Source organism: Lycium barbarum, chromosome 8 (genome assembly GCF_019175385.1).
Source record: "Lycium barbarum isolate Lr01 chromosome 8, ASM1917538v2, whole genome shotgun sequence".
In the NCBI taxonomy this organism is placed as follows: Eukaryota; Viridiplantae; Streptophyta; class Magnoliopsida; order Solanales; family Solanaceae; genus Lycium; species Lycium barbarum.
This window is the reverse complement of record NC_083344.1, coordinates 48,358,899-48,503,077: the sequence shown is the minus strand read 5'-3', so window position 1 is coordinate 48,503,077 and position 144,179 is coordinate 48,358,899. Positions and strand designations below refer to the sequence as shown.

The 144,179-nt window shown below is 38.7% G+C and overlaps 1 protein-coding gene, 1 long non-coding RNA gene and 1 pseudogene across 5 annotated transcripts; 2 read left to right on the top strand and 1 right to left on the bottom strand.

The window, feature by feature from the left end:
- Positions 1 to 50,162: 50,162 nt before the first annotated feature.
- On the top strand, positions 50,163 to 50,924 carry LOC132605076 (small ribosomal subunit protein eS1-like; annotated as a pseudogene).
- A 3,046-nt stretch (positions 50,925 to 53,970) lies between these two features.
- Positions 53,971 to 111,715, bottom strand: LOC132606141 (uncharacterized). Of its 4 annotated transcripts, none has more exons than XM_060319500.1 (32): positions 111,496 to 111,715; positions 110,956 to 111,129; positions 110,662 to 110,757; positions 110,032 to 110,101; positions 105,115 to 105,245; positions 101,820 to 101,957; positions 101,584 to 101,741; positions 97,565 to 97,733; positions 97,368 to 97,466; positions 97,170 to 97,256; positions 97,030 to 97,089; positions 96,787 to 96,944; positions 96,483 to 96,684; positions 90,726 to 90,845; positions 85,381 to 85,454; positions 85,089 to 85,199; positions 80,519 to 80,617; positions 79,492 to 79,574; positions 77,146 to 77,294; positions 69,710 to 69,853; positions 69,491 to 69,598; positions 66,816 to 66,923; positions 63,874 to 63,981; positions 63,665 to 63,775; positions 62,362 to 62,525; positions 61,784 to 62,246; positions 60,468 to 60,575; positions 60,167 to 60,225; positions 59,188 to 59,575; positions 56,413 to 57,954; positions 54,659 to 54,866; positions 53,971 to 54,565 (listed from the first exon to the last, which is right to left on the bottom strand). In XM_060319500.1, the coding sequence occupies exons 1-32, from the start codon at positions 111,598 to 111,600 to the stop codon at positions 54,465 to 54,467; spliced, it is 5,895 nt and encodes a 1,964-aa protein (XP_060175483.1). In that variant the 5' UTR covers positions 111,601 to 111,715; the 3' UTR covers positions 53,971 to 54,464. The 4 variants fall into 4 exon arrangements, with proteins under 4 accessions (XP_060175483.1, XP_060175484.1, XP_060175485.1 ...); XM_060319501.1 differs by having other exon boundaries at positions 97,170 to 97,247; XM_060319502.1 differs by lacking the exon at positions 80,519 to 80,617.
- A 694-nt stretch (positions 111,716 to 112,409) lies between these two features.
- Positions 112,410 to 121,991, top strand: LOC132605075 (uncharacterized). Its single transcript, XR_009569015.1, has 3 exons — positions 112,410 to 112,592; positions 121,204 to 121,332; positions 121,872 to 121,991. It is a non-coding gene; the product is annotated as an uncharacterized LOC132605075 (long non-coding RNA).
- Positions 121,992 to 144,179: the final 22,188 nt, after the last annotated feature.

The following is a 144,179-nucleotide window of genomic DNA, read 5'->3' as shown; positions in this document are numbered from 1 at the left end:
ACATTGATATGTTATTGGCGTACACATATTGGTACTTGTGGTGTTGATTAGATTATTATTATTGACATATGCATTGCACGCATTCTCATGATATACTGGTGATACATTATGGTACTTGATGAATCATTATGATGAGCTGGGCTCGAGTTTTAAAAGAGAGTGATATGAGAGTCCGATATTCGATGTTAGTCCCGAAATCGTGGATTGAGTGTGCATGGACTCTGCGGGTCCCCCAGGTTGGTGCTTGTGAGAACCCCCGTAGGCAGAGATGCGGGTCTCGTCTGTCTGTTGGGCAAAGATCCGGGACGAGTGGCACTTAGACTTCGCTAGTCACCTTGGGTTATGCTACCGAGACATCGATACTTCCGTTCGGAGTACATATGTACACAACATTGCACGGCATTTCATTGCATTCATACATTATTGCATTGCATTGCATCATGGCTTATATGGAGATGATTTGGTGTTGTACTTGTGATGTTGGTTTCGGATTGGACATATTGAGACTTGGCACATTTGGCTTTAGATGCTCTACTTAGGCGATGACGTGTATTTGGTTCCGATTATGTTTAGCTTATACTTGTTGATTTATCTGCATATTTTTCTTTGTTGTCTGAATTATGTTAGCTATACTTAGTCGACCCATTATTCCTACCAGTACTGTGGTTTTGTACTGACCTGCACTTGCTGCATTCCTTTATGAATAAAGAATTCCAGGTTAGGTCTGCTTTCATCTCTCGTGGCTGATAGTCGCCATCAGCATAGCATTGAGTTTCTTGGGTGAGCACGAGTCGTTCTCCGCCTTAAAGAATCCTCTTATTATTATGTCTTACTTTCTACTCTGACACATAGACAGATTGATGTATTATTATATTCCAGACTTGTATAATTTCACTTAGATGCTCTTGTATGGCTTAGATCAGACCCTAGAGGTATTTTCCTTATTTTGGCATTATTTCTATTATATATTATTGTGAGACTTACGGAATTATTCTTTTCTGCTTGATTGATTTATTTATTTAAGTCTTTACTTATTGTTGGGTTGAGGGTTCTCTTACCGAGGTAAAAAAGGTAAGTGCTCGCACGACTTAGTCGAAATGGGTCATGACAAGTTGGTATCAGAGCCCTAGGTTACCCGATCTATAATACAAGAGTGTGCCTAGTAGAGTCTTGTGGATCGGTACGATGAGCTCCATACTTATCTGTGAGAGGCTATAAGACATTTAGGAAACTTTGAATTCTTTAATTCTCTCATGCGACTTTATTCAAATTTGTATCTAGTCGATTCCAATTGGTATCTGGACCTTTTTATCTTGATCATCCTCGGAAGATGAAAATCCGTCCTTAAATTCTTATGCAAACGGTCATTTTATGAAGTGTTGTGGAATGGTGCGAGATGTGTTATCCTGATTCGGACGCGTGGCTCAGTTCAGTCACTAGTTATGTCCTGAGGTTCTAGGGTTACAGGGTCTCCATGTTTCAGCGTTGGGTTGCTCGGAGGTGACAAAGTGCATTTATGCTTTCACAATAGTGGGTTGCTCGATGATACGATCAGTTGACTTTAGCTTCGTCAAGGCTTTATGATGGTGCGCGTGTGTCACGACCCAACTAGGGGCCATGACGGGTACCCGGAGCTAGCTACCGAGCACCGCTCATTCTACTATTCATCATACTTATCCTGTATTCAGTTATTATTCTCATACTTCTAATCATAGGAAGCCATTAACATTTTCAAGAAGACATCTAATTCCATGTACATAATCCCTTCGGCTATCAAAACAATAACATATATATACATATATACAATGAGGCGATCATGAGACCATATTACCCACACATACGTATCTACGAGCCTCTACTAGAGTAGTAGACATAAGGACGGGACAGGACCCCGTCGTGCCCATATATGTACACAAAACAATAAATCAAATGGCACCTTCGGAATAATGGGGTGCTCTTGTAAATCTGCTGATCAGCTCCTATGAATCTAGGTCGCCTCCCTGTCTACCTGTGGGCATGAACACAGCGTCCAAAGAAAGAAAGGACGTCAGTATGAGCATTGTACTGAGTATTTAAGGCATGAATAAAATTAACATAATAAAGAAATCATGAAACATAAGGTGAAGATATAACCTGATTAGCCTTTAAGAGTAAATGCATTTTATACATATCACATATATCAACATTTCGCATATACCATCGTCGTTAACCCGTGTCCGGGTAACCATCATACGCCGCCCACTAGTGGTGTCATGTCCGGCCCTCTAGGCACGGTGTGATCATAAGCAGCCCGCATTTGCGGTGACATGTCCTGCCATCTAGGCACGGTGGAATCGTATGCAGCACGCCTTCGCGGTGACATGTCCGGCCATCTAGACACGGTGGAACCTCATCATCATATACTTATGATCATCATACATTCATCAGGAAACACGCATTAGAACTCAAGGATAATTTATAACCATATCGGGGTGACGTAAGGTCAAGAACCCCCGATTCCATTATAGGGTAGTCATAGTCATCATACTTCACCTTGAAAGAACTAGTATCATAAGGTGGGTCTGGCAATAATGAATAACGCAAAGAGTCGTACAGGGATCATTAGCTTCGCAAAACGTCATATCATATTCATAGCATGAACTTCGTGAGAATATCATATCATAGGATTTAGAATCTCTAGACTTAGGCTTATCATTACCATTATCGAATTCATAACGTATCTCTTATTCTTTTGTCTCATAAAAAGCTCTATGTAACGTTGACTCATATTTTCCGGAATGTAAGAAAGTCATGGAGAGATAAAGGGAATTCATATAAGGAGAATCATGCCTTAGAAGGAAGGGACTAGCCTTACATACCTTTTCGTTTAGCTACTCTATCACTTGAACGTTCTTCTCCAATGTTCACGTTTCTACCTTCAAGAGAGTTTGTACTAACGTTAGATAATCGATAGCTTAAGCATGCTTGACTAAAGCTAGAGAAAATTGGGCAGCATTTCCTTTGTTTATAAAACTTTCTCCATATCATATATCAACTCACAAATGTCACTAATAACATTCATAATTTCATAAGAAACAATCTTCATTCACCTACATTATCCAAATTTCCCAATTTCTCTTCAAATCATCCATAACCATGGTCATAGTACAACACTACATTCATTCTTATATAATGCTTATTCCATGTTCTTAATGTCATTCATAACATATTTATAATCACAACATATCTACTACTTAAAAAATCCACTACTCTCATATTCATGACCCATCTTCCACCTCCTTTCATAATCCAAGTCTTTCAACCCCTCAATACCCTAAACCACATAAAAGAATCATAAAACTTACCTTTTATAGTGTGTAAATGAGCTTTGGGTGGAAACACTTCACTTGAGCAAAACCCTAGTTCCACTTCCAATGAGATTTCTTGCCTTGGATGAACCCTAGTGGGTTTCTTGCACTTGATTCTCTTGGTTTGATGAAGTTGATTATTAGTTTCTCTTGGATTATTGTAGGAGAAGTGTGGAGAGGGTTCTAGAGAATTCTTGAGGTGTGGAGTGAAAAATTAAATGAAATAAATGAGGTTGGGGTCCCTTATATTAACTGAAAAAAATCTGTCCCGACTCGGTTATACGGACAAACATACAGTCCGTATAATTTATATGGACCGTATGTGTGACCATATCTTTGGTCGAGTGAAGGATCGAGTTCTGGGCAGTTTATACGGCCTACTATATGGCCAATATCTTTTATACAGTCCGTATAGTGGACCATACAATGCTCAGTTTTCCGAAGCTTGTTCCCGCCGACTCGTTTGATCTCCAATCCTTATGGAACCTTCTTAACATTTGTTTAACACTTCATTATCAATCTAAGGGACGTTATAAATCTTCTCTAAGACATCAGTAAGCCATCATTAACTTGATACCTCGTAAATCCTTCCCGATACACAACGTATACCTCGCCTTTCTTGACGAACGTTCTTCTCTCACCTCGAATGTCTTTGAAATATGAATTAGAACCATTAAATACCACCTCTTACTTATAGAAACATCGTATACTTTGTTCCTTTCATTAGTCTATTCACTGTGCAACAACATGAAATTTTTTTCTGAGGTGTAACATTCTTCCCCCCTTTTAAAACATTCGACCTCGAATGTTAAGTTCTCGGAATTCTCCGAACATTTCGCCAGAGTTTCCCCTGTAATATGGCACTACCATCCTGTCACAATAGCCCATAATAACAATGCCTCACAGGGCCATAGCATAATATCAATAAAGTTTGGCCACACACGACCCAAATGCATTAAAAGAAAACATGCATACCTCATAATCTTGATGTTTCATCTTGGATTTGTCCTGGGGGTTGAAATAAGTGCGGGTACTTGAACTTCATATTTTCTTCCGCCTCCCAAGTCATTTCTTCTCGGTTGTTGTTTCTCCATAAAACCTTAACTGAGGATACTTCTTTATTTCTAAGTCTTCGTACCTGTCTGTCTAGTATAGCCATAGGTACCTCTTCATAAGCCAACTTTTTCGTTACTTGAACATCATCTACCGACACGATCCTAGTAGGATCTCCAACACATTTGCGGAGCATTGATACATGAAAAACTGGATGGACTGATTCAAGTTCTGAAGGTAAGTCTAGTTCATAAGCTACTTGATTCACCTTGCGGACAATTTTATAAGATCCAATGTATCGAGGACTTAACTTTCCCTTCTTACCAAATATCATCACGCCTTTCATCGGCGATACCTTTAGAAATACCCAATTATCAATTTGAAATTCTAAGTCTCACCGACGATTGTCCGCATAAGATTTCTAGCGACTTTGGGCTGTCAATAATCGATACCGGATAACCTTGACCTTTTCCACTGCTTGTTGAATCAACTCAGGGCCTATTATATACTCCTCCTACTTCAAACCACCCAATTAGGGATCTACACTTTCTCCCATATAGAGCTTCGTACGGGGCCATCTGAATACTGGAATGATAGCTGTTGTTGTAAGCGAACTCACTAAGGGGTAAGTGGTCAACCCAACTACCACCGAAATCTAGCACACATCCCGCAACATATCTTCCAAGGTCTGAATAGTGCGTTCAGCTTGCCCATCAGTTTGCGGATGAAACGCTGTACTAAGCCTTACCTGAGTACCCAAACCTTCTTGGAAAGACTTTCAGAACTTAGCTGTAAATTGTGCTCCTCTATCTGTGATAATAGACATCGGAATACCATGGAGTCGCATAATCTCTTTAAGGTACAGCCTTGCATAATCTTCCGCCGAATATGTGGTTCTGACTGGAAGAAAATGAGCTGCTTTCGTGAGTCTGTCCATGATTATCCATATAGAATCATGTTTGCTTTAGGAACGAGGTAACCCCACAATAAAATCCATGTTGATCACTTCCCATTTCCAGGTTGGAATCTCCATTGCTTGCAATAATCCTCCTGACTTTTGATGCTCGGTTTTCTCTTGCTGACAGTTTAGACATTGAACTATAAATTATGCAATGTCCTTCTTCATTCCATCCCACCAATACATTAACTTGAGATCATGATACATCTTGGTCGCTCCTGGATGAATAGAATACCGAGAATAATGAGCTTCCTCCATAACCCGACGACGTAGTTCGGCAACATTCGGAACACATAACCTGTCTCGGTACCTAAGAACTCCATCTATAGAGATTTCAAATGGAGACTTCTCCTTCTCATGAAATGTATCTCTATAATATCTCAACTGAGGATCTTCATATTGACGTTCTTTCACCTCCATATCTAGGGATGAAATAGTTGGATTATTAATACCAACTCCTGCACTGTCTGAGTCAATTAGGCGAACTCCAATGCTAGCTAGCTGGTGGAGTTCACGAATTAATTCTTTTTTCTCCAGAAGGAATTCACATAGGCTACCCATTGATTTGCGGTTCAGTGCATCCGCTACTACATTTGCCCTTCCGGGGTGGTATAAAATACTCACATCATAATCTTTCAGTAGTTCCAACCACCGCCTCTGCCGTAGATTTAATTCCTTCTGCTTGAAGATATATTGGAGACTCTTGTGATCTGTATAGATATTAACATGTATGCCATACAAGTAGTGTCTCCACATCTTTAGTGCATGAATAACCGTGGCCAATTCAAGATCATGAGTTGGGTAGTTCTTCTCATGTTTTCGCAACTGCCTCGAAGCATAGGCAATGACTTTACCGTGGTGCATCAACACACATCCTAACCCAACATCAGAAGCATCACAATATACAACATAACCATCTGGCCCTTCTGGAAGTGTCAGGACTGGGGCTGAAGTTAGTCTATCCTTCAATTCCTAAAAGCTGCGTTTACACGCATCAGTCCATTGAAATTTAGCTGACTTCTGGGTTAACTTTGTCAATGGTGCTGAAATAGAGGAAAGCCCTTCCACAAACCTTCTGTAGTAACCTACCAACCCCAGAAAACTACGGACTTCTGTAGGCGTTGTAGGCCTCGGCCAAGTCTTCACAGCTTCAATTTTCTGAGTGTCAACCCGAATGCCATCAGCTGAAAGCATATGGCCTAGAAAAGTCACAAAATTTAGCCAAAACTCGCATTTTGAAAACTTAGCATACAACTTGCGAGTCCGAAGAATCCCAATGACAATATGCAAATGGTCTGCATGCTCCGATTCTGTCCGAGAGTATACTAGAATATCATCAATGAACACGATCACGAACAGATCTAGAAGAGGCCTGAATACATTATTCATCAAATTCATAAACACTGCCGGAGCATTAGTTAACCCAAATGACATAACCCGAAATTCCTCTCTAACTCTCACTTGATGACAGCCTGACCTCAGATCTATTTTGGAATACAATTTGGCACCCTGTAATTGATCAAACAAATCATCAATCCTCGGGAGAGGATATTTGTTCTTTATCGTCACCTTGTTCAACTTCCTATAATCAATGCACATCCGTAGGGAACCGTCTTTCTTTCTCACAAACAAGACGGGTGCTCCCCACGGTGATGAACTGGGCCTAATGAATCCTTTTTCAAGCAAATCTTTCAATTATGCCTTTAGCTCTTTTAATTCTGCAAGAGCTATTCGGTAAGAAGGAATGGAAAAAGGCTTAGTGTCCGGCAACACATCAATAGCGAAATCAATCTCTCTTTCTGGAGGAAGACCTGGAAGTTCATCTGGAACTACATCCGGAAAATTAATTTACTACCGGAACGGATTGGGAAGTCGGTGGCTTTGCTTCGGTGTCATGAACTCGGACTAGGTGATTAATTTAACCTTTTGCTATCATCTTCCTTGCCTTAAGGTAGGAAATAAACCTACCTCTCAGAGATGTTGTATTACCTTTCCATTCAAGCACGGGCTCTCCCGGAAATTGAAATCGAACTACTTTCATTCGGCAATCAACATTGGCATAACATGAGGCCAACAAATCCATACCCATAATCACATCAAAATCTAACATTTCTAGCTCAAATAAATCAACTTTATTCTAGCGGTCACATACCACAATTATACAATTTTTGTATACTTGTCTAGCTATCACGGGATCACCAATCGGAGTAGATACCTCAAAGGGTTTGATTGGCTCGGGTTTCACCCCAATACGACCAGAAATATACGGAGTAATATAAGATAGAGTAGAACCCGAATCTATCAATGCATATACGTCATGAGAAAATACGGATAATATACCTGTAATCACATCCGGGGAGGACTCAAGATCCTGTCGTCCGACTAGAGCCTGGATACCACCTAAACTGGACGCTCCCCCTCTGCCTCTACTTCGACCTGCTGGAATCTGGGGAGTCTACCCTATCGAGCGCACAGAAGAAGAACCAGTTGTTGATCCTGTGGGCTGAACCCCACCTCTACCGTACCTTGACGGACAGTCATGCATCACATGTCCAGTCTGTCCATAAACATAACAAGCATCTGTACCTTGGCGACATGGCCCTGAATGTAACTTTATGCACTGACTACATCATGGGACTGGTGGTCTCCTCTGGCTATAGTCACCCCCAAACTGGGAACCTAAGACCCTCGAACTCTTACCCTGTCCTGAGTGAATGGAACGATCAAATCTCTTGCCAGCAAATCGGGGAGGTGCACTAGTCGCCGACTGGCCTGAGTATCTAGAGTGTGACTGCCTCGATCCCCCTCTAAAGTCACTACCAGCACCCATAGATCTAGCCCTCTTACTCTGCCCTCTGTCAATATCGCGCTCATCCCTTTGTGGATGTTGCTACTCTTTTAAGGGCATGGGCCTGAATACGGGAAATATCCATCCCCTCTTGCAATGAAGCTGTCAAGCAATCTTTAACAAAATGTGGCCCTAGGCCACTCACAAATCTATGCACTCTATCTCTGATGTCGGCCACCATAGTCGGAGCATATCTAGCCAATCAGTTGAAGTGATGGCTATACTCCCGGGCACTCATACTTCCTTGTTTTAAATTTAAGAACCTATTCGCTCTAGCTCGACGGACCTCGGGTGGCAAATAGTGACGAAGGAAGGCATCTACAAATTCTTGCCAAACTGGAGGAGGTGCATTCTCAACTTTTAGGATTTGATGGATATATTATGTTGGACATATATATATATATATATATATATATATATATATATATATATATATATATATATATATATATATATATATATATATGAATGAAATTTTAGGCTTTTGCACGTAACAATGAAATTTTATATGAATATCAATTATTTGGTATATTTTAGGTTGCATGTGAAAGCATATAAAATAATACTACTTCGGAAGCACAGGGAAAATTATGAATTATAAAATTATTTTTATTAAAATTTGCAAAAGGAACATCAGTTGTTAAAAGTATTTTAATCAACGAAAAGAATTTCAGTCGCTCTAAGTACTTCATAACGATCGGAGTTTGTTGTTTTATTTCAAGGTTTAACGACCAGAGAGGTCATCAACGAAGGGAAATTTGGTTGTTGTAAGGAAGTACAACGACCGGATTACTTGTCGTCATTAAAAATATTTAACGACCGGGTTTACAATCCGGTCATTAAGTTTTAACGACGGAGCTTTTAATGACCGGTGACGACCGACTTTTACCCAGTCGTTATTGACTTATAGAGACCGGATTTGATCTTTTAACGACTAAGTTTCCCCTTGCTAAAGACCATTTCTCTTATAGTGTAATGAAGTAAGGGCCTTGTTTGGCTAGTCTTCCTTTCGAGATGAAAGTCTTGAATTCATAAAGTAGCCTCTTTTCCAAGCATAGCCATCCTTCACTCATTTGGCCACTTCATTGTTCATCCATCTCCGCTTGATCCTCCTAAGAAATCTTCTACACTTGGAAACTCCGGAATGGTGCCAAAGCATGCTCACGAGTACCCATTCCTTGTGAAGCTTGGGCCTCCTCGACTCTATCCCTCGTAGGTGACCTTGGGGAAACTAGACTTGCATCATGACTCTACATCTTCAGGTATTTATGTTATAGAAATTAATTTGTCTACTTCTACTTCCTGGATATTAGATACTGGATGTGGATCTCACATTTGTACAAATGTGCAGGGACTCAAAAGGAGTAGACAGCTGAAAAAGGTTTACATAGACCTACGAGTTGGCAATGGAGCAAAAGTTGTTGCTTTAGCTGTAGGAACCTATGAATTATTTTTTCCCAATGGGCTTTTGTTAGAGTTGAACAATTGCTTTTATGTCCCTACTATAAGTAGGAATATTATTTCAGTTTCTGTTTTGGATGATGAAGGTTTTTCTATTCTTATTAAGAATAAGAGATGTTCCATTTATTATGATGATTTACTTTATGGTATTGTTGATTCATATGTTGATCTGTACATCTCAAATCTAGAACCACCTGACAAAGGTGACATCTATAACATAACTACTAAGAAGATCAAACCTAATGATTTGAATCCAACCTATTTGTGGCATTACCGTCTTGGCCACATAAACAAGAAACGCATCTCTAAACTCCATCAAGATGGACTTTTAGATTCATTTGATAATTGTGAATCTTGTTAACTTGGCAAGATGACAAAACAACCCTTTACCGGACACGGTGCAAGGGCTAGTGACTTATTAGGCCTAATACATACTGATGTATACGGTCCATTAAGCCTACAAGCTAGGGGTGGATACCAGAACTTCATTACATTCACCGATGATTTCAGTAGATATGTGCTACACCCCTCGTTTCCGTAGTGGTAGAACTTATGATTTCCTAGTTGGGTATGCCATGGGAGTTGAGACCCGAGCCCTAATTTTGGAGATAGAAAGTGTCCCACCCCGTGTGCTATTGTATTAGCAGGAATTCCTGGAGATTTACAGGGTTAGAAGCTGAACGAATCAAATTGCCGCGATCTGAACCGAATTGGAAAAGTCTGCAGATACCAGTCAAGATCAACGGGTCGTCGAACCTGTCGACGGGCCATCGTTATGCGACTTCGACAGGGTTTCGCAGCCCTACATTCTGCAGGCGCAGGTCGACGAGCATGTAGACGGACCGTCGACACGTCAACGGGTCGTCGACCCGCTCGTCGAACCGGACCACTGAAGCATTTAATTCTTCAAATATAAATACGTGGTCCACGACTTTATGTCTTATTTCTCTCATTCCCAGATCAGAGACCCCTAATATTTTTCTTTCCCAACATTTATGGCATAGTAGTGAAGATTTGACAAGACCCGGACCCCGTAAACCCGGGCTTGTGAAGAAGAAGATTGTTTCTAGGGTTTCTCCAAGAATAGGAAGCTTAGGAAGTTGAAGTTAAAGTGATTCTTGGGATCCTTGACCCCTCAAGGTATGTAAATGATTTCTACCCTTGTATTTAAGTTAGTTACTAAGAGAAGATAGCTATGAAAGTGATAAGTCAATGAAAGGTTAAATAGTGCTTTTGGGGTTATGTCAAGAGATGATTGAGGGATGTTTTTGGGTATATTAAAGTTATCCGTGATATTGTAGTTGAGATTAGATGGAATTAGGAGCTGAGGGTTTTCTACGTTTTCAAGGGATATGTTGTCCATAGTTGTTAAGCTCTTTTGTAATTATGATGATTAGTGAGTAAGGTGAATAGCCCAATTAAGGCCTATGTTATCTTAATTGTAGACTTATGAGTTCAAGGAATAAGAGTTGGACGGTTGAATATATCTCCAGGTATATTAAGGTTATTCCTTCTTTTTTTTGACATGATCCTATGATATGAACCGATAAACAAGTTAGGGAGTTTCCTTATTACTCTATTCTTATAAGTACTAAGAGAAATACAGTTTTGATGTTCCCGTACCCCGGCTACGGTATTTCCCCATATTCAGACCTTGTGATTTCTTGTCCTAGTAGTATGAGTCCAATAAGGCCCATGAGAGGCAAACTATCATTTTATTGTTTTAAGAATCTTGTCGTTCAGTTCTATTTGTACTATGCATTCACTTTCAGTTCTCAGGGGTACAGTGAAAGGCACACTCGACAGGGGGTGAGGGTGTGGCCTGTGATATTACGTTGTACGTGTGAAAGGCACGCTTCACAGGAGGTGAAGGTGTAGCCTATGAGTGGTCCATGAGTGGCCTATGATGTTGGGATATATATACATGAGAAAGGCACACTTGACAGGGGTGAAGGTGTGGCCTGCGATGTGACAATGATATATATATATATATATAGATGCATGTCCATGTTTTCCGACATACAGATTTAGTCAGAGGCAGACAGATACTAGTTCATACAGATTCATGCAGATAGTCATTCCAGCTTATGAGTTCAGATTTTATTCGTGATTTCTATACATATATACATGTTGTCTTTATGCCTTACATATTCAGTACATTATCCGTACTGACTCCCCGTTGCTCAGGGGGTTTATGCCCGCAGGTACAGGTAGACAAGGAGGTGGTCCAGCTTAGTAGGACCCTTATCCAGCAGAGATCAGTGCACTCCATTCGATCCGGAGTTGCAGTCTATTTTGTTAGGCCATTCTTTTGAGATGTATATAGATGGGTACGATGGGGCCCTGTCCCGTCCTTTCTACAGCTTTATTCCAGTAGAGGTCTGTAGACAGTTGTCTGTAGTAGTCAGAGGTTGTAGCCTTTTCGGCTTATATTCTTTTGTGTACAGTATATATAGCAGCTTAGCTGCCTTGCACTGTTCTTCCGCATGTTGTATATATATGCAGATTGTGTAGAGTTTGGATGTTCCCTCTTTATGAGATGAGTTTGTGCCATTTATGGGCTATTGATGTTCAACATGTTTCTGATTAGTTTTTAAGGGTGTTTGGTCGCTAGAGGTCAGACTCCTGTCATGGCTCATCGGGTTGGGTCGTGACAGAAGTGGTATCAGAGCAGTTTCGTCCTAGGGTTGTCTGCAGAACGTGTCTAGTAGAGTCTTGTTTATGGGCGTGTTGTGCACCACACTTATAAACAGGAGGCTACAGGACATTTAGGATGATGTCATTCTTTCTCTCCTAGATTGTGCGATTGAGCCATGTGTTAGGCGTTCGCTTTCTGATGAGTTGTTATGATTTCAGAAATGCCTCCCAAGAAAGCTACAGCTGCCCAGATAGGCAAGAAAGCCACAGAAGAGGCCACTAGCCGTACTCGGCAGGCCACTAGGGCTCAAGATGAGATTCAGAGTGAGAGCCCATCTGAGACATCGCATACACCGTCTCTAGCAACCTTCCCAGTTCCTCAGCCAGATGCACCAGGCCAGGATGTGCGGGATGCTATTCAATTATTGACTAGATTAGTAGCCGCTCAGGCTCAGCGGCAGGGTGCTGGTAGTTTGAGGGTTAAGACTTTCCTCAAGTTAGATCCTCCAAAAGTTTCAGTGATAAAGCAGAATATGGATCCCCAGGATTTCATTAATGGTATGCAGAGGACTTTGAGGGTTATGCATGCAAGTGAGGTTGAGTCAGTGGAGTTAGCTTCGTATAGGCTTCGTGATATTGCAGTACAGTGGTATCAGGCTTGGGAGTTATCTAGAGGGGAGAATGCTCCTCTAGCTGTGTGGTGAGAGTTCGGAGATGCTTTTATCCGCCATTATTTGCCTCCTGAGGTCAGGCGAGCCCGAGCAGACAAATTTCTACGTATTGAGCAGGGCAGCATGAGTTTCTAAGAGTATTGTGTGTATTTTGATTCTATAGCTAGATATGCCCCAGCCATGGTGGCTGAGATGGAAGACAGAGTTCACCGTGAACGTGACCGAGGCCATGGTAAGAGGGCTAGATCTTTTGACATTGGAAGTGAGTCCAGGGGAGGACAGAGGCAGCAACATTCCCAGTATTCATATCATTCGGTAGGGAGTGCACCTCCGCGGTTTTCAGGCCCGAGGTTTTATCGGTCTTTTTATTCCGGAGCGGCCTAGAGTTCTAGAGCATCAGGCTCCCAGTATAGACCAAAGTCAGGACAGATAAGACCACCCATACCACGATGTGCCCAGTGTGGTAGGTTACATATCAGACAGTGCCGATTGGGATCGAATACCGATTATTCTGGTGGCCGACCAGGTCATATGATGAGGAATTGTCCGTTAGGAGGTGGAGCAGGAACTGTTCAGCCTATAGGGTCTATAGCTGGTTCTTCTTCTTCTGCAGTGCACCCTTCAGGGAAAACTTTTCAGTCATCAACAGGACGAGGTAGAGGGAGGAGTGGACCGTCCAGCTCGAGCGGCCCTCAGCACCGCATGTATGCATTGACTGGTAGACAGGACCGCGAGACGTCTCCTGATGTTATTACAGGTATATTATCGGTTTCCTCCAATGATGTTTATGCACTAATTAATCCGGTTATAGTTAGGTGAGTATACCGGGACTATGTTGTTATAGTTTTTTACCGCCACACCGTAGCGGATTTTATCGAGTTAGATATGATTGATTTGGATGTTATTATGGGCATGGACTGGTTAACTTCTTGTTATGCTAATGTTGATTGTAGAGCAAAGATGGTTCGATTTCAGTTTCCAGGCGAGCCAGTCCTAGAGTGGAAGAGTAATGCTGCTTCGCCTAGAGGTAGGTTTATTTCCTACCTTAAGGTAGAGAAGATGATCAAAAAAGGGTATATTTTTCACCTAGTTCGAGTTCAAGACGTGCAACCAGAATCGCCGACTCTTCAGTCTGTCCCTGTGGTTAATGAGTTTCCAGAAGTATTTTCAAATGAGCTTCCAGGCATTCCCCCGGAGAGGGAGATTGATTTTTCCATTGACCTATTGCCAGACGCTCAGCCAATATATATTCCTCCTTATAGGATGGCACCTGCGGAGTTGAAGGAATTGAAGGAGCAGTTGAAAGATTTGCTTAAGAAGGGCTTTATTAGGCCTAGTACATCGCCGTGGGGAGCCCCGGTGTTGTTTGTGAGAAAGAAGGATGGTTCTTTGCGAATGTGTATTGATTACAGGCAATTGAATAAAGTGACTATAAAGAATAAGTATCCGCTTCCGAGGATTGATGATTTATTTGATCAGTTGCAAGGTGCGAAGTATTTCTCGAAGATAGACTTGAGGTCAGATACCACCAGGTTAGGGTGACGGAAGAAGACATTCTGAAGACGGCATTCCGGACTAGATATGGCCACTATGAGTTTCGTGTCATGTCGTTCGGACAAACTAATGCCACAGTCATATTCATGGATTTGATGAATCGTGTATTCAGGATTTTTCTAGATTTGTTCGTGATTGTGTTCATAGATGATATTCTGGTTTATTCGCCGTCAGCGGCCGATCATGCAGAACATCTGCGGACAGTGCTTGGGATTCTTCGAGGTAAAGAGTGGTATGCTAAGTTTTCTAAGTGTGAGTTCTGGTTGAACTCTGTGGATTTTCTGGGTCACATTATTTCAGAAGAAGGTGTTAGAGTGGATGCCCAGAAGATTAAGGCTGTGAAGAATTGGCCAAGGCCCACGGCACCAACGGAGATACGTAGTTTCTTGGGCTTGGCAGGTTACTATAGAAGGTTTGTAGAAGGATTTTCCTCTCTTTCAGTCCCATTGACCAAACTGACTCAGAAATCAGTTAAGTTCCAATGGACAAATGCTTGTGAGCAGAGTTTTCAGATGTTGAAGGATAAGCTAACTTCAGCACCAGTTTTGACTCTTCCAAAAGGAGCAGATGGCTATGTGGTATATTGTGATGCTTCAGGTGTTGGATTGGGCTGTGTATTGATGCAATACAGTAGGGTTGTTGCCTATGCTTCCAGACAGTTGAAGAAACACGAGAAGAGTTATCCAACCCACGATCTTAAGTTGGCAGCAGTGATTCATGCCTTGAAGATATGGAGGCACTACTTGTATAGTGTCCATGTTGATATCTATACTGATCATAAGAGTCTCCAGTACATTTTTACGCAGAGGGATTTGAACTTGCGCTAGAGGCGATGGTTAGAGAGGTTAAAAGATTATAATGTGGATATTCTATATCATCCCGGAAAGGCTAATGTCGCAGCCGATGCCCTCAGTCGTAAATCTATGGGTAGCTTGTCTCACGTATCGCCAGAGAAAAGAGAAATGGTCCGCGAGGTTCATCGATTGGCTAGCCTCGGAGTTCGATTGCTAGACTTAGGTGATATAGGAGTTATTGTTCAAGGCACAACTATATCATCCTTGGTAGTTGAGATAAAGGAGCGTCAGTACGAGGATCCTGTTCTAGTTCATTACCGAGATACAGAACCTCAGAAAGAAAAGACACCCTTTGTGATCATAGGTGATGGGGTACTCAGATATCGAGGTAGATTGTGTGTCCCTGGTGTTGCAGGACTCCGTCAGCAGATTATGGGAGAGGCACATTACTCCCGCTATTCTATTCATCCAGGCTCAACAAAGATGTGCCATGATCTCAAGGAGGTTTATTGGTAGGATGGTATGAAAAGAGATGTAGCAGAATTTGTCACTCAGTGTCGAAATTGTAAGCAAGTCAAGATAGAGCACCAGAAGCCTAGAGGTCTATTGCAGGCTATGGTGATTCCGACATGGAAGTTGGAGGTAATTAATATGGACTTTATTATAGGGTTGCCCGTACTCAACGAAAGTGTCATTCGATATGGGTCATAGTTGTTAGGTTTAAAAAGTCAGCTCACTTTCTGCCTGTCAAAACTACTTATGTAGCCGAGGATTATGCGAGGCTTTAGCTTAAGGAAATTGTACGACTTCATGGTGTTCCTTCCGCCATTATTTCAGATAGGGAAGCACAGTTCACAGCCAGATTCTGGAAGTCTTTTCAGCAGGGATTGGGGACTCAGGTGAGTCTTAGCACCGCATTCCACCTGCAGACAGATGGACAAGCAGAGTGTACTATACAGACCCTTGAGGATATTCTTAGAGCTTGTGTGCTTGACTTTTAGGGCAATTGGGAGGATCATTTGCCTCTTATCGAGTTCGCATATAACAACAGTTACCATTCCAGTATTCAAATGGCTCCTTATGAGGCCTTATATGGGCGGAGGGTGTAGATCGCCCATAGGATGGTTTGATGTTGGGGAGAATCAGTTAGCAGGTCCAGAATTAATTCAGCAAGCAGTTGATAAGGTTAAGATGATTAGAGAGAGATTGCTAGCAGCTCAGACCCGACAGAAATCCTATGCGGATAAACGGCGACGTAAGCTAGAGTTCAAGATGGGCGACTGGGTGTTCCTAGAAGTTTCACCTATGAAGGGAGTGATGAGGTTTGGCAAGAAGGGTAAGTTGAGCGCTCGATATATTGGGCCATATAAAATCATTCGTGTAGTGGGTACAATGTCATATGAGCTAGAATTGCCTTCTAAGTTAGAATCGGTACATCCAGTATTTCATGTATCTATGATTCGTAAGTGTACCAGAGATCTTTCAAGAGTTGTGCCAGTGAATGACATCCAAGTGATCGAGCAATTATCATACGAAGAGGTCCCAGTGGCTATACTAGACAGGCAAGTCCGTCAGTTGAGAACAAATGATGTAGCCTCCATTAAAGTCTTGTGGAGAAATAAGAATGTTGAAGAAGTCACTTGGGAAGCGGAAGAAGCGATGAAGATTAAGTGCCCGCAATTGTTCCCAGCAGTACAGGGGGTGCAGTCGGAGGCATCACTTTTCTCAGGTATTATTTTCCTTTCAGTTATTGTGATTGGTCGTATAAGGCCCTAGCATTATATGTTATAGTATGTGGCCCTATGAGGCATTTTTTTAGGTTGTTGTGTACAGGATGGATTGATATAAGTACAAGGAAACTATGCCAAAAATTTTGTAACCAAGGATTGTTCGAACATTCGAGGACGAATGTTCCTAAGGGGGAAAGAATGTTACACCCCTCGTTTTTGTAGTGGTAGAACTTATGATTTCTTAGTTGGGTATGCCTCGGGGATTGAGACCCGAGCCCGAGTTTTGGAGATATAAAGTGTCCCACCCCGTGTGCATTGGTAACAACAGGAATTCCTGGATATTTACAGGGTTAGAAGTTGAACGAATCGAATCGACGCGATCTGAACCGAATTGGAAAAGTCTGCAAACACTAGTAAAGATCGACGGGTCATCGAACCTGTTGACGGGCCGTCGTTGTGCGATGTCGACAGGGTTCCGCAGCCCTGCATTCTGCAGGCACAGGTCGACGAGCACGTCAATGGACCGTCGACACGTCGACGAGTCGTCGACCCGCTCGTCAAACCGGACCACTTAAGCATTTAATTCTCCGAATATAAATACGTGGTCCACGACTTTATGTCTTCTTTCTCTCATTCCCAGATCAGAAAACCCTAATATTTTTCTCTCCCAACATTTATGGCATAGTAGTGAATATTTGACAAGACCCGGACCTCGTAAACCCGGGCTTGTGAAGAAGAAGATTGTTTCTAGGGTTTCTCCAAGAATAGGAAGCTTAGGAAGTTGAAGTTAAAGAGATTCTTGGGATTCTTGACCCCTTAAGGTATGTAAATGATTTCTACCCTTGTATTTAAGTTAGTTACTAAGAGTTTTGGTGGTTCATGTGAAAAGAAGATAGCTATGAAAGTGATAAGTCAATGAAAGGTTAAATAATGCTTTTGGGGTTATGTCAAGAGATGATTGAGGGATGTGTTTGGGTATATTTTGTTATGAGAGTGTTGCCATTAATGTTATCCTTGATATTGTAGTTGAGATTGGATGGAATTAGGAGCTGAGGGTTTTCTACGTTTTCAAGGGATATGTTGTCCATAGTTGTTAAGCTCTTTTGTAATTATGATGATTTGTGAGTAAGATGAATAGCCTAATTAAGGCCTATGTTATCTTAATTGTAGACTTATGAGTTCAAGGAATAAGAGTTGGACGGTTGAATATATCTCCAGGTATGTTAAGGTTATTCCTTCATTTTTTTGGCATGATCCTATGATATGAACCGATAAACGAGTAAGGGAGTTTCCATATTACTCTATTCTTATAAGTACTAAGAGAAATACAGTTTTGATGTTCCCGTACCCCGGCTATGGTATTTCCCCATATTCAGACCTTGTGATTTCTTGTCCTAGTAGTATGAGTCCAGTAAGGCCCATGAGAGGCAAACTGTCATTTTATTGTTTTAAGAATCTTGTCGTTCAGTTCTACTTGCACTATGCATTCACTTTTAGTTCTCAGGGTTACAGTGAAGGGCACACTTGACAGGGGGTGAGGGCATGACCTGTGATATTATGTTGTACATGTGAAAGGCACGCTTGACAGGGGTGAAGGTGTGGCCTATGAGTGGTCTAGGGGTGACCTATGATGTTGGAGTGTATACCATGAGAAAGGCACACTTGACTGGGGGTGAAGGTGTGGCCTGTGATGTGACAATGAGGTGTGTACCTCCTAGATATATATATATATATATATATATATATATATATATATATGCATTTCCATGTTTTCCGACATACAGATTTAGTTAGAGGCAGACAGATACTAGTTCATACAGATTCATGCAGATAGTCATTCCAGCTTATGAGTTCAGCTTTTATTCATGATTTCTATACATATATACATGTTGTCTTTATGCCTTACATATTCAGTACATTATCCGTACTGACTCCCCGTTGCTCGGGGGGCTGCGTTCATGTCCGCAGGTATAGGTAGACAGGGAGGTGGTCCAGCTTAGTAGGACTCTTATCCAGCAGAGATCGGTGCACTCCATTCGATCCGGAGTTGCAGTCTATTTTGGTAGGCCATTCTTTTGAGATGTATATAGATAGGTACGACAGGGCCCTGTCCCATCCTTTTTACAGCTTTTTTCCAGTAGAGGTGTTACATCCGGTATTTTTGCATATTCGAAAAATTGGAGATAACTTGGCTTGTAATGAATGAGGCCATAATTGGACCTTACTTGGTATGAATGTGTTGGCTATGAAATTATTGGTGTGAAATACGGAGGAAGGCCAAGGGCAAAAATTGGAATTTCGGAAATTAGCCTCGGGAATTTTAATTAGCCATAAGTAATTGGGCTTGGAGAATCAAAAATAAAAAAGAGAAGGCCCAAATATGCAAAGGGTGGCCGGCCATGGTAATTAAAATGGCCCAAGCCCATAATAAATTTAACTCATGTATTAATAAGAAGATGATCCATAATTCTTTCCTTTTCAAGAAGTTTCAAGAACATAAAATTGAGAGGAAAAAGAAAGAAGGCCTACGGCCAAGAAGAGAAAGAGAAAAGAAAAGAAAAAAAAATCTTGGAGTTAAATCCTTGGTTCAAAAATCCATTTCTTGTGGGATTATTACTAAGTGCAAGATTCTCTACAACTTGGTACAATTATTTTGGCAAGAAACTATCTTTGGTAGCAAGGAGAAATTGTTGGTAAAAAGGTAAGAATCTTATGTTCTTTTCATGTTATGAAGCTTTGTTTATGTTGTGGAATGTAGGAATGGGTAGAAACTATGGAAATATGGAAGTTTGTATGGTATTGGTATGTATGCATATGTATGGCTGTGTGTGTGCATAATTGTGTGGTTGAGATGTGTTGAATTTTGTATTGTATCCTAGTTGTGATTATGATGGAATTTATATTGGAAGTGAAAGTTGAATGAATTAGGGGAAGTTGGAAAATATAGCATGTGGCCGTGTGGTGTGATGTGGATGATGGAAGGTGAATTAAATCTTGTTAGTATGTTAAATGTGTTATTGTGAAGTGAATGAAAGAATAATGGTTTTTGTTATCATGGAAGAATGGTTGTTAAGTTGTTGTAGGAAATTATGCAAATTTATTGTCACTTATGTAAAAATGGAAATGAAAGTATTAAGAGGCAAATTATGGTTTTCATTGATGAAGTTAAAAGATAGAAATATATCATGAACATGTTTGCTAAAAGATTGGAAGTTGTGGGTGAATTATGCTTTTGGTAGGAAACTTGTATATTGTGCATACTTTATGTATATTTGGTGAAAACGATAGGATATGCCTTTGAATCATGTTGTAGTGATCTTGATGAGTGATGAATATGAAAATAATAAGTTTGGTTTGGAAGTGTAAGGTCGGAATGAAAGATGTTACGTTATGACGGAAAGATGGCAAATTGTGCCATATTATGTGTTTTGAAATACTTGTTGTCATTATGGATATTGTTGTTGGGTTGCGTTGATTGTTTGGCTGTGTTTAACTTTTGGGGATGTTATATGTATAAAGGAAATGCTGCCGAAATTTCGGTAGGCAAATATGTAATGAATTTGGAGTCTTAAGTCTTGAATTTGACAATTGGTAAACATGACCATTTGTAGATTCTGGACGAGATTGGAATCGAAGCCAAGCGAGCGTAAGGCGCAATCGAGGTATGTAAAGCCTACCCCTTCCTTCTTAGGCATGTTCTGAACATAATAGGCTCGGCCGCGAGCCTTAAATACGACTTCGTTCCCCGGAATTCGAGATGGAAACCCGTTCCAATTCCTTCAGCGAGACTGAATCACTTTTCTTATAATTTGTCCCTAAAGTGAACTTTTGTATGAAACCTTCCTAAACGAAGTCGGAATACTCCCAAATGATTATGGATGACCTCTTAAGGTCTATTATCAGTAATTTACGTATGTCGCCTCAAGTTGGTCCGAGGTGGGCCCATAAGGCCCCGACACTTTTTATATGACCTGAATTGCCCTATTTCTGTCCGTTTCTCACAGGCAACATCTGGACTATTATTCTGATCACGATATGACTACTTTTTATATAAATTTTACAAAATGGCTTTGACATCAAAAAAAATCTGATTCTGGTAATAATCTGTCGTGCCTTCCCAAGCAGGATATAGGCGCACATTATGAACGCTATCCGAATACTCTGATTTGACTCGCCATTTGGCCTACTTCAGTTTGATTGAGTCGGTATAACGATCTGTATGTATGTGGTTTCTCATTAATCTGTTCATGGATGTCTCAATGCTTCCTTTCACCGGATCCCGGGCCGGTTTATATCGTGCAGATGGGCCGTCGAGTCCCTTGTCGGGGGCCGGGTCCCATGTATGAATTCCGAAGTTTGATGTGTCCGGTTCCGGGGTGCTGTGGTATATGTCGTCCCCGGTTACCGTGTATATGTTACGAAGTATGATGTGTCCGGTTTCCCGGCGTGTGATCTCTCCCCGGGGTTACCGTGGTTATGATATGATGTGTTATGTGACGGAGATGTTCGAAGATGTGAAATCTTCTGAAATATGATATGTTGTGGCGCCAAAGGCAGGAGTGGCGACCACGTTCTTGTGCCCTATTATGATTCTGTCTGTCTGATTGGATTTTGATTCTGTCTGTCCGTATGGATTATGATTCTGTCTGTCCGTCTGGACTATGATTCTGTCCGGTATCCTTCCGTCTGTCTGTCTGGACTACGACTCTGTCCGGTATATCTCTGTCTGTTCGTTGGATTACGATTCCGTTTGCTATATTTCTGTGCTTCCGGTTCAGACTATGATTATGTTTGTTATGTTTCTGCTTTACATACTTGGTACATTTTTCGTACTGACCCCCGGTTCTTCGGGGGCTGCGTTACATGCCCGCAGGTACAGACGCACCTGAAGATACGCCGCCAGTCTAGGGCTCAGATTCTGCTATTTTGAAGAGCTCCTTTGGTCCGGAGCGTGTACTTTTGGTATATATCTTCTGTCTTCTGTATATTCTGTATGTATGGCAACTCCGGGTACGGCGGGGCCCTGTCCCGTCATATGACTCTGTCGGTCTGTTTAGAGGTCTGTGGACATGTTTGTGGGTTAGGGTCTTTCTGTACGGATGTGTGTATATGTTGTGTTTGGGGCGACCCCATTCGCCGCGGCGGCCGGTCCGCATATGTTTATATATTGCTTTGTTGGCTGGTGTGGCCTTTGTTGGTATTTTCTGTGCGCAGGGTTATTTTGGATAGTATGTAAAACAAAGGAAACTCTGCTAAAACTTTTCTGGAAATTATCTAAATTTGAAATATAGCCTTGACGGCTTCTGCTTTATACTTGAATGCGTTTGATAACAGTTGAGATAGCGTTGGATAGATGTGTTTGGGTGCCCAGATCGGGTACTAGTCACGACCTACGGGGTTGGGTCGTGACAAGAGGTCTGTAGACAGTTGTATGTAGTAGTCAGACGTTGTAGCCTTGTCAGCTTATATTCTTTTGTGTACAGTATATATAGCAGCCTAGCTGGCTTGCACTGTTCTTCCGCATGTTGTATATATATGCAGCTTGTGTAGAGTTCGGATGTTCCCTCTTTATAAGATGAGTTTGTGCCATTTATAGGCTATTGATGTTCAGCATGTTTCAGATTAGTATTTAGGGGTGTTTGGTCGCTAGAGGTCAGACTCCCGTCTCGGCTCATCGAGTTGGGTCGTGACAATATGGCTATCTCTATCTAATGAAACATGAATCCTTCGAAATGTTCAAAGTTTTTCAGATGAAGTACAAAATCAACTTGGCATGACTATTAAGATACTTCGATCTGATTGAGGTAGCGAATACTTGAACCGAGAGTTTGATAACCATCTAAAGAATTGTGGAATTATTTCACAACTAACTCCATCAGGAACACCATAGTTAAATGGTGTATCTGAGAGGAGGAATCTAAATTTATTAGATATGGTTCGATCTATGATGAGTCAAGCAGATCTTCCTTCATCCTTTTTAGGCTGCGCCTTAGAAACAGCAGCGTTCACTTTGAACCAAGTTCCAACCAAAGCGGTCGAAAAGACATCATATCAGATATGGACCAGGAGAACACCTAGTTTATCTTTTCTTAAGATTTGGGGTTGTGAAGCTTATGTGAGATGACATATTTCAGATAAGTTAGCAGCCAAATCTGACAAATGTTGTTTTGTGGGATATCCTAAGGAAACTAAAGGATATTAATTTGATAATTCCTCCCAAAACAAAGTGTTTGTTGCTCGGAATGGTACCTTTTTGGAAAGAAAATTTATTTTCAGTGGGAGCAAAGTAATTCTTGAAGAGTATCAAGAACCACAAGATAGCATGGAACCGCCAATGGAATCTCAACAGGTTCCACAACCAGTTGTGGATCCCGTTCAAGAGACACAAATTCCATGCAGATCTATAGGACACGACATGAGCTACAGAAATATGGATTTCTCATAACAAACAGTTGTGATGTATTGCTCGTGGATCAAGATGAGCCTACTACCTATCAAGAAGCTGTGTCTAGTCCAGATTCTGATGAAATCTAAAATGCAATCCATGTACGACAATCAAGTTTGGAACTTGATTGATGCACCTGAAGGAATAAAAACCATTGGGTGCAAATGGGTTTTCAAGAAGAAAACTGACATGGATGGCATAGTGCATACCTATAAAGCTAGACTTTTTGCTAAAGGTTTCAGACAAACCCATGGTACAGACTATGATGAAACCTTTTCATTTCCATTGCTACATACTATGATTATGAGATATGGAAAATGGATGTTAAAACAGCATTCCTTAATGGAAATATGCTTGAGGATGTGTACATGACACAACCTGAAGGTTTTATTCATCCTAAGAATTCTGGAAAGGTTTGCAAGCTTCAAAGATCCATTTATGGACTGAAGCAAGCATCTCGAAGTTGGAATCTTCGTTTTGATGAAGCAGTCAAACAGTTTGGATTCATCAAAAATGAAGATGAACCTTGTGTATATAAGAAGGTTAGTGGGAGCGCAATAGTTTTTCTTGTGTTATATGTCGATGACATATTACTCATTGGGAACGATGTCCCTATCTTGCAAAATATTAAGATGTGGTTAGGAAATTGTTTCTCAATCTTGGGATAAAGATCTATAGAGATAGATCTAAAAGGTTAATCGGTCTGAGTCAAAGTACCTACATTGACAAAGTGATAAAAAGGTTCAGCATGCAAGATTCCAAAAGAGGAGTCTTGCCAATGTCCCATGGAATTCATCTCAGCAAGACTCAATGTCCCATGACATTTGATGAGCGAGAACTCATGAGTAAGATTCCTTATGCTTAGGCTATAGAATCAATCATGTATGCCATGATTTGTACTCAGCCAGACGTCTCATATGCATTAAGCATGACGAGCAAATACCAGCCAAATCCTAGTGAAAGTCACTGGACAACAATCAAGAACATCCTTAAGTACTTAAGAAGATCTAAGGATGCATTCTTGGTTTATGGAGGTGTTACACCCCCCGCTTTCGTAGTGGTAGAAACTATAATTTCCTAGTTGAGACCCGAGCCCGAGTTTTGGATATAGAAAGTGTCCTACCCCATGTGCAATGGTACCAGGAGGAATTCCTGGTGATTTATAGGGTTAGAAGTTGAACGAATCGAATCGACGCGATATGAACCGAATTGGAAAATTCTGCAGACACCAGTCAAGATCGACGGGTCGTCAAACCTGTCGATGGGTCGTCGAACCTGTCGACAGGACATCGTTGTGCGACATCGATAGGGTTTCATACCATGCATTCTGCAGGCGCAAGTCGACGAGCACGTCGACGGGTCGCCGACCCGCTCGTCGAACTGGACCACTGAAGCATTTAATTCTCCGAGTATAAATACGTGGTCCACGACTTTATGTCTTATTTCTCTAATTCCCAGATCAGAAAACCCTAATATTTTGCTCTCCCAACATTCATGGCATAGTAGTGAAGATTTGACAAGACCCGGACCCCCGTAAACCCGAGCTTGTGAAGAAGAAGGTTGTTTCTAGGGTTTCTCCAAGAATGGGAAGCTTAGGGAGTTGAAGTTAAAGTGATTCTTGGGATTCTTGACCCCTCAAGGTATGTAAATAATTTCTACCCTTGTAATTAAGTTAGTTACTAAGAGTTTTGGTGGTTCATGTGAAGAGAAGATAGCAATGAAAGTGATAAGTCAATGAAGGTTAAATAGTGCTTTTGGGGTTATGTCAAGAGATGATTGAGGGATGTGTTTGGGTATATCATGTTATAAGAGTGTTTCCATTACTGTTATCCTTGATATTGGAGTTAAGATTGGAGGGAATTAGGAGTTGAGGGTTTTCTACGCTTTCAAGGGATATGTTGTCCATAGTTGTTAAGCTCTTTTGTAATCATGATGATTAGTGAGTAAGGTGAATAGCCTAATTAAGGCCTATGTTATCTTAATTGTAGACTTACGAGTTCAAGGAATAAGAGTTGGACGATTGAATATATCTCCAGGTATGTTAAGGTTATTCCTTCTTTTTTTTTTGGCATGATCCTATGATATGAACCGATAAACGAGTAAGAGAGTTTCCATATTACTCTATTCTTATAAGTACTAAGATTAGTTTTGATGTTCTCGTACCTCGGCTACGGTATTTCCCCATATTCAGACCTTGTGATTTCTTGTCCTAGTAGTATGAGTCCAGTAAGGCCCATGAGAGGCAAACTGTCATTTTATTGTTTTAAGAATCCTATCGTTCAGTTCTACTTGTACTATGCATTCACTTTCAGTTCTCAGCGGTACAGTGAAAGGCACACTTGGCAGGGGGTGAGGGTGTGACCTGTGATATTACGTTGTACGTGTGAAAGGCACGCTTGATAGGGGGTGAAGGTGTAGCCTATGAGTGGTCCATGACTGGCCTATGATGCTGGGATATATATAAACATAAGAAAGGCACACATGACAGGGGGTGAAGGTGTGGCCTGTGATGTGACAATGAGGTGTGTACCAATGAGATATATATATATATATATATATATATATATGCACGTCCATACTTCCCGACATACAGATTCACTCAGATGCAGACAGATACTAGTTCATACAGATTCATGCAGATAGTCATTTCAGCTTATGAGTTCAGATCTTATTCATGATTTCTATACATATATAAATGTTGTCTTTATGCCTTACATATACAGTACATTATCCGTACTGACTCCCCGTTGCTCGGGGGGCTGCGTTCATGCCCGCAGGTACAGGTAGACAGAGAGGTGGTCCAGCTTAGTAGGACCCTTATCCAACAGAGATCAGTGCACTCCATTCGATCCAGATTTGCAGTCTATTTTTGTTGGCCATTCTTTTGAGATGTATATAGATGGGTACGACGGGGCCCTGTCCCGTCCTTTCTATAGCTTTATTCTAGTAGAGGTCTGTAGACAGTTATATGCAGTAGTTAGACGTTGTAGCCTTGTCGGCTTACATTCTTTTGTGTACAGTATATATAGCAGCCTAGCTAGCTTGCACTGTTCTTCCGCATGTTGTGTATATATATATACGCAGATTGTACAGAGTTCAGATGTTTCCTCTTTATGAGATTAGTTTGTGCCATTTATGGGCTATTGATGTACAGCATGTTTTAGATATGAGTTAGGGGTGTTTGTCGCTAGAGGTCAGACTCCTCGTCACGGCTCATCGGTTTGGGTCGTGACAGAAGTGGTATCAGAGCAGTTCCGTCCTAGGGTTGTCTACAGATCGTGTCTAGTAGAGTCTTGTTTATGGGCGTGTTGTGCACCACACTAATAAACAGGAGGCTACAAGACATTTAGGATGATGTCACTCTTTCTCTCCTAGATTGTGCGATAGAGCCATGTGTTGGGCGTTCGCTTTCTGATGAATTGTTATGATTTCAGCAATGCCTCCAAAGAAAGCTACAGCCGCCCAGAAAGGCAAGAAAGCCACAGGAGAGGCCACTAGACGTACTCAGCAGGCCACTAGGGCACAGGGTGATATTCGGAGTGAGAGCCCGTCTAAGACATCCCATACACCGTCTCCAGCACCCGTCCCAGTTCCTCAGCCAGATGTACCAGGCCAGGATGTGCGGGAAGTTGTTCAGTTATTGACTAGATTAGTAGCCGCTCAGGCTCAGCGGCAGGGTGCTGGTAGTACGAGGGTTAAGACTTTCCTTAAGTTAGATCCTCCAGAATTTTCAGTGATAAAGCAGAATATGGATCCCCTGGATTTCATTGATGGTATGCAGAGGACTTTGAGGGTTATGCATGTAAGTGAGGTTGAGTCGGTGGAGTTAGCTTCGTATAGGCTTCGTGATATTGCAGTACAGTGGTATCAGGCTTGGGAGTTATCTAGAGGGGAGAATGCTCCTCCAGCTGTGTAGCGAGAGTTCGCAGATGCTTTTATCTTCCATTATTTGCCTCTTGAGGTCAGGCGAGCCCGAGCAGATAAATTTCTACGTATTGAGCAGGGCAGCATGAGTGTCCAAGAGTACTCTGTGTATTTCGATTCTATGGCTAGATATGCCCCAGCCATGGTGGCATTGATCGAGCCAGGATCTACTTTATCTTATGTTACTCCATTTGTCGCAGGTAAATTTAGGGTAGAACCCGAGTCGATTAAACCATTTGAGATGTCTACGCTAGTCGGTGATCCGGTTATGGCTAAGCGAGTATACCGGGACTGTGTTGTTATAGTTTATGATCGCCACACTATAGCAGATTTGATTGAGCTAGATATGATTGATTTCGACGTTATTATGGGAATGGATTGGTTGGCCTCCTGTTATGCTAATGTTGATTGCAGAACAAAGATAGTTCGATTTCAGTTTCCCGGCGAGCCAGTCCTAGAGTGGAAGGGTAATGCTGCTTCGCCGAGGGGCAGGTTTATTTCCTACCTTAAGGCGGAGAAGATGATCAGAAAAGGGTATGTTTTTCACCTAGTTCGAGTTCAAGATGTGCAAGCAGAGTCGCCGACTTTTCAGTCTGTCCTTGTGGTTAATGTTCCCAGAGGTGTTTCGAGATGAGCTTCCAGGCATTCCCCTAGAGAGGGAGATCGATTTTGCTATTGACCTATTGCCAGGCACTCAACCAATATCTATTCCTCCTTATAGGATGGCACCTGCGGAGTTGAAGGAAGAGTTGAAAGATTTGCTCGAGAAGGGGTTTATCAAGCCTAGTATGTCACCATGGGGAGCACCGGTGTTATTTGTGAGAAATAAGGATGGCTCTTTGCGAATGTGTATTGATTACAGGCAATTGAATAAAGTGACTGTGAAGAATAAGTATCCGCTTTCGAGGACTGATGTTTATTTGATCAGTTGCAAGGTGCCAAGCATTTCTCGAAGATAGACTTAAGGTCAGGATACCACCAGGTTAGGGTGAAGGAAGAAGACATTCCAAAGACGACATTCCGGACTATATATGGCCACTATGAGTTCCATCCTATGTCGTTCGGGTTAACTAATGCCCCATCCATATTCATGGATTTGATGAAATCGTGTATTCAGGCCCATTCTAGATTTGTTCGTGATTGTGTTCATAGATGATATTCTGGTTTATTCGCCGTCAGAGGCCGATCATGCAGAACATCTGCAGACAGTGCTTGGGATTCTTCGAGGTAAAGAGTGATATGCTAAGTTTTCTAAGTGTGAGTTCTGGTTGAACTCTATGGCTTTTCTGGGTCACATTATTTCAGAAGAAGGTGTTAGAGTGGATGCCCAGAAGATTAAGGCTGTGAAGAATTGGCCAAGGCCCACGACACCAACGGAGATACTTACTTTCTTGGGCTTGGCAGGTTACTATAGAAGGTTTGTAGAAGGATTTTCCTCTCTTTCAGCCCCATTGACCAAACTGACTCAGAAATCAGTTAAGTTCCAATGGACAGATGCTTGTGAGCAGAGTTTTCAGACGTTGAAGGATAAGCTAACTTCAGCACCAGTTTTGACTCTTCCAAAAGGAGCAGATGGCTATGTGGTATATTGTGATGCTTCAGGTGTCGGATTGGGCTGTGTATTGATGCAACACGGTAGGGTTGTCGCCTATGCTTCTAGGCAGTTGAAGAAGCACGAGAAGAACTATCCACCCACAATCTTGAGTTGGCAGCAGTGATTCATGCCTTGATGATATGGAGACACTACTTGTACGGTGTCCATGTTGATATCTATACTGATCATAAAAGCCTCCAGTACATCTTTATGCAGAAGGATTTGAATTTGCGTCAGAGGCGATGGTTGGAGAGGTTAAAAGATTATGATGTGGACATTCTGTATCATCCCGGGAAGGCTAATGTGGTAGCCGATGCCCTCAGTCGTAAATCTATGGGTAGCTTGTCTCACGTATCGCAGAGAGAAGAGAAATGGTCCGCGAGGTTCATCGATTGGCTAGCCTCAGAGGTCGATTGCTAGACTCAGGTGATGTAGGAGTTATTGTTCAAGACACAACTGTATCATCCTTGGTAGTTGAGATAAAGGAGCGTCAGTACGAGGATCCTGTTCTAGTTCATTACCGAGATACAGAACCTCAGAAAGAAAAGACACCCTTTGTGATCACAGGTGATGGGGACACTATGTCCCTAGTGTTGCAAGACTCCGGCAGCAGATTGTGGGAGAGGCACATTACTCCCGCTATTCTATTCATCCAGGCTCAACAAAGATGTACCGTGATCTTAAGGAGGTTTATTGGTGGGATGGTATGAAAAGAAATATAGCAGAATTTGTCGCTCAGTGTCCAAATTGTCAGCAAGTCAAAATTGAGCACCAGAAACCTAGAGGTCTATTGCAGGCTATGGAGATTCCGACATGGAAGTGGAAGGTAATTAATATGGACTTTATTACAGGGTTACCTCGTACTCAGCGAAAGTGTGATTCGATATGGGTCATAGTTGATAGGCTCACAAAGTCAGCTCATTTTTTGCCTGTCAGGACTACTTATGCAGCCGAGGATTATACGAGGCGTTATCTTAGGGAGATTGTACGACTCCATGGTATTCTAAGCCATCATTTCAGATAGGGGAGCACAGTTCACAACCGGATTCTGGAAGTCTTTTCAGCAGGTATTGGGGACTCAGGTGAGTCTTAGCACCGCATTTCACCCGTAGATGGATGGGCAAGCAGAGCGTACTCTACTGACCCTTGAGGATATGCTTAGAGCTTGTGTGCTTGACTTTCAGGGCAATTGGGAGGATCATTTGCCTCTTATCGAGTTCGCATATAACAACAGTTACCATTCCAGTATTCAAATGGCTCCTTATGAGGCCTTATATGGGCGGTTTGATGTTGGGGAGAGTCAGTTAGTAGGCCCAGATTTAATTCAGCAAGCAGTTGACAAGGTGAAAGTGATTAGAGAGAGATTGCTAACAGCTCGGAACCGACAGAAGTCCTATGCAGATAATCGGCGACGTAAGCTAGAGTTCAAAATGGGCGACTGGGTGTTCTAAAAAGTTTCTCCTATGAAGGGAGTGATGAGGTTTGGTAAGAAGGGTAAGTTGAGCCCTCGATATATTGGACCATATAAGATCATTCGTATAGTGGGTACAGTGGCATATGAGCTGTATTTGCCTTCGGAATTAGAGTCGGTGCATCTAGTATTTCATGTGTCTATGCTTCGTAAGTGTGTCGGAGATCCTTCAAGAGTTGTGCCAGTGAATGATATCCAGGTGACCGAGCAGTTATCATACGAAGAGACTCCAGTGGCTATATTGGACAGACAAGTCCGTCGGTTGCGAACAAAAAAAGGTAGCCTCCGTTAAAGTCTTGTGGAAGAATAAGAATGTTGAAGAAATGACATGAGAAGCTGAAGAAGCAATGAAGATTAATTACCCGCAATTGTTCCCAGCAGTACAGGAGGTGCAGTCGGAGGCATCACTTTTCTCAGGTATTATTTCATTTCAGTTATCGTGATTGGTCGTGTGAGGCCATAGTATTGTATGTTATAATATGTGTCCCTGTGAGGCATTGTTTTGGGTTGTTGCGTACAGGACGGATTGATATAAGTACAGCGGAGGCTATGCTGAAATTTTTATATCCCAGGATTGTTCGAACATTCGAGGATGAATGTTCCTAAAGGGAAAAGAATGTTACACCCCTCGCTTTCGTAGTGGTAGAACCTATGATTTCCTAGTTGGGTATGCCTTGGGAATCGAGACCCGAGCCCGAGTTTTGGAGATAGAAAGTGTCTTACCCCGTGTGCAATGGTACCAGCAGGAATTCCTTGTGATTTACAGGGTCAGAAGTTTAACAAATCGAATCGACGCGATCTGAACCGAATTGGAAAAATCTGCAGACACCAGTCAAGATCGACGGGTCGTCGAACCTGTCGACAGGCCGTCATTGTGCGACGCCGACAGGGTTCCGCAGCCATGCATTCTGTAGGCGCAGGTCGACGAGCACGTCGACGGGTCGTCGAACCGGACCACTGAAGCATTTAATTCTCCGAGTATAAATACGTAGTCCACGACTTTTTGTCTTATTTCTCTCATTCCCAGATCAGAAAACCCTAACATTTTGCTCTCCCAACATTTATGGCATAGTAGTGAAGATTTGACAAGACCCGGACCCCCGTAAACCCGAGCTTGTGAATAAGAAGGTTGTTTCTAGGATTTCTCCAAGAAGGTTGTTTCTATGTATGTATGCATGTCCATACTTCCCGACATACAGATTCAGTCAGATGCAGACAGATTGTTACACCTCGAAAAATTTCCAATTAACATACAGTGAATAGACTAAGGAAAGGCACGAATTATACGATGTCTTGATAAGTAAGAAATAACATTTGATGGTTTTAAATGAGATTTCAAAGACATTCGAGGTAGGAGACGGAAGTTGCCAAGAAAGGCAAGGTATATGCTATGTATCGGAAGACGATTTACGAGTAATGAGTTAATGATGGATTAATGATGCCTTGGAGAAGGGTTATAATGTCCCTTAGATTGTTAATGAAGTGTTAAACAAGTGTTAAGAAGGTTCCATAAGGATTGGAGATCAAACGAGTCGACGAGAAAGAGTTCGGAAAGACTGGGCATTATACGGCCCAATATACTGGTCGTATAAAACATACTGGCCATATGTTGTGACCAGAATGGGTCTTTCACTGGACCAGATTTACGGCCATACATACGGCCAGTATAATTTATACGGCCAGTATGTTGGTCCGTAGAATCTGGTCGGGACAGCTTCTAAAATTAATATAAAGACCCCATCCCATTTAATTCATTTCATTTCTCCTCTCCACACTTCAAGAACATTCTAGAGAGCTCTCCACTCTTCATCCACAAGAACTCAAGAGAGATTTGTGATCAACTTCATCAAACCAACAAAATCAAGTGTATGAAACTCATTGAAGTTCATCCAAGCCAAGAAATTCCAATAGAAGTGAACTAGGGTTTTGGTGTAAGAGGAGTATTTTCGCTCAAGGCTTATTCCTACACTATCTAAGGTAAGTTTTATGATCTTTCCATGTTGTTTAAGGTAATGAGAGGTTGAAAGACTTAGATTATGAAAGGAGATACAAAATGGGTCACAAATATGAGAATAATGAGATTTTGAGTAGTAGTTTGGAATGAGGCATGAATATTCATATGTTGTGATTGTAAGTATGTTATAAATGACATTTAGAACATGGGATAAGCATTATATGTGAGAAAACGTAATAGTGAATTATGACCATGATTATGGAGGAATTGAAGTGAAATTGTGAAATGTGGATAATGTAGATGAATGATGATTGTGGCTTATAATATTGTGAATGTTGTTATAGACGTTTGGGAGTTGATATGGAATATGGGGAAAGTTGTATAAACAAAGGAAATGCTGCCCAATTTTCTCTAGCTTTAGTTGGGCATGTTCATGTAATCGATTAGCTAATGTTAATACGAACTCTTTTGAAGGTAGAAACGCGAGCATTGAAGGAGAACGATCAAACGATAGAATAGCTAAACGAAAGAGGTATGTAAGGCTAATCCTTTCCTTCTATGGCATGACTCTTATGGCATGAATCCTCCTATTTTCCCATGATCTTCCTAAATAAAGGAAACTATGAGTCCATGACTGTAACGAGCTATATATGTATAAGATAAAGAAAAGAGATACGATACGAGCATGATAATGATGATGATAAGTTTAAGTACAAAGAATCTTAAAGTGAGGTACGATGTCCATGAGGTTAATGATCCTAAGTATGGTTCTCTTGATGCTTTTCCTTATGTGCACTCACCTTAAAATGTTAGTCCCTTCAAGGTGAGATATGACGATTATGATCACTCCATAACGTAGTCGGGGGTTCACGACCCCATGTCACCCCGACATAGCCATGGTTACCTTCAAGCTTTAATGTATGTTTAATGATGAATGTATGATGATGCTAGGTTTATGATAAGGTTATGATATGCCTATGAGATGTGATAGCAACCATGGAGGCTCAAATGCATTAAGGAGCAAAAAAGGTCACCACCAAGATTCGGGACGAATCTTCTATAAGAGGGGGAGAATGATAGCAACCAAGGAAGGTTAATATTCGTTGAAGACTAAAAAATATCAAGATGCTTTAATGGGCTTCATTTGGTAATGACATGTCATGTAATGGAGGAATAGCTCCAGCCCAAAGGAGATCTTTAGGGCTTTATACTAATTGGAGGCCCCAATTGAAAACCAAGATGAGTTGCATTATGGCCCAAAACATGCCCAAAGAAGGAACAAGTTCAGCAGCCCATACTTGTGTTTCTAGAAGATCATTTAATGCTACGTTGACTACATTTAATGTTTTTATTGAACAAAGTGTTGGTGGTCATCTATGCACATTGGAACAAATGTTTGGTGGTCTTCTATGCACATTGGAACAAATGATGGTGGTCTTCTATGCACTTTGGAACAAAGAATTGGTGGTCTTCTATGCAGCTTGGAAATTGCACCTTAATTAATTTGGTTTGACCAACTTTAATGTCTAGAATGTTCTTTATTTTATTTAGGGTGGCAGCCACCATTTCTCCTATATAAAGGGGTGTTTTCTTTTTCATTGTAACTAAGTTTGAATATTAATAATATTAGCCTTGTGCTTGTGGAGACCTTTGAGGTTCTCTTTTGGGTTATGCCCTTTTTGTTCTACTTTGAATCGCAACTCGGATTCTTCGATGGTAAGATTCCTTGTTTGAGTTCCCTCCCTCCATTTCTTCTTCTTCTTAATTGATTCACTATTAAACAACGTTTTAAGTATCAAATACTTGAACTTGTGAACTTATTTCTCAAGAATCAATCCTTCCCCTTTCTAATTTTCAATTCTAAAGTCTTCCGCTAACCGTGTTGTTATCAAGTGGTATCAGAGCTTTGGATGGTTGAGTACTCATATACTCACCCGATCTATTGATTTGAATTCTAAATACCAAAAAAAAAAAAAAAAAACTGAAAAATACTGTAGCACGTGAACAGTAGCAAAAAAAAAAAGTTAGAAAAAAAAAACTGCTCAAGTGGACAGTGCCGTGAACAGTACTCTCTAAGTTTTCTTTACTTATTCTTGATTTCTTCAATCCTTTATCTTGTGATTTGTTGACTTTAAATTATTGGGAAACCCATTGTGGTTGTTATCTCTTGAAAATCCCATTAGTTTTAAAGATTCTTTGACTAAAACTCATCAAGGAACTCAAAAGTCACATTGAGGAGTGCAAGATCATTACAATACATTTGTATCCAAACTCATTGATATGTTCTAAATCTTTTCTTGAAAGTGTTTATTTCTTGCATTTGGTTTTCTTTATGTTCTCTTACTAGATACTTGAAGTATTTGTCCATACTTAGAGTTGTCTAGTAATTTTGTGTCTATTTCTTTGTTTCGTGCTAATTTGTTCCGTGTTTTTTTCTCTCTCTATTTTCATTGTGTATTTCTTGTTTCCTGTCAGTTTAAGTTTTGTTGTCTTTTTCTTTGTTTGACATAAACTCCATTCTTGAACCAAGCTTTGGAACTTACTTTGAGGTGTTTGAGTTGCTGGTTTATTGAAGAACTTCGAGGAGCAGCCCTTGAGTGGTAAAAGGCGAGAGTGGTGAGATTCTTTGTGGGTAAAAAGCCTACTTGTGTGATACACGAGTGTTGAGAGTCACTACTTGAGTGATGTAAGGGTGTGATGCTTTTGGTGATGTCCTTTTGCTTGTAACAATTTTTTGTTTGTAATTAAGCAATTTGCAGGTCTTTGGGAGGTTGTGGCTACATCCATGGATACCAAAAGAAAGGAAGAAGATAAAATATTAAAAGAAAGAGATGAAAATGACTTTTACTGGTTACGAAAACTCTATGAAGCAATGAAGAAAGCAAATGATGAGTGGGATGAAAGAAAGAAGAAACAACATAATTCCAAAAAAACATCTTCAAACTATCCTTCATCTAATGAGGGGGAGTTGAAGCACAAGGCGTATGAAAAGAAGGACCAAAGGGACACATCAAGTGCTTGTAGAAAATCAAAAATCAGAGTTGATGTTAGAAGTCCTCCAAAAGATAGTAGAGGAATTCTTGGCAAGTATGTGGGTGCTTATGATACTTCAAATAACATATTCTTCCAAGGAAAGCAAGGGAGTGTTTCTTCATCAGTTGGATCCTTTTTCAATTCAAACAAAAGTGAGGATGAGCGACAAAAGAAAGAGAGAAGTAAGGGTGAGAAACTTGACAACTCAAGAGAGGAAAAAGTAGAGGAAGTGATGAATGAAGAGAGTGAGTTGTCAAGAACTGGAAATAAGTGGACAGAATCGAGTGAAGTGCGTTTGGGAGGTAAAATAGAGGGTGAACAAAAGCACTTGAGAGATGATAGAAAAGAAGTGCTTAAAAGAAAAGAGTGCATAAGTGTGAAAGGATCTTGTTCAAGCTCTAACCTTTTAACTCATTCTTTTTCTAGTATTTGTGCTCCAAATGTGCAGGTTGTTGAAGAAGAACCCATTGAAGTGTTGGAACAACAATTGAAGGAAGAATCTAGCTTCAAATGGGATTTGAAAGTAGCAAAGGCTGATGATTTGTGGAAACAATTGCAAGTAGAAGACAAAGTTGAGCTTGATGATCTCATGTGGTATGACCTTATCGATGATCTATTTGTAGATGCAAACAAAACTGAACTTGTACCACAATTTGTTGATTCAAGGGTTTTAGGTGAAGATATAACTCAAATTGAGAGTGAACATAACTTTTTTTGTTGTTCTTCTCACGTGAGCAGTCTGCCACAATGTGGTGAAAGTGGGAAACGAGATAAGTTGAGTGAACAAATCCAAGAGAATTTGAGAAAGGATGAATCTTGTTCATATGCTAATAAACTAACTCTTTCTTGTTTTAGTCTTTTATCTCCTTTCATGCAGAACATTGAGGATGAACTTTGTGTAAAGGATGATGACAACTCACTTGAAGAAGACAATCTCATGGGTCAAGGTTTTAAAGTGTGGGATAACCCATTGTGGGATGATACTAAACATGAGTTTACTGTACATTTTTGTCCACTTTGGGATTCCAATGAAGGAAGCAAAGGTGATGAAGTTTCCAATGAAGACATTGAGACACATGAAGCTTTTGGTGTCGTAGATATTGAGAAAGTTGAGCTAGGTGCAGAATGTAGTAGCTCAAGTGTGTAAAAGGACAAGTGCTCACATGTTTTCAACTTCACAATATCTTTATCTTGTTTTCTAGATCCTTATTTGCAGGTTCATTCCAAGCCACTTAACAAGAAAATAACTTTTGATCCATATCATGACCATGGTATATTGAATGGTGAGGTTAAGTTGTTTAGAAAGAGCAAATATGGTATGTTTTCTTGGTATTCATATGCTTTTGGTCTAGCTAATGATCCTCTACTGTTTAAAGAGCTAATGAATTGTGTTTTTAGTTCTTGTGTTGGAAATTACATTGTTCTATTAGATGATGTAATGCTTGGATATTTAAAAGGGGTGTTTGTGCATAAAAGAACTAAGTGGGTTAAGTGGTTGCATGGTCACTACCTTGTGTTGTTTTCACCAAATGCTTGTTTTGTTTCCTTTGTTTGCTCCCTACTTATTGTGATTATCATGTTGGTTGCAGGTCAATGTCAAGATTCGAGGACGAATCTTGTTTAAGAGGGGGAGAATGATAGCAACCATGGAGGCTCAAATGCATTAAGGAGCAAAAAAGGTCACCACCAAGATTCGGGACGAATCTTCTATAAGAGGGGGAGAATGATAGCAACCAAGGAAGCTTAATTTTCGTTGAAAACTAAAAAATATCAAGATGCTTTAATGGGCTTCATTTGGTAATGACATGTCATGTAATGGAGGAATAGCTCCAGCCCAAAGGAGATCTTTAGGGCTTTATACTAATTGGAGGCCCCAATTGAAAACCAAGATGAGTTGCATTATGGCCCAAAACATGCCCAAAGAAGGAACAAGTTCAGCAGCCCATACTTGTGTTTCTAGAAGATCATTTAATGCTACGTTGACTACATTTAATGTTTTTATTGAACAAAGTGTTGGTGGTCATCTATGCACATTGGAACAAATGTTTGGTGATCTTCTATGCACATTGGAACAAATGATGGTGGTCTTCTATGCACTTTGGAACAAAGAATTGGTGGTCTTCTATGCAGCTTGGAAATTGCACCTTAATTAATTTGGTTTGACCAACTTTAATGTCTAGAATGTTCTTTATTTTATTTAGGGTGGCAGCCACCATTTCTCCTATATAAAGGGGTGTTTTCTTTTTCATTGTAACTAAGTTTGAATATTAATAATATTAGCCCTGTGCTTGTGGAGACCTTTGAGGTTCTCTTTTGGGTTATGCCCTTTTTGTTCTACTTTGAACCGCAACTCGGATTCTTCGATGGTAAGATTCCTTGTTTGAGTTTCCTCCCTCCATTTCTTCTTCTTCTTAATTGATTCACTATTAAACAATGTTTTAAGTATCAAATACTTGAACTTGTGAACTTCTTTCTCAAGAATCAATCCTTCCCCCTTTCTAATTTTCAATTCTAAAGTCTTCCGCTAACCGTGTTGTTATCAAGATGTATGATAATGATAAGTTTATGTTGACCGTATGACGATACGATCCCACCGCGCCTAATTGGCTAGGCATGTCACCGCGAAGGCGGGATGCATACGATTCCACCGTGCCTAAATGGTCGGGCATGTCACCGCTAAGGTGGGCTGCTCTGTTTACACCGAGCCTAGAGGGCCGGGCATGACACCACTAGTGGGCGGCATATAATGGTTACCCGGACGCGGATTAACGATGATGGTATATGTGCTACAATGATATGTGTGTTATGATAATAAATGTAATAAATATAAAATGCATTTACTCTTAAAGGTTAAGCAGGTTATTTCTTCATCTCATGCCTTATGATTTCTCTATTATGTTCATTTCATTCATGCCTTAGGTTACATCCCGTATTTTCATGTGTTGGAAAGCGTGCGCGATAAATGACGCTAGTAACGGAGACGAGATTATCCCCCAAACTTATAGGTGATTAAAGTGATGGTACAGATGTACCATAAGGATTAGAAGTTAAACAAATCGAAGAAAATAAATTTCGTCGAGGTTCAACATTTATTTGAATGAATGCGGTCCAAGCTATAATACCATATATTTTGGACTAGAAAATTAGACAGTCCAACATGAGCGATTTACCCGAGCTCGGGGGAATTTTGGTCATATTCAAGTATGAAAATAAAGAGATCGGTGTATAAAAGGATGAGGTTCCGAAATGATTTAAGACGGAAAAATGTGACAACGAGGACTGGAAATAATATTTGGTGTTTGTATAAAAAGGCTATGGAATAGAGTTATACCACATGCTTATGATAATGAGTATATGAAGTGTGTTAGAAGCAATCAATATTGAGGGAACTGAGACCAAGAAATTAATTATGTGAGTAATTAATTAAATATCGGGATAAAGTTGGAAAGTACGGAATTAACTAAGGTATTATTTAGAATTAGGTGGATAAGTAATTGATAGACATGATCCACGTGGAACTTTGTTAAGTAGGGAACTAAAGGATGTGTATATATTTGAGGTGGTGCTAGCATTCATTTAAATAGGAAGTTAGGGAGGTGGACAAGGCAGCCACACGTGTAAAGGGGAAGGACCTCTTATATCTATAACCCGTTTTGTCCAAAATAAATTCATTTATGGAAAACATTGTATGCAATACTTTAGTACTTTCAGTAGTAACGTTTCCTTTCTACATTAGCAACAAATAGCTTCTTTTTGTTTTAGCTTGTTTCAGTATAGTAAAGTGTTAGCAAACAACCTTCTCCCTCTTTCCAATTCCTTTCTACTTCTTTGCAATTCCATGAAGTGCAAGAAATGTGATGTGTCTTCCTTCTATTACTACGAAAAGAGGCAACAACTTTAATGGATATAGCATCAACATGAACCTCAGTAGCGTAACTAAGTAGTTTACTGGAGAAATGTGTAATTTTTCTCAAGAAGAATATTCGGGTTTCGCTCACCGCTTCGTTCTCGTTCCATTTTGTCATATTGTTGAATCCGGGTTTTCTTCAAAGTAAAGTAAGATGGAAGAAGAGTAGTTATTGGCATATAAGGTAAGAGATCCTCTCTCCTAGATATTTTTAAATTCATCTAGGTCATAGCTAAATTGTGGGAATTGATGAAATAAACGCGAACTTGCGAATAGAATTGTCATTTGATAGAGTTGGAGTTGTGGGCTGTTTTTCTTGTTGTAATTATATGATATGAAGCTGAGATTTGTAATAAATGATGCCCTTATTATATTGAGAATATTTTTAAGGTTAAGAAGGAAACATACGAAGAGGTGCTATGGAGTATACGGATTGTAATTCGAGCTTGTCGCTCGTTATAAAGTATTATGAAGTTGTTATGGACGTGCATGTTGTGTTTTTGAGATTTATTTGTTGTTGGGCTGTTATGGTGATATACCGAATTGGGAGATACTAATGATATAGGGGAGAAGCTGCCCGTTTCATTTTAGAATTAAGTTATCAATTAATAAATATGATATACGAAAGCCTTCTTAAGTCACGTGCATATTCTTACGATTATAGGTTTGGCATATTAATTGTGGAAGTTCGTGGTTGGACTGAGTTCTTGAAGGACGTGAGGTATGTAAAGCTAACCCTTCTTTCTTTTTGGCATGATCTTTATGAAACAAACAGACGACGTATATATATGACTCCAAAGAAGCTCCTATTCTTAGAGCCACTAGGATGGCTAATGTCCTTGACTTCCACAAGCTATTTCATATTATCTTGATCTATGTCTATGATTCCTGAGGCTCTATGTGATATAGTCCATAGTGACATTTAAAGGGTACTCAATATGACTAATCGCTTTTGATACTCGAGTGTTAGTTATTCTATTTATTCTATTGAGTCTCAAATGATGATTTAGTTGCATATGGTTGCTTATGATATTCTACTCGTGCATACTGTTATTGTATCATTCACCGAGTCCCGGGCCGGGTATGTTATCGTGCATAGTGTCACTGCATTATTCACCGAGTCCCTTACTAGAGGGTCGGGTACGGTATATGTATATGATGATATGACGTTATGATGATATGATTATGGCACCGAGTCCTATGATGGGCCGGGTATGGTATACGTGTACATGAATTTATTCACCGAGTCCCATAATGGGCCGGGTATGGTATATGATAATGATATGTATGATTTTGTTTCATAAGGCACAGGTACAGTGATTTCTTGATTATCATACTTGTCTCCTGGAATCTCTACTTCAGTTATGATCTTCCTTAATGTAATTCATGCTTTATATACTCAGTACATATCTCGTACTGACCCCCTTTCTTCGGGGGGCTGCGTTTCATGCCCGCAGGTGCAGATACTCGCTTTGGTGATCCTCTAGCTTAGGGCTTCTACTCAGTTGTCTTGGAGAGCTCCGTTGTTCCGGGGCCTAGACTTTTGGTACAGATATTATGATGTATATATATATGTTTATCCAGGGGTACGGCGGGGCCCTCTCCCGTCATATTTCGCTATTGATATTCTTAGAGGTCTGTAGACATATGTGTGGGTTGTGGGTAAGTTCTGTTCAGCTGTGTCTATACGATGTGCTGTGGATATGTTCATCTGTAGTGGCAGCCTTGTCGGCTTGCATATGATATTGATATGTAGTGGCAGCCTTGTCGGCTTGCGTATCATTTTATGACTTGATTAGTTGTGACTCCTCAGGAGACAGGTTATCAGGATATATACATGTGACGACGTTATGAACCTTGGAGTTCTTTTGCAAGTTTCCAAATTGTTCGTAGTTTCAAATTGACTATGTCATGGCCCATGGGGCTGGGTCGTGACACCTTACATACTCAGTACAATATTCGTACTGACGTCCGTTTTCTTTGGACGCTGTGTTCATGCCCACAGGTAGACACGGAGGTGATCCAGACTCGTAGGAGCTACTAGCAGACTTGAGAGCACTCCATTGTTCCGGAGGTGCCATTGATTTATTCTTTTGTGTATATATATGCTTTGGGCATGACAGGATCCTGTCCCGTCCATATGTCTAGTACTCTAGTAGAAGCTCGTAGATACGCATGTGTGGGTAGTATGGTCTCACGATTTTTCCCACGTGTATATATGTAATGTTTTGACAGCCGAAGGTCTTATGTATATAAAGGAAATTATGTTCAAAGTGAAAATGGTTTTCCTATGATCATGAGCATGAGATAAACAAATGAAAGCAGGATGAGTGCGATAAGTAATAAAATGAGTGGTGCTCTTTGGTTAGCCCCGAGTACCCGTCATGGCCCCTAGTCGGGTCGTGACAAAAGTGGTATCAGAGCAGTTCAGTCCTAGGAAGTGTCTACGAGCCGTGTCTAGTAGAGTCTTGTTTATGGTGTGTTGCGCGCCACACTAATATACAGGAGGCTACAGGGCAATTAGGAAAAATGACCATTCTTCTTCTTATGAGATCGTGCGATAGAGACGTGTATAAGATTTTCTCCTCCCTAATAGTGTGTTATTATTTCAGAGATGCCGCCAAAGGGAAAAGCTACAGCCGCCCAGAAGGGCAAGATTACGATGAAAAGGCGGGTAGAAGGGGAGCCGCCAATGAATGTAGAAGCGGGTGAATCACATAATGAGGCTCCATCTAATACCTCTTCTACTCCACCTATTATAGAAGAACAAGAAGGGGCTTCAGCTCCAGCTCCTATGCCTCCAGTTCCTTCACCGGCTACTTCAGGTTAACAAGTGACCGAAGCAATTCATCTATTGATGCAGTTAGTTGCCGCCCAGGCACAGCGGCAGGGTTCGGGATCAAATGACAGGGCCGTTAGTACTAGAGCCCGTGATTTCATGAGTTTGAATCCTCCGAAGTTTTTCGGTCAAAGCCGGATGAAGACCCGCAAGGTTTTATTGATGAAATGTTGAGAACTTTAAGGATTATTCATGCTTCTGAGACTGAGTCTGTGGAGTTAGCATCTTATAGACTCCGGGATGTGGCGGTCTTGTGGTATAATAATTGGATATCATCAAGGAAAGAGAATGTGCCTCCTCCCGTTTGGCAAGAATTTGTAGATGCTTTCATCCGCCACTATTTTCCACTCGAGGTCCGCCGAGCTAGAGCGGATAGGTTCCTAAATTTGAAGCAAGGAAATATGAGTGCCCGGGAGTATAACCTTCAGTTTAATTCATTGGCTAGATATGCTCCGATTATGGTGGCCGACATGGGAGATAGAGTGCACCGATTTGTGAGTGGCCTATGGCCACATTTGTTCAAAGATTGTTTAAATGCTTCATTGCAAGACGAGATGGATATTTCCCGCATTCAGGCCCATGCCCAGAACTTGGAAGAGCAATAACACCCACAAAGAGGCGAGCGTGATATTGATAGGGGGCAAAGTAAGAGGGCCAGATCTATGGGTGCCGGTAGCGACTATAGAGGGGGATCGAGGCAGTCATATTCTAGATACTCAGGCCAGTCGGTGACTAGTGCGCCTCCACGATTCGCAGGTAGGAGATTTGACCGCTCCATTCATTCAGGGTAGGGTCAGAGCTCGAGAGCTTCGGGTTCCCAGTTTGGGGGTGATTATAGCCAGCGGAGACCACCAGCCCCATGATGTAGTCAGTGCAGAAAATTACATTCGAGGCTATGTCACCAAGGCACAGATGCTTGCTATGTTTGTGGATAGACTGGGCACGTGATGCGTGATTGTCCTTCGAGGTATGGTAGAGTTGGGGTTCAGCCCACAGGATCAGCAGTTGGTTCCTCTTCAGTGCGCCCGGTAGGGCTGACTCCCCAGATTCTAGCAGGCCGAGGTAGAGGCAGAGGGGGAGCATCTACTTCAGGTGCCACTCAGCCCTGTAGTGAATGAATTTCCGGATGTATTTCCAGATGAACTTCCAGGTCTTCCACCGGAAAGAGAGATTTATTTTGCCATTGATGTGTTGCCGGATACCAAGCCTATTTCTATTCCTCCTTACCGAATGGCTTCTGCAGAATTGAAAGAATTAAAGGCACAACTGAAAGATTTGCTCTATAAGGGGTTTATTAGACCCAGTTCATCACCGTGGGGAGCACCAGTCCTATTTGTGAGGAATAAAGATGGTTCCTTATGGATGTGTATCGATTACAGGCAGTTGAATAAGGTGACGATAAAGAATAAATATCCTCTTCCGAGGATTGATGATTTGTTTGATCAATTACAAGGTGCCAAGTGGTTTTCTAAAATAGACCTAAGGTCAGGTTATCACCAAGTGAGAGTGAAAGAAGAAGATATTCCCAAAACAGCCTTCCGAACGAGATACAGCCATTATGAGTTTCGGGTGATGTCATTAGGTTAACTAATGCCCCGGCAGTGTTCATGAATTTGATGAATAATGTATTCAGGCCTCTCTTGGATCTATTCATAATAGTGTTTATTGATGATATTCTGGTATACTCTCGCACAGAATTAGAACATGCAGACCATTTACGTATTGTCCTTGGAATTCTTTGAACTCGAGAATTGTATGCAAAGTTTTCAAAGTACGAGTTTTGGCTGAATTCTGTGACATTTTTGGGCCATGTTATTTCAGATGATGGCATTCGAGTTGATACTCAGAAAATAGAAGCTGTGAAGACTTGGCCAAGGCCTACAACGCCTACAGAAGTCCGTAGTTTTCTGGGCTTGGCAGGTTATTATAGAAGGTTTGTGGAAGGATTTTCCTCCATTTCAGCCCCAATTACAAAGCTAACCCAGAAATCAGCTAAATTTCAATGGAATGACGCTTGTGAACACAGCTTCCAAGAGTTGAAGGACAGATTAACCTCAGCTCCAGTCTTGACACTCCCAGAAGGGTCAGATGGTTATGTTATATATTGTGATGCTTCTGGCATTGGGCTAGGATGTGTATTGATACAACACGGTAAAGTCATTGCTTATGCTTCGAGACAGCTGCAGAAACATGAAAAGAACTACCCAACTCATGACCTTGAATTGGTTGCAGTTATTCATGCATTGAAAATGTGGAGACATTACTTGTATGGTGTTCATGTTGATATCTATACAGATCACAAGAGTCTTCAATACATTTTCAAACAGAAGGAATTAAATCTGCGGCAGAGGCGGTGGTTAGAATTATTGAAAGACTGATATGAGTATTTTATACCACCCCGGAAAGGCAAATGTAGTAGCTGATGCGCTTAGCCGTAGATCAATAGGCAGCCTATGTGAAGCTCCTCCAGAGAAGAAAGAATTAATTCATGAGCTCCACCAACTAGCTAATCTAGGAATTCATTTAATTGATTCAGGTAGTACATGAATTAATGTCAATAATCCCACTGTTTCATCCCTGGACATGGAGGTAAAAAAGCGTCAATATGAAGATCCCCAGTTGAGCCACTATAGAGACACATTTCACGAAAAAGAGAAGTCTCCATTTGAAACTTCTAAAGAGGGAGTTCTTAGATACCGAGGCAGGTTATGTGTTCCGAATGTTGCAGAATTGCGCCGTAGAATTCTAGAAGAAACCCATTATTCTCAGTATTCTATTCATCCAGGTGCAACAAAGATGTATCATGATCTCAAGCTAATGTATTGGTAGGATAGAATGAACAAAGATATAGCAGAATTTGTAGCTCAATGTCCAAACTGTCAACAAGTGAAAATCGAGCATCAAAAGCCAGGAGGATTATTGCAAGCAATGGAAATCCCTACTTGGAAATGGGAAGTGATCAACATGGATTTTATTGTGGGGTTACCCTGTTCCCGAGGCAAGTATGATTCCATATGGGTGATCGTGGACAGACTCACGAAAGCAGCTCATTTTCTTCCAGTCAAAACTACGTACTCAGCAGAAGATTATGCCAGGTTGTATCTCAAAGAGATTGTGCGACTTCATGGTATCCTGATGTCTATTATCACATATAGAGGAGCGCAATTTACAGCCAAGTTCTGGAAATCTTTCCAAGAAGGTTTAGGTACTCAAGTAAAGCTTAGCACGACATTTCATCCGCAGACTGATGGGCAAGCCGAACGTACCATTCAGACCTTGGAAGATATGCTAAGAGCATGTGTTCTAGATTTTGGTGGTAATTGGGATGACCACTTACCTCTAATTGAGTTTGCATACAACAATAGCTACCATTCCAGTATCCAAATGGCTCCGTATGAAGCTTTATATGGAAGGAAGTGTAGATCCCTAATTGGATGGTTTGAAGTAGGGGAAGTACAACAAATAGGTGCCGAATTGATTCAACAAGCAGTAGAGAAAGTCAAGGTGATCCGAGATCGATTGCTGACAGCCCAAAGTCGCCAAAAATCTTATGCGAACAACCGCCGGCGAGACTTAGAATTTCAAGTTGATGATTGGGTATTCGTGAAGGTGTCGCCAATGAAGGGAGTGATGAGATTTGGTAAGAAAGGAAAGTTAAGTCCTCGATACATTGGACCTTACAAAATTACCCGCAAGGTGGGTCAAATAGCTTATGAATTGGACTTACCCTTAGAGCACGAGTCAGTCCATCCGGTTTTTCATGTCTTAATGCTCCGTAAGTGTGTTGGATATCCTACTAGGATCGTGCCGGTAAATGATGTCCAAGTGACGGAAAAGCTAGTCTATGAAGAAGTGCCCATTGCCATATTAGACAAGCAAGTACGGAGACTTCGAAATAAAGAAGTGGCCTCAGTTAAGGTCTTATGGAGAAATAACAACCGAGAATAAATGACTTGGGAAGCAGAAAAAAATATGAAATCCAAGTACATGCACTTATTTCAGCCCCCGAAAGAGATCCAAGACGAAACATCAAGATTATGAGGTATGTATGTTTTCTTTTTATGCATATGGGTCGTGTGTGGCCAAACTATATTGCTATTATGTTGTGGCCCTGTGAGGCATTATTATTATGGCTGTTGTGACAGGATGGTAGTGTCATATTACAGGGGAAACTCTGGCAAAATTTTCGTAGAATTCCCGAGTGCTTAACATTCGAGGACGAATGTTCCAAAAGGGGGGAAGAATGTTACACCTCGAAAAATTTCCCATTAACATACAATGAATAGACTAACAAAGGGCACGAAGTATACGATGTCTTAGTAAGTAAGAAATAACATTTGATGATTTTAAATGATATTTCAAAGACATTCGAGGTAAGAGACGGAAGTTGCCAAGAAAGGCAAGGTATATGCTATGTATCGGAAGACGATTTACGAGTAATGAGTTAATGCTGGCTTAATGATGCCTTGGAGAAGGATTATAATGTCCCTTAGTTTGTTAATGAAGTGTTAAACAAGTGTTAAGAAGGTTCCATAAGGATTGGAGATCAAACGAGTCGACGAGAAAGAGTTCGAAAAGACTGGGCATTATACGGCCCAACATACTGGCAGTAAAAAACATATTGGCCGTATGTTGTGACCAGAATGGGTCTTTCACTGGACCAGATCTACGGCCATACATACGGCCAGTATAATTTATACGGCCAGTATGTTGGTCCGTAGAATCTGGTCGGGACAGCTTCTAAAATTAATATAAGGACCCCATCCCATTTAATTCATTTCATTTCTCCTATCCACACTTCAAGAACATTCTAGAGAGCTCTCCACTTTTCATCCACAAGAACTCAAGAGAGATTTGTGATCAACTTTATCAAACCAACAAAATCAAGTGTATGAAACTCATTGAAGTTCATCCAAGCCAAGAAATTCCAATGGAAGTGAACTAGGTTTTTGGTGTAAGAGGAGTATTTCCACTCAAGGCTTATTCCTACACTATCTAAGGTAAGTTTTATGATCTTTCCATGTTTTTTAAGGTAATGAGAGGTTGAAAGACTTAGATTATGAAAGGAGATAGAAAATGGGTCACAAAGATGAGAATAATGAGATTTTGAGTAGTAGTTTGGAATGAGGCATGAATATTAATATGTTGTGATTGTAAGTATGTTATAAATGACATTTAGAACATGGGATAAGCATTATATGTGAGAAAACATAATAGTGAACTATGACCATGATTATGGAGGAATTGAAGTGAAATTGTGAAATGTGAATAATGTAGATGAATGATGATTGTGGCTTATAATATTGTGAATGTTGTTATAGACGTTTGGGAGTTGATATGGAATATGGGGAAAGTTGTATAAACAAAGGAAATGCTGCCCAATTTTCTCTAGCTTTAGTTGGGCATGTTCATGTAATCGATTAGCTAATGTTAATACGAACTCTTTTGAAGGTAGAAACGCGAGCATCGAAGGAGAACGATCAAACGATAGAATAGCTAAACGAAAGAGGTATGTAAGGCTAATCCTTTCCTTCTATGGCATGACTCCTATGGCATGAATCCTCCTATTTTCCCATGATCTTCCTAAATAAAGGAAACTATGAGTCCATGACTGTAACGAGCTATATATGTATAAGATAAAGAAAAGAGATACGATACGAGCATGATAATGATGATGATGAGTTTAAGTACAAAGAATCTTAAAGTGAGGTATGATGTCCATGAGGTTAATGATCCTAAGTATAGTTCCCTTGATGCTTTTCCTTATGTGCACTCACCTTAAAATGTTAGTCCCTTCAAGGTGAGATATGACGATTATGATCACTCTATAACGTAGTCGGGGGTTCACGACCCCATGTCACCCCGACATAGCCATGGTTACCTTCAAGCTTTAATGTATGTTTAATGATGAATGTATGATGATGCTAAGTTTATGATAAGGTTATGATATGCCTATGAGATGTATGATAATGATAAGTTTATGTTGATTGTATGACGATACGATCTCACCGCGCCTAATTGGCCAGGCATGTTACCACGAAGTCGGGCTGCATACGATTCCACCGTGCCTAAATGGCTGGGCATGTCACTGCTAAGGCGGGCTGCTATGTTTACACCGAGCCTAGAGGGCCGGGCATGACACCACTAGTGGGCGACATATGATGGTTACCCGGACGCGGGTTAACGATGATGGTATATGTGCTACGATGATATGTGTGTTATGATAATAAATGTAATAAATATAAAATGCATTTACTCTTAAAAGTTAAGCAGGTTATTTCTTCATCTCATGCCTTATGATTTCTCTATTATGTTCATTTCATTCATGTCTTACATACTCAGTACAATGTTCGTACCGGCGTCCGTTTTCTTTGGACGCTGTGTTCATGCCCACAGGTAGACACAGAGGTGATCCAGACTCGTAGGAGCTACTAGCAGACTTGAGAGCACTCCATTGTTCCGGAGGTGCCATTGATTTATTCTTTTGTGTATATATATGTTTTGGGCATGACGGGATCCTGTCCCGTCCATATGTCTAGTACTCTCGTAGAGGCTCGTAGATACGCATGTGTGGGTAGTATGGTCTCACGATTTTTCCCACGTGTATATATGTAGTGTTTTGACAGCCGAAGGGCTTTTATGTATATAAAGGAAATTATGTTCAAAGTGAAAATGGTTTTCCTATGATCATGAGCATGAGATAAACAAATGAAAGCAGGATGAGTGCGATAAGTAATAGAATGAGTGGTGCTTTTTGGTTAGCCCCGAGTACCCGTCATGGCCCCTAGTCGGGTCGTGACACAGATACTAGTTCATACAGATTCATGCATATAGTCATTCCAGCTTATGAGTTCAGATCTTATTCATGATTTCTATACATATATACATGTTATCTTTATGCCTTACATATTCATTACATTATCGGTACTGACTCTCCGTTGCTTGGGGGGCTGCGTTCATGCCCGCAGGTACAGGTAGACAGGGAGGTGGTCCAGCTTAGTAGGACCCTTATCCAGCAGAGATCAGTGCACTCCATTCGATCCGGAGTTGCAGTCTATTTTGGTAGGCCATTCTTTTAAGATGTATTTAGATGGGTACGACGGGGCCTTGTCCCGTCCTTTCTACAACTTTATTTCAGTAGAGGTCTGTAGACAGTTGTATGTAGTAGTCAGATGATGTAGCCTTGTCGGCTTATATTTTTTTTTGTACAGTAGATATAACAGCCTAGCTGGCTTACACTGTTCTTCCGCATGTTATGTATATATATATACGCAGATTGTACAGAGATCGAATGTTTCCTCTTTATGAGATTAGTTTGTGCCATTTATGGGCTATTGATGTACAACATGTTTTAGATATGAGTTAGGGGTGTTTGGTCGCTAGAGGTCAGACTCCTCGTCACGGCTCATCGGTTTGGGTCGTGACTGGAGGTTTGGAAGAAGAGCTAGTTGTAAATGGTTACACAGATGCAAGCTTTCAAACTGACATAGATGATTTCAAATCGCAATCAGGATATGTGTTTATATTAAATGGAGGAGCAGTCAGTTGGAAGGTTCTAATGAAAGTATTGTTGCAGATTCTACAATGGAAACTGAGCATATAGTTGCATAGGATGCAGCTAAGGCGGCTATATGGATAAGGAAGTTCATCTCTGAATTGGGAGTAGTCCCTAACATTGATAACCCTCTAGATCTTTACTGTGACAATAACGGTGCTATTGCACAAGCTAAAGAACCTAGGTCCCATTAGAGATCCAAGCACATACTCAGACGTTACCATTTTATTCGAGAAATCGTTGAAAGAGGAGATGTCAAGATATGCAAAATACCAACCAATGACAATATTGCTGATCCACTGACAAAAGATCTTCCACATGGCAAGCATGACTTACACGCTACTCTTGTGTTTTTCTCTCTTGACATAATAACACAGAAGCTCGACCATGGTTGTTGGTAAAAATAAGAAAATTTCCAAAGGCAAGAAAGGAGGAAAGAAGAAAGCAGCTGATCCATATGCTAAAAAGGATTGGTTTGATGTCAAGGCTCCATCAGTATTTGGTGTCCACAACATTGGGAAGACCCTTGTTACCCGTACGCAGGGTACAAAGGTTGCTTCAAAAGGCCTGAAGCATCGTGTGTTCGAAGTGTCATTGGCTGATCTTCAGAATGATGAAGACTACTCCTTCAGGAAGATTCGTCTGAGAGCCGAAGATGTCCAAGGAAGAAATGTCCTGACATACTTGTATGGTATGGACTTCACCACAGATAAGTTGAGATCACTTGTAAAAATGGCAATCATTGATTGAGGCTCATGTTAATGTTAAGACAACTGATGCCTACACCTTGAGAATGTTCTACACTGGCTTCACAAAAAAGCGTTCATACCAACAAAAAAGAACCTGCTACGCACAATCAAGCCAGATTCGCTGCAAGATGTGTGAGATCATAGTTAACCATGCACAATCATGTGATTTGAAAGGCTTTGTCCCGAAGTTCATTCCTAAATCAATCGGCGGAGAGATTGAGAAGGCAACTTCAAGCATCTACCTATTGCAGAATGTGTTCATTCGCAAGGTCAAGATCTTGAAGGCTCCTAAATTTGACCTTGGAAAGTTAATGGAGGTTCATGGTGATTACTCAATGTGAAGGTGGATAGACCGGCAGAGGAAGTTGCAACCGAGCCAACTGAAGTAGTTGGAGCTTAAATATATTATGATTTGCATAATCTATTTAATGAACTTGCTTGGCTTAAATTGTGTTTTTTTTGTCATTATTAAGTGAGTCAGTAGGTTGTGTTCATGTACTTCTTATTTTGTTTCTTGAGAGTTTAGGAAAGAAATTTTATACTTTAAAAAAAAAACATGCTCTAGACCATTGTATGGACCTTATTTGTTAGTTATGTCTTTGATTAATAAAAGAAGTTTTATTTATGTTTCTTATTTATGTTTTATTTATATTATTTATGTTTCATATATATCCCTAGTTAATCATTTATAATTTGATTATAATGGTAAAAGACTAGTATGAGCTTAATCGATAATTATGTTTATGGTACAAATTAAACTCATAGGTATTTGTTAGAGAACAACATACTGGATAGACCCCCGTTATGGGATCACTGCATGAATCAGTGTCATAAGTGATTCTCATAATAATTATGTCAATTAATCCCCACACCTGAGATTATCATAGTATCCTACATAAGGAACATTTTGTTTTGACATTCACAAACGTTATCTTTAACCGGATAATCATAAAGTGTATGATTGAACATAATGTGAACTCTGTGGAGGATAGTGATTATTCAAGATGGAATTTATCCCTCTCTTTGAGAGAGATATCTTTTGGGTCCCTCGATTAGTAAGACTGAGAAATGCATGGCCGTGCTCAGATGAACTTAAAGAATTATCAGCATCATTTGACTTATCAGTTTACTAAGGGATCGAGAAATTACATTTGAATACTATAAGGATGACATTATACATGCCTTATGTTCGAATAAGATATCATGTGACAAAAGGACTCTGACATATGCTATTTAATTAGGTTATTACGAACTTTAAATTATTTTTACTTGGGTTAGTCATAATGTCTTGCTAGAGACCAATTATGATTTGTGAAATTAATATAGCATTAATTATACTGCCAACGTAATATAAACCTATTGGGTCGCACATCAAGAATGTGATGAACGGATTGGGGTTATTTTAGTAAATTTGTATTTATATATTATGAATATATAAATTCGTATTTCTGTTATTGCATTATTTAGCTAATGTAATCCGAATTTATTGTATGGTTAAACTATAATTCAGAAAACAGTTACCTAAAGACTGAAATATTTAATCAAGTTAGGACTCCTAAATAGTTAGGATCTTAATTAATTAGATATCCTAATCAGCTAGGACTCTACATGAGCTAGGGTTCGTATTATTAGGATGAATGTATCACTATTAATAGTGAGAGACATCAATATTTTAGAAGAAAAGAAAAACCTTTTGCGTAGTTATTTTCGAAATAACTATGACCTAAATTCTGGTAGCCGACTTAAGCTCTGCAACCCGAAATTATATACCAAAACTCGAAGCTTGCACTTCGTGTCTGTTTGTGATCATTCGTGTGTGGATACTAGTAAAGGGTGATCGTTCGCTTTCAAGTAGCACCTATAGTTCATTTTTAGCAGAAAGTATATCGAAGAATCATGCATCAAAAGGTAAGTTATCTGATCCTTTTGTCGAATTAATTGGAACACATGGATTATAGGAATTATGCAATAAATTTTATGTTCCACTGCTATTATGTACTTACGATTAGGGCTGTTCAAAACCGAACCGACACCGATAACTCAACCGTAAAATTGGCTTATTGGTAGTGGGCTATCGAATTAGCGGTTTGGGAATGAATTAAAATTTTATAGTTAACAGCTTATCGATGCAGGGGCAGATTACACAATTTTCTTATTGGGCAAACCGTTAACCCGTTAAGAATTTATCATATATAAAATATGTATTGTAAACCTAAAAGACTAAAATCTAAAGCTAAAGCACTAAAGTGAAAAGTCTGAACCATTAGTAATTATCTTCGGTAAACTCTTCCATTAACAATAAATTATTATTATTATTATTTTGTGTTGGAAGTTATCATTGCAATAACTGTGGTTCCAGAGAAAGGTGGTGAAGTGATCACCATCGGAAGGGTTGAGATTAAACTTGTGAATTCTTAGCTGTTAAGTCTTGCCCTGTGGCTATGGGGCTTAATTGGCTTCCTAGTTGTTAAATTATGAATAAAACGTTTGTCTTTCAAGGCAAAAAAAAGATAGTAGTAACGTAATTTAACCGATACACCGCCTAATAACCGTCCGATAATTGCTAACCCGATACCGAACCAACCGATATCTTATCGGATTAGTACTTTTAAAAGCCGATAACCGTTAAGCGTAATTATCCGCCTGATAAGCAGCCGTACTTACAATTGCACAAATTCCCTTGAACTTCAACTAAGTACAAAATTTAATAAACTTTGAAACTTGGGATTACAAACCATAAATAATTGTGCGACTTAAAATTATTTCATTACAGACAAACAAATTTAAAATCAAATTTTAGATATACAAAGATAGCGTTCTTTGTTAAAAACTAAATGAAAAGTACATCACACCGGTAGGATAGAAGTAGCAAGATTTAGCTGCTCTAGATCCGTGTATGTCGTATTCTTTTACTATCCAAAAGTAGCATTCGAAATTCTTTTTTGCAAGTATAATTTTAGTTACAGTTTTCTCGTTTGATGTTCCCATCTTTAAGTTTCAAATATTTAATTTCACTAAAGACTATTGGGCTGTTAATCACGCTCTGGTCTCATAGCCACATTTGGGCAACTTGCAGGATTGTTCTTTGCTGGGGTGGTCTTTAAATTTTGCCCTTCAGGCAGAATTCGCATGGGCATTCTGCCTCAAAATTCTTCCTGAGGCACAATTTATTGCCTTGCGATTTTTTTTTTTTAACTGAGCTGAGGTTCGAACTCACAACCTCGGGTATTAGACGAAGGGCAAAACTGAAAGACCACCAATTTGAAGGGCATAAATTAAAGACCACCCCAAATGAAGGGCAATCCGCGCACAAAAAAGGCCACATTTCATCAGCCAGACAGTTCGAAATATGTTGTGGCAAGCACATCAAACGACGCGAAGACCCATTATTGTGAACTCCAGAGTCCACTGCATACGGCACTAATACGAAGGAAAAAAAAAACTCATGACTATATTAACAAAGATTCAATAGAAGCAAAACCAAACCATACAAAAATCAAGATATACATGGACTAGTTTCTTCAGCCCTTTTTCTCCATGCTTACATTCTATATGGCCCACACAACACTTGAACTGGGTTTTTTTTTGGTTGGGGGGGGGGGGGGGGGGAAGGGGAGGGTAGGGGTTGCATGGGGGATACTTCCACATCTTCAAATCCAAATCCCCTTGGTTAAGATCTTGTATTCTTTCCCATACTTATTTTTAATGTGCTTCAGCCTAAAATATCAAACTGAAATCATAGGCCGCTCATCATTGCCAACAATCGTAGCCTACACCCAAACTTTCCAGCTCCATTAACCAATTTTGGGACAAAAGGCTTCACAGCTGAACAGACATAGTATGAACAGGAAAATGCACATGAAGAGGCAAAAAGATCTCTCTTCCATAATTAATTATTTATGAGATTCACCTACCTAAGGGCTCAAAGACGACCTGAATTTCATAGTGCGTCTTCTGCCTGCAATAATTCAGTATACACGAAAGACACCATTTGCTTTACGGAGCTCATAGATTCTTTCAAAAATGCATATCCTTCCGTAGCTGCAAGAACCAACGAAGTGTAAAAGATTTACGCCATCAGAGAAAGCAAACGTATTAACAACCACCATGCAGAAAGAAACAACCAGTTACTACCTTTAGTCAGTGAATGAAATTCCCTGGAGAAGTCCTCAACACGTCCATGGACAGGTCTCATTCCACAGATTTGGATCACACAAAACTCCAGGTACAATGCCATTACTGTTATTTGCAACAGTAAAACACACACCCCTTGTATTTCAGAAGTAACCTGCTTCAACTTGTTGGCTTCGCATAATTCAGTGACAATGGATATTCCTTGATCCTACAACCGAAAGGTGAAACATAACCTGTGTCATAAGACTGCTACGAAGTATCTTTTAGGAAGGGTCATGGTACTGTACTAATGAAGTTTTTAAAATAATGCTGATCAATGTTGAGTTGAAAACTAGGTGCAGTTATCTCCTTTTTTTACATTCTACAGCACAAACAACTCGTTGAAACCTCGCTACTGGACTGAGAAAGAGGCAAGAAAGTTGAGCTATACCTCCTTCCTTCCCTGTGGTTAACTGCCTTTTCTTCCTTTTTCCATACTTCAGGAAGAAGAGATCACCAGATTTTGTATTGAACGCATGGCGCAGCTAGGACCCTTTCAAATTCTGTTTGAGCCTATGTTCAAGCCAGACCCACCCCCTTATATTACTAAGGCTGGAAAGAATGCCCACCAAGTTCAGATAAAGGAATGCTTTCCTCAACCATTAAAATAGAGGCTCAACCAAGGGAAGTAGGTGTGGCGTAGAAGGAAAACGCTTTCGGATCGCCCCAGGCAGATTCACTTGAAGAGGAAGTAGAATCATGAGCAGGCTATTGGTTTTCTTCCTCGCTACTCACCTTCTGTCTTCCTTACTTTCTATCTTGTCTAAGCTACGCACAATTACAGTTCTGACTACTTCTAATCTTTCTAGGGGCATTTTTAGTACTGCTTCTTTGATCAAAGCAACAATTATATCACCAATATGAGCATATCGACGGTTGGCAGCTCCTATAATTCGAATACACATGAATACCTCATATGTTCACCTTAATAGAAACTGATCATATTTTAAGATTTACTCTAAAGTGCAGAGCCACCTTAAAAGTGACTAACGTAGCCCAAAATCTCAAAAAAATTAAAGAAACTGGGAACATGTTAATATTGAGGACAGCAGGCTCAATGCTGCAGAAGCAATTAAGTAAATTGATCCATTCTGTTAGCTCCATTTGTTTTCCCTTTAAACAAGACAAGTGGTTAGATTAAGAATGCCCTAGGAGGTCAACCTGCAATCTTAAGCCTAGTCAGGCACGTAGAAACCACTGCCTTCATCAAACTACATCAGAATACTGACAGGGACTTACAATGTGTTTGGTATGGAGGAAAACATTTTCTGGGCAATTCTCCCATGTTTGGTTGATCAAAATGTTTTGTAAAACATTTTCTCGAGGAAAGCAAGTTCCTTAACAATTAGGAAAATGACTTCCCTAATGGAAGTAGCGAAAACAAGTTCCATAAGTGACATACCTAGGTCATTATCTCTCCCCCCACCCACCCAATGCCCCAACCTCACCCCCACCACCCCCGGACCCCCACTCCCCACCCCATAGTGTTATGCTAGATTTGATTACACATAAATGTTCTTAGGATAATATTTTTTTGCTTCCATAGCAAACACTAGAAAATAAGTAAGAAACCCACTTGTTTCAGAAGAAAACATTTTCTAGGAAAATATTTTCCTTCATACCAAACACACCTTAAGCTCAATGCATAAATCATGGAAAAATCAACTCTGCAAAGAAGAAGAATCCGGTGGTGAAAAATAATCTGGGCGTCTCACCTGCAAGCAGTGAAGGATATCAGGCATCGGTAGCTCCGGAAAATGTCCAAGATCGACAAAACCCACTTCTTCAGCCCTTTCAGCAGCATCTTCAGCTTGTTGACACAAAAACTTTAGAAGAAGACAGGTAATTCTGTATATCTGAATAGACATAGCATCTGAAAAATGTGTCTGCGAAGTCAGATTAGCATGCTCATTTGGTTGAGCTTTGATCACAATTGCAGTTCTAGACGAAAAAGATGAATATTTGGGATTTAGACCGCAGCAAAGCGCAGATAAAGCAAACCAGCCATTTTTGCTATTGATAGATGATGGCTTTTTGTGCCACTCGTACTCTTCTCGGAGGGTAGGATGACAAAAGATGGGGGGTTCTCTTCCTGGTGGTTCCCCATGACATGGCGTACCGCAGCTAATAAAGGCCAATAAATGGATGCATCTTTCCCTTAACTGTGACTCCATTTCTTTCATGGCCCTTGACCAAGCATTCCTATGCTTCGCCAGAACACAGATTAACATAACCGTATTTTCACTCTCTCTAAGAGCACTCAATGAAGGATGTGGTTTGAATGCCCGAAGTCTTTTCTTATCATGATCATCTGATGGAAAATCCGGAGGACTAAGATAATATGAAATTAGATCAGCCTTCTCCAACAGGAAGTAAGTCACCACATGTTCCACATTGAAAATCGAACTTTCTCCTAAAGAGTTAATAATTGCGGTAACCACAGCCAAGCTAAGTCCCCAAATGGGTTGAGCCCTTTCATTATTCTCAAAGGTGTTTTCCAGATTTCTCTCCCTCTCAACTACTGAGAGAGGTCTACCATCAGATAGGTCAGCCAACAACACTCTTAACGATGCAAAGAAACCAGCATTTAGAAGCATTTCAGCACCTTCCTTCACATGTGCAATAGTCAAAAGAAACTTCAATATTATGTCAATGTTTGAATAGGAGTTTTTATCTTGAAGTTTTAGAACAATATGCTGCATCGGGAGATGTTTCTGGATGATGGGGAACCAAGTAGCAGGTGTTGAAAATCCTTTGAGTATTTGATCAATAATAATCATAGAGATGGAGCAATGTTCAGTAAGTTCTATACAGTTGCAAATCACCGGTAGTAGCCCCAAGTTCACATTAGCTGCCTCAGGTAAGGCTTCATTATGCTCAATTTCTGTTCGTACTCCAAGGCAAGCATCTCTCCAAGTTGATTTGAGTGAAAAGAGAATTAGCATCAGAAATATCTTCATTGAACTAATGACACCAGTAACCAATGGCCTACAGTTACTCAACACCTTGAGGCCATAACCTGAAGTTTTTAATATGAGAAGGCACGTGGATAAAGACAAATGCGTACTCAGAGACCTGGTAAAGCGGAAAAGCAACTCCGCTTGAGCTGCAAGAATTTCCACTACGTCTTCACTAGCATCAGAAACAGGAGGTAATAGCTCGATTGTGCGGTGGAGAGACTGACATATATTATCAATGCTAGATGACAATGATTTTTCAGGAATTTTTCTGCCACTTCTAGCCCCATTGTCAAGTGACTGCATAAACAAGGAAACCATGTCAATCATAAAGCAAAATATATACACTTACCCTTTCCTTGGACAAAATTATAGTCACTGCAAGAATTTTGACATTTTTATATAAAACAACTACGCCTCAATACAAGCTCATAGTGTTATTCATTTAAGTTCTTCTTAGAAAAATAATATACAAACTGAAAGTGAAAATGAAGTACTAAATTCAGTATTTTCTAACGGCATATTAGTTTGACAAGACTAAAACACTTCTAGAAAACATAGGATCTAAAGTAAATATACTAACATAACAAGAACATATTCCCAACTTATTTTGCATCACCCGCATAGATCTTTTTATTCCAGTGTGCCCTGCTTTTCTCTAGGTCTGCATGGATTCCAAAACATCACAGAAATCCCTTCGACGTGATTTTAGGAAGATGCAGAAATAGTACTTCAAGATCCATTACGTGTCCAAAGGCAAGGAGCGGGCGGCGCATTGTATGAACCAGCGTGCGAACCATGTGAATCAAATATTGTATTCATGATTCACACTCATATTATCTGTCATTCAATCCATTTTTATCCGTATTAAATATGGGTGAGTCAGATATTTTATCTGCTTTGTCTAACCCGTTTTCAACCAGCCCATATCTGATCTGAACCACCTGTTTTGCCAGCACTAGTTACAACACTAATATGCCTATCTGTGCTACTCAGAATGCAATGAACAATTCAAAGTAATCACACTTACAACCGCAGTTGCATGCTAGCCATACTTTATGATAAAGTGAGTGTAGTGAAATACAAATCAAAGCAGGAATAGTCTTCATAAGACTATCCAAAAAATCAAATACCAATGACGCTTTCTGATAATACAATCTGAACAGTGACAAAGCTTCATGACCATGGTACCCCGTTTCACTAAAGTTTCACAATCTAAGGATCTGCTAAACTATTTGTTACCATCTCAAAAAAAAGAAGGATGTGCTAAACTATCTGAATAAACTTTACAATTTTATAGAACTTATTAGATTTAAAGGTTAAGTAGTAAAGTAAATGAGTTAAATCTAGAAGACAGAACGTTGAAACTGAACATGCAACTAAAAATGAAGTTCACAGCATCACCATGGATAACACTGTTGCCAATGCTTTTCAAGAAAAAATAAAGCTTATAGGACTGAAAATCAGCAAGGTAAATGACCCAAATCTAGGAGACTAAATAAGAAGTGTAATGCCACTGAAGGCAAAACTCACATTATCATTATCAGATATGGAGAGAGCAGTTGTCAAAGCTATTAAAGCTGAAAGCTTGGATCTTGTGAGTGACACCATGACATTCACATTCTGCAAAGAGAGCAACAGCATTTCTGCAACTGCTTTAGATGGTTTCCAATCGGAAAGATCCCACAAATCAACTGCCATGTCCCCTTGCAGACGGTCGGTGTCATATAAGCAGACACCATCAGTTTGAGGAAAAATGTCCTCATCGTGCTTATGGTGATATGTTTGCAAGAAATTTGACTGTAGCAGATATTGTGACAGCTCCTTGAATGGTATGTGAGAAATCTGTCTGCCTTCAAGCTCTCCTTGCAGATGATAGAATAAATCATTGAGAATTAAGTCGTCCAGTTCATTTCCTCCACTGGAAGAAAACAGAATAGAAGGACAAAAGAGTAAGTTTTGAGTTTGGGTAAATATTATAAGCACTTGTAGAATAGATTGATCCACTGAATACAAAAGGTATTTTTGCATTTCAGTTGCTTCTAAAAATATTTTTACATTGTATAATCACACGCATGAAAGGGGAGCCATGGAGCAACAGCTAAGTTATTCCCATGTGACCTATAGGTCACGGGTTCGAGCCGTGGAATCAGCCACTAATTCTTGCATCAGGGAAGACTGCCTACATCACACCCCCTTGGGGTGCAGCCCTTTCCCCGACCCTGCGTGAACCTCGGATGCTCCCCGACTGCCCCTTTTTTGTATAATCACACGCATTTCTCATCGAATAAAATTACCACTTAACCAATTAGTGATCATAATTGGTCCATTCTGCCTCAACTCTTAGAGTAACAAATTGTTATAACTTCCCAACCTATTAACAGTTCACCTCCAATAACCACTATGATCAGGATATCCCTCTGATATAATAACTGAGTACTAATAAACAACAAACAAACCACTTCCAGAACCAGTCTCACTTCAGCAAGGTATGACAATACCAAGCACTTACCTGTAACCACGCTCTGCATAAATAGCCATCAACTCAGAAAAGGCTGGCAACTTCCTCAACTGTAGAAGGGAAAACAAACATAATGTAGAAATAAGTATCTTTGTTAAAGATATAGTGATGCTATTGTAACAAATGCCAAAGGCATGAAAGTGTGAAACTGCAGTTGACGTGTTCAAAAAATTCAGATACATCAGTTGCTGTGTTTATGAATCAGTTCTGTGATTAGAGTAAATAGAAAAAGAGGGAAGGGAAGGCGACGAGATATTGTATGAAATGCTGCAAATAAAAGAAAAGGATGAACCTTTTGCAACAAGTTAGTAACTTTATCAACAAGTGAAACAGACAAACTTCCTGTATCACCGTCTTTTAATTTACACATCACGCGCACAGCAAACAAACCAGCAGCAACCTGTAAGCACTATCACTATGATTAGAGGCATACTCCTTTGATGCATGAACAAGGGACATTAAAAAGAAGCTTTCTGGAAAATACTGAAAAGGCCTCATATTGTTAAAAAGAAGATAATAAGCTGTTTTAAATATCCCCCTCTGCTCAGAATGTGATATTTGAGCAAATTCAGAATAAACCAATCAAAAGCACAGTATGCGGAGTTTACAAGAAAACTGAATAGGCCCTAGAGAGTTGAAAAAGAGTCTCACAATGAAGTGTTAATTTTGCCACAAAAGAAACAGAGAGCGGTACAGAATGTTTGACCTCAACAATTATGCTTTTGAATTATCTCCAACACTACTGACAAACTTATTGTACACTGAGAACATTCATATAGCATATGCAACTTGATTTCAATGGAAAAAAGATATTTCTCTCTTAAACACACAACATTTTGAGTGTGGCTCCCCTAAAAGTACCTGAAAGCAAGTAACAATTCACCGTAAAAGCAGTAAGTCTCTCACTAAAATCATACTCCTTTTGAGATCTACAAAAAGCTAAGAGTCTCAGGGAAGATTAGAGAGATCGGACTCAAGGGTTTAGTGGCAAGTTAGAAGCTGAGAAGAAGAGCAGTTCTCCCTTCACTGCTACAGATCATTGTTGTGCCCCTTTGTTCTGAGATAATTAAATAAGGAGTAGCACTTAAGAAATAATCTATCAGAACAAGCATTAGATGGTCAATCAATAATTTATCCCATTGATGAAACCAATCAGTACTCATGATGAGATTATAGATATCATTCTGTCACTATAGATTCATTCTGATCCAGTGTGGAATAAAATTGAAGGCTCAACACCTCTAACATATTAATTCGAACATTCTTTTTTATTCCTTGATGGGTATTCTAACTCGAACATTCTAGCTCTAACACTTTATTTTGCAACATAATTAATCGTTATACTAATTTGTTTCGCCTCCTCAAGCCTCTAGTCAAGAAAATTACAACCTGGCTTAGTATTCAAGAACCTATAAAGATTCAGCTTCAGTCCAAAGGTCTAAATAGCAAACTGAAATAAAATGCTTCTGCCATTATTCACATTCACTATCACAATGAAGTTGAACATCAGAACTAGCAATGGCGTAAGCTAACATAAACCAGTGTAGAGACTTAGTTACTACATACAACCGAAATTAGATAACAAGAGTACCAGGAAATACAGCTCACCCTTGCACGCAGCTTTACAGAATCATCATACTCAAATGAAACAAATGTCTTGATAGTCTCCGCATCCAATGAGCTCCCACACCACCCTCCAAAAATATCCTTCAGGTTACATGAACTTTCAGCTGTTGCTACTTTAGAGCCATCTGACTCATTATGTAATGATTTGGAAGATTCTTTCGTCACCAACTCAGAATGTAAAATCTTTTTCTGCTGGAACATCTCATAGGCCACTACATCCAATACATTATGCTGACACTGATATCTGTATGCCAGATTTTGGAGCTCCAATTCTGTCGCGCTTTCAGATTGACAACTATTCTTACCTATAGAAAGCACGACAGAATTCAATAGCTTTTTCCAGAAGTCTGAATTTCTCAGTTGCTTCAGGAGATTTGTATACTGAGCAGCTCCTTGCCATAATGCTTTTAGGAGATATAGCACATTACACATTATACGCGATTCGCTGAAAGAAACCAAAAAAAATCTCTTAAATGAAATCATGAAGTACCTCAACAATTAAACGTCGTAAGGAATACTGACACATTTTATGGCATAATCAAAATGACTAGGATCCTTACATCATCACGAGATCATCAGATCTTTTAACATAAATCCATATGGAATCAAATACGTTAGCAGCATTGCACTGTAGTGCATCGTTGTTGACTGGTTGATTGTCACCATTGCATGATTCAGAAATTGGATTTTCTCCCAAAGCGATCACAGCAGTAAGAAAAGAAGCCTGCCACAATATGATTCAAAATTTTGATACCAGAAAGGACAACATTATGGTCTTTTTCATACCCAATTCAGCACTTAAAACAAAATTCATTAAAGGATTAGACATTAGTTGTCAACAGTAACAAAAGATTAAATTAACATGTTTTAGTGACATCTAAATTTAAAACGTTTTACTGACATCTAAAATGATATGAACAGTTTCTGTGAGAGTGGCCATTGGAACAAAAAGAATGGCTAATAATAAGCTGTCGTACAACACATTCTAAATAGACTTAGTCACAAAATAAAGCCCATACACCAAATAAGCAACTTTTGACAACTGTGAAGTAAAGTATAGTTTAGAGTACGCCAAAGTGACGTAATATTACATGGCAGAATACAGAAAATTTTATGCACGCTAAATTTTTAAAAGTCAATAAGCTTTACAATGACAATTCAATATTAAATTAATGACAACATTAAAAAAAAAAAAAAATTCAGTGAGGGACATCAGTTATTTAGTTATAAGATATTTATTCAGATTTCAGCTTTACCAAACAACCCATTGGTAGAGCTCTTGACAGAAGGGGTAAATAAAGCTCGTGACTGGTTTGTATAAACACACACATTATAAGATACATCAATGTGAAGCCGGAGTTGACATTCTCCACCCGTTGCTTAAAATAAAAAGAAATGGGTACAAACAGCTCTTTATTAACTTTCACTCCATTGGAACAACAAGAATAGTTATAATCACATGAGCAAGTGCTCCAGAAACTTTGAATGAAGATGAATGATATAGTCACAAACATTTTTTAATGACCTTAAAATTGATTTAAGAGGCATTACGGTCATAATACAGCACACTGTCCTTCACTCGTTCCTTCAAATAATTGGCGGGATATTTCTATATCAAGGTAAAACTTGGGGCAAAACTAATACAACGCCTTCCATCTTCTACATTTTCTACTTTACCCATGACCGTTAAAAAGATCTTTCAACTTGGATCAAGCTTGACGATCAAGGGCTCTTGACTTTAGGTTTGAAAATAGCTTTAAATGCTACTGGAAAATAGGTCATCCACATATACTAGATCCCATGGTCTGGCAGTAATGCAGTATTATTATGAGCTAAAAAAGAAAGCAACAAGTGGCAAGTTACCTGATAGCGTGCAGCAGAAGTAAGCATCTTGAAAGTAGCAATTACGAGATCCTCACTTTCTACTTTCTCTTGATGAAGAATGCAACAAATGGTATTTTTAAAATTACAGATCTGCAAATGCATTTGTTGAGATCAGTTAAAATAGCTTATTTTCATTCCTCAATATTAAACTTACAAGAAAAAATAGTCCCAATATTTTAAACCTAAACCTGCTTGTCATCCAGACCGAAATATGCATTGCTAAGCGCATATGACTGCAAGCCGTCTCCAATAATAAACAACCTAGAGAGCAGTCTTGCAGCACCCACCTGTATCTTCTGCATTGGCAGCAGATGTTTGTCAGAATTTAGCACAGTTTCAATCTATATCAGACCTTGGAGTGACATAACTGGAATCTATTTCTGGTTTCCTTTTGAATGCCAAGAACTCTATTTTGACCAATCTAAGATTATTTCTTGTAACTTTTAATACAGCCCGGAAATAAAAAAGTGGGGAGAAGTAGATAGATGCAACTTAAAAGGTGCTGCAACCTATGATTAAAAAAGAAGAGTGCACAGAAGAGAGCCGGAGGCTCAACAAAATAAAACCCACACATGTGATAAATGGTTTAGATTTTGCTCATTTTCAGAAACATGTTTAAACCCCCCCTCCCCACCCTCCTCCTCTCATAAGGACCTTGATGCAGCACATGAGTTTTCTTCCTCAAATAGCTGAGATGCAAGATCAAGTTCTTTCTGTAGTTTACACTCTTCTGAAGTTCACAATTAAAAAAAGAAAAAAGGTTGATTTCTCAATCTCAGGGGCATCTCTTGGACAATCCATAGCAAGATTGTTGAGACTCTTTTTAGCTGGGAGGAGGCTGGGATTGGGACAAAGAGTAGAAGAAATTGCACAATCATCCCAGCATGTATATGGTGGACAATCTGGAAAGAAAGGAATGCCAGATGTATTGAGAATAGAAGTAGTACAATTCAGATGATCAAGCTCACCTGTGTTAGGCTACTTTGTTTTTGGTGTCCAAATGCATACCCTGAAGATACAGAGATAATCCTAGATGTTCTTGATTCATTTTAGGATTGCAGCTATGCTTCAGTGACTCTTGTTTAATTTTTTTCTCTTCTCCCTCTTCTCTTGTAAAGGGGTTTTCAGTACTTCCCCAGTACTGGTCTATAATACAAAATGTTATTTGTTTAAAAAAAAAGGTTGATTTCATTTTAAAAATATAAAAACAAAACCATTTCATTGTTCTTTGCAGTCAGCATTTAGGTTTCATAAGAATCTTGTCACATTTCATTGCATAATCTAGTGTTTCTAAATACTTAGTTGAGGCACGTTTAACCTGAAGCTACGTGACATCCCGCTTAGATATTATTCAGCAGTATTCAAAGCGCTAAGGCATGCACTTCATGGAATTGTCTTGAGGGTAGCACTAGACAATAAATACAACAACAACATACCCAGTGAAATCCCAAAGAGTCGGGTCTGGGGAGGGTAGAGTGTACACAGACCTTACCCCTACCTTGAGAGATAGAGAGGCTGGTTCCGGTAGACCCTCGGCACAAGGACAAGCAATTCAAAGCAATGGCAAAACACTAAAAAAAAAAAAGTGTGATAAAACTGTCTGGAAAAAAGGAGCCGGAACTACCACAAAATCATACAACAATCGGAGTACAAAAACAAGATATAGTAGCAGAAATCGATGGACAAGAAACTACAAGAATAATACTACGACTACAACTTGTTGCTACTCCACTTTGCACTTGACACTTGGTCCTGATCTCAAGTGAAAACTAGGATCAAATCTACGATTCTGCTCAAGAAATAGAAATGGGTCTTCGGAGTTTGGTCTGCTTGGCTCTGTTTACAACGACCACTTTCAACAACTCTTTCCCTCAGCCCAGATGGGAAGTTTATTTTTGTCTATACAATAATCACACACGGATGCCCCAGTGCGGAGGTGTGAGAGGTTGGCCATGGATGGTTTCAGACGAGGTAGGGGTAGGCCAAAGAAGTATTGGGGAGAGGTAATTAGACACGACATGGCGCAGTTACAGCTTACCGAGGACATGACCTTAGATAGGAGGGTTTGGAGGACCCATATTAGGGTAGAAGGCTAGTAGATAGTCTCATTACCCTGCCTTATTAATAGTCGCATTATCGTAGTATAATTTCTTGTGCTCTAATTTATGCTATTATGCTATTATCTGTTATTTCCTGTGCTTTGATTATTCTATGTTATCTGTGTCGCTTGCGTTACTTCATTTCCATATCGCTTTGAATCTCTTAGCCGTATCTGACCTCTTTTTATGTTTTTATTGAGTCGAGGGTCTCTCGGAAACAGCCATCCTACCTTGGTAGGAGTAAGGTCTGCGTACACTCTACCCTCCCCAGACCCCACGTTGTGGGATTTCACTGGGTTGTTGTTGTTGTTGTTGTTGTAATAATCACACACAGCAGGCACACTTCTCCACCATCAAGGACCATCTACTTCTCTGTAACACACCCAACGGCCAACAACAACTTTGATTTCCTCTTCACCACTAGAAACTAACATCTTATCTCACAGCCACCACCACTCTGCCGCAAACCAAAGTCAATAGCTTCTTCTGTGAAAGCACTGTCAACATCTTCACCATAACAAAAAGAGTGACCTCGTCTTTAAAAAAATCCACTCCCTTACACTTGAGATTTTTGAGGTTGAGGTTGAGGTTTCAATTTTGAGAGCTCTTTGACAGCTTATGTCTATGGATGAGGTGGTCAATCAATTCAAAATTACCACTACAGATATAACTTGGCAAATTGAGACAACATGCTACCTGACTGAAACAAATACAATGCAAAGTGAGATTAGACTAATGCAGCTATCAGGCTTGGAAATGAGGCATCACTGGAGAAACAGGATTTCAGTTAGAGGGGAATTAGCAGTGTAAACCATGAAACACAGGAAGAATAGGGACTGACAGTCTTCAAAACCTTAAAACAGTTAGAGGCAGTAAACTAGTGAAACTGTATTATTGCAACAATTGCAAGGGTGACATCAAAGAGAATGTATTAACGCTCTAGGTAAATGATCAGAAAATTCCCCAACTCCATAGAAATGTGGCAAAACAAGAAAGCAGGTGCTTTTAATTAAATAGTGATGAGAACATACAGGATTTCGGAAGAATGACATCAGTGATATCGCAGCAGTAACCAGCGGCACTGGTTTTGTTGTTGGTGACATGATTGCCTGATAAAAGAGAGTGAAACTGGGCACATCCTGAAATGAAGCACAAGCAGGTCTTAGGTTTTGCTGTTAAACATCTTCACAAAGTCAAACAAGATCAGGAATATCTGTGACCATCGGTGTCTTGAAACTGAACTTCAGTCAGCCTATGTGCTGTAAAGTATCTGTCTAATAGACTGATCCCAGCAGTAAAAGAAAGCAGAAAATAGTATTCTGGATTCTAGAAATACCACAGATGAGAGAAAAATAACCAACTCAATCAGGGTGTAGGTATGAAGAAAATACTAGACAAAGATCGTAAAATCCAAGTTGAACACCTTCCGCTTGATTAAAGATTAGAATATACGCAGATCTCTCCAAGAAAATGCAAGAATTACTGGCATCTAGTTTTGTTGACAGCAAACTCTATCTGGATTTGCAGAAATAATAAACTCCAAAAATTGAGCTCAAACAAGAAAAACGCATACTACGTCACTCTCATCCTCTCACCCACAGAAAAGCATTCATTCCAGGATGAATTTCTCAAGCATTTCTGTTCCTATAGAACTAAGCTAAAGTAACAGACGAGGAAGAATTTGTCTAGTCAGTTACAGACGAAGAAGATTTTGTCTTTATTCAACTTGAGGTGGAAAAGAACAGGGGCACAGGGATAGAATCTATCTATTATATTATAAAAAGCACGAATATAAATGTTGGTTGACCAAATTGAACGACTTTCATACACTTAAATATTTCATTACTTTGGACAAGAATATACAAGGAAAGGACACAATTGGAATAATGCACGTTAGGATAAAAATTGTAGTAGTCTAGGAACTTAACTCACAGTAATAAACTCTAATCCTATTAGGAACTTAACTCGCGTTATCCGAATTTTTCATATTAATAGAACACCAAATTTCATTAAACGTTATCGTTCTAATTATAAAGTGTAGATGTTAGCTTCATTAGTATCACACGTACTCTAAATATTAGCCAAATACTTCGACTAATTTAGGGTTCCAAGTAAATAGTGAAATGATTATGAATTTGAGTTGGAAAAAATTTGAAAAAACATAGTTGAAGATAACTAATGAAGCTTACGGTGATTATTTCACATTAAGGTCTTCCGTAGGAGCAAATTCTCTCTCTCATGAAAACTGATATTAACATCTAAGATGGAATGGTTTCTTATCTTCTAAGCTATGAGTTCTTGGTTGTTGGTCTCAGATTAAAATAAGGGTGTAAGGTCAGACGTCCATTTCTTTTCTCTTTTTCATTACAATGTTCATTTTTGTTAGACAATGCATGCTTATTGCTTTATTGGGTTGTCTTTGTGTAGATAAATAGATATCACTTAGATTTTAAGCTATTGCACGTTTGGGATTAATTTCGAGTTTGGAATTATAAAAATAGCTATTCCTATAGTTTCAGTAAAGAATGTAAGCACTATTAAAGTAGTTTAATCATAAAAAGATCAGTTATGGTTAGGATTTTGTTATTGAGTTTTTGTTATTCCTTTGGTTGCACAATATTGAATTACTATTTCCTTTTTCTAGAACTACTAATATAAATGGGAAGGATTGATACCTCCAATCTTCACCAGAAGTCTCGGATTCGAGTTCTCGATTTGAGGTATTCAACAACCGTGCTCTAATTTTTACTGCCTTGCGATATTCTTGAGGTTTTAAAAATTAAACAATTTAATAATCACTAGAAAAATCATTATTTCAATTCCAATTAAGTGAGAATTTGATTCTATGACGAAAAATCTCTTATTAGGCAAAACCTACGAGCATCAGCTGAAAAGTAATCTGGTCATCCTATTATGAATTTTTACAAATTTTGAAGCTGAAAATCTAATAAAAAATTCTTATCTGTAATTTAAATTTATTTTTAATATACTTAGTACGGATATACTTCATAGAGGCTGTAAGTGTAGGACTTCTATATTATATTGGTATAAGTGTTTGATTTTAAAATACATGTGGTGCATCCAAATTGAGTCATATTATGGGTAATTAACACTATATTTAATGTCGGATAGAGACAAAATGCACAAAACATGGGAAAAGGGGGGAAAATGATCTTCGTAAGGAAGTAAGAAATTCAATGAACTCTTGTAAAAATTTTGATATCCCACATAGACGATCACTAAGAAAAATAAAGGTACATAAGATTAGGAATGAACTATTTAACTTATCCTGACAATCAAGAGAAAGGTATAAAATTTCATGTATGATGGAGATGTGGATCTAATTTTTAAGTTGCAAAATTGAAATCCACTATGTGTTGAATTTATTTGCAACGTGTATTTGATGCAGCATCTGCATTTAGGACTAAAATCAGTAGGATTGAAATGCTATGATGCATAATGATTTTAAGGACCAAAGCATCCTATAATTGAATTGTTGGCTAATATGCAAATTCACTTTGGATAACTATCTAATTATAATTCTGATATTTGACAAAGCATCTTTTGATTTAAAGCACTTGTTAATAATTTAAATGGTATTAACGTGCAAGGCACGTGTAGAAACTAGTTCTTTCCAAATGCATGCAGACCCTTGAAGAAGTTTCAAGGTAAGAGATGCAAGATGCAAAAAGTTTATGAAGCATACCCTTGAGAGATCAGAAAGCATACTGGAAAGAATATCCAATACCAAGATAATAGCTTGTTGTAATCCTTCGATTTCTGTTAGCCCATAAAGCCGGCTAAAATAGAGCTTCTGTTAAAGAAAACATAAAGCAACGGTATCAACTGCTACATGCTGGCTGAAGATTCAGTGCATATTAGAGTTTATTAGCATATTCAAGGGAACACAGTCTGCGAGATTCACCTCCAGGCCATCTGAAGTGGTACAAACAAGTCGAAAGAGTGCATTGTGGATTGAAGAATCACCAAGTAATATATCCCTCACCACTTCACCAAGTTTCTGGATATATGAAATTGACAGAATGCATTTCTTCAAGACTTCAAGCACCTAAAAGCAAATAAATAATGAATCCCAAATTTCTTGGCTTTCAGACAGAAATTATTACATTTTAAATGATTATGAAGTCAAATTTGTGAAACGAAGAGAATGATTCAATAAATCAGTACTGGTCAATATTCCGCCATCTGAAAAAGATGGACTAGAATTCTCACAGAAACCTTCACCGACAACAACCAAAACCACATAAATCAAGGTGACCGTACACCTTTTCATATGAAATACATACATACATACATACATACATCCTATGAGTGTCTTGGTGGCCCGGTAGCAGCCTGAGAATACTGTGAAGAATGAGAAAAGAATATCTGCTAACTGATTATTTGAGTTGACGAACCTGTAACAATGCACCCCGATCTTTGGTCGAATAAAATGGCAATCTACTTCTGTACAGCCCCGTAATATTTTCCTAATTACTTCGAGCTAATCATAAGCTATAATTGCAATTTAATTAGTCTCGAAGTACGTACAGGCCTACACAAGGATAGAAAGATCCTTATACTTGGAGTATGTACAGCACGAGTCGGAAGTGGTTTGGCTTAATGGGAGTGACCAAAAGTTGCGCAAAGAAAACGAGAAAGGAAACCTACAAGGGTTCTCGTGACGGCCTCTCAGCGCTAGGCAAGGAAATCTCAGGTCCCAGGAGGTCGCAAGGTAGTGCAACGAGACCTAGGGACCTTAACAAATTATTTGGTTCAGTTGCGTGTCAAGGTGTGCCCTTCGCGCGCAGAATATAATAATCGAAGGAGTATTTGGAGGGTATTATGTAGAAAACACCATTTGGTATTAGTATTGTACAAGTTCATGAAATGGGTATTATTTAAGCAAGGGTTGAAATGGAGAAGAAGATGTATACTGGAACTTCATTTGGAGTTTGAGTTGAATAATTATTCCACTAACTTCACTAGCTTAATTAATCAAATTGTTGGAGTTGAGATATGAACTTGATGACAAATTGGATGTTTGGTGGGTTGTAGCCAAGTATTGGGTTGTGCTGAATCCCAATAGATATAAATTGATGTTCATTAGTTGAATTATGATAGATCCAACATGTTTGGGTCGCTGTTGAGTACTTGGAGCTTATGTTGGAATTAAGGGGCGAGTTGAGGTATGTTGAGCCTAACTCCCCTTTGGGTTTTAAGAAGTTCATAGGCTTTGGAATGAATGTTCTAATGAAAATTCATGCTTGTAGGGGCGAGCGGGTACGTATTTCTCCATTATTGATAATGAAATATTTAATGTGATATTCGACGACAAAATAAGAATTTGACCAAGTGTTAATTCTTGTAGACTCGAAATGATCATGTTTATGCAGTATATACTCATCATTACTTGTAACTTGATTTAATACGCTTCATGAGTTTTAGATGATTCTAAAGATGCTATGAACATTATGTTTACACTGGCCTATAAGAGTTAACTTTGAATGATATAATGTTCCAAGTCGCATGGGCTATACTTATGAAATGTTATCGATATTTTGGGAGTTACCTTGACATTGCGATAGGTAGTTGAGTTGTGCATGACCTTTCTACTCTGAAAGCATTTGCCCAATTTGGAATGTTAATTGTAAGCCTTTATAACCTAATGAGGGTAGTAATGTTAGCTAGTTATGCCTCAACTTAAAGATGAAAGTAATGGTGTAGCATGTGCCTCTGCATGTCCTAGGGATGGCGATGTAGCGCGTTATCACTCGTAAATGTCCATGTTATTGGCACTACCTGTAATGTAAATAATCTAAAATAATATTATGGGGCTAAGGAGCCAACCCTTGATTCTTTAAAGGAATTAAATGTTTTGAACAATGTACATGATTTTTCTCACATGATCTACACTTCGACATATGTTGCACATTTTCTAAATCTTGTCCCACCGACTGGTGTAGGTAGGTGACAACACATACCGATACTAGTTGATTTGTATTGGGGCTTTCTTTTCCTGTGATTTTATTCACAAATACATGTTTGGGAGCTGACGGTCAAGCAAGCTAGGGTCGTCCTCACTTTGATACACCTCACCTTATGACATTACACCTCACCTTATGACATTCTTTTGGTATAGTTGGGGGTCATGTCATCCATGAGTTTTCTCATTCATTACGTCATAGAGGCTCCGTAGACAGTGGGTTGTATTTCTGGTTTTTCATGGGCACTTATATGGCATTATGAATGACTTTTCTTTGCTAGTGTATTTTGATATACTTCATGATGATATAAATGTTGTTTATCATTCACTCATTAAATATTTTAGAGTTTAATTGGTCACATGAGCATATTGGTAGCATTAATGTCTATAAATATTGGTTCGCTCGATGCGAGTTTATGGAATTAAGTGCCGATAACGTCCACCTATTTTATGGGGCTTGACAACTATATGCTTTGTTCTTTCATGAAACACTAGACTCGAAGCAATATGCATAGCTTTACCAGTGTTGTCTAAGCCGCGCTTAAGCCCTGAAGCGAGGCACAAAACATGTTGAGTGCTTTGCCGCGCTCAATGTGTGGTTCAGCGTCGTTATCAAGGCTCTAAGACATAATTTTCCTTGCCAATAAGCGTCTCCTGAAGAAGCGACACTAAACAATTAAAATTTAACTTTATTCTAACAAAAATTCAATTCTTTGTCCATATATTTGTTATTAATGTAAATAAATATTAGTCTTGGACTAAACATATATATTTATTTTTTCTCCATTTGCGCCCTTTTTCATTAAAGCTCACACTTTATTTGCACTTTGCGCTTAAAGCCTCAACAGACCTTAGTGCTTTTTTTGTGCTTTTCGCTTTTAATAACACTGAGCTTGACAATTTATTTTTAGTTTAATGTATTTAAAGAGATTTTTATATGTACATGATAAGAAAATGGATATTAGGCATAACTCAACCCGAAACGCTAGCTCAAGATTGAGAATTTCTCAAGACCATATAAGGACACCAAGTTCCCCATCCACAACCAGTAAAGCTTGATACACCCGCACACCCGAGCCTGCCAACAGGAGCATGAGCAATATAATATGGGGGTTAACATCGGATAAACCAAGAATTAGGATGAGTTTGGCTTTATATAAAGGGCTATATTCACCCATCTCCTCATCAATTTCATGGATAATAGAATGAGGTGTCCGCACCACCTTTTGGGAGTAAAAACAAGATGAAGAAATTGTTTTGCTTTTGCATGAGACTAGGAAAAAAAATCATTGAAAGGAAGCAATCCTTCTCCTTTTTAAACAAAACTCAAGGAACTTTTGGACAACATAGAGAACTTTTTTAGCAGCAAAATAATTAGAAGAAGTAATAGAACATGGAGAGAAAGAATTTTCAGCAGATGGAGGAAGAATGGTCCGACTAGAGACTCAAAACCTTGGCTCTAATAAAAAAAAATCAGAGGGAGAAAAAAAATTGAAAGAAGGGACTCGAACCCTTGGCTCACTAGAAATTCAAGATTAGAGGAGGGTGTTGGTTGCATAGAAAATTGCAACCTGTTAGCCCAAGAGATAGTGGACAAGAAAGAGAGCATTCTATTCTTTAGCAGAAAAAAGTATTCGAGGAAGAAGTATAAGAAGAGGAAGAGAGAATTTTTAGTGTGGTGACTCTAATCACGGGTGGGTGTTCAGGGAGTTTAGATTGGATAACATTGGTTTGCATTTTCAATTTTTGGATTCGAGAAATTACAATCCAAATCCATTCCGAATACATTCGGAATGGATGATTACTTTTAAGTTCTTCAGATTAATCAGGTTTCATTATTTTGGACTTTGCAATTTTGATCCTATAAGTTGATCATTTTGGTTGTTTTAGGTTAGTTTTAAGCCTATAAATTGACTTCTTGTTCCGCAGATCAATTACTATTCTTTGAAGGTTAAGCCCGTTCGAAGGCAAGTCATGGTATTCGGGATTGGACATCGAAATGGATGCTCCTTCTTACAAAAATGAACCTTCAATGTATTCATGTAAAATTGTCTTAAAAATTTCACATGCCCACCACAATAATCCAAATAAAATCCTGCAACTAATGAAACCATTATTAGGATATTCCTAGTAAAATAATCACTAAGGCCTTAGAATTAACAAGTCCAAACATAGTAAAACTATGTCCAAACAAAAAGCCTTTTGATAGCCAAGGTGAACGACGTAAAAAAAAAAAAAAAAAAAAAAAAAAAAAAAAGGAACAGCATAACCTGTGTAATCCCACAAGTGGGGTATGGGGAGGGTAGAGTGTACGAAGAACTCACCCCTCTCGTGGAGGAAGAGAGGTTGTTTCCAAAGACCCTCGGCTCAAGTAATGCATATCAAAGAAAAAAATCAAATGTAAAGCAAACATGGCAAATAATAGAGAAATCATTACATAGCATTCAAAAAAGGGACAGCAACCACAACAAAATAATGTAATAACTGAAGCAAAGAAACGACTAGTAACAAACATCAAAGGACAACCTACCACCCTAATCCTCGACTTCCATAAACTCCTATCTAATGTCATGTACTCCTTGAGCTACATCATTTCCTGTCTAATCACCTCTCCCTTATACTTCTTTAGTCGAACTCTACCTTTTCTTAAACCCACCACTGCCAGCCTCTCACACCTCTTGGGGCATCTGTGCATCTCCTCTTCACATGCCTGAACCATCTCCGTCTCGATTCCCTCGTCTAGTCCACTAAGGAGGCCACTCCCACCTTGTCCTAGATATCCTCATTCCTACTCTTACAATCCTACTCTTATCTCCCCTAGTATGCCTACATATCCGCCTCAGCATCTTTTATTCCACAATCTCATCTTCTGAGCATGAGAGTTCCCACAACTCTGTAGTACTTGCCTTTAAGTTTTGGTGGTACATTCTTATCGCATAAGACTCCTGAGGCGAGCTTCCATTTCATCCACCCAGCACCAATACAATGTGTGACGTCATTGTCGCTCTCTTTATTTCCTTGGATTAAAGACCTAAGATAATTGAAACATCCTCTCTTAGTGATGGCCGATGTATCAAGCCTCACTTCCACTTCAACCTCATACAAACTTACACTCCATGTATTCAGTTTTGGTCCTGCACAACCTGAACCCTTTAGACTCTAGGGTTTTTCTTCACACCTCCAGCCTGGTGTTAACTCTACCGTGAGTCCTCATCAACAAGAACTATGTCATCCTCCCATTGTCCTTACCCAAGTCTTGGCTCCATCGTACATGTCCTTAATTGCCCTAGTGTATGCCACTGGTACACCTCTAGCCTCCAAACATCTCCATAGAACCACACTTGGGACTTTGTTGTAAGCCTTCTCCAGGTCAATGAACACCATATGTAAGTTCCTCTTCCTCTCACTATACTGCCCCACCAGTCTCCTCACAAGATGAATGACTTTTGTAGTAGAGCTCCTCAACATGAATCTGAACTAATTCTCAAAAGTAAATACACCCCTCCTCACCCTCATCTCACACCTCTCTCCCATACTTTCATAGTATGGCTCAGCAGCTTGATCCCCCTATAGTTGTTGCAATTCTGAATAATCATGGTACCCCATCTCCATTCTTCATGCATTTTTGTCATCTTAAAAATGACAGTAAACAATTTAGTCAGCCACTCTAACACTGCCCTGCCTGCGCTCTTCCCAAATTCTACCAGAATCTCATCAAGCCCCATCGCTCTACCCTTGCTCATCCTCTGAATAGCCCCCTTGACCTTTATACACCTACAATTCCCAAAATCCGAACGCTTATCGGAGTGCTCCAAATCACATAGCACAAAGTCCCCCCCCCCCCTCCCCCTCCCCCCCTCTTCGTTCAAGAGTTTATGAAAATAAGTCAATCATCTCCGTCTAATGAATGTCTCTTCCACCAATTCATTGTCTACCTCGTCTTTGATGCACTTGACATGGTCAAGGTTTTGAGTCTCTCTCTCTCTCTCTCTCTCTTCTTTTGGCTAGCTTGTACAGCTTCTTATCCCCGCCTTTGTCCTCTAGTTCCGCATACAAGCGTTCGATGGTTGTTGCTTTTGTCGCCGTCACCGCTAACTTTGCCTCCTTCGCCATCTTATACCTTTTTGTATTCATCTTGAAAATGAACAAGTCCAAACATAGTAAAACTATGTCCAAATAGATGATACTACTAATAGTTTATATTCAAGTCAACCACTACTCAATCCTTATAGACTTTGTGCAATTTAAACAATAATTGATATGCTTCATTAAGGACCTAGTGCCAAAATCCTAAAATAGCAACGAGAAACATGGCCACACTAAATGCATCTTAGGTAGCACCATCAATTAGCCTAATAGGGTGTGTTAAATAATTTAGTAGGGTATTGGACTCAGTATTGGGTATATGTACTTATGTACAATGTGCCAAATCATCCAATTCGTAATTTGAAGATCCACATGAAAATCCTAAAAGTTTGGATTTCGATTTGGATTTTGGTTTTGCCCACACTTCGCCCAACCCTAGCTCTAATAAAAGAATTTTGAGGGGCTCAAACCCTTGGCTCTGCTAGAAATTCGAAATCAAAGGAGGCACTAATCGCGTACAAAGCATCAACGTTGGTCTCGAAAGAAATAGTAGCACCATAATGGTCGTAGGTGAGATGAACAATGCTTGAACTGAGAGGAAGAAGAAAATCATTGGCCGGATGGCGGCGAACATTAGCTAGTTCAAGATCCTAGCAAATAAAACAGCTCAATAGCCACTAAAATTGAGCATCAGCCACATCTCATGCAATCAAACTTTATACTTATCGCACCATTTGTCTTTGAGGAAGGAAGATTGACGTACGAATCCGTTGTGTAATATTGATTCAATAGCATTAAACTACTTCTTAGGTCTAAAATGTATCACTTTCCACTTTTTCAGAGTCGGTATAAAATTCAACTAGGAGTTCCTTAAACAACTTTTTGGGTGCTTGAAAGAAAAATTTTGCGAGTACTTTCGTCTACTGTCTAAATCTCTTAATATAATTCCCAAAAATTCTCTTCAGATCAGTAACGTTCACTCTCAAAAAGCAAAAAGTGACAACCAATTTTTAGTGGAAGGATTAAATGAAAGAAACTCGACCTTCCTCAAATTTGTCCAATTAGTGAATAATTATTCTTGTAATGGAGCTTCCACAACCCTGCTATTCTATAGAATCCCAGTAAAGGAGACAGTAACAAATACAGCATCCAAAAAGATTGTTAAAGAAAATGGCTTGCTTTACCTCCAACCAGGTCTATTTTAAGCAGAAAATATCATATTTTAAGCAGAAAATATCATGTCATTAAAGCAAGCTTAGCCTTTAAATTATAGGAAATTAAAGGAATACCTTCACCGTCACCTTCCAGCGAGCATGCTTGATTTTATAATTCCAGAATTCATGATTAACAAGGACATACTGAATGGAGAAAATTACAAGTCCAAGGACAACATCATTTTCCATTCCAGAATCCATAAGCTGCATGGTGAGGTCTAGCACTGGATATCAAAAAAATAGTGTGTAAGGACCTACAGGAAACGACATAAAGAATCTAGTGGCACAGTAGAAGAAAATAGGCCACCATGATTAATGGCCAGAGAAAATGACTTTGACGAACATATTGGATTAGAAACAACAACAACAACATACCCAGTAAAATCCCACAATGTGGGGTCTGGGAAGGGCAAAGTGTACGCAGACCTTACCCCTACCTCGGAACATATTGGATTAGAAAAAAGAGGCAATATATTTATGCTATCAGCAACAGAAGAAATAAACTCCCTTGGCATAACAGCAATTAGAACACCGATAACGTTACATAAAGTACAAACATGTCATACATAATTGTTAAACATCTATATTATATTCAAAGCATGAACTCCCTAACTTAAAAATTAAATTATGAAAATACCCTTCTAAAACCTAAATATGCTTCTACTTAAAAAAAAAAAAAAAAACACACTACAAAAGCAAAAGACATTATGCTGACCAACACCCCAAAATGAAAAGACACGATGCTTCACGGTTTGAGAAAAAGACGCATAGTTCACAAACACACCTCCCAATGATCATCCATCATATATTTGTCATATGTCTCTCTACATTGGTACTCATGGAGAGGTCAACTTCCAATTTAACAAGTAAAAATTTATGTATGTCTACTTTTGAAATTTCTGTAATTTCCTAGTAAAGTGTTGCCTTTTAATGCCTTCATCGGGTACAAGTAGGTTGGGGTGTTCATGATTTTGTTTGGATTAGCCTTTGATTAAAACCAAAATCAAATCAATTTAGTCAATTTTTCAATTATGAAAATCAAACCAAACCAAGTATAATAAACATTTGTCGGTTTGGTTGTTGTCGATTTGGTTCAGTTTGATTCGATTTTTATGAAGTGTAATGGTATTTCTCTCTTCTTCTTTTTTTCCCTAAAATTAGAAAAGAATTTTTTATTCTTTGCTAACTTATAATCCTTTACAACCTTTTTATTATGGTGACTATAATTTTCTTGAACTATGGAGAAAAATGTCTTTGGATCTATAAGTTTTAATTAGGTGAAGACAGTTTATAAGAAATATAAAAAAAGTCCAGGTAAAAATCTCATTGACATTTTTATACATGAATTGATTTTAGTTCATGTCTTTCTTTAAGAAATTGGCACAAAGCCTAAAGTCCATTAGTTTACTAGAGATAAATTAATGATAAAAAAGTTTTTGATGAAAATTTATACAAAATATTTAAAAATACTTTAAGAAAATTATGTATATAATTTTCGGTTTGAATTCTTTGGTTTTTTTTTTTTTTTAATAAACCAAACCAAATATTGTGGGTTTTTTAAGTTTAAAATCAAATCAAACAAAACTCAAAAAATATCAATTTATATAATCGGTTTGGTTTGATTTTCGATTTGGATCGATTTTGAACCAAAATAAGACCAATGAGTGTAATTTGTTCAGTAAGATGCCATAATTGAGTTATTTTTTCCTTAATAAAATTCTGACCTACTTTCCACTTTTTTTTTTTTAATTTAAATGATTTCTCTCATGTTATAAATAATTTGTTTGTTTGTCTAGGGTAGTCAAGGGAATGTAGTTTGATTTATTGTATTCTATTTTGTCTTTTAGACTCATGTTATTGAAGCTCCTCTAGAACTAGGCATTAACCTTGTTGAGTTCCTGAGCACATATTTTAGAAATTAAAGCTAATCTTATTTATTTGATTGTCACAGTATACTCTCTGAGAGGGATAACTTTATGTTCACTTTCAAAAGGAATATTGATAACAAAAGTCCTGATCATTGTGAAGCAACCTAAATGGATGAAAGAAACATACACTAGAAATTTTGTCTAAGAAAATATTAGGTGAGACACATCTCATTACATGTTTGTACCTCATATACTTAAAATAAGTAAACGGTTGCATGTTTTTAATTTAACTTTGATTGCTCATATTTATTGTTTCAGTTGATATCCAATCATTTTAACCTCAGTTAACTAAACAAATAAGGTAAAAATACGTATCACTTAATCATAATTCAGTGATAATCTTGTGTATGAATGACGCATATCTTGCATTCATACTACATGCCAAATAATATTGATATTATTTACAAAAAATATATACTACATGACTTGGCATACACGTGCAACGCACATGTCGAGAAACTAGTAAATAAATAAATACAACTAAAGAACATGCCTGAAAGAGTCAATTGACAATCATTCTGCTCACAGTCGATCCAAAGCATTTTTGCGAGCCGCCCAGAAAGCAACCACGATCCACTAAAGCAGCCCAAAAAAACACAGAATAAAGTGTCAAGATAAGTTTGATTTTTCTAGAATTAGAGAAGTTTCTTGAAGCAGGTAAAGAGATCAGACTAAGCAGCGAACTATAAGAACAAAACTATGTTATCCACAGTATATTATGCGCATCAGCTTTTTGGTAGATTGCAGACAGCTAATACATCTGACTGAAGATAATTGATTACAAACAACAGTAACACAAAAAGAAGTAAACCACACAAAAAGCAAACTGCAAGTCAACAAAAGGAAGATAGTAATAATAGCCCATCATCAATAAAGATCAAAACGGAAACTAATTTACAGAACTAAAACCCTAAAATTATTCTAAGTTGCAAAAGACTTCAACTTTGCAATGGTTGGGAAGCTTTTACTTTATTATAAAAAGGGATCATGCCCTTTGAACAATAAACTTATTAATACTTTTGAGACAGCAGAACGGTTGAATTTGGTTTAGAAAGCCTCTCCCCATTGAAAATTGATTTATAGTGAGCAAAATCTGTTTATGAGTAGCAAAAATACAAGAAAGGCAGAAAGAAACTCGATACTCAAAGTGTCCTGCACCATAGCCTTGTGCACCACGGGTGAAAGGGTTTGGCTTTGCAAGCCTTGCCATACATATTCAACCCACTCCAGGTCCAGGTGAGCTTGGTTCAGATAGAGTGCATGAAGGGAAAGCTCAAAGACAGCCAGAAATCAATTCAAATTATACTATTACTCAAAAGGTTATGGTCATAGTTGTTTATAGCAGTCAGAAGCCACTAGCACAATCTTAATCAAATTGTACTCAAAATTACTCAAATGGTTACGGTTAAGCAATCACAAGCAACCTGATAAAATATACCAGATTGTGCCCACAAGATTCACTAACGTTTACTAAGATGGAAATTCTATATGAAGTAGGAGCATAGGTGGATCCATTTCACCTCGACAAGCCACTGGAGCCGATTTTGAAGGGATTCGTTTTAAAAGCGACATCAAAGATATTTGCCTGGACTATCAATCTAGAAACATGATACGGTGAGCTGCAATAAGAAAAAGCAAGAATAAGAAAATCTAACTAGAGAAATAACCGTGAAAATAGTGACAATATGCCTCATGGTAGATTCTGTTATCTATCCAACACTGAGATATACAAAACACAACAACAACATACCCAGTAAATTCCCACAATGTGGGGTTGTCTGGGGAGAGTAGAGTGTACGCAGACCTTACCCTCACCTTTCAAGGTGAGGAGGCTGTTTCCAAAAAGACCCTCGGCTCAAAAGCGAACGAGAGAAAAAGACAAAAGGTCAGATAAGGACAAGCATAACAAAACACTATGAAAACGAGAAACAACAAAAGCGAGATAGTCATGATAAACAGTAGCTACCATAAATAAATAAAATACTCAAAGTACAAGACCTAACAATATAAGCAGAAATCAGATGGCAATAAACGAATGAGCAAACTACAACTACTAGGACGAAAGAAGTAAGCGAGATTACCTCCTAACCTTCTATCCTAATCTGAGTCCTCCACAACCTCATATCTAAGGTCATGTCCTCGATAAGCTGAAACTGCGTCATGTCCTGTCTCACCACCTCTCCCCAATACTTCTTTGGCCTACCTCTACCTCTCCTGAAACCGTCCATAGCCAACCTCTCACACCTCCGCACTGGGGCATTTGTGTCTCTCCTCTTGAGATGTCCAAACTATCTCAGCCTCGCTTCCCGCATTTTGTCCTCCACCGATGCCACTCCCATCTTGCCCCGGATATCTTCATTCCTAATCCCATCCTTCCTAGTGTGACCACACATCCACCGCAGCATTCGCATTTCCGCGACTTTCATCTTCTGAACGTGAGAGCTCTTGATTGGCCAACACTCCGCCCCGTACAGCAAAGTCGATCTAACCACCACTTTGTAGAACTTTCCTTTAAGCTTTGGTGGCACTTTCTTGTTACACAACACTCCAGAAGCGAGCCTCCATTTCATCCATCCTGCACCAATACGATGTGAAACATCATCGTCGATCTCCCCATCTCCCTGAATAATAGCCCCAAGATACTTAAAACTTCCTTTTTTCTGGATGGCCTGGGTACCAAGCCTCACTTCCTCGTCAGCCTCATATGGTACGCCACTGAACTTGCACGCCAAGTACTCTGTGTTGGTCCTACTTAACTTAGATCCTTCAGACTCCAACGTCTGTCTCCAATCCTCCAGCTTAGCGTCAACTCCGCTACGAGTTTCATCAATCAAGACTATGTCATCCATGAACAACATACACCAAGGCACCTCACCTTGTATTTGTCGCGTCAATCCATCCATCACCAAGGCAAATAAAAACGGGCTAAGAGCTGATCCCTGGTGCAACCCCATCAGAACAGAGAAGTGCTCTGAGTCTCCTCCTACTGTCCTTACCCTGGACTTGGCTCCATCATACATGTCCTTTATCGCTCTAAGGTACACCACAGGTACACCTTTAGCCTCCAAGCATCTCCAAAGAACCTCTCTCGACACTTTGTTGTAAGCCTTTTTCTACGTCGATGAATACCATGTGCAAGTCCCTCTTCCGCTCCCTATACTGCTCCACCAATCTCCTTACAATATGAATGGCTTCTGTAGTCGAGCGTCCCGGCATGAATCCGAACTGGTTCTCTGAAATAGACACACCTCGCCTCAACCTCATCTCCACCACCCTTTCCCACACTTTCATAGTGTGACTTAGAGCCCGTTTGGATTGGCTTATAAGTTAGCTTATAAGCTGTTTTCAGCTTTTTTGAGTGTTTGGCTGGCCAGCTTAAAGTCATTTTATGCTTAAAATAAGCTCAAAAAAATAATTGGACTCATTTGACTTAGTTTATCTAAAGCAGCTTATAAGCTGAAAACAGCTTATAAGCCAAAAAAAATAAGTTGGACTACCCCAACTTATTTTTTTCAGCTTATAAGTTGCAAACAGCTTTAAGCTGTAAGCCAATCCAAACGGGCTCTTAGCAGCTTTATACCTCTATAGTTGTTGCAGCTTTGAATGTCGCCCTTGTTCTTATACAAGGGAATAATTGTACTCCACCTCCATTCCTCGGGCATCTTATTTATTTTTTTTATGACATGGGAACCCGCAGCCGCTACCCTTCGGGTGCGCACAGGGTTAACCCAGCTCCTGTGTAATTCTTCGGGCATCTTTGCCGTCTTGAAAATGACATTAAACAACCCAGTCAGCCACTCAAGCCTACCCTGCCCGCACTCTTCCAAAATTACCCCGGGAACTCATCAGGTCCAGTCGCTTTTCCCCTGCGCATCCTATGAACAGCCCTCTTAACCTCCTCAACCTTTATACTCCAACAATATCCAAAGTCGCGATGCCTATCGGAGTACTCCAAATCTCCCAACACAATGTCTCTGTCCCTTTCTTCATTCAAGAGTTTATGAAAGTATGACTGCCATCTCTTTCTAATGTGGGCTTCCTCCACCAGCACTTTGCCATCCTCGTCCTTGATGCACTTCACTTGATCCAAATCGCGTGCCTTCCTCTCTCTCGCCTTGACAAGCCTGAACAACTTCTTATCCCCACCTCAGTCCTCTAGTTCTGCATAAAGGCGTTCGAAGGCTGTCGTTTTGCCGCCGAGACCTCCAACTTCGCCTCCTTTCTTGCAATCTTATACTTATCCCTGTTCATCCGCTTCTCTTCATCATCCTTGTTGTCTACCAACTTCGCATACGCCTGCTTCTTTGCTTCCACCTTCCCTTGGACTTCTCCATTCCACCACCAATCCCCTCGGCGGCCACCACGGCGACCTCTTGAGACCCCTAGTACATCTTTAGCTACTTCCCTAATGCAACTGGTCGTCCTATCCCACATACTCCTCGCATCCCCCCTACTATCCCACGCTCCCATAGCCATCAACTTCTCCCCCATTTCTAGGGCACTAGACAACGTCGAACTTCCCCACCTAATCCTCGGTCGGTCATCCACGACCCTCGCCTTCTTCACCCTCTTTATCTCCACATCCATCACCAATAACTTATGCTGGGTCGAAAGATTCTCACTCAGAATTACCTTGCAGTCCTTACAGAGACCTTTATCATCTTTTCTAAGGAGCAAAAAATCAATCTGCCTCGCAGCCACCGAGCTACGGAAGGTTGCCAAGTGCTCCTCCTCCTTCGGAAAACTCGAGTTGGCTATCACCAATCCAAAGGCCTCTGCGAAATCCAGGAGTGAGACTCCTCCTTCATTCCTGTCCCCGAAGCCAAACCCCTCATGCACATCGTCATAACCCCTCGAAACAAACCCAATGTGCCCATTGAAATCTCCACTTACGAATAACTTCTCAGAAGGCGATATACTTCCCACCACTTCGTCCAAGTCCTCCCAAAAGCGCCTCTTTTCCTCCTCGTCCAATCCCGCTTGCGTCACGTAAGCACTAATGATGTTCAAGGAGAACCCTCCAATAACTAACTTAATCGCCATCATCCTGTCATTGACCCTCTTAACCTCTACCACCTGATCTCTCAGCTCACTATCTACTAAGATCCTTATCCCATTCCTATACCTCGACTTACCCGAGAACCAAAGCTTATACCCGTCCACATCCTTAGCTTTAGGTCCTACCCATTTAGTCTCTTGCACTCAAGCAATATTAATCCTCCTCTTCCTAAGCGTCTTAACTAACTCTATGGACTTCCCCGATAACGTCCTAATATTCCAAGACCCTACTCTCAACCTAGAAGCTCCCTTAACCCCTTTAGGCCCCCCAACCCTAGCCCCCGTCCCCAATCGAGAATATGACTCTAGTCTACAATCCCTCACCAAAGCCACTAAAGCAAATAGACGCTAGTCAAAGGTTGATCTAAAACAAACAAAGGATCAATACTAAAGCACAAGTTAGCAAGAGTCTAAAGGCAGTGAAAATAAATAATCAAGTACGCGGAGCAAGCAAAAGATTATAAGGCTAATAGACAGGGAATGGATATGGGCTACCGGAGGTACCAACTCCAGGTAAATATGACCTGTTCCCCACCGAAAAACCCCTATTTGCCGCCGGAAAGTACTGTTCACTGGCCGGAATCACTGTTCACCTCCAGTACCTGCCGGAAACTTGGTTACCTTTGATGAAACTGACCAGAGACCTCCTGGGGAAGGATTTCCGGTGGTAGTGTAGAGGAGGAAACACAAGAAAAAGAGAAAAGAAAAGAAAGAAGAAAAGAGAAGGGGAGAGGGATCTGGCCGGACCGGTGGTGGTACCTGGTCGCTGGTCGGGGTGGCTTGGTGTGGGGTCGGGGTGGGTGTAGGGGTTGTTGTTCTTACCGTTGGGGGGGGGGGGGGGGGGAGAGAGAAAGAATGGTTCATCTGACCACATAATGCTCATTAAATAACCCCCCCCCCCCCCCCCACCCAAAAAAAAACTAATAACAGATAATGAAAAAGTAATATAGCAGGCTTCTCTTCAAAATTTTAGATTCAGTAGCATCAAAAGGGAGACAGAGAAGTAAATAACTTGATAGACAAAAGGCCTACCATTTTAACATCTTTGCCAAAATGTTAACTCCCGTTGACATCAATGCCACACCAGAGCAGTTAGGAGAAAGACTCTTGATCCAAGAACAAATGATTTCAGCCACATTAACACTGCAGTTGAAGAAGGGATATTATTCGATGAAAAGACTTGCTATTTTACCAACAATTTATGTTTTTTTTTTGTGTGTGTATGTGTGTGGGTGGGTGGGGGATATTACTAGCAGTCTAGCATATAGGATAAAAATTAATTGAAAACAGGAAAGGGGATTGATTAATGATCCTACAGCCATACCGCAGGTGTTCCATTGGTGAGTTCATTTCATCATGCATATAGCCACGAAGGTCCAGAAGAGCAGAACAAACACCCTAAGTCATAAAATATAATCAGCAAGAAAAATCAATAGCCAAAACAACTTGTTGACATACCAAGGAAAACAGGATTACAAAAGTTTTGGGATCATTACGCAGGACGGTTAGAGTGAGAAACCATGGTTGAGGTGACAATTGCATGTGCGAAATGGCTTAGAGATCTGAGTGTCTGACTGAAGGAGAGACACTTGATCTTGTTCTCTTTTTTAATCATTATGGCTACCTCTCTACTTTCGATCTTTGGTTGTACAGAGAAAACTATAACACCTGCCAACTTTCTTGTCCTCTTCTCTTTGGTAAAGCCCCCAGGCAGCGTATTTTTTTGAAACGAGAACCTCGGTGACGCGACATAAAGACTCGTTATTCTTATTTCTTTTATACCCGGAAAAACAAAAAGTTGAATATAGAAAGTTGGTCCTAAATAAAAAGGAGTCAATGATCCCCCTTAGATCATATAAGGAAAGCTTAGTTCCAGATCTTTCTCTCTGCTACACCCTTGACAAAAAGTTTTGTTACTTGGGAAACACGTGCATAGCCTTTGGTTAGCAAGACATAAGAGCAGAGCCATCTATACTTGATAGCAACCAAGATGTATTGATAGCAACCAAGGGCAGCCCGGTGCACTAAGCTCCTGCTATGCGCGGGGTCCGGGGAAGGGCCGTACCACAAAGGTCTATTGTACGCAGCCTTACCTTGCATTTCTGCAAGAGGCTGTTTCCACAGCTCGAACCCGTGACCTCCTGGTCACATGGCAGCAACTTTACCAGTTACGCCAAGCCTCCCCTTCCGTATTGATAGCAACCAAGATGTAAGGAAATCAAACAAGTAAACCGGAAACTAGGTAAAACACAAGGATAGAAGTATAAATTAGATTGGGGAGAACAGAAAGTTAGAAGAAAAGAAAGGTCCATCTGACAATTAAACTAGCACTTAATCATTAGAATTAATCCACAGGGGGAAAGAGAATGAACTCATACGTGAAATCCATTCTAGGAATGAATCCAAGAGTCGCTCAATAAGGGGATACAAGGGACAAACCCTAACACTCACCAAAAAGAGTATAATCCTTATCCACCCAAATCCTAGCTAACCAAAAGTGGAAAGGAAAAGGACTGTTTATACTAGGGCAATAGGTCATTAACTACAGAAGTGTCCCCTAAGTTAGACCCTAAATAAAGAAAGGGGCAAAAATTGCAGAACTAGCTACAATTGGACCGGAACTGCAGTTCTAGCCATCGTTAACATCCACTTGAACATGTTGTCAATTTGAAGTCTTCACTACTCCATGCTTCATTAAAGCCCTTCAAGTCTTCAAGTCCTTGATGGCTACCATAAGGGCCATTAATACAGGAGATGTATTAACGCAATTATTTCAAACATGCGCTAAATACCAAAAAAGTTATACACCCATCCAAAGGTCTAATTGCCAGATAACTATAATTACTAGGGATAAAGATCTAGTTACTAAAAAGTTTGCTGTGTAAGCAGGTTGGTGATCTCACTCCCTCATGTTTCTACCCCTTTAGAGAAGGGAACAAGATGACATTGGGCCTAACTCAACCCTAAAAGCTAGCTCATGAAGTCAAGATTGCTTAAGACCATATAAGGAGACAACATCCCATCTCCTCCACCAATGTGGTACACTTAATACTCTCCAGCACACCCAAGATTGGACATTTGGAGCATGGACAACATAACATGGGGGGCCGAGCATTGGATACACCAAAAATAGGAATGGGTCTGGCTCTGATACCATGTTGAATTTGTATGACCATCTCATTTAAAAGCTTAAGTCGTAGAGAGCACACTTTTTATTTTATTAATTACATCCTCAACACGCCCTTCACATATGAGCCTGATTCTTTTTCTTGGGTCAAGCACGTGAAACTTTTCTTTTTGACAATGGGTGGCAATGATGCTCGAACACAAAATTTCTACCTGATTTAATACCATGTTGAAGTGTGTGACTATCTCACCTAAAAGCTTAAGCTATTAGAGATAGCACAATTTTATGTACTTACTTATGTCTTCATCGTATCCCTTCACATGCGGGGTTGATTCTTTTTTATAAGCCAACCACGTGAAAATTATTTTTTCGATTATGGGCAGTAGTGAAAGTCAAACCTAAGACTCTTGTATGCTCTATACCATGTTAAGAAATGAACATTGGGCCTAACTCAATCCTAATAGGCAGCTAATGAGGATTACTCAAGACGATAGAAGGAGATAACAACCCATTTCCTTTGTTTAAGGCAACGGGTTGTGGTCTCCTTATATTATTTTGGGCAGTCCTCTTCTCATGAACTAATGTTGGAGTTGAGTTAAGCCAAAGGATCGTTTCTTCACATGGTATAAGAGCCGGACTCACCGGTCCATTTCTTGTGTTTCTCATTGTTGGGCCCCGTGTTATGTTATCCACACTCCACTAGTCCAGTCATGAGCGTACGAGGGCATATCACAGCCCACATAGGTTGAGAAATGGGTTGTGAAAATGAGAATACCTCCTTACATTCAACTATGTGAAACTGAACAAAGTTAAGCTTTGCATAGACACGAGAAAGACGACATATCAGGGCTCGTCTTTACAAAACATTTGTTTTGAGTGTTTGACTAAACAAACAAGTTGATGCTATTTTCTTCGAACGTATAATAGAAATGTGGATTTGGTGTGATTACTAAGGTAGTAATTACAAATTACATAGACTTGTTTGTTTGTCGTAACGTAACTACAATGTAATTTCATATGCCACGTTTGTTTGAACAAGCGTAATTACTAAGTTAGATATTCTTAAAATTTTACAATAAATTGACACCAACAATTAAATAAACTTTTTTTAGATAGACAGGTAAAATAAACTTTAATGTGTGACATATACATGTTCATATATAAAATATCAAATTTTATTTATTACTAGGTATTTAAAATACCTTATTGTTAAAAAATATGAACTCAGTAATTATATATTGATAACTACTATCATAAGGAGTAATCAGTATCTTCCCACTCAGGTGAATATAATGAAATTCGTGAATTTTTTTCATCTTTTAAATAATAAAAGAATATGTATTTAGAAAGTATTTTTCTGTAATAGAATATTTGTACTAATAATTAGAAAGGTAAGAAAAACCAATAAGAAAACAAAATTGTTTTTAACAAATGTTCCGAACCTATTTGTAATGGAATAGATAGAGTGTAAGAAAATACTCCCTCATTTCAATTTATGTGACACTTTCCTTTTTAATCCGTTTTAAGAAGAATGATATACTTCTAAAGTCAGAATTTAGAAACAATTAACTTTACACTTTCCATTTTACTCTTAATGAGAATCTTTTATAACCACACAAATGGCATGGCATGCAAGGCTCTGCCAAACCAAATGTCATGGCATCTTTTAGACCACACGTTTCAAAAGTATTCATTTCTTTCCTGAACTCCATATCAATTCAAACTATGTCTCATAAATTGGAAAGTATAGTAATATGTTTGTAATATAAGAATAAAAGATGATTTTGAAAAATCACCTGGTAATTACCCGCAATTCTTACCTCCCATTGGAAATTGGAGAGTGCAAGCCCATCCCCCCACCCCAATTACATCTAATTCCATACAGACCATGTAATTACTTAACCAAACAAACAATCCAAATCTGTGTAATTACACCTAAATCTATTTACAAGGCATCCTTTCCGGATAGACTCTTAGGGATAGTTTGGTTGGTGGGATGGGATAGATAAGGATATGATAGCATCCATGGCAGCTCTGAATCATTGAAGGACATGGATGAAGATTTGGAAGTTCCAAGAAGACACATGACAAGATCTCAAACAAGGAAATTGCAAGACAAGCTTAATGGGTTGCAATCAACAATTCAAAAGTGTCTTGTGATGGAAGAAGAGCTCCAGCCCAATTCAGATTTTTTCCTCAAGTCTTACACCTATTTGGAGGCCCAAATTAAAGTCCAAAGTGAGATGGAATGAGGACCAAATCAGCCCCAAAAGAAGTTTCAAGCAGCCCAAATATTAGTTTCTAGAATATATATTTAATAGTTGTTTTGATCTATGTTGACTTGCATTAGTCTATGTGTAGGTTGACTACGTTGGTCTAAGTGTGGGTAGTCTTCTATGTTTCTAGTGAATATAATTCCCATTTATTGAAGTCTTGACTAGCTCCTTCTTTACGACTATATAAAGGGGAGCTTGTTCGTTCATTGTAATTCAGATTTGAAGAATATAATATAATTGAGAGTTCTTTTGAACCTTTGTGGAGAATTACTTTGGATTTATCTTTCGACCTGGCTAGTTCATAGTTCAAGGTAGTAAGATAACTTCTTTTTGATATCTTTGGTTTCTTCTTGGTATTCTTAGAAGGAGATTAATACACATACTAATTGTTGTCTAACGTTACTCAGGAAGCGGTCAAGATCCGAATTTTAAGTTTGATTCGTTTCTCAAGTAAAGGCGTTTGGTTCATCCAATAACCAATTCGTTGTTACTTGGATCTCTTCAATCTTTAGAACTTGCGTTCTTGGAAGTTCTTGGAACTATTTCCCTGAATTTCCCATATCTTTATTTTTCAGATTATTTTCTATTTTTGCTTCCGCACTTCCTATGTTTTAATTCTAAATTTGGGATCTCCCCAACCTCGTTGTTATCAGGATATCCCATGGGATTATTTTATTCCACCTATATGAGACAACTAATTGCACCATTTTAGTATAAATAACAACATACCTAGTGAAATCCCACAAAGTGGGGTCTGGGGAGGGTAGAGTATATGCATACCTCACCCCTAGAGATAGAGAGGTTGTTTCCGATAGACCCTCGGCCATTTTAGTATAAATGATGGGATAAAATAATTCTGCTACTAAATAATTCCCATAACCAAGATAAAATAATCCCACATTTTATCCTGGGATTATAATCCTTATCCGACAAACCAAACGACTCCTTAAGGAACAAGAGCAGTCATTCCTGCAACCCTTGTTGCAGTTAACAGAAAAGCCTATTAACCATAGTAAGATTTGGACAGCAAAAAGGGAAGCATTAAGAGAACTAAGATTTCATAAGTAGCATAGCAAACATCATCAGCAACCACCAGTGCAAATGAATACAAATTTATCACTCATCATCAACCACACTAAAATCAGTGCAAATGCATTATACATGGATGCACTTGACACAAAGGAACAACTCTAACCGCTTAGATTACAGATGCAATAAATATATGAAAATCACCAGGCAAGGAAAAATTAACTCTGCGTGGATTACCATATTGAAAGTCACAAGTCGGCTCAGCAACCCAAGAGTCATCACGATTTCATTGGTTTTCTCCAAGTATAGCCCTTGGGCCAAATGCAAAAGCAGCATGAAAACCCCAGATTGCGAGAACTACAAAATAGCAAGTTACGATTACTTAAGCTGGATATAAAAAGAGGTTTGAATTTCAAGTTCCTAACACTAGATCACAACAAGTTTTAATTAGCATGAGAAAGAAGAAAGAGAAAACTAAGACAGCTGCAGAGAGATGGTATGTGCGCTTTTACATAAGAAATCCCAAAAGTATATTAAAAGATACTTAAAACAAGCAACACAACACGAGGAACTAAAAGAATGTCCTTTTGACAATGAAAGATCATTATGAACTATTTAAATTGTCCTGTAAAATGGTCAGCAAAAGATAATTATGAACTATTTAAATTGTCCTGTAAAATGGTCAACACGAGGAACTAAAAGAATGTCCTTTTGACAATGAAAGATCATTATGAACTATTTAAATTGGCCTGTAAAATGGTCAGCAAAAGATAAAAAAATGGGAATGTTAACAAAGTGAAGTATATCAGGTCTTATAATGTAAGCAGCAAAATATGCTAAAATTTAAGTATTTCATATTCCTCCAATGATTTTACCTTTTTTCGCGGGGGAGGGTTGAATAAAATCTATAGAATAACTAGGTAAACTTTAAAGCCTTAATTTTGCATGCTAGGTAATCCGGAATGAACCAACATGATGACCGACTAATCTTCAAATAAAAGATTTTTCCTTGGTGTATTCCTATAGATTGTGTTACTTAATCAACGTGATTGTAGGAAACTTTATTTTCCTTTTCCTAGAGTAACTATAGGAATAGCATAAGGCAATCAGTTAAAATTCACTTGTATAAATACTCCTTCTCATTGGATGTAAAGACATATGAAATACGAAAGAAGCCTTCTCTACTTCTCAAATTCAACATTGTATCAGAGCAGGACTCATCCCAATTCTCGTTTTACGATATCGGGTCCCCATATTAAATTGTCCATGCTTCAAATATTCGGCCATGTGCGCGAGGAGAGGGTTTGAAGAGTCCCGCATTGGTGATTTAAGGGTTGTGTGGTCTCCTTAATATGGCTTGGGCAATCACCTATTAAGCTAGCTTTTGGGTTGAATTAGGCCCAATGTCCATTTTTACATGGTATCAATCATTGCTGCCTTTTTTAGGTGAGTTTCCTCCTTCTACGGCACTAGGGTTCCCTAGGTTGAGTTTCTTCCCTTTTCTCTTAACTTTTCTGGCTAGGAGGCTTTTGCAAAGAGGCAGATCTGATTTCTTCAATTTATCCAACTTTTCTTCTATCAGGACAGGTGTGACAACAATTTCCTTCTAAAGTTCTAGCAAATTCTATTTTCTAAAACTGTGGACAGAAAGGCAGTGGACAACAATTCTCTTTCACAAATCAGTGTTGTGAAACTAGATGGGGCTGATATGTATCTTGCTTGGTCAAGGTCTTGTTTGCTCTATATTAAATATAGAAAATTGCTGGTTGTATTAACGGAGAGAAGAAACAACCTACTACATGTAATAATGGTCTATGGTATTCTGAATTCACTTGTTATAACATGACTTTTGAATACTATGCATCCCCGAATCTCTAAGCAATATTTATTGCTTTGAGCCTGCTGAAAATATCTAAAATTCAACCAAGCACACTTACACTCGCAAGGGCACTGATGCCCAGATCTTTGAGGTTCAAAATAGAAGTCATGCCACTAAGCAAGGTGAGTTGACTGTCACTGATTATTATTCCGAGTAAAGTTGGTTATTGCAGGAGATCGATTATTTTTAGGATCTTCAAGTGAATTGTACCAATGATGCAATTCTTTTTAACTAATTGGTTAAAAAGAAAAGGGTGTATGATTTTCTAGTCAGTTTGAACCAAGAGTATGATCAGATCAGGGTTCATGTTCTTGGCAAAATTCCTTTTTCTCTTGAGGATGTGTACTCCTATGTTCAACAGGAAGAGAGTCGACGAGGTGTCATGCTGTATCAGGCTCCAATTGAAATGATTGGGTTAATTGTCTTCTCAAGAACAATCAAAGGCGATCACTTCTGTAAGCACTTCCACTGTGATTATTGTGGAAAGACAAGGCATACAAAAGAGACATGCTAGAAACTACATACCGACCAACTAGAGGCCATGCTGGAAAGCATGTAGGTCCATCAAAGAGTCTGATAATATTGCACAATGTGGAAAAATAGAAGGATACGGCTTCAGGAGAAACTGTCTTCAAATGAAATTCAGTATCTTCAACAAGTCTTGACCAAACTAGACTCACCTTTTGTTGCCACATCTAATAATGTGCAATCAGATACTGCCTTTACTGCTCATCTTAATTCTTGAATTGTTGATTCTAGTGTGAATAGACACATGACAAGCTCCTCCAAAGGTTTACAAAACTACTCTCGTAGTCCCAAAGGGAATTATGTCAGAATAGTCAATCGCTCTCTAACCCCCGTCTCTAGGACAAGTTATGTTGTTTGTACAATATATAATATAGTGTCATCCATTCATGTAACTGAGTTTCTTGTTAACCTGTTATTCGTTAGCTCTATCACCAAAGAACTAAGTTGTAGTATCGAGTTCTTCCCTGATCATTGTATTTTTCAGGATCTTCAAACAAGGAAGAGGATTGGCAGGGTAAATTGCATGATGACTTATACATGTTTGACGGGACTCGAGAATTAGGTCAAGCATTTTTTTAGTAAACAAGAATGTCAACCAAGAAATAATTCAATGGCAGAGGTAGTTGGGGCACCCATCCTCTTTTGTTTTACAAAAATTATATCCTAGTTGTGTTTTTTCCAAAAATGAGTTTGACTCTTTGTTTTGTGATGCTTGTGAATATGCCAAGCATACTAGAAATTCTTAACCTTTGAGTGATAATAAAGTACTACTCTTCGTTTATTCATTCGGATGTATGGGGTACTACTCAAATTGTTTCTTTGACTAAAAAACGATGGTTTGTTACCTTTATTAACTGGCTGCACTAGCATGACTTGGGTGTATCTGTTGAAAGCCCAAAAGTGAAGTTTTCTCCTGCTTTCAGCCATTTCATAAGATGATTTACACTCACTTTGAGGCTAAGCTAAAAGTCTAACGAACTAACAATGACACAGAATACATGGATAAAAACATTGGTGCTTATCTAGAGTTTCCAACTAATAGTCCCTACACTAGTGCGCAAAATGGGGTTGTTGAAAGGAAAAAGACGCATTTGTTAGAAGTGGCAAAATCTCTTATGTTTACCATGAATCTACCAAAAACCCACTGGGGTATGCCATTCTAGCTGTTGCCCATCTTATCAATAGAATGTCACCTAAAGCCCTCAATATTTTTTTAAAGTCAGTCCTCTAGAGGCTTTAAAGAGTTGAGAATAAATATATTGTTCCTCCGAAGAAGTTTGGGTCTCTGCTTAGTTCACACTAGGAATTCTAGGAAACTTGATCCTAGAGCCCTTAGGTATGTCTTTATTGGGTAGTCTCCTATACAAAAAGGGTACGAATATTGTCATCCTCCCTGCCGGAGATCCATCGTCAGCATAGATGTTGCCTTTCGAGCGTCTAAGCCCTATTTCGATATTACACCATTACGTCTTCGGGGGAGAGCAATAAGGTGGAAGAAATGATTCTCCAAGGTTCCACTGTTGAGACCACTAACACGGGGAAAAGTGAAGTTGGAGAAAGAATTCAGGGGAGGCTGTTGAGCATTTGGATAGACCTAATTTGATAACTTACTCAAAGAGAAATAGAGCAACAGAAGCCATTGTAAAATCTGCCGAAGTTGAATCCTCTTCTGCTGGTGAGTTATCCACATTTTCCAATGAGTTATATCTGCCTATCGACATAGAAAAAGAGTCAGATCTTGTACCAAACATCTTTTATCTGATTTTGTCTCTAACAATTCACCATCTCCCTCCTATAGAGCCTTTGCCTTGTCTATTTCTTCTGTGCATATTCCCTGGAATTGGAGGGAAGCTTTTGCAGATCTAAATGGACGCAAGCTATGTCTGAAGAATCACCCTGTCAAAAACTGAAACCTGAGAACTAGTCATTCACCTCCAAACAAAAAGTTAATGGGCTGCGAATGGGACTTCATTCTGAAACATAAAGCTGATGTCGTGATTGAGAGATTCAAGGCAAGATTGGTGGCTAAGGAATTCACTCAAACAACAGTCAAGGTGGGAAATGCTTCATATAATGACTCAATATTATGATCTTATGACTTTCAATTTAAATGCTGCTGCTTTGGTCTTGGATTGATGCACTGGAAACAACTGTGTCTTGAACTTTATAGACTGTTTTGATTGTGAAATCCATTTGTTTTAGATGATTTTGAGAAGGTGGTCTTGGAAGAAGAGGTACCAGATACTTCTATATGGACTAGGCAGATAGATAGAGTGCTCTATGAAAGCTCTTGCTAGAAGATCCTTAACAGTGATGGAGACAACACATGCTGGCCTTAGAAGCAATTATGGAAGTCAAAAGCTCCCTACAACGTCAATTTTTTTTATGTGGATAGCTTCGCATAATGCCTGCCTCACCTAAGGCAACCTACAGAGGAGAGGGTGTCAATCTGTAGCATATGATTCATGTCCAATAGTGTGGAGGAAAGTGGCAGCCATCTTTTTTGACAATGCACAGTACGAAGACAATCTGGTCACTGTATTTTCAACTTTTCAGGGTCTATTTTGCCATGCCGTGTTTAGTAAATGATCTTCTGGCTAGCAGGGGGTTAGGGAATGCGTAAATCAGTGAGGAAATGTGGAATATTGTGCCAGCATGTTGTTTTAAATAATATGGAAGGAAAAGAGAACAAGATGCTTTGAAGGAAATATAGTGGCTATACAGAAGATTAGGTACACTTGCTTATGGTTTTTGGCTTTTTGATATTACCTACAGGATGTTAACGATGGAAATAATATGCTTGACTTATAGACTACTACAGGAGTAGGATTTTGTATAGGTGGAATCTTCTCTCTTTTGCTTTGTACAGAATGGTTCCAAATTTGCATTTCCCTGGCATTAACTTAGTGCCAGATTTCTGATTTAATACAATTAGGGGTCGACCGGGTTGTTTGGTTCGTGGACTAAGTTATCCCGGGATCATAGTCCTGGGATTATAATCCTTGGACTAATTTATCCCACCTGAGAGATGGGATAAAATAACACCAAGTTTGATGGGATAAGGCGGGATATCCAGGATTAAGTTTGGGACTAAATGTATACTTTGTTTGGTTGAAGGTATAAATTTATACCTTTAACCAAACAAAGTATAAATTTAATCACAAACTTGATCCTGGGATCCCACCTTATTCCATGAACCAAACGACCCCTTGCTACTTTACCAGTTCAAAAAAAAGAACCAACACTTCCTATTCTATTCATTCTGGAATTTGAATACAAAACCATATTGAAGGGGGGAAAAAAAAAAGCAATCCGATATAAACGTCCAATAATGCTCTAAACAGTGACGCTTGGCTATGTCCGCAATAGAATTTTGCGAAACCGAAGTCACCAAGTGAATTTTATCAAAGAAAGGTATCAACTAAGAGACTAACAGCAAGATATGCAGGAAAATGAAGATGCATGCAGCATAACTAGCTCCTGTAAAGTACAACATTCGAAAGGGATAGCTAGTGGCAGAAAGAATTTAACAGTTAAGGAAGCTAACAGCATAATAGTGAAATGGAACAAACACCAGTTATAGTTACCTCCCATCTAACTAGAGCAATATTCCTATCAATCATTTTTAACAGATGACCACGGGTTCCACTAGGAATGACCAGACCCTCAATACCGGGAAGGTGTAACGGTTGGGCCGCCATAACAGTCTGAGAAGCATCGTCCACTACGGAACAGCTACTGATGTCAACCGGAGATGACAATCCGGTGGACTTGTCGAGAAAGTTAAATCTGTTCAAGACACATATCAACATTATTTCTCATAACACATTCTACAAGCCACATACATGAAAGGATCCTTCATGATTCCTCGAGAAATACTAAGTTACTTACACACATTCCGCAGGCCACGCTCCTTCACAAAGTGAAGACAACAACTGTAAAAGTTCAGCACTTCTAAATGGGAATTCACCCTCCAAGTTGCAAAGAAGACACCTGATAGGACCATCAACAAAACTTTCCCTATCCCAAAACTGAGTACATAGGGACTCCTGCACCATATACGGCAATTGTCTCCATGAATTAATGAAAAATAATATGATTTTGAAGGCTCAAATACACAACAATCATCCTAACCTCTCCTTGATAAATGTTGCAAAGAATATCCAAGATCAATTTCAGGTTACCATCCCCCAACTGCAAAACAGAAAAGGCATGATAATAGAGAAGATATGTGTTTTCCTTAAAAAACAAAAAATCCTTTGAAATTAAATAACCTGGAGATTGATCTCATAAGATGCAATAAATGCTGATAAAAATGTCCGCAAAACGCTTCTAAAACCAGCAATAGGACCCTGAAAATACTAATAAATATCAAAGGAAAGATGAAATGATATAATGCACCACCTGAATATGAAAGGTAAGCTAAAATATAATTTGCATATATATAATGAAAAAACGAGCTATTCACTCACATCAAAATCCTTCAGTCTATCATTTTCAATAATTTCAAGAAAAGAACTCAAAGATCCAGCTTCAAAAGCTTGACGAACATAACCAATATGATCAATCTCCTGAAACAGCATTAAGACAACCAAGACAATGTCAAAACTTTACAGCTTCCTGAGAAAGCACAAGCAAGTCAATTACGCAAATAAGAAGCGCAACGGACCATCAGTATATTGTTTTCTTCTTTTTCTGGAAGAGATGAGATTAGGCAGAGAAACACTGCCCATGCCAAAATCAACGGTCCTGATTCTTTATTTTCAAAAACATCAAAAGCGGACACAATAGCATCAATTTCTTGCACCTCCGACAATGAAAAAGTAACATAGCCCTGCCTGGATTTTAAAAAAAAAAAAAAAAAAAAAGGTAGCCATTAAGTCAATAAGGAAATAGGACAAACATACCTAAGCAACAACAAAGGAAAATCTTAAGATAAGTTGAAGAACCTATAAGAACATGAGAAAACAAGACAGAGGGTTTGTTTAAAGCTACCCAGCATCATTTGATCTTTCTCTAATGGGGTCAAGTATCCAGCAGAAAAAGCCATAGAATTGCCCTCCATGATTTAAAGGATATATCACACAATTTGCAACATGACTAAGAGAAAAGCTCTTTCTACTCTACAGGAGTTGCACTAGAATACAGTTCATTCGAGACCATGATTGTGAATTTGTGATAATGATACATCAGTGCATACGATGTGTCAAAAGAGTCTTGTGGTCTAATTGATTTCCACTATGAAAAGTTGCTTTACCAATTAGCAGAAGTGCCAATAATGACAAAATCTAATTTTTGTGTGCAGCCAGTGTTATTAAATATAGTTAATGCTCAACGAATATAAAAAGAATATCTTGAACATAAGGAGCGGCATAAACAAAAAACATAATAATCTTTAACTGCTCCACAGACATACCACCAAAGTTGAGGCAAGTCATGATATGAAGCAATGATACTAATTGAATTTGGCTAATCTAATCCTGGCAGTAGAATTAAGTGCCCTCATACGAAGCAATAAGCCTACATAATTGACTGCTAATCTAATCTTGACCAAAGAATTTCATTACAGGATGTTGTGTACCTCCACAATAGTTAACCAAATTTAATTGCTCAATAGGTGATTCAATTGTTGTCTATTAACATATATATATATATATAAAGACTAAATATTTGTCAAGAAAAACATATAAAGACATTAATCAACGCTCCTTAGCACATAACCCAGAATAAAGTCTGAACATCTAAATAATGTTAAAAATGCAAATATTTCCTTTTAAGTACGACGACTAAGAGGGGAAAAAGGAACATTTAGGAAGAAGTCTCTGAAGGATGTCTGGATAGAGCACCTCCTACTTCTCTGTACAATCTAGGAAAAGAGAGACTATGTCATCCAAGGATGTTCTAGCTTGACTGGTTCTGGAAATTGCAGTTACCTGCCGGAAACTGAAATGTCTGCAAGGAACCATGTTTCAGACTTTCATAAGAGCACATCTAGAGGAGGAAGAAACTCTTGAATACTTGTTTGGTTGGGAGTTTTGTAAAGTGGGTTGGCTCTCCAGAAGCAATTGGAAATTGGGCAGCATAAGTGTGGGGGTTAAACACTGGATGAAGGTGTCCATCTTAAGTGACACGTGATTCCTATTCAGATTTTCAAGTGAAGAACAAGCAACTCAAGTTCACGTGATTCCTATTCAGATTCTCGGAAGCTGGAAAAGTGGTCTAAAGGATCTGGGTTTGTTGACCCCATGATCGCAAGCAACTTTATGACCATAAAATTTGGTCGATGTACCAGTGAATATGTGGTGTTAAGAGTTTTCAAACAAGTTGTAGATTTATGTGGGGAATTTGTTGACGCCATTTTTAGTGAGCATGATTTAACAAGTGTGAGGATCATGGTAAGACGAGGGGGCAGGGTTTTCGATGTCTGTGGTGGTTGACAATGGGAAGTGGGTCATAAGATGGGGGTCTTCCTGAAGTGTGGCACTGAGGTTTTCGTTTTAAAGAGAGACAGAATTTATGAAAGAGGAGAAGGGGAAGAAGAGTAGAGGGGAAAGAAGAGAGGAAATAGGCCGGAATCCATGGCCTTTAAGCTAGAAACAGCTAAAAGATGGGAGAGATCGACGGTACGTGCTGAAAAGCAGAGGCATATCTAGCCTACAAGGTGGGGGTTCAACTGAACCCCAAACTTTCGACACGGAGCCTAAATTTATGTGTAAATATTTACTAAAATTGTAATAAATAGTAGATATGAACCCCTAACTTTAAAATTATAATGGGTTCTATGCTAAAAATCTTCAGATTGAACCCATAAAATTTAAATCCTGGATCCGCCTCTGCTGAAAAGGCCAAGAGAAGGGTTTTCAAATAAGTGGCGAAAAGACAAATACTACCCCAAACTTACGACCCGTTTGGCCATGAGAAATTTTCACTTTTTTCCAGGAATTTTTCACTTTATTTGAAAATCAACGTTTGGCCATGAGAATTCCAAATATAACTTGAAGTTGTATTTGGAATTTGGAAAACACCAAAAACCCCGTTTTCACTTCTTCTTTTTTTCACTTTTTCACTTTCAGTACATTCAAACAACCAAATATTCTTTGCAAAAACGATAACCAAACACAACTCCATCTGCAACTCCAACTTCAAAGTTTTCAAATAAAGTGAAAAATATTTGGTTTTCATGGCCAAAGGCCTACTTAAAGAATTGTGGTTCACCAAAGAAGGGATCAGACCAGCCTCAAAACGTAACATTGCAGAGTTTTATGCCAAAAGGAGACGACAATCAAACAAACTCGAAGAACGCAAGTTAGGAATGCTCTTCCAGGCTCCTCTGATGGATATCAACTCCCAACTATTCCTTGAAGGTTAGATGTTTAGCAAACCTTTTTAGTTGGTCAAAATACTTCCGTGTAACTACTTGTGACCAATTTTTGGATTATGTTAGCTCCCTACACATAGGTTAATTGTAATGGATCTAGTCAAAGTCTATTTTGTAAGCTTAAAAGCTATATCCTTGTATCATTTTGCGTCTTCTTAATGTCATTTAATGAATCTACTTACTTCATAAAAAATTAAAACAAGTAGGGAATGTTGTTTGGGATCTTTGATTTAGAAGGAACCCTAAGGATTGGAAATTAGAAAATTTTCAGAATTTCCCTAAAAAGCTCTACAAACAAAACCCAACCTTTAGAGAGTCGGGATTCTTAGAGATGAGAGTTAAGGAACGGTGGTCGTTTCTTAGTAAAGTATTATTATCGGAAACAGTCTCTCCACCTTCACAACGTAGGAATAAGGCTGCGTACGCACCACCCTCCCAAGACCCCACTTGTAGGACTGCAATGGATATGCTGTTGTTGTTAAGTTGCTTGCTAGAGATGAATTAGTCTTCCCACACTTTCCAGTTTGGGTGCCCAGGGCGCCAAGAAAGTTGTGCTTTTTTTGTATGATTGGCAACTAGATAAGCTATTCTGATTACTGAAAACTTGAGGAAAAAGAGGATCACCTATGTTAGTTGGTGTTTCATGTTCAAAAATGTGGCAAAGGATATGGACCACCTTTTATTCATAGTCAAATAGCATCACAAGTATAATGGGAGATTTTGAGATGTTTGGGTTAGTGTGTACCATGCGGGTAGGAGAAGGATCCTCTATTCAGCTGCGCATTTAGATGATGGGAAGAGAAGACATAGAGCGTAGGATATTGCTTTGTCGGCTTTACTGTGGGTTGTATATATAATTGTATAGAGAGAAACATGAGAACTTTGGAAAGAAGTAAGCTTGATTTTGTACATTTCTTTAAAATGTTTTGCTGCACCCATGAGGTTCTAATTTGTATTGAAGGATGGGTGTCTTTTGTAGAGAACTAAGTATTTTTGCATGTTATCTGTTTATGTATATTTCTTGTATATGAAAGTTTTTTTCCCCATTGTTAATAAATTTATTCCTTACTTGACAGGCTTGATTTTGTACATTTCTTTAAAATGTTTTGCTGCACCCATGAGGTTCCAATTTGTATTGAAGGATGGGTGTCTTTTGTAGAGAACTAAGTATTTTTGCATGTCATCTGTTTGTGTATATTTCTTGTATATGGAGGTTTTTTCCCCATTGTTAATGAATTTATTCCTTACTTGACCAAAAAAACAAGTACAACAACTAATGGTAAGCACGGAGCTAACGAACTGTTGACAACCTGAAAGGAATTTCATCATGAACCATCTGCAAAAGATTTTCCAAATCCAAAGTTTCTATGAGTATAAGCAGCAGCTGCAGTTTGGCATGATAAATAGAGGAAACCGCTTCAGCTGATACAGCCAACTTCCCAAAATTATAAGAATTTGAAACGAATCCCTGAAATAGAATGTGCTAGAATCAGTAAATATGTAAGTCTAAGAGATAATCACTGCAACTAAAGCTTTAATGAAGTACCTCATAAAGCGAGCAGAATTTTTTCCACAGTTCACCAGTGCAGGGGCAGAACTCGTAAAATATGAGGAAAAGAACATCCAATATAAGATTGTCTTCAGTTACTATTTCCTCAGCCCACAAAGTATAAAGGTCCACATCCTATTTTGCATGACAAGGCAGGTAGTCAAATCTATGAAATGATTAGCAAGAATGGAGTAGTCAAATCTATGAAATGATTAGCAAGAATGGATTTCACTAAAACAGAAAATGAAGAAGAAAGTACGATCTAGAACACTGATAAATAGAATTTAGACAATGATTGGGTCTATCTGAAATACTGAAGCCTTGTTGCCAAGCTAACTCAGCCATTCATGTAATAAAAACAGAGAACCACAAATTTATCTAATGCAACCAATAAATTTCTAACTAAAGAAAGAAAAGAGTAACTTATGCGGGAGTCAAGGTATAGAACTGTTTTGACGTGGCTTCCAATTTGACTTGATACACATGTTTCCCTTGATGTCCTTGGAGCTACAAGTTCATAATCTCCAACTTAACTTTGTGTTAAAATATTAGAAAGTCATAGAAGTCCAGATCTCACATTTGCTTCCAAGTTTCCTCAATCCTCATCGCTTACTCGTTGCCTCATAAGTAGTTTCTATAAGATACTCTCTAAAGAATTGGCGGATAGACTTAAAACTGTGTTTCCCAATCTTACCAACTCCACTCAAATGGCATTTCTCACATCACAGATGGTGCCTTGATTACTAATGAATGCTTGAATTCAAGGATGAAGTCAGGGAAGTCTGGAATAATTTGCAAATTGGACATTGGAAAAGTGTTCATTCATATAAATTGGGAATTTTTGTTGAATTTGTTGAGTCAACTGGGCTTCGGTAGAAAATGGATTAATTGGATGAGATTCTGCTTATCAACAGTATAATTCTCAGGTCTTAGTAAGGGTACACACAGAGAGGGCTCAGACAAGAAGATCCTCTTTCTCTTTTTCTTTCTGTTGTAGTCATGGAGGGGCTGAGCCTGATGACATATAATGCAGCTCAGGCCAACTGGATCTCTGGTTTTCATGCAGATTGTAGGGGTACATGGAATCTTCAAAAAAATCACATTTTATATGCTGATGATACTTTGATTATGCATGATGCAGAACAACATCATATTATGATTTTGAGGATGATTCTATCTTTATTTGAAGCCATCTCGTGACTGCATATAAATTTTTCAAAGAATTCTTTGTTTCCTGTTAACAACGTGCCAAACATCAGCCAACTAGCTAACATTTTGTTGTGCAACATCGGTTCCCTTCCTACAAAGATTCCGGCTTAACTTTGAGGGATAAATATAAATCATTATCTATTTGGAACAAGGTTCTTGAAGACGGAGAAGAAGTTGGTAAACTGCAAGAAACAAATACCCATCTCTGGGCGATAGAATTACTCTGATTAACAGTGTTATTAGCACACTTCCTACTTATACAATGTCTCTTTTTCAGGCACCATCCTCCTTGAAGAGCATGGACAAATTGAAGAGACTCTCTGGAAAGGTATCAAACAAGCTTACTCCTCCTCGCTTGTTAATGAAAGACAGTTATTAAAGATAAAAGAATAGGGGGTTTGAGAATCACGAATTTGAGGAGCCATAACGAAAGCTTATTACTGAAATGTCACAGTGGAGATTCAACAAGGAGGAACATGCACTTTGGAGGAGAATCGTGGTGCAAAAATTCTCTCTTGATAAGAGGATGTTGGAACAAATTTGAGACAAATATGGGTTTCATTCTTGGAAATGGTAGGAAAATAGGTTCTGGGAAGATGCATGGATGGGTCACACTCCTCTTAAAGATGAAATTGCTGATATCTTCAGTTTTTTTTTTTCAGCACAATGAGATTATTGCTGGATTTTATTCAACGGAAGACTGGAATCTCTATCTTGTAAGGAACGTAAATGACTGGGAAGTGGGAAGATTATGTCTTTTGTTTCAGTTGCTTAGCAACATACTTTGGAAGATATTAAAATAGATTCTACCGTATGGATGGGCCATCCCAAAGGTCCTTTTACAGTCACAAGTTGCTACAGTTGTTGGAATCAAGCAACGACAAGGTTTTATGGCCTTTGAAAAAGAACTGGTTTAGCAGGGCTCCTTTGAAGGTCTCCTGCTTCTCTTGGATTGTGGTTAGGGAAGCTTGTCTCACTCATTCCAATCTCCAAAAGAGGGGATTTCAGTTTTATAGTAGATGCCCAATGTGTGAAGAACAGTCTGAAGATATTGGCCACCTGTTCTTGCATTGTAGAGTTACTAGTCTGTTGGCAATATTTGGCATGTCTTGGACCATGCCAAAATGCATTTTTGAGCTACTGCAATGCTGGAACAAAGAGGGGTTGTGAAAGAAATCATGAAAGAAATGGAATACCATTTCTCAAGCCATTTGATGGACTGTATGGCTCGAAAGAAATAGCAGAATTTTTTAAAGCAACAGAAGAAACGTATATAGCCTTAAACAAAGGTGCAACCTGGTTATTGTAGATGCTGAAGATGCAATCCTAGATACAGTAGAGGATTTGCATAATCTGTAACTGCGTTTTGTGACGCTGGCTTACTGTAAGTACTGATAAAATCTTTGATTTCTTCTTCTTCTTCTTCTTTTCATGTTTTGCATCATGATCCAACAGTACACGCTTTCTTTCTTTTTTCTTTTTCTCTTTGAAAGGTAAAAAATTTATTCCTTTCTAATACACAAGTATTCAAATTATTATCTTATTAGAAGAAGAAAAGGATTATGAAAATTGGGAAATTGTGCAGAGTAAGTCACCTTTGAAGGTGAAGTTTCACTCTCGTTATTTCTTCTCTGATAGAGCACTCTTATTTTCTTGTTTTCCTTTATTTGGTGTGGATAGAAGGCCAAGAAACCACTCTTAGGGGCTCATACAACAATATATCTCTATCCTCAGGTTTGAAACCCCCTGCCTACGACAGCAGGGGATTTGCTTTCTGGGTCGAGCTCGTCGCACATGGCTTGCCTAGTGCGGGTTATCTCTCCTGTGTGGTTTGCGGGCTATTACACAGGAGGGGGGTTTACCCTGTGCGCACCCAAAGTGTAGAGGCTGCGGGTTCCCTGGTCATCAAAAAAAATATATATCTATCCTTAAGTTCTTAAAGTAGCCAGTTCAGACACTCATCAAATTATCCAATCCCTTAAAGTCCATGCATGCACAAACTTGCCGGCATTTTTTATCACCACATCCTGAGTTGAGGTTAGACAACCTCAATTCTGAACACCGAATACACAACATAGTTTACCATGTTCTTAGGGAAGTTGGATGATAGATTCTCCTGCAGGACAGAAAACAATTTCCTGTCTAGTCCATCAGAAATCAATCTCTGTGCCTCATCTACAATAGACGCATCTTGAGATCTTGGCGCGATATATACTGCATTAGGAGGCAAATAAGATAAGAAATACATGCATTTATAATGCATAACAAGTATGGTGGAGACGTTGTAGAAACTAAACGTAATAAAAGAAAATAGACATAACTTTCAAATATGTTTATATGTTGTACCTCAGAAGTTGAGACAAGCATCTAAAAGAGTTAGAAAAGACCAAGACTGAGGGGAAAATCAAACAGATCATTGATTAGGACTTTCAGCTCTGTTGGCGTTAAAACTTTGAAGATATCAAACTATGACAACAGTCTCAGAAGAAGATTAATTTAACTGTGAGTTCAAAGAGAGATTTTCAATTCATTTGCCAAACAAAAAAACAACAATTTCATTAGGTAGAAGTAACGATCAATTCTTGAACTTAATCTCGAAGAAAGCTGTTTTTTCCTTTTGAAGAAACACTTCAATTGAAATCCCAAATAAGCTGATGAAGTACTTTCTTTTCTAATTTAACTTAAAACTGCAAATTAAGGGAGAAGGTGACAAGAAGATATCAGTCTCTCCTGAAATCAGGCCTAATATCCATGCTAACACACAAGTACTTAGGTCTTCTTAGATGCCCGCCATGTTGCTGAGTGTTCATTTTCCTCAACAGCAAAATATTTTCCCACTAACAAAGACAAGAAGGGGATACTGCAGAACTCAATGTCCAAATTTTAAGACAATACTCAAGAATCAAAGTATTTCTTGTTGCACCAATTCTACAAGTATAACTAAACATTATGGAAGAAATTATTTACTCAAATTTAATTGAAACCTTTCAAAGATGGGTTCACATATTTTACACTTCTCACTCGGAAAGTGTAATTGATAGGTGACACCAGTGTCATCAAAAGCGAAAAGCGCAAAAAAGTTCTAAGGTCAGCTGGGGCTTTAAGCAAAATACAAATCTATATATGTTTAGTCCAAGACTAATAATAATAAGCATGAATAACAGTCATATGGACAAAGGAATTGTAAAAATATTACGATAAAGTGAAATATGAATTATCTGGTGTCAACCCTTCAAGAGAGGCTCATTGGCAAGGAAAAGTATGTCTTAGAGCCTTGATGATGACATTGAAGCGCACATAAAGCGAGGCGAAGCGCTCAACATGGTTTGAGCCTAGCTTCAGGGCTTAAGCGCGCCTTTGACAACACTGGTTGACACTTAAGTGTACTAAAAAGATGGCATGAAAGAGTGCACAATAAAATCAAGGAAAAGCTAAGCAGCGTCCTTAAAGGTCAGTTTGTGGGCGCACTTAAGCTTGAATTTAGGTTCATCGCAAGTTGAGACGCTTCCCTCACTCCCTCACTTTAACAGCGCTTAAATACAGGCACCAAAGCACTTAGGTGTTCTTGTTTTTTTTTTTTTTTTTTGAAACTGGTAATGTTAGCACTAAGGTGCATTTACCATCCAGGTTTTGTCTTGAAGACAAAAGAGGTCAGTACAAACAATAAATGCAGGTAACAAAATGATATGTTAAGTGCTCACCAAACGTTATTCCTTTTTTATTAAAAAAAACAGAAAAGAGTTCCGCAAAAACATTATTAACTAATATGTTAGTAAATGAAATAAGCAATTACAATTTTAGCATACGAAAGACCTACAATCTCTTGTAATCAATGCAAAGTTAGCGAATCATAGCGCACGATGGAAGAAAAAGTTTATATAGGCGACACCAATTAATTGGGAATATTTTTTGTCATGTTAATATGTTCACTTTAGGTCCTATGCTTTCTAAAGAAGTCTTTTAGAGACTAGAGATTCTTATGCAAGTAAAAATGTAGAGAACATCTAGTACTTTTATTTTTATTTTGTAATATTTCGGACTGAGATGATATAAATAGGGAACATGGTCCGTAAGGATTCATATAAAGGACCTCAACTTGTTTGGGATTGAGGCATAGTTGTTGTTGTTGCTGTTGTAAACTAGTTGATAACTATGAATTAAGAATTTAAAACTACATAGAGTTACATAGTACCTGTTGTTGTGGGAGGTGGCAGGTATTCCGTGGAATTAGTCGAGGTGCGCGCAAGCTGGCCCGGACACCACGATTATCAAAAACAAAAAAAAGAATTTAAAATGATTAAAACTACATCGTTGCATCCGAACCAAAATCATAAAATGATTTTTGAACTTGGACATGATTTTTACTTCACATATTTCACTTAATTGGCTTGATCAAAAAATAGGTATACTTCACTTAACTGTACTTTTTGATCTTTTTTTTTATTTTCAATATAATCAAATATCATATCATTAATATCAAACCAACCAGGTGTCATAAACTTTTGCAGCAATGTAAGTGGTTATATTTTTTTAATATAGTTGTGATAATAGTTATTTCGGCAAAGGGTCAAAAATGCCCTTACCATATTAGATATGGCTTAAAAAGCCCACCTTCCACCTATTGGATCAAAAATGCCCTTAACATATTAAAAATAGTTCAAATATGCCCTCCCATTCCACCTACTGGATCAAAAATGCTCTTCACGTTATTTTCGAGCTTAAAATTGCCCCTCCATTAACGACGCAATTATATACTCCCTCCATCCCAATTTATATGAAACTTTTCCTTTTTAGACAGTCTCAAAAAGAATGATACCTTTCTAGATTTAGTAACAATTCAACTTTAAATTTACCTTTTTACCCTTAATGAAATGATTTCTAGCCTCACAAATTTCTATTTGTTGTTTTAGACCACAAGTTTCAAAAGACTTCCTTTATTTCTTAAACTCCGTACCAAGTCAAAAACCCTCATATAAAACAGGACGGAGGGAGTAACATTTAATTAAATACATGACCTTTATTTATTGGTCCACATAAATTTCTGACCAAATCCAAAAGGATCTCATCCATGACCTAACCCAACACAAAAACCATATTATATTAACGCAACTAAGCGATAAATTACGTATTTAAAGTAACGCAGCTAAGCGAAAAAATCATAATTAGCTTCTAGACTTGTAGGGGCAGAAATTAGTAGGAACTAGGAAGCTCAAAAATTTGTAGTAAGAAAGGATGCAAAGGTTTTTTTGGAGATTTGGCCTAAACCCCCACCATGATGGTGCAATTGTATTTAAAAAAAAAATAACTAAATTAGCATGTTGAACTAATGAATATGTAAAAGCCAATGTTATCAAAAGCGAAAAGCACAAAAAAGCTCTAAGGTTAGCTGGGGCTTTAAGCGCAAAGCGCAAATAAAGCGTGGGCTTTAATGAAAAAAGGCGCAATGGTGCAAAATACAAATCTATATATGTTTAGTCCAAGACTAATAATAATAAGCATGAATAACAAATATATGGACAAAAGAATTGTAAAAATATTACGATAAAGTGAAATATGAATTATCTAGTGTCACCCCTTCAAGGGAGGCTCATTGGCAAGGAAAAGTATGTCTTAGAGCCTTGATGATGACACTAAAGCGCACATAAAGCGAGGCGAAGCGCTCAACATGGTTTGAGCCTCGCTTCAGGGCTTAAGCGCGCTTTAAGCGCGCCTTTAACAACACTGGTAAAAGCATAAGTAACTTGAAAGATGTTTGTGCAGCCATGATGCATATGTTAAGAAATTGTGTATATCTAATTTGCAAGTTGAGTTTGAAAACCTGAAGTGTCCTCTACAGCATTATATATGATTTAATGCATTGTTTAATACATTGCCCGATTTCTGCTTGAGTAACCTCCTTGCTTGTACATGTAAATTAGGATTATGTTGTTACCAGAACAGCCAGTATTGATTAAAACAAATAATTTTACCACTCCTTTGTTGGTATTGTTGGATTAGGTCTCTTAAAGACATATGAAAAATTGACTTTTTAAAATTGTTGGTACAGAAATTAATAGAAAATGGGAGGTGAAAGAATTTATTTTATCGCTTAGTTAGTGTTAATTTAAAACAGGTTTTGTTGGGATGGGTCGTGGATGGTCGAGTCTTCTTGGGTTTGGTTAGAATTTTATGTGGACCAATAAATAAAATTAAATGTTATATAATTGTGTCATCAATGGAGGGGAAATATTAAGCCTGAAAATAATGTGAGGGGCATTTTTTATCCAATAGGCGGACGACCATTTTTGAGCCATTTCGAATACGTTAAGGGCATTTTTGACCCTTTTCCGTAATTATTTTTCTTGCATTACATATATACTTTCTTTCTATTTATTTCGTTCCTATGCACCTTTCTTCACTAACCTACATTTAATTGCACTTTGTACTCAATGTTCATATTTCAAAGTGGCACGATCTAATTCAAAAATATTACCCAATCAAGCACGTCTAGCAAGATCACTATAACTAACGCCGTTGAGTTCACCGTAGAACTCAACAGTTAAACCTACTTGTTCAACACTACACTTCAATTCTGCCCTTCTAAAAGGAACATCGGCTCTAACAGTTCCATCGCTGTCTACCAAAACGACCAGAAATGTTTCAAAAAAGGTGGGCATACGACGTACAAAAAGTTCACGCCCTTCTTTATCTCTAAGAGCTTTTCACTTTTTACAACACCAGACCATACCACAATGTAGCAGCAAGATGAACAAAAGATTTCACTAAAAATGACCTAAAACCTAAAGTATCTTGCTACAAAATAATATAAAAATTTGGAGCTCAAATTAAGAGTCTCAACTAACTATTCAAGCCAAGAATATTACCAATGTTTTAAGGTAAAATTAAATTGTTGATAACCAGGACTTATATATGACACTAAGGACTGTCCTATGCACCTCCTATTACAGCCATTTAAAAATAACATCGCGATAGGTAACAACCAAACAGAAGAAAGACTCACAAGCTTGCATAATTATCTGACGCGTGCACTTCAATAGACATTGCCGTTCCAAATAATACTGGAGCATAACCTGGATAACAACAGTAAATAAAAAAAAATAAAAAAAGAGACAGAGAAAAATGAAAGACAAGTTGAACAGACAGTTTTCCTTATCAAAAAAAAAAAAGTTAAACAAACAGTTTCCTGCGACAAGTAGTTCAACATAATGAAAAAGATGCTACTACATTTTCAACATTAAATTGCAAGAAAACTACATTTTACTGATTATCAAGTGTCACTTAGTTTACCTGAAATTTTCAATACTGCTGGTTGGGGGTAGATACAGACATGTTTCCTATTTATACCTCAACAAGCTAGTTGTTTTTTTCTTTTCTTTTTTTTTTCAATGACCGATAATCCGTCTGGAGCCAACCCTGGGCCCGCCCTCTACCCTTCTCCACTTACATTCCAGGCTTAGTTCACATGGCGCAGGGATCGAACCTGTGACTAAGTCACAAGTTCCAACCTTTGCCACTGAACTAAGCACAGGAGTGACAGGCTAGAGGTTATTCCACACAATATTAATAAGAACTGTTAAATACTGATGAGTAGCAATACAGAATGAAAGAGCGAGGGAATTGTGTTACTCACCAAATGAGGAAGCTCGCGAAACACACCATCAGAAACAATACTATTTTGAATAATCGTTCTATGAACAAGAATATATGACTGCACCTCATCTAAACACTGCAAAAATATGAGAAGTTAACTCCGTCCCAACAATAAACTAAATAAGGCAAGAAGTAGAATAACTGTAATGGTCTTCCATATCAAACAGAAAGGAAAAAAAAAAAAACCCCTTTCTGCATTGACAAACCACATCCACGCAACACTATGAGTTCACTGCCAAAATTTGCAAATGGTCCAGAAAAAGTAGATCTTTACCAAAGCAGAACTAATTTTCAAGGCTGCTTCTTTTTTATCAGTCTCTACAGTAATCTGGTGTAGACCAATCTTTAGTCGGGTCGCATCTAAAGCCTCCCTTGATTTCTGGTTTGGTGGCTTAAATAGTGAAATTGTGTCCAAAAACCAGGCATGGTTGTCCTTTATCTTCTTCTCCTGAAAAAATTTGATTTCCGCAATTGGAATGAGTAAAACAAAAAATATATTGATAGATGTAGGGATAATTCAATTCTACAAACGCATTTATACCAAATATTGTAGACAAAATCATAATTTTCGTCTGAGAATTAGGTCGAACCCAGTATGACCTAGGTTTTTCTATCCACACTATTCATGAGTAGAGAAGGAAAATGACGATATAGGTGTATACAAAATCACAATTCGAAGCATGTGGAGAGTAGAGTGAAAGCTAGGTGATTCCTTCCTAGTTCCTATAAGACAAAATTACTAGAGGCTTACCAGAACACCACCATTGTTCTAGTGCATAATACTCCTACTCTAATTAAGATGGGGATTACTTACCAGAGTGGGAGGAAGGCCGGAGGAGAGAGAAACAGATTCGAGTTCAGCGACCAAATGCGTGAAGGGTTCCCACCAAAGCGAACCATCAACAGTCAACTCTCCCATTCCAGTAGAGAAACCCTAGCACTGCAATTCTTCCAACCCGCGCTTTTCTTCGTTCGAATTTCGGAGCGCAAGACTACAGGGATGGTTTGGCACTATGGACACAGTAAAAAATAGATCCCGTTTGGATTGACTTATAAGTTAACAAGCTGTTTTCAGCTTTTTTGAATGTTTGGCTGGTCAGCTTATAAGTTATTTTGTGGTTAAAATAAGTTTAAAAAATAATTGGGCTCATTTAGTTTTTTTTTTTAAAATAAATTTACCCTCAACGGGGCCTTTTATTAATTTATGCCAAAAAAGAAAAAAGCAATAGGACCAAACTTTGGTCCCTAAGTGGTCGTTTGGTTTAAGGTATAGCATGGGTTATACCGGTACTAATTTTTATACCACGTTTGGTATAAGGTATAGATTTATCCCGGGATTATTTTATACCTTGTACCAAACGTGGTATAAAAATTAGTGCTGGAATAACTCAACTTATACCTTCTTAACCCACTTATACGGGTATTATTTTATACCATCTTTCAGATGGTATAAAATAATACCAACAGATGGTATAAATTAGTCCCGGAATTGTAATCCCGGGACTATTTTGACCTCAAACCAAACGACCACTAAGTGTTCAGAATGGAAAAAACATATTAAATTTGTAAATACTAAAAAGATAAAAAGGACCAGGTCCTTTGTTGTTGTGTGAAACCCTACGGTTGAGCTTCTCTCTCTACGATTCTGTCGTCTTTGGTGTCAAAGTGATGATCGGAAAACTCATCGAAGGAGTTTTCCTTGTCAACTCTTCGATGTCCATCTGATTTACACCATTGATGGTCCAAACTTGCTGCATCTCCCGCCTTTAGATAAGTTTTTATTTGATTCTTTTCATTTCTGATGTCACTGTAGCTCTGACCTTCTATTTGCTTGTTTTTTGCAGGTATCCTCGATCTGTATGCTTCTTCCCAGCTGAGCTGCTATGTGTCTTCAAGGAGTTGTTGACAAAGGTACCATTTCTGTGTTCTTAGCTTGAAGCTCCACTCATTTCGTGTCTGTACCTGTATAAAGTGCTTGAGTATACCCCTTACTGACTTGTAATGCTTGCCCTTGATGCTTTCCCTGTATCTGTACTTGTTTTTATCCAAGACCTGCACTTGATTGAAACTTGCTCTGTTGTACTGATGAGTTTGTGATGACATTTCTGTATTATTGTTGTTGTGAACATCAAATGGCATCATAATGTTGAAAGTCCCTTCTCCGCATCTTGTACCCCCAAATGCCTCAACCCTCCATGTTTTTAGTCCATGTAAATTGAATGCATATCCACTTGAATGAGCATTAAAAGATGCTAATACCACAAGTAAAACATACATCCAAAATACTTGTCCTAAAAAAGATATCTTGCTGTCCTTGTTGAGTGTGATTGCCAGGAATTTACCAAAAATGATGCCTATATTCTGCCTGTATGTACCTCTCCTTGTAGGGTCTATTAAACCTGCACAGATTAAGCAAACAGTTAGTAAACAAAAATCCTCCACATTCTCCTCCATAAGGATTTGAATGGAAGGGACTCTAGTTCCACTGCTTCTCCTACTGTTAACTCCATTCTCAACTCCTGATTCTTAAATATGGCACCTGACTCTTGTCACTATTTATAATGCTCCTCATGTTAACCTCCAGTTCCTCAAAATTCTGCCAGAAAATAGCTCTTGAATCCAAAGCATAGTTTGCTAGGGCATCTGCCAATTTATTTGCTTCCCTTAGAGTATGAGTGACACCTCCATGTGTTTCCTCAACTCTTCAACTCTCTCCACCCACTCTGCAATATTCCAAGGTGGTTTCCATCCTTCAGTAAGGATTTTCTAAACCAATTGAGAATCTGCCTGGATAATTATGTTGTTAAACCCATTATCTTGACAGTATCTCAAAGACTTATATATAACTATAACCTCTGCTTCAGTGTTTGTAGCATGGCCTATCTCCTCAGCTTGTGCCCAGATCAGATCCCCTTCAGCATCTCTTAGACAAAACCCATAAGAACTTCTTCCAGGGTTTCCCCTTGAAGCCCCATCTGTGTTGCAAGCACACCAGCCTAAAGGAGGCATTCTCCAAGTCACTTTAGTCACCTTTAGGGATGCCCCTCCCCTTTCCAATTTCTTAATCAAATCATCCCATTTGTTAGGAATATTCCCCAGGTTAGGATTCCTCACCTGGACCAATCTCTGAATCATTAAGAGAACCTGATAAATCACTTTGCTCCGTGCTTTCCTATTGCCATGTTTTATACCATTCCTTTTCTTCCAAAGCTCCCATAGAATGATTGCTGGTACTGCATTGTACACTTGCTTCAATCTGCCAGTAACAGGTGCTTGCCACCATGAAACAATGATTTGTTGTAATTGTAGTCCATCTTTTTGGATTCCTGCAACATTACTGAAATACAACCAGGTCCTTCTAGCAGTGTAAGATGTGAGAAAAACATGTTGAATTGTTTCTTCTTTAGGACTTGTACAGCACCAACACTTAGATACCATATTAAAATTCATTTTCTTAAGAACATCATCCAGAGGTACTTTATACTTCCAGCACCTCCATAAGAAAAAAGAAATCTTAAAAGGCAATCCTTTAATCCACATGAACTTATATCTATCAAGTTCCTGGCCCCTTAATCTTATGAAATCCCAAGCTGATTTCACAGTGAAATCTCCTCTAGTATCCAGCAGCCACCATGGTTTATCTCTTCCTTTTTGCAATCTAGGAAGTGTTATATTAGCAGTGATATGTTCAACTACTTCAGCACTTAGTAGTTCCTCCAGTCTCCCTTGATTCCAATTCCCATCCTCAACTAATTCAGCCACATTTTGAATTCTATCATCATATCTGTCACGACCCAACCCCGTAGGCCGTGACTAGTACCCGATCTGGGCACCCAAACACATATATCCAATGTTATCTCAACTGTTATCAAACGCATTCAAGTATAAAACAGAAGCCGTCAAGGCTATATTTCAAATTTAGATAATTTCCAGAAAGATTTTGGCAGAGTTTCCTTTGTTTTATAGACTATCCAAAATAACCCTGCGCACAGAAAATACCAACAAAGGCCACACCGGCCAGCAAAGCAACATATAAACGTATGCGTACCGGCCGCCGCGGCGAATGGGGTCGCCCCAAACACAACATATACATACATCCGTACAGAAAGACCCTAACCCACAAACATATCTACAGGCCTCTAACAGACATACAGAGTCATATGACGGGACAGGGCCCCGCCGTACCCGGAGTTGCCATACATACAGAATATACAGAAGACAGAAGATATATACCAAAAGTACACGCTCCGGATCAAAGGAGCTCTCCAAAATAGCAGAATCTGAGCCCTAGACTGGCGGCGTGTCTCCAAGTGCGTCTGTACCTGCGGGCATGTAGCGCAGCCCCCGAAGAACCGGGGGTCAGTACGAAAAATGTACCGAGTATGTAAAGCAGAAACATAACAAACATAATCATAGTCTGAACCGGAAGCACAGAAATATAGCAAACGGAATCGTAATCCAACGAACAGACAGAGATATACCGGACAAAGTCGTAGTCCAGGCAGACAGACGGAAGGATACCGGACAGAATCATAATCCATACGGACAGACAGAATCAGAATCCAATCAGACAGACAGAATCATATTAGGGCACAAGAACGTGGTCGCCACTCCTGCCTTTGGCGCCACAACATATCATATTTCAGAAGATTTCACACCTTCGAACATCTCCGTCACATAACACATCATATCATAACCACGGTAACCCCGGGGACAGATCACACGCCGGGAAACCGGACACATCATACTTCGTAACATATACACGGTAACCGGGGCGACATATACCACAGTACCCCGGAACCGGACACATCATACTTCGGAATTCATACGTGGGACCCGGCCCCCGACAAGGGACTCGGCGGCCCATCCGCACGATATAAACCGGCCCGGGATCCGGTGAAAGGAATCATAGCACATGCACGAACTGATTAATGAGAAACCATATACATACGGATCATTGTACAGACCCAATCAAACTGAAGTAGGCCAAATGGCGAGTCAAATCAGAGTATTCGGATATCATTCATAATATGCGCCTATATCCTACTTGGGAAGGCACGACAGATTATTATCAGAATCAGACTCTCAGATGTTCAGAAGTCATTTTGTAAGAATTGCATAAAAATAGTCATATCATAACCAAAATAATAGTCCAGATGTTTTCTGAGAAAATCGGACAAAACGGAAGTGTTTAAAGTTATACAGAAGATATTGGGCCTTGTGGGCCCGCCTCGGACCAACTCGAGGCAACATATGTAAATTACGGATAATAGACCTTATGAGGTCATCCATAATCGTTTGGAAGTGTTCCGACTCCGTTTAGGGAAGTTTCGTACAAAAGTTCGCTTTAAAGGCAACTTGTAAGAAAATGGTTTCAATTGTACTGAAGGAATTGGAGCGGTTTTCCGTCTCGAATTCCGAGGAACGGAGTCGTACTTAAGGCTCGCGGTCGAGCCTATTATGTTCAGAACATGCCTAAGAAGGAAGGGGTAGGCTTTACATACCTCGATAGCGCCTTACGCTCGCTTGGCGTCGATTCCAATTTCGTCCAAAATCTACAAATGGTCAAGTTTACCAATTGTCAATTCAAGCCTTTAGGATTCCATACTTAATCACATAATTGCCTACCGAAATTTCGGCAGCATTTCCCCTATATATATAGCATCCCCGAGACTTAGCTCGGCTTAATATATCAACACAACAACCCAACAATTCAACAACAACATCGATAACAACATCAAATATCACAAAACACATAATATGGCATAACTAGCCATCTTTCCGACTTAACATAACATCTTTCATTCCGACCTTACACTTCCAAACCAATCTTACCATTTTCATATTCATCACTTATCAAGATCACTACAACATAATTCGGAGGCATATCATATCGTTTTCACCAAATATACATAAAGTATACACAATATACAAGTCTCCTACCAAAGGCATAATTCACCCACAACTTCCAATCTTTTAGCAAACATATTCATGACATATTTCTATCTTCCAACTTCATCAATGATAATCATAATTTGCATCTTCCTACTTTCATTTCCACATTTACATAAGTTACAATAAATTTGCATAATTTCTTATAACAACATAGCAACCATTTTTCCATGACAACAAGAACCATTATTCATCCATTCATTTCACAATAACACAATTAACATACTAACGGAATTTAATTCATATTCCATCCTACACATAGCACCACACGGCCATACCTTATAATTTCCAACTTTCACTAATTCATTCAACCTTCATTTCTAATACAAATTCCACCATAACCACAACTAGATTCCAACATGAATTCAAGTCATCATAAACATACAACATGTACATACATACGGCCAAACTTCCACATTATTTTTATCATGAATTTCTTCCTTTTTAGCTTACTACAACATCTCCAAACCATGCATAACACATAAAAAAAGATTCAAACTCACCTTTCTTCTTCACTTCTTAACTTGACCCAAGTTGGTAGCTAGAGAAAACGAACCACCGATCGTCCGAAACAACGACTCCACGTTACTTAGCACCCTTGAATTAGTAAGTTTACTTGAAGAATCAATTTTTTTGATGGCTAAATCTTGGTCTTGAATTTTCAAGAGAGGGCCAAATGGTCCCTTATGTTTGTTCTTGTTTTTGCTTTGTTCTTTCTCCTTATTTCTTGAAAGCTCTAAAGGATAAGGCTCATTATATAATATGCTCCCTTATTTGTAATTATCACATGGAAATTTAATTAATTCCATGGACTTGGGCCCTTGTTTGGCCGGTTGGGCTCCCTTTGTTGGGCCTCATTTCTCTTATATTTTTTTTGAGTCCAATTGGTTACATTTTGTAATTCATGAAGCAAATCTTCAAAATTCCAATTTTGCCCTTGGCCTCCTTTCGTTATTCCATACCAATATATTCATAGCCGACACATTCATACCAAGTAAGGTCCCAATATGGCCTTATTCATTACAAGTCAAATTATCTCAATTTTTTTCGAACATGCAAAAATGCCGGATGTAACAATATCTATCTTCGGAGATAACATAATAAAGAGCTCCTAGTCCAGTCCAATTATCATACCAAAATTGAGAATCCCCTTCCTTTACTTGCCACCATATCTGATGTTCAATTAAGTCCCTTGCTTCCAACATTTTTCTCCAGGTTTGAGATCCATATTTCCATTGTACCACCACTGAATTCTCCTTTCTACAGTATTTGTTGCTCATGAAAGCACTCCATAGTGTAGGTTTTGTTCTGAAATTCCACCATAATTTACAAAATAAAGCCAGTGAAACATCATGAAGTGACCTAAAGCCCAGACCTCTTTTGTAGTTGGTACACACATCTGATTCCATGATATCCAATGTCTGCTCTTCCCTCCAATAGTATTGCTCCAAAAGAACTGTGCAAACATCTTATGCATTTGTCTAATCACCCCCAAAGGTGGATTTACTGCAGAAAGCATGTGTATTGGCATACTCTGAAGTACATGTTTAATCAGTATTGCTCTACCTCCAAAAGACAATATCTTTCCTTTCCAACCTTGCAGCCTGTTCATGATCTTTAGGATTAAATAGTTGAAGAAATCTTTTTTCCTCCTACTATGATATATAGGGCAACCCAAATACATAAAAGGAAACTCCTTTCTATTTATACCAGTGACTATCTCCACAGTGATGCTAATGTCCCCAGGAACATTTGAGTGCATGTATACAAGACTCTTCTCCATGTTAATCTTTTGGCCAGATGTTTGTTCATATTTCTTTAAAATATCCATGATCAACTGTAAAGAGCACAGATCCGCTGATGTAAAGATGATCATATCATCAACATAGGCCAAATGATTCACTTTTGGACTCTCTACTTAGGCACTCCAAATCCTTTAAATTGAGCTTTCTGATGCAAATGATTCAGATTTCTTGATAAAACTTCAACTGCTAGTAGAATAAAGTAGGGGACAGTGGGTCCCCCTGCTTAACCCCTCTTGAGGACTGAAAAAAACCATGTTGTTGCCCGTTTACCAAAATTGAATACCAATTATTACTTATGATTCTGAAAATTATATCTGTCACTCTTTCTGAGAATCCCATCTGGTTAAGCACCTTAGTCAAGAATAACCAAGAAACTCTGTCATAGGCCTTGGCCATATCAAGCTTCATAATCACATTTGCATCTTTTGTCCTTAGTCTTATATCAGCCACAATCTCTTGAGTCAACAAGACATTCTCCACAATGCTCCTATCTTTAACAAAACTTGATTGATTCAGAGAAACAATATCAACAAGTTTATCCACCAATCTCTCATGTAACAATCTGGAAAAAATCTTATTAATGAAATTGCTCTAACTAATAGGTCTCATATCAGAGAAGGTGTTGACCACCTCCTTCTTTGGTAGGAGGACCAAATTAGTATGAGTAATAAACTTGGGTAGTTCAGCCTCACAGAAAAATGTCGCTATCATATTAGTGATATCATCCCCAATTATTTCCCAGCAAGTTTGATAAAAAAGACCAGTGAACCCATCAAGTCCACCAGCACTTTCCCCATTCAGTTGAAACACCACTGCTTTAACTACCTCTTTTGTTGGTACTGCTTCCAAAAAGTTATTCTCCTCCTCAGATATCATTTGTGGTACCTGAGTAAGTATTTCAAAATTAGTTGGATCAGCCTGGTTTGTGAATTATTCTTCAAAGAACCTAATAGCTTCAGCTGCTACTTCTTCTATATCCTCTATCCATTCTCCATCAGACCCCTGAATTCTTTTTAGTTACAATATTCTCCTTCTACCCTGGACATATGCATGAAAGAACTTAGTATTTCTATCCTCATCTTGAAACCATTGCATTCCAGCCTTTTGTTTCTATAATTTCTCCTCCAAGTGCAAAAATCTATTCAAATTTGCTTGCACTCTATGTAAGCTTTCCCTGTTTGAAGGAGATGTTTAAACTTCAAACTGTGCTTCCTGTACCTTGATCACCTCTTCTAGATCTTCAATCTCCTGGAAAATATTTCCAAAAGTATTTTTACTCCACTGAACCAATGCAGCCTTCACCTTTTTCAATTTATGATGAAAAAGAATGAAGGTCTTGGCCATAAAATCTGCAGTCCACTGTGTTTTAACTGTATCCAAAAAACTTTCATGCTTAACCCAAAAGTTCAAGAACTTAAAAGGTTTTTTAATAGGAATAGAGTCTCCAGCATAACATATCAGCAGTGGGGCATGATCAGACCCATTTCTGATAAGATGTGAAACCTAAATTAGAATACTTGTTTTGCAAGACCTGATTGCCCAACACTCTATCAAGCCTCTTAAAAATACAATCTTCTCCACTTTGCCCATTCCACCAAGTAAATTTACTCCCAGAAAATCCCAAATCTGTCATACCACAGTTTTGAATGCAACACCTAAAATCTTACATCTTATTGATAGTCATAGGGAGACCGCCATATTTCTCCTCCTCTATGGTAATCACATTAAAGTCTCCTCCTACTAGCCGTGGAAGTACCATTGATGAAGCCAAGTCCTCTAATGACTCCCATAAATCCATTCTTTCTACCTGAGAACACTTAGCATAGATTAAAGACACTATCATTTCCTCCTGATTTCCCCTAACACTCAACTTGATAGCTAAATGTTAGGGATGATCAATTATAATCTGATAATCAAACAAATCTTCCACAAAAGCCCATTTTTTTCCAGACACATTGACCATAGCATGCTCCATTCCAATTCTTCTTCTATAATCTTCAATTCTAATAGCATCTTGAAAAGGTTCCATTAAACCTATAAATCCAAAATGATATTGTTGATACATCTTAATCACTCTCGTAAAAGATTCCATTGTATTGACTGACCTAATATTCCATATGAGAGCATTCATCATGATTTATTAAGTTTATTATGCTGCCTTCTAGTATGAACTCCACTGCCTGGTGGAACACCTGTATCCCTTGTTGTCCTTTTCTTTGTCCTTACCCCACATTTTTCAAGCAACTTAGGTGAGATATTACCAGCCCTTGCAGCTGATTTAAGAGTATGCTCTATTGAATGCACATCAAGATCCTTGTTTCCAACTTGTAGTAGCCCAGTAGATCCAGTAAGACTGCCTCCCCTGAGTACCACCTGCCCAGTATCCACATCCTCATCTACATTTTCTGTTCATGTAATTGCGTCAGTATCCTTTAGCTGCACCACATTATGCTCAACATTTTCTTTATCTATTTCCATCTCCCCATCATCTGAACTTGTTAATTCTTGCTCTTCACAGTCCATATTATCCTGCTTTGCTTTACCACTACTTGTTTTATTTAATTGAATCTGATCTCCTGATTTCTTTGTTGTATTCCTATTTGTATTCTTTGCTGAGTCATAATACTTTGCATCATCTCCCCCTATATAACTCTTTGGACTAGAGTCATCTCCCTTTGCTGAAACATGATTCATACTTTTTGATACTGATGCTATAGATTTGACTTTCTCATTGGTGTTTCTTTGCTTTGTTGAACTGCTTGCAGAATCAAGGATGCATTTTATTGGACTCATGTGGCTGCTTGACTCCTCCTTGTTTTTGATTGTTTGAGTACTGATGTCATGACCAACATCCCTACTCCTTTCATTGGATCTACCTCTTGACTCAGTTTGTTGTAAGTCATCCTCCTTTCCCTTACTTTCTTGCTCTGGGGACTTGTTAGGACTATTGACTGTTGTGTCATCTCTCTCTGCATCTGGTTCATTCTCTCCCAACTCATCAAAAGCATTTTGATTTTGCACTATTCTTTCCCCTTCCTTATTTTCGTTATCATTTACATCTCCTATTATGACACCACACTTATCTCTTCTATATTTATACTTCCTGCTTTGCATCCACTCCTGTTTTGCTTGATACCTTCCATTAAAACCTCTTCTTTGTTTGGCATCCTTATTCTGACCTTCAGCATTGACAAAATCTGTATTTTCTTTCTTTATGTCCTTCCTATATTGCTTGGCTAGTTCTGGATTGAGTAGTCTACATTCCTTCTCCTCATGACCTTGCAACTTACAGTGTTTATAGTACTTAGGCAAGTAATCATAATTAATCCTTACCCATTTGGACTTTACCATGCCTGTTTCATTCTCTTCTGCTATATTAATTCTCTTTGGTAAAGCTGCTAACAGATCCACTTATATTTTACCTTTTGCACAGCTAGGTCTTGTCATATTTGCAGTGGCCAAGTCAACAGTTAGAGGTTTTCCAACAGAAGTGGCCATGGAGAACACATCTTCTCTAGCAAAGAAATTTGGAGGGAGCTCTGGGAAGCTAATTGTTACACCCCTCGTCTTCGTAGTGGTAGAACTTATGATTTTCTAGTTGGGTATGCCTTGGGAATTGAGACCCGAGCCCGAGTTTTAGAGATAGGAAGTGTCCTCCCCCGTGTGCAATGGTACCAGTAGGTATTCCTGGTGGTTTACAAGATTTGAAGTTGAACGAATTGAATCGATGCGATCTGAACCGAATTAGAAAAGTCTGTAGACACCAGTCAAGATCGACGGGTCGTCGAACCTGTCGACGGGCCTTCGTTGTGCGGCGTCGATAGGGTTCCGCAGCCCTGCATTCTGCAGGCGCAGGTCGACGAGCACGTCGACGGGTCGTTGACCCGTTCGTCGAACCGGACCACTGAAACATTTAATTCTTCGAGTATAAATACATGGTCCACAAATTTATGTCTTATTTCTCTCTTTTCCAGATCAGAAAACCCTAATATTTTGCTCTCCCAACATTTATGGCATAATAGTGAAGATTTGACAAGACCCGGACCCCGTAAACCCGAGCTTGTGAAAAAGAAGGTTGTTTCTAGGGTTTCTCCAAGAATGGGAAGCTTAGGGAGTTGAAGTTAAGGTGATTCTTGGGATTCTTGACCCCTCAAGGTTTATAAATGATTCCTACCCTTGTATTTGAGTTGCTATCAAGAGCTTTAGTGATTTTAGGTAAAGAAAGGGTATTTGTGGAAGTGATAGATTGATGAAGGGTAAGGTAGTGGCATGAGACTATTTTAAAGAAATGATTAGGGATGGATTTTCGTGTATTTGGATATATATAGGCGCTATCATTGTAAGCTTATAAAAGAGATGGTCATCTATGATTCGTTAAGCTTTATACGTGCTTGGGGTTGATTAGTAAGCAAAGCAAGTAGCCTAATTAAGGCTTATGTTATCTTAATTGTAGATTTACAAGTTCAAGAAGTAGAAGTTGGGCGATTTGATATACGGCAAGGTATGTTAAGGTTATTCCTTCTTTTTTTGGCATGATCCTATGATATGAACTAATAAACGAGTAAGAGAGTTTCCATATTACTCTATTCTTATAAGTTCTAAGAGAAATACAGTTTTGATGTTCCCGTACCCCAGCTATGGTATTTTCCCCATATATAGATTTTATGATTTCCTGTCCTAGTGGTATGAGTTCAGTAAGGCCCATGAGAGGCAAACTATCATTTTATTGGTTGAGAATCCTGTCATTCAGTTTTACTTATATTACGCATTCACTTCCAGTTCTCAGGGGTATGAGTGAAAGGCGCACTTGACAGGGGGTGAAAGTGTGACCTGTGATATTACGTTTTATATGTGAAAGGAACGCTTGACAGGGGGTGAAAGTGTGGCCTATGAGAGGTCCAGGAGTGACCTATGATGTTGGAGTATATACATGAGAAAGACACACTTGACAGGGGGTAAAGGTGTGGCCTGTGATGTGACAATGAGGTGTGTACCTACTATATATATATATATATATGCATGCTCATGTTTTCCGATATACAGATTTAGTCAGAGGCAGACAAATACTAGTTTATACAAATTCATGTAGATAGTCATTTCAGCTTATGAGTTCAGATTTTATTCATCATTTTTCTACATATATACCTGTTGTCTTTATGCCTTACATATTCAGTACATTATTCATACTGACTCCCCGTTGCTTGGGGGGCTGCGTTCATGCCCGCAGGTACAGGTAGACAGGGAGGTGGTCCGGCTTAGTAGGACCCTTATCCAACAGCGATCGTGCACTCCATTCGATCCGGAGTTGCAGCCTATTTTGGTAGGCCATTCTTTTGAGATGTATATAGATGGTTTACGACGGGGCCTTGTCCTGTCCTTTCTACAGCTTTATTCCAGTAGAGTCTGTAGACAGTTGTATGCAGTAGTCAGACGATGTAGCCTTATCGGCTTATATTCTTTTGTGTACAGTATATATGGCAGCTGTTACACCCCGGAAATTTTCCCGTTAAGTGTACAGTGAATAGGCTAACAAGGATATAGTGTATACGATGTTATGGAGATGAGTGGTAACGTTCATTTGATTGGTATTGAGGTGTTGAACAATTGTTAAGAAGGTCCCGTAAGGATCGGAAATTAAACAAAGTGACAAAATAAGACTCAGTGAACTGGCGAATTATACGGACCGTATAATGGTTTTACGGCCGTATAATGAACCGTTAAAGTGTCACAGAAAGAAGTTGAAGAAAAGTGGGTTTTACGGTAGATTATACGGACCGTATAAAATTATACGGCCCGTCAAATGAACCGTCAAGTTGACACAGAAAGGGGTGATCACTGAGTCAGTTTTACGGTCAATTATACGGACCGTATAAATTTATACGGACCGTATAATGGCATCGGGACTGGTTTTGTATTTATAAAAATATGATCCAAGTTCATTTTTATTATTTCTCCTTCTCACTACACGACCCAATCTCTCTCTAGAAACTTCCAAACACTTCCAAACCAAGAATTCAAGTGAAAATCTAGATCAATAACACCCAAATTCATGAAATCAAGAGTGTGAAACTCATCATAGTTCATCTAAGTCAAAGAATTCCAAAGAAGGTGGAACTAGGGTTTTGTCTAAGTGAAGTATTTCAACTCAAGACTTGTTCAACCATCATCCAAGGTAAGTTTCATGATCACTTCATGTTGTTTAAGGTATTGGAAGGCTTAGATACTTGAAATGTAGAAGAACATAGAAAGTGGGTCATTATTGAGTGAATAGTGACATAATTGAATGATAGTGGAATTGAATCATGAAAGTTGAAGAGTTGTGATTGTGAATACGTTGTAATGATGTTTATATCATGAAACAAGTATTAAATGCGTGAAAACACAAAGATGAGTTATAAGGAGAAATATGGGAAAATTGGAGGAAAATGGTGGATTTTGCTAAATATATATATATGATGGTTGTTGATTGTGATATTGTGAGTAGTATTGTGAATGTTGGGAGTTGATATAAAACATGGGAAAAGTAGTATAAACAAAGGAAGTGCTGCCCAATTTTTCCTAGAATTAACGATGCGTTCTTGTAGTCAATTAACTAATGTTAATTCGAATTCTCTCATGAAGGTAGCGACGTGATATCGAAGGAGAACAAGTGAGCGATAGCTTAGTTAAATGACCAAGGTATGTGAGGCTTAACTCTTCTTTCAAAAGGCATGAATCCTTCAAGCTTTTCATAAATAGGCTATAAGATGAAGCTTAAGAGCCCTTCCATATATTAAATCCTCTATGAGCATGATAGTGATGACAATGAGCTAGAGTATAGAGATTCAAGAAATTGTGGCATGTTGTTCCTACAATGCTAATGATGTTATTACTGTAAACACTCGCCTTATGTTTTATTCCCTTCAAGGCAAGGCATGATACTCATAAATGTCCATAATACAATCGGGGGTTCACGACCTTACGTCACCCCGACATAGTATGGTTGTCTTAAAGCCTAATGAATGCTCTTAATGCTAATGTATGTTATGACAATAAGATGATAAGTAATGCTAACTTGTAACACTATGGGGTACATGGGACACTAAGAAATGATAACATGATGCTATGGCTTGAGATGTATAATAATGAGGTGTTATGATTTATGTTATGATGATATGATTCCACCGCGCCTATATGGCCGGGCATGTCAACGCTAATGATGCCTGCGTATGATTCCACAGCGCCTATATGGCCGGGCATGTCACCGCTAATGCGGGCTGCGATGTTTACACCGAGCCGAGAGGGCCGGGCATGATCACCACTAGTGGGCGGCATATGAGGGTTACCCGGACGCGGGTAACGATACAGATTATGTTGTGATGAGGTATATAATGACGTACGTGATGATGTATGGGATGTGATAACATGGGTTCTATGATTGTGTAAACTGTGAAATATGATAATAATACGATTACCTATGACCTGTGTGCAGGTTATATCTTTGTCCCATGACTCATGATCTTTCTATTATGTTTGTTTATTTCATTCCTGCCTTACATACTCGGTGCAATATTCGTACTGACGTCCTTTTTCTATGGACGCTGTGTTCATGCCCACCGGTAGACAGGGAGGAGATCTTGCTCCGGATTCTTAGAGGCTGCTAGCTGACTGAAAGCCCTCCATTGTCCCGGAGGTGCCTATGATGATTCTTTTGTATACAGTTGTAGATGTCATCTCTTAGAGGCTCGTAGATACTCGACGTGGGTCGTGTGGTTTCATAGCATGGTCATTATGTATATATATATATATATATATATATATATATATATATATATATATATATATATATATATATATATATATATATATGTATGTATATTATTTTGCTAGCCTAAGGGCTCGAATGTATAAAAGCATTTCGTTCTAAATGAAAATGGATTATATATATATTAAGCATGAATCGGATAAATGCCTGCTAAATAAGCTTAATAAGTGATGGCACAAGCGGTGCTCGGTGGTTAGCCCCGGGTACCCATCACGGCCCCTAGCTGGGTCGTGACAGCAGCCTAGCTAGCTTGCACTGTTCTTCCGCATGTGATGTTTATATATATATGCAGATTGTACAGAGTTCGGATGTTTCCTCTTTATGAGATTAGTTTGTGCCATTATGTTTCAGATAAGTGTTTAGGGGTGTTTGGTCGCTAGAGGTCAGACTCCCGTCACGGCTCATCGGTTTGGGTCCTGACACTAATCCAAGCCACTACTTTTGAAGTTTCTTCTTTTGGATTAAACCATGGATCCCAAATGAGAGGCCTCATTTGGCAATAACGATCATGCACCTTCAAATAATAAGCAGGGGTGGATATCATTTTAACATAATCCTCCAAAAAATTCAGCCTGATCAAAATGTGCCTTTCATCATGTAATCCAATTATGGGCACTCTTTTTATTCCACATTGAGTTGGAATAACTTTCGCAATTCCTTGATATCAATATTATCATAAGAAAACTTCCCAACCACAGCAAATTGTAATTTCTCCTTCACTATCATTTGTTGTATTTCATTAGATTTCACAGCAATAAAAGGTTCTCCATCGACATGTGTAACAGTTTTGGCAGGGATTTTTATATGGTTTGTATCTGTATTGGCATGTTTGAAAAAATTGGCATACGTTTGGGCTTGTGCAATGGGTTTTTAGGTTTCAATAGGCATAACTGTAGGTATTGTTTCTTGGTTTTTGGTAGGAAAATCTATAGGAGCGATGATTGTAGTATTGTTAGGTGTATTATTTAGATCAGGGGCCACCGGTGGAGGTTGTCCACCGGTTGGATTGACCATGATGGCTGGAATTGATGACGGCTAGACTAGGGTTTTGGTAGGTTTTCTAGAGTGTTTTTCATTACCCTCGATGTTGACTTTGGTCAAACAGCTTCTAGGCTCATTTGATTTAGCTTATCTAAAGCAGCTTATTTTTTTCCCACTTATAAGCTGTTTTCAGCTTATAAGCTGCTTTTTTTAAGCCCATCCAAACAGGCTCATAGTGATGGGATAAAAATTTAGTACCACCTTATCCTTTGTTTGGTTATTAATCGTGGGATAAATTATCCCAGGATTAAAAATAGTGTTGGGATAACTTATACTCATCAGAAGGTGGAATAGTAATCATGGAATAACTTATCCCAGGATAAAATAGTAAAATTGATTAAAATAGTCATGAGGTTCTCAAAACGTTTTTTCTACTACATAAGATGGAGGGTATTTTTGTAAACAAACAACTTTTTCTTAAAAGTTATCCAATGCGTGTGACTTTTAATACAACAAACCAAACATTCAATAAGAAATAATTTCAGGATAACTAATCTCAACATAAATAATTCCAGTATAACTTATCCCAACATAATTAATCCTATCATAACTTGTGTTCAAACCAAATGACCCCTCAGGGTTTATTAGCAACGACACCTGGCCAACTTATATGCTCACACACCAACCTCGCTGTTTTACTTTATTGGGTAAAGGGTCAAAAATACCCCCTCTACTTCCCTTTATTATTGGTTAGTTTTGTCCTCCGTTACAAGTTGGAGCGCCATTACCAAAGTTAACAAAATTACCCCTCAATTGGATAGAATCCCCAAATAACTTCAATTCTCCAATTTCACTTAACGATGTCCCTTTTTCAACCCGACCCAACCAATCTAATTAAAATTACCAATGAAATATACCTTATTTCTCCAAAAACTTTTCAGATTTTAAATTCTTCGCTGCTCGCCGGAGCCGACAAGATCCACCGCCAGAGCTTCAGCATGACCACCATCCAAAGTATACTAGATTTTCTTAGCTTAATTTAATTCATTAATTTTCTTGAGGTGTACCTATTCAGGTTTAGGTATTGCTGTTGTGATTGTTCTAAATTAACTCTAATCACTTCTGAGTGTTAATGTGTTATTAATTTGTATGCAAAGACACATTTGCCAGCCAACAACTTCAAGTTAATCCAAATTTATATATGAATAGGTTTTCATTGAGTGTTTCTTGAGGGTTATGGCTCTCTAATTTTAGGTAATATTGCTGATGATTGTGATATAATAACGGAATCGAAAAGACAAGGAAATAACAAAGAAAAGGAAAGATAGATCGATTGACACAAAAATAGGCACAATTAGGCAACCAAAGTTCTTAATTAACTAAGACCTCCTGTCACGACCCGGCTAGGGGGGCGCGACGAGCACCCGATGCTACCCCACCCGAGCACCCCCTTATCGTACATAACATAACATCTAGGTGAACCATAAGTCAATTCGTGCTTTTATTATCGTTAATCATATTGATCCCATTAGACGACCATCATCATTTAACATATCATAGGCATCTAGGCCACACCATAAGTACAAGGCCGACGTGGCTAACAAAAGATATACAAAACATGGGCCGGCATGGCCGAACATCTCTACCCACATACACATGACTACGAGCCTCTAAGAGTATGACATATCGTATGAGCGGGACAGGACCCCGCTATGCCCATAATTATATACACAAAAGAATAAGTACCCAAAAGCTACGACTCCGAAAGAAATGGAGCCCTGCTATGCAATCTCTGAATAAGCAGCTATGGATCAAGTCTGTCTCCCTGTGCACCTGCGGGCATGACGTAGCGTCCACAAACAAAAGGACGTCAGTACGAAGAATGTACTGAGTATGTAAAGCATGATCAACATCAATATAGAAGCATAATAGATATCATATGAAGATAGCATAGGAGGGGAGACAGTAATATCATCATCATCATGTCGCTTACTTGCATACATCGTCGTTCGTATCCCATAATGATACTCGTACCATACTTGTGCTCATATTCGTATACATGTCCTTATTCGTATTCTTATACATAGTCTTATCACATTCATATTCATATTATATACATAGCCATACACTTATATACATACATAGCGTACCCGACCATAAGGTTCGGTGTTTCATACATACTTGGCCAACCAAGGCTCAATGTTATTTCTACCTGGCCCTACCAAGGCTTCAGGGTTATCCGTACCATCTGCAGATGTGTGCGCGCGTTACGTAATCGTATACATACTTTATACATAGTCATATACATATAGTCTTACCCGGCATGATAAGCTCGGGGTTTATTATAGCCCTTCATAGGCACATATAAGTATAATAGCCCGTAGGCACCTTTTTCATCATTTTTGATATCATTATCATTACTATTCTCATCGTTATCGTTACATCTACATTATGGACTTACTCGTCATACGAGGAACATAGTATAATCATAGTATATATTAAGGGTCGTGAGCTTATGAGCTCGGAATGTCAACCATGTGAAGACAACATATTCATATGGAGGAATTAGGAATTTGGCCAAGAACCATGCCTTATGAAAGAAGGGTTAGCCTTACATACCTTTCCGTCGAACTATTCTACACTTGCACGTTCCCTTCCAATGCTAGCGTTTATACTGTTATATCCCGTATTTTTGAACGTCAGATTATTTGCTGAGGTGGGACCCACACATCGAGATTTTTTTTTGGGACATCTAAAAATTCATATGAATCACATATGAGAAGTTAAACACGACTCAAGAAGGACCCTTGGGCCAAATCAAAGTGGAAGTCCTCCAAACGAATATTTTTAAGAAAACGTTTTCGGGTGATCTGACTTCAAGAGGCAAAAACGGTATTATAAGTTTGGAATTTGGAAAAGTACCAAGAAATAGAAGTTGTAGATAATTGAATTAGCTTTCCAACCATAGGTCGTGGGTCCCAGGTGACGTCGGTACAAGGAGATATGAACGTTTTAAGGTCGAAAGGTCAGTGGGCTAGGCCCAACTCGGGACCAAACCGAGTTGGCTCAAAAAAATCAAAAAAAATAATAAGGCCCAAATTTGTGAGGCCCAACCAGCCATGGTTATGGCCCAAGCCAATATTAAATAAAATTTGGTCAATAAAAGGATGACTAAGTCATCCTTATCACAATAAGTTCTAGAGGTTTCAAGAAAAGAAGAACAAGAGAAAGAAGAGAGAAAAGCTTAAGGCCATTTCGGCCATGGAGAAAGTCCATGAGAAAAATTGATAAAAATTCTTCAAAAATCAATCCCTACCAAGTAAAGGGTGCTTAACAAGGTGGAGTTGTTGTTGGAGCAAGAAAGATTCAAAATCATACAAGTTGCCAAGTTGTAGTCAAGTGAGAAGTTGAAGAAGAAAGGTGAGTTTTGATCTTTCTTTATGTGTTATGAATGGTTTATATGTGTTGTAGTATGTTAAAATGGATTAAATTCATGAAAGAGATAAAAATAGGGGTGTGGCCGTGAGGTATGGAACATGTATATGTGTGTAGAAATTGTGTTTTAATTAATTTATCTAGTGTTTGGTTGTTATTGTTGTGAATGATATGTGGAAAATGGAAGTTGAATAAATTTGGAGGGGTTGTAGTGTGTATGCTTGATGTTGGCCGTGTAGTTGTAGAGTAATATGGAAGAAAATGAGTCAATTCTATTTAATGTTTTGGTTGTAGTTGAATTGTGGATGCTAGATTGCTAATGAATGCATAATAATCTTGTGAAGTTGAAGTAGGTGGAGGTTTGTTTTAGAAGTTATGTGAATTGAATGTAATGTTCTTGCATGCATGGAAGGTAATGTGGTTAGTATGATGTTGTTGGAATATAGATCATGAGGTTGTGATTGTTTTCATTAAAGTTAGAAAGTTTTTGGAAGAAGTAGTAAGTTGATTGAATATGGAAGTTGTTAGTATTGTTGTTGTTGGAATTGTGGTTGATATTTTGGCCGGGTTTGAATTCCCGGGATTGTTGTTGTTGATTGAAATTAGCCAAGTTGAACTTGGTGGGATGGAGTATTTATAGGGGAAGTGCTGCCGAAATTTTGGTAGCCAAATGTTTCCTTAAGAATTCAACTCTAAGTATCCTAATAAGAGTTTTGGTAAACATGACCAATTTGCAGATTTTGACGAGATTGCAACGTGAATTCGGAATAGCAAAAGAAGCGGAAAGAGGTATGTAAGGTTTCACTCTTCTTTCTATGGCATGTCTTAGACGGAATAAGTTGGGTACGCGCCTCGGGGACAACTCTCTTCCCCGGAATCCGCATCCAAAGTTTTCCACATTTTGTTCAATAGAATTGAACTAGAAAGTGTGCAAATGATGGAAAGACCTCTTAAACCCCTAGAACTTGCATAAGTGGGACCCGATTACCCTAGGACCCTCACAAGTAATGACATGACACGTAATATATGTAAATCATATACGTCACCCCATCCGGCCCGAGGTGGGCCCGCTACTCTCGGATTTTTCCTTACAGTCTTGCTTGACTTACTTGAGGTGAATCCAAAGAGAACCTTTGATCCCGATTTCGTTACCAAATGATAAATACTATGACTCCTCTAACGAGGGCACTTCCATGACGATAATGATAACAATGATGTTAGATAAGAGAATATGCCTATGATACGTACTACCGGAACGACTCTATGACTAAGATGACTAAGCTAAGTATCTTATGTAAACATGAAAATGATAAACTAATTTTTGAATCTTATTTATATTTCCTAGCTATGACTTTATTTTCTAAAAGATTTCAAAGTTTATGAACTGTCATCTATGATGCCCCGATTTCATTCTACGTTTACTTTAATATTATTCCCCGTTGGTAGTCTCACCTTAAAATACTCGTTCCTTCAAGGTGAGACAAAGCGATCACGAGTATTCTATAATATAATTGGAGGTCACCGACCTTACGTCACTCCGATGACTACATGATTCTTCTTTGGGCTTTCCTGCGTGCCTATGAGACATATGTATATAGGATACGTAAATGCATATAAGACATGTAAATGTATGTAAGATATGTGTATATATTTTTAAAACATGCACATGACGAAAGAGCTAGAGCGCTATAGACGCTGATACATGCACATGATACACGTATATGTATATGGTAAAAGCACCAGAGCGCTATAGACGCTGATGTACCTACACGACACACGTATATGTATATGATAAAAGAGCTAGAGCGCTATAGACGCTGATATATGTACATGATATATGCATGTGTATACGGGGAAAATGGAGGTAAGGGCAGAGCGTTATGAACGCATATCCACCTGATCAGTTGGCATTACATGATATGATATCGTCCCGGACGCGGGATGCCCGGACGCGGGATGTGTATATTTATGGTTAAATGGATCGGCTGCCGACGCCTCGGCAATATGAGATGTCCTATTTTATATGTATATGTATATGAACAAGGAAAGATTCTTAAAGGAAAGCTAAGTACGCATAGCACCTGCCAAGGGTATATATATATACAGGTTATGTTTCTACCTCAGGACATGTGCTATTATTCTCTTATGTCGTTATTTCCGTTTTATACTTTTCATATGCTACTATTCATGCCTTACATACTCGGTACACTATTCGTACTGATGTCCCTTCTTGTGGACGCTGCGTTTCATGCCGCGCAGGTCAGCAGACAGGCGGATTTGATCCTTAGAAGCTCTACCAGCAGTGTTGACAGTGCTCCAGTTATTCCGGAGCCTCACTTCCTTGGTACTATTTTGTGTATATATATTCGGGCACGACAGTACTCAGCCCTTTCTATGTATAAACGTACTATGTCTAGAGGCTCGTAGACAGATATGTACAGTCAGTTAAGTAGAGTTAGGTATATGGTGTTTTGGCATGCTAATGTTGATGTATAAGTGATAACGAAGTTTATTAGTCTATGTTCAGAATGACGCCGCTAATGTTAATGTTAAAAAAAATTTTGGCTCTGTTTACATGGCTTGCTAAGAGGTAAAGGTAAAACGATAGACAAGGGGTGCTCGGTACAAGTATCGGGTACTCGTCACGGCCCCTAGACGGGTCGTGACATATACCTTCATTAATATCATAACAATGGCCATTAGTCATTCACATTATCCACATTATCTAGATTCCTCAATTTGCCTCTAATTCACCCACCTTCATGATTATAACACCTATCTTCGTCCACTCGTCTAAAGTGTTTAGTTCATGATCTTAATACCATTTATAACACATTCATATCACAACACAACAACATTCATAACTCAATTCAAACTATTTCTCAAAATGTCACTATTCATCATTCATGACCTAGTTGACCACATTTTCTACAATCCATGTATTTTAATTCTCCAATACCTTAAACATATTGTAAAAATCATGAATCTTACCTTAGAAGTTGTAGGAACAAGCTTTGGTTGATAATACTCTTCTTTGAGCAAAACCCTAGTTTTTCTCCATTTGGATTTCTTGACTTGGATGATCTTTGATGATTCCCTTATCCTTGATTCACTTATCTTAATGTTATTGATGGCTTATAATCCTTGAAAACTCATATAATAAATGTAGAGAGAAGTGGTGTAATGTTGTAATGAACTAAAATAAGTCTTGATCCTCATATTTAATGAATTGGAAAATCTGTGCTGGGTCAGTGGTCGTCCATGGAGGTTTACGGACCGTATTCCACTATACGGCTCGTTCTCCATGGGCGTATTTAGCCATCTCCAGAACCAGAAGCTGGGCTTCCTTCATGGTGGTTTACGACCATGGTTTACGGGCCGTAAATCACTTTACGGTCTGTCCACCAGGTCGTATTTAACCATTTCCTCGGCTGGCAGAAAGTTGAAGTTTGGCATGCCAGTTTACGACCTGGCAGTTTACGGACCGTATACCAGTTTACGGTCCGTATTTGCACTTTACGACCACTGGCAGAAGGCTGAAGCTTTGCATGGCAGTTTACGACTGCCAGTTTACGGACCGTATTGCACTTTACGGTCCGTATTTTGCAATATACGACCTCTGGGCAGTTTTGCCAACTTTCAATTTTTCTCATTTCTCGACTTTTCATTCTAATCATCCACACCCCTTTCCATACATTTCCCATGAAACATTATACACTCGCACTCCTCGCACACATCATTAGCTCATTTACTTGCGTAGCAACGGGAAATTTTTCGAGGTGTAACACCTCCTAATTACCCTCTACCAAGCACCAAACTCTTAGGATGACCTCAAGGTATTTGACTCCCAAGCAACCAATCCTCTCAACAAGGTTCGCAATCAAAGCCTATACAAGCATTTAACACTCAATGTGTTTGTAATATCAATAATCCTAAAAATTCTACCTATGAAATATTTAAGACTCCTATTTATACAAAAACATAAGGAAGACAACTATGCTATTACAATTCTATCCTTAATGAATTAAGGGCCTTGTTTGGATGTCTTCCTTGGAAATGAAACTCGAAAATACTAACCCTTAAGTAATAGCCTTATTACAAGAATAGCCATCTTCAACACTATCCTCCAATCCATCCTCCTATGCAATCTGACTTGGAACCCCGGGAAGGCTCTAGAGAGTACTGAAGTACATCTCTCTTCATGAATAACCCTTGCATTGCTTGAAGTTCACGAGCTTGGTTCCTTGTGAAAGGCCTTGATGCAACTTGGGTTGTATCATTCTCCCCTTCTTGAAAAGAATTTGTCCTCAAATTTAAGGGGCCACCATCATCCACATCCATAGGAGAGAGATCACAACATTGAAGGTGTTATGGACTTGGTATTCCAAGGGAAGATCAATCTTGTATGCATTGTCATTGAGTCGCTCAAGCACCTCAAGTAGACCATCTCCTCTAGGCATCAATTTGGTCTTCCTTTTGTTGGGAAACCGCTGTAACACCTCGTGCCTTTAAACTAAGCTACGTTCATGATTCAGGACTTAGAAACCAAGACGGGAAGTGTTGGGATTGAAATTGGCCTAAAATTGTTAAAATGACATTCTACGTCATTTGTACGGGACGTTCATTTATGTACGGGCCGTGCTTATAGGACGTACCTCGCGAGGAGAAAATAGAAGCTACTAGAATTTGGCATTCCATGTACGGCCTGAATGTACCGTACATTATTGTATGGGTCGTACTTTTTGGCCATACAATTTATACAGGCCGTACTTTTCATCCCGTACCCTACAGACGAAAATCATAATTTCTAGAATTTGGCACATGAGGTACGCCCAGATTGTACGGGACGTACAATATTTTACGGGCATACATGTTAGCCGTACTTCTTCCCGCTTCAGCAAAAGTATAAATACGTAAGTTTAGTTGTTAATCCCACTTTTCATATTTCCAAGCCCTAGTACGAAGTTCTTCTCCTCCCACCATTAGAATACATCAAGGTAAGTCTATTCTAATCATCCAAAGTGAATTCCAATATGTATTCTTGAGTATTAAATAGGAATCTAAACCTAGGGTTTTCAAGAAAACCCATCTAAGGGATTCAAGATTAAGGCTTTTGAATTTTTTCTTCAAGTTCAGACCATTTTTAGAGAAATTAAGGTATGTAGGGTCTCTATCTACATATGGGAACATCATTGTTCTCCCCCATTTGACGTTCTTCCATGATTATACGAAATTTCACCATAACTAGGGTTTCCAACCATGTTCATGATAACCCTAAGTATATGTACCATGACAAACCATGTTATATAAATAATTCGTTATTGTGTTCTTAATAGTCCATTTTGGTTATTAAGAATTTGTCTGTAATCCATGAAAAACCATATTGTGCATCCCATGGGTTCTTAAATGCAAGATATAAACTTTTATGTTTATTTTCATGAACTTCTACATGCTTCCATGTTTTCATACAAGTGATACTATATATCTATCTTCATGTTATAATACCATCCTGAATCATGTTTATTTAATTCACGGGCTTCTAAGCCAATTATATCTATGTTCATGTTTTGGGAGTTGCACAAATTGCCGAGAAGGCTCAGACAACCTGAAAATAAGTATGCCAGCATAGGATAAGGATCACTTCGCCCAGTTAGGACGATTCCTTCATGTTTACCCATTGCGGGTTATTGGATCTATTCATGTCATGTTCATGTCTTGTACCCCGACAAGGTACATGATGGCTTAGCAGATCGGGCAGAGATCAGACGCCACGTGCATATATGGTGGTTACATGTCGGTTATACTAATGCTCTCCATAGATATCTTTACAGACTTAAAATATTTTATTCATGTCAGATGATATCTATGTTCATGTTTAGCTTGCAGATACAATTTCAGTTTCAGTTATGTTATTTCATGTGTCATACTTATTTCATTCAGTTGCTTTACATACTAGTACAATTCGAATGTACTGACGTCCCCAGTTATTTGCTTGGGGCCTACATTTCACGATGTAGATTTACCGGACGACGGATCAGCTCTTTAAGACTTTGCTCGTATAAGCTATTGGTGAGCCCCATCTCATTCGGGGTTTTATCTCTATTTATATTTATTTTAGTAATGCAGTCAAGGTATGCTGAGGGCCTTGTCCGGGTAAAAAATTTAGCAGTCAGACTCATGTTAAAGGTTTCATAGACCAGACTAGTTTAGATATGTCATGTCAGATGTTCAGAGTCATATAGCTAGTATTGACTCAGTTTTTGTTATATATTTTCAGACTTATGGTAGAGAGTTTGGGTTGGTGTGAAATGTATCACACTTTGGGTACAAGATCGGAAATTCCATTCTCTTTTTTACCATCTAAAATCGAGGAAAATAAAGAAAGGCGAGATAAACAAATAAAGAGATGACTTTCTTTATTATTTGATCTCATGTTTTTACTGTCACCACGCATGTTGGTATTTCATTCCGCATCAGTACATGCCCCATGTTGATTTAGCAAGCCATGTGGTTCGCTCAGTCACATGTAGCAAGGCACTGAGTTTCCTGTTATGCCAGGTCATGGTTCGAGGCGTGACAACGACTCCTTACGAAAATGTACCCAAACCCAATCACCCGATTCAGGCAGAACTCTCTTGCGGCCCTTGTTTGCTCTCTTGGTCGTCTCTTGATTCTTCTTCTCAAGGTGAAGCCTCACCTTTTCATGCAACTTCTTCATGTCCTCGGTCCTTTTATTTCCATCTAAACTCAAAACAACATCTTGAGATAAAAGGGTGAGATCTAGAGGGGTTGGTGGGTTAAAACCATAAACAACCTCAAATGGAGACATGCCAATAGTACTATGAATGACTCTATTATATGCAAATCCAACTAAAGGCGAATGATATTCCTAAGATGAAAGTTTCCCTTTAACCATGGCCCTAAGCATAGAACCTAAAGTCCTATTCGCAACCTCGGTTTGGCCATCGGTTTGTGGGTGACAAAAGGTAGAAAACAACAATTTAGTCCCAAGTCGTCCCCACAATTCCTTCCAAAAGTGGATAAGGAACTTAGAGTCCCTAGCACTCACTGTACTATGGTTTTAGGAATACTATGCAATTTGACCACATGTTCAACAAACAAAGATGCAATATGAGATGCTTCATCAATTTTATGGGATGCAATAAAATGAGCCATCTTTGAAAAACGGTCAACCATAACAAAAATGCTATCTTTGCCCCTTTTAGCCCTTGGCAAGCCTAATACAAAATCCATAGAGATGTCAAGCCAAGGTCTTTATTAGGTGGGGAAAGGGGTATACAAACCATGAAAAAGGAGCCTAGACTTAGCACCACGACACTCAATGAATACCACGAATATTTTGCAACATCCGACCCATATTAGTCCAATAAAATTGCTCCACAAGAATTCCCAAAGTTTTGTCAATTCCAAAATATCCCATTAATACCCTATCATGTGCCTCTCTCACAAATAATTCCCTCTAAGAGCTCATGAGCACACATAGTCGCTTCTTCTTGAAAAAGAAACCATCAAATTACGAATAAGGAGTAGAAGACCTATCCCTAACCCGTCTTTCCCTTTCCTATTCTTCGCAATCTTGAAATATTTTTGCAAAAATAGGGTCCTTGAGATACAATGTTTTCAAGCTTTCAAAACCCATCAATTTGGAAGACAAAGCATCTATCAAAACATGTTTTCTAGACAACGCACCCACCACTACATTGTTCTTTCTCTTTTTGTATTAGATCACATAAGCGAAAGTTTCAAGAAATGCAACCCATTTGGCATGCTGTTTGTTCAACTTACCTTGGGCCTTAAGGTGTTTCAAGGACTCATGATCAGTCCGAATAATAAACTCTTTAGGCCACAAGTAATGTTGTCAATTACCCAAAACTCTAATCAAAGCATACAATTCAAGGTCATAGGGGGAGTAGTTCAACATCACACCCTTAAGCGTTTCACTAAAATAGGCAATGGGTTTTTGGTCTTGCATCAAAACTGCACCAATACCTACTTTACTAGGCATCACATTCAATTTCAAAGATTTTATCAAAATCGGGTAATTGCAACAACGGTACGGAGCTAAGCATTTGTTTTAAAGTTTTAAAAGCTCTTGCAGTCTACCCACAATTCTTACAACCTATCTATGGAGCTTCTAAGAAACATTAAAAGAATCTAACACATTGGGGACACATTCTGGAAACTAAGACAATAATACTAGATAGATAGGGTGCCCCATAAACAATGGTGTGGGCTCACCAATCAGTCTGGAAAGCAGCAAGTTCTCCTACACCGTATGCGTATCATGAACTAGCTCTTCTTTGTTACCTAACATACCATCAAAAACAACAACGGTATGCCTAAGTACTGGGCACTCAGTGAGTGTCTAAGGGGCAGTAGTTAATAAATCCAAAATAAGATAGTTACATTAAACTTGTGAATCAATAGTAATAAAATAGTTTGAAAGTAAGAGATAGAGCAAATGTCATCAACCTCAGTAGAACTTTCTGTTAACACCCAAATAGATAAGAAATATACCAATTTCAATCCGTCAAATCTTTTACCACATTAAATATTTTAATCAGGAACTCGCAAGTATCACAAGACTCTCACCGGTAACCAAAAGATCAACACATGCCGACCCACGGGTGAGAAACCATTTGATACACCAGGGTTATTATCCCACGGAGGCTAATCATCCTTTAGATTAACACAATAATAGATACACTAGGCTACACGCCTCGGAGGTCAATCATCCTCTGGACTGACACATCAATAGATACACTGGGCTATATGCCATGGAGGTCAATCATCCTCTAGACTGACACATTTTGCTTAAAAGTGGTATGTTGGATCCATAACGGCTAATCATCCTTTGGACTAGCACAGCTTGCCCATACAGGCCAAAATACAACCAAACACAAGTCATTGGATATTAATCGAATCATCAATCATTGGTTACAACCGAATTCACTTCTCAAGTCATCTTCTCACAATAAAGGCATTTCAATTCACAATCAATTTAGAATCCTTGTCCAATCGCTTGATCAATTTCAAGTTCAAGAAAACCTATTCAAAGGCAAAACATGTTTAAAGCTTCAGTCTTTAGAAAATAAGTTTAATCATTCTATAATGGGACAAAAAACGTCCATCATAATAATATATTTCATATAAGGTTCGCTGCGGGCTTGACCCTATACACGCATGACCTTGTTTAAAATCATCTTCAATTTTCGAAAATAGGTTCAAAGAAACATCCACCAGGGTTTTCAAACGTTTTCATACTTGAGTATAATTTCAATAAAAGTAGACATAACTCAAAAGGGAATTTTAAAACATAAACGTACTTCAAAGACGATTTCAAAAATAGACATACCTTAATTCCCGCTCGAACGTATTCCTCCAAGTTCAGCAAATGATTTTATAATGATTATTAATGATAAAGTTCAGAACTTTAACCAAAATCTAAGAGTTCCTATCCTTATCGAAAAACTAGGGCTTTTTCGTGCCAAAAACGCGTTCTTGAATCCCCCATGAATTACCCATAGATTCTTATTGTTTCTAATGCCCTAAACTTGTCCAAATCCTCTAAATAATTTTATTAAGGATCAAAGAACATACCTTTAAGAAGTTTCTCAAAGTCTCCTTCAATTTCTCTTTCTTCGATTTCCAAGAATCTATGGTTTTGAAGGATGAACTAGTGTTAATTTGATGTTAGATTGATGTCGTAATGATAGGAATTGATCAAGAACTTACCTTCGAATTTTTGGGGAAGCTTTAGGGTTGTTTTCTCTCAAAAAGGCAGCCAAAACGAAGTGGGTAAGGGTTTTTGTTACGCTTCGTAGTTTTGTACGTTAAGATTCGTCGTATGTTAGTCGTCCTAGTCTTGGACCTCGGGATTATTTTCGAGGTTATATGATATTAGACATGCGTACATTCTACCCTCCCCAGACGCCACGATGTGGGATTTCACTGGGTTGTTGTTGTGGTTGTATGATATTAGACATGCCTATTGTTACATCTCGTATTTTCATTCAATATGTACACGACTAAGTTGAGGTTGACGAATGCACTCAAACGTGAGACATGAGATTTGGGCAAATAAAAATGAGCTGCTTACTTAGCCAACATGCTTGTTTCACCTACTTAATTCCCGTCCTACTTGCTTGAGCTACTTGATACGTATCTTAACTACAAAGTAAGAGTGAGACACGTGTTAAATTGAACGGGCCAGCAAGTGACACCTAAAAAAAAAAGCAAGTAGGTGACAAGTAGGTGTGTCACCTAGTAGCTAAAATGAAAGGCTAAGTTTAATCCACCCAAAAAAGGGTCAAGGGGGTCGGCCAAAGGGGACCCCTTTAAAGGGGTTTATCACATCTTTTTCCTTCATTATTTTTCAGATTTTAAGACACTACAAGAAACCCCATATGCTCTCTCTACAAACAGTTCAACCCAAAACCTAAGAAAATTCTCAAGAAAACCCTCTTCTTTCTTCAATTAAGATTGGAGGATTAGTTCTAACCTTGAAGAACCACTACAAGAAAAAGGCTTATTAGAGACCAACATTTTGAGACAGTATGAAAATCTGGTCCATAAAAGTATATTTATAGGGATGAGATATTTTTGTAGTCGCTATTTCTCGATTTTAGCTTTTAATTAACGAAGAGAACTAAATATGGTCCCTAGCAAATAAATAGCCAGTCCCAAATTCTCTAAATAGAGAGGGACAAAAGACGCCATTCAACTTTTCCCCTTGAAAAAATAAAAAATTTAACCCTCTAAATTTTAACTATATAGAAGAGCCAGTTGGCTACTTTTTCGTCGTCAGTCCATTAAAAAAAAGTGTGGGCCCCATATTAAACACAAACCAATTCTAAAAAAAAAGAAGAAAAAAAATTGAAACCCACCATCTCCAAAGTCACGGGAAAAAAAATGAACCCATATTAACAAAATCAATCAATTTTAAAAAAAAGTGAATCCCATATTAAAAAAACAAACAATGTCAAAAAAAAAAGTGCATCCAATATTAAAAAATCAAACAATATTCATGTAATTTCCAAAGTATCTCATTAAATCAATAATGTTGGATTCATTGCCACATGCGTATCAACCCAATAGTGGGAGCAAATGAAATTATTGTACAGCAAAAAACATAGACCTATATTATTGCTTTTCTTCAAAAGGTTAAGTAGCCAAACCATACAATTTTCTTTCTTTTTTTATATTAGCCTGAGATGTAATCTAGATATTGAACTGTTGTATTTGCTATTCCGCCATGTTATTTATTTGTTATGTTTACTGAAATAAATATACTTAAAATACTTATATTTTACTACTATATAGAAGAGCCGGCTTATAAGCAAGATCATCGTCCATCCTTTGGTCCCACTTTTTTATTTAAGGGCAAAAAAATCCTTTGTGGTCCCACCCACTTTTTTATTTAAGGGCAAACAATTGACATTTTATACTTTATATTACTAACTCTTCTAAAAAGTAGATAGAAATACTTTATTATATTTCTATTTTTCTACTATATAGAAGCATCGGTTTACCTATGCTCCGTCGTCAGTCACTCTTAAAAAATAAAAATAAGGTGGACCCCATACTAAAAACACCAAGCAATATTTAAAAAAAAAAGGAAAAAAAGTGGACCCACCCTCTCCAAACTCATGAAAAAAAGAAAAGTAAATCCCATATTAAAAAAACAAGCAATGTCAAAAAAAAAAAAGCGCACCCCGTATATTAAAAAATCAAATAATATTCATATAATTCCCAAAGTATCCCCATCATGTCAATAATAGTGGATTCATTGCCACATGCGTATCAACCCATTAGTGGGAGCAAATGAAATTATTGGACAGCAAAAAATATGGACCCCATATTATTGCTTTTCTTCAAAAGGTTAAGTAGCCAAATACATACAATTTCCTTTCTTTTCTTATATTAGCCTGATATCTAATCTAGATATTTAAGTGTTGTATTTGCTATTCCGCCATGTCATTTATTTGTTATGTTTACTAAAATAAATATACTTAAAATATTTATATTTTAAAATAAGATAGAATTTAATTATTTTTTCATTTTTATTCTTACTCTAATAAATGTGAAAAGAGATTAATATCAAATAAAGATCAAATAATAAATAAGATAAATTAGTCAAATTATAATTCTAATTGACGTTACCTTAAAAAACCATGCAAAAAACAACATGACAAGTAAAATGAGCTAAACCGAGATTATTTACCAAAAATTAAAAACAGTATTTTTTCGTTTAAATAGAAAATCAATTTCTACTTTGTTTCATTTTAAAGATGTAAAATTAATTTAATAATTTGAATTAGAATTATCCAAATCAAAATTTGACAAAAAATAATAAGTATTTTACACCTTTAAATTAATCGAATTAAAATTGAACATATTTTGGTATATGCAATTATGATGTTTAACAATTATTTGACCAATTTTTAAAGTCGATATTGGTAGTTTCTATTAAGAGATTTTCTTAATTTTTTTTTACAAGTTCTGAAGACTTGAGTCTATAAAGTGAAGATGCAAATTTTGAAGACTTTCTTACGAGTCAATTATCATTTTGCTAGGAGTGTTAGCGTGAAGCTTATGCTATATATATATATATATATATATATATATATACACACTTATATTTGGCTGGGGTTTTGTGTAATAATGCAATGACTAATAGGCTACTTTATTTGCTTTTTCTAATTAATTACAGAAGTATGAATGAAAGAATGGTACTTTCTTATGACGTTGTTTATAAATGTTAGATTGTATCACAAATTGTATGATAGTTTGTAATGAAGTATGACAGAGGATCATAAAATCATGTGTTCGGTCCTTGATACACTTTCAGCGACCAGATTTTCTGGTCGTAAATAAGTATAGCCAGCTCATATGTTTGATGCTGAAATCACTTTAGGGACAAGAAATCTGTTCGCTGAAATAGTTTTTGGGACCAGTAACTCACTGGTCGCTAAAGGTGTTTAGCGACCAGTCATTTAATCTCGTCGTAATTGACCTTTAGCGGCGGAGTCTATAACGACGGGTGGCGACCAGATTTTTCTGGTCGCTATTGACCTTTAGGGACCAGAAGCAGGCTTTTAGGGACCATTTTTCCCTTCGCTAATAGCCATTTTTCTTGTAGTGAACCCAAGCAAAGGAGGCTGATTCTTCTCCAAGGCAAGTTGTTGCCCTTGTTTGGATAACAATCAACCTAGGGAAACTCTAAGAATTAAACAAAAAATAAAAGGAAATAATAGGGATATGGGAAATTGGGGATAAGAAGATAGAAGGATAGACACTAGACCCAATTAGAGCCCGTTTGGATTGGCTTATAAGTTTCTTATAAGCTGTTTTCAGCTTTTTTGAGTGTTTGCCTGGCCAGCTTAAAGTCATTTTGTGCTTAAAATAAGCTCAAAAAAATAATTGGGCCCATTTGACTTAGCTTATCTAAAACAGCTTATAAGATGAAAACAACTTATAATCCAGAAAAAAAAAAATAAG

Excerpts from the sequence above, each read along its gene's own strand:
- LOC132606141 (XM_060319500.1), bottom strand. The coding sequence starts at position 111,600 with ATGGGAGAGTTGACTGTTGATGGTTCGCTTTGGTGGGAACCCTTCACG. Across the intron at positions 101,742-101,819 it reads AATTCTGCTCGCTTTATGAG|GGATTCGTTTCAAATTCTTA; the intron begins GTACTTCATTAA and ends ATTCTATTTCAG. Across the intron at positions 85,200-85,380 it reads TCACCAATGGAACACCTGCG|TGTTAATGTGGCTGAAATCA; the intron begins GTATGGCTGTAG and ends CTTCAACTGCAG.